This window comes from Erythrolamprus reginae, chromosome Z (assembly GCF_031021105.1).
Source record: "Erythrolamprus reginae isolate rEryReg1 chromosome Z, rEryReg1.hap1, whole genome shotgun sequence".
Classification (NCBI taxonomy): domain Eukaryota; kingdom Metazoa; phylum Chordata; class Lepidosauria; order Squamata; family Dipsadidae; genus Erythrolamprus; species Erythrolamprus reginae.
This window is the reverse complement of record NC_091963.1, coordinates 32,116,860-32,261,038: the sequence shown is the minus strand read 5'-3', so window position 1 is coordinate 32,261,038 and position 144,179 is coordinate 32,116,860. Positions and strand designations below refer to the sequence as shown.

Sequence of the window (144,179 nt, the reverse complement as noted above, 5' to 3'; positions counted from 1 at the left end):
GGAGGAACCAATTACAGCTGGGGTAATTTGCATCCTTAAACTACACACATTCATGCCAAGTTGCTCTGGATTATTCAATTTTCTGAATGAAATTTTTCTCTGGATTTAATTTATCGAATTTATTTGTAATTAGAAATTTGTCCAAATAAATTTGGAGTGTGATATATTGGTATAGTCCTATTGTAGGTACTCCATTTCTGTATTACAAAAAGGTGACAATGTTGTCTAAGGTTAAACCTATACTCTGCTGCCATCTTGTGTTAATTCTTCAACATTCTTCCTGTTGAGCTTTATGTGAAACTTCAGGTTTCCTGCTGTACTTCAGGTTTCCTGTGTTAACACTGCAAATTTCTACACAACTTGGAGAACCTGGTATAAATTCTTAACACGTGTCCTAGTTTGGTTTCAGTCTGTCTTGTAAAGCTCCCATGCTGATGATTTACATTTGATGAAGATTGGACTTAATCCCTGGATAGTTCAATGGATTTGCAGCTGGCTGAAGCGTAGACATCAGAGAGTTATTGTTAATGGCGAGTATTCTGAGCAGAGTCAGGTTACAAGCGGTGTGCCACAAGGGTCTGTTCTGGGTCCTATTCTTTTTAATATATTTGTGAGTGACATAGGGGAAGGTTTGGTAGGGAAGGTTTGCCTATTTGCCGATGACTCTAAAGTGTGCAATAGGGTTGATATTCCTGGAGGCGTCTGTAATATGGTAAATGATTTAGCTTTACTAGATAAATGGTCTAAGCAATGGAAACTGCAGTTTAATGTTTCCAAATGTAAAATAATGCACTTGGGGAAAAGGAATCCTCAATCTGAGTATTGTATTGGCAGTTCAGTGTTGGCAAATACTTCAAAAGAAAAGGATTTAGGGGTAGTGATTTCTGACAGTCTCAAAATGGGTGAACAGTGCAGTCAGGCGGTAGGGAAAGCAAGTAGGATGCTTGGCTGCATAGCTAGAGGTATAACAAGCAGGAAGAGGGAGATTATGATCCCACTATATAGAATGATGGTGAGACCACATTTGGAATACTGTGTTCAGTTCTGGAGACCTCACCTACAAAAAGATATAGACAAAATTGAACGGGTCCAAAGACGGGCTACAAGAATGGTGGAAGGTCTTAAGCATAAAACGTATCAGGAAAGACTTAATGAACTCAATCTGTATAGTCTGGAGGACAGAAGGAAAAGGGGGGACATGATCGAAACATTTAAATATATTAAAGGGTTAAATAAGGTCCAGGAGGGAAGTGTTTTTAATAGGAAAGTGAACACAAGAACAAGGGGACACAATCTGAAGTTAGTTGGGGGAAAGATCAAAAGCAACATGAGAAAATATTATTTTACTGAAAGAGTAGTAGATCCTTGGAACAAACTTCCAGCAGATGTGGTAGATAAATCCACAGTAACTGAATTTAAACATGCCTGGGATAAACATATATCCATCCTAAGATAAAATACAGAAAATAGTATAAGGGCAGACTAGATGGACCATGAGGTCTTTTTCTGCCGTCAGACTTCTATGTTTCTATGTTTCTATGTATTTTGGGAATATTGATTTGTGCTTTGGAGAATATCTAAGGTATAAACATACCATATATAAAAACACCAAAACATATATTTTCAATTCTCCCAAATACCTTGTAATAACTTATCTTTATAGAACTTTATAGGTAAAATTACAGCAAATATGTAGACAAAATTACAGCAAATATGTAGATAAAATTAAAGCAAATATATTTGGCGCAATATTGTGTTTTTATAAAACCATTTAATTCCCATTTTTATTTTTGATTATTAAAAGATCTTTTACTAATGTAATAAAAGTCAAGCATCACATTATATCATGCCAGAAGAACAGCTGGATTGTAATCCAGCCTTCTATTTGCAGGAGTCCGAGAATTTAATATGTTTTATGAGATGGCAGATAGTTTTGTCATATGAATGAAAAGAAAAACAGATGGTGTTAACAGAAATGTTTATATCTAGCGTTGAAACTGGTATTAATAGAATCTGGTATATAAGGATAAGGGCGATTCAAAGCTGAGGTGCCATAACAGGTGCTGTTCTTCAGCAATATTACTTCATTAAACACATAGTGGCCATATTTCAATCTCATCTTCCAGCTGAAATGTAAAATTTCAGTGGGTGTGACTTCTCCCAAGCCATTCATGACTTCACTGTTTATTCTTATCACCCCTTCCATAATGCTTCCCCACTGGAGTCCAAAGCTACCTGGCAGAAGCTGGTCATTAGTCTGTCATGGAAATGTGGCCACAACTTTTTATATACTGCTCAAAAAAATAAAGGGAACGCTTAAACAACACAATATAACTACAAGTCAATCAAACTTCTGTGAAATCAAACTGCCCACTTAGGAAACAACACTGATTGACAATCAATTTCACATGCTGTCAGCACATTCAACTTGTACAGAACAAAGTATTCAGCGAGAATATTTCATTCATTCAGATTGAGGATGTGTTCTTTGAGTGTTCCCTTTATTTTTCTGAGCAGTGTACATTTATTTTTATTTATTTATTTATTTATTATTATTATTATTATTTATTAGATTTGTATGCCGCCCCTCTCCGAAGACTCGGGGCAGCTCACAACAGTAATAAAAACAATATAGTAGTGGAACAAATCTAATATTAAAAAACATATAATATAAAAACATATAAAATTTATTTATTTATTTATTATTATTTATTATTATTATTTATTAGATTTGTATGCCGCCCCTCTCCGAAGACTCGGGGCGGCTCACAACAGTAATAAAAACAATATAGTAGTGGAACAAATCTAATATTAAAAAACATATAATATAAAAACATATAAAATTTATTTATTTATTTATTATTATTTATTATTATTATTTATTAAATTTGTATGCCGCCCCTCTCCGAAGACTCGGGGCGGCTCACAACAGTAATAAAAACAATATAGTAGGGGAACAAATCTAATATTAAAAAACATATAATATAAAAACATATAAAATTTATTTGCTTGCTTGCTTGCTTGCTTGCTTGCTTGCTTGCTTGCTTGCTTGCTTGCTTGCTTGCTTGCTTGCTTGCTTGCTTGCTTGCTTGCTTGCTTGCTTGCTTGCTTGCTTGCTTGCTTGCTTGCTTGCTTGCTTGCTTGCTTGCTTGCTTGTTTATTTATTATTAGATTTGTATGCCGCCCCTCTCCGAAGACTCGGATTTTTATCCTCTGAGAGTACTCAGAACTTTTCAATTCAGCTCTGAATGTCATTCAAGTGATATAGGGAGAAAATAAATAAAATAATCCACAGGGAATAATCATCAATTTTCCAATCTGAAAACATTTTGCAGTAAACCAGCCAATCAAACATTTGGTGATTCTCTATAAAGTCTCTTTCATATTTGTATACCATCTTTTTCTTTTCCTGATAGGCTGGCTATTGCTACTTATTACATTGGTAGGGTTCATTTATTCTATAGAGCCAGAAGTGTGTTGAGGTGCCTGGAATATGCACACTGAGTGGCTGACAGTTTTTATTTGAGTCAGGAAAGCTTTTTGCATATTTTAATTGTGTGTTTTAGGTCCCCAAATCCCATTTTTAAGTGTTCTTACTCAATTTGGCAGCAAATTGAGGGAGGGAGAGATTCAAGATATTAAAAAAATGATTTTAGGGTTTGCCTCTAGCCCTATCATAGCTCATTCTGTGCTAAGCATGGTTCATTAAATATGTCGCAGTTTCTGGTATATTCAAAAACCTAAATTGGCACCCATAGGTTATAAACTATGTTGCTCAAAAAATAAAGGGAACACTCAAATAACACACCCGAGATCTGAATGAATGAAATATTCTCATTGAATACTTTGTTCTGTACAAAGTTGACTGTGCACAACAGAATGTGAAAATGATGGTCAATCAGTGTTGCTTCCTAAGTGGACAGTTTGATTTCACAGAAGTTTAATTTACTTGGAGTTATATTGTGTTGTTTGTTTGTTTGTTAGATTTCTATGCCGCCCTTCTCGAGGCGACTCAGAACGGCGTACATTAAAATAACAATATATAAGAAATCTAAATAACTATAAAAATTATGAAAAATTACTACAAAACATTTTAAAAGACTCCATGTACACTCACACATATTCATCCAGTCCAATCATATCTAGTATCGTCCAGAGATAGTCTCATCACTCATGGCCCCCTGCCCGCCAACAGAGGTAGGTTTTTAAAGCTTTACGAAGGGGGGGGCAGTACATATCTCTGGAGGGAGTTCATTCTAGAGGGCTGGGACCACCACAGGGAAGGCTCTTCCCCTAGGCCTCACCAGTCTGGCCGATGAAACCTGAAGAAGGCCGACTCTATGGGAACTAACTGGCTGCTGGGATACATAAGGCAGAAGACAGTCCTGAAGATAATCAGGACCGTTTAAGTGTTTCCTTTATTTTTTTGAACAGCATATATTTGCTAAACTCATGAAGCATACTAAACCAAATTCCAATATTGTAACAAGTGCATACACAAACCCAGTCAAGGATATCAATTGGAGACTTCCCATCCCAACTTCAATGAATTTTCTGTCAACAATCAAAGGCAATTGAATATATACTGCAACTTAAATCTGAAAAGCTATATGTCATTCTCCAATATTTTGCAACAGGTTTATGATCTAAGGCAGTAAAACACAATGTGATTCACTGCTTGTGATAGCAGCTGGAGTCTCAGAGAAGCGAAATTTGACATCGTTTACATGTTTGTTAGGCTCAGTTGTCCTTAAAATGAAAGCATTCTGTATCTTCATGCCTCAAAAACACATTTTGTATACTATAAAAGCTGGAGTTATTATTCCAAAATCCTATTTACCTCTTTCTGAACCATATTTAAGTTGCATACAAAAGACACCTGCATTTGAGTTTTGGATTTATGCAGTTTATTTCCATGCAATGAACTATTGTATTTAATGCTGAGAAGGTAATTATCAACAAAGGCAACTCTTTTGCAAATAATATACTCTGCTTTCCATTGGATTCAATGGAAGCATGCTTGGTGAAGAAAACTGTGCGTGTATATAAAGAGGGCTCCGAGCAATTTACAGGAAACTAGCTACATCAAAGGACTGTATTCCTGCACAGATTAAATACAACATAATTTGCACCAATAGTTTGGCATTGGCTGTATACATGCTAATTCATTAGATGCAGTATATGTGCGAGAACCAGACCCATTAAAAGCTGGCACCAGGTTCTCAATTTATTTTCAAGTTAGCCAGCCCTATGGAATAAAAGAGATCTGAGCATTAGAGCACTATCAATTCATAAGATATAATCCTGACTGGCTGGAGATTGGTTTAAATGTTAATGAAACACTTTTGATGCAGAATTCCTGCCCAGATGGCTTGAGACCATTGCTGAAAACATGGCCCAGATGGGCATCACAGTGCAAAAGAAGAGATTTTACTGCAGCTTTAGCTTCTTGAACTAAAACATATCTGCATAAATTATACAAACAGATTTCATAGCCAATGGGGCCAATTAAGCAAGCAATTGGCATATAACTAATAGCATTTCTCATTAACACTATCAACTCCATGAGAACCTCAACATTTTTCAGCCTCTAAATATATTTGGAATGAAATGGAACAATCTTTAGTGGGAGAAAAAAGGGGCTTTCCTTTTGCAAAAATAATTTGGTTAAGAAAACTACTTTATAATAAATTCCAAATAGGACAATGAGAAAATCATGTTGCATCTTTGAATTTCATTGTTAAGTTAAGCGCATTTGAAAATCATTTGTCATTATAATTCCTTGCACAGTAAACCAGATTTTCAGATTGCATTTGGCAAATAACTAGTATGTTCAATTTAATTCAATTCAATTTATTGGATTTATATGCCGCCCCTCTCCGAAAACTCGGGACGGCTAACAACAGTCATGAACAATATACATGAACAATATACAGTAAAAATCCAATACTAAAAACTAACTTAAAACCCCTTAATGTATAAAACCAGCATACGTACAAACATACCATACATACAGTTGTATCAGCCTAGGGGGAGAAGAAGTCTTAATTCCCCCATGCCTGGCGGCAGAGGTGGGTTTTGAGTAGCTTACGAAAGGCAAGGAGGGTAGGGGCAGTTCTAATCTCTGGGGGGAGTTGGTTCCAGAGGGCCAGGGCCGCCACAGAGAAGGCTCTTTTCCTGGGTCCCGCCAAGTGGCATTGTTTCGTTGACGGGACCCGGAGAAGACCCACTCTGTGGGACCTAACTGTCCGCTGGGATTAGTGCGGCAGAAGGCGGTCCCGGAGATATTCTGGTCCAGTGCCATGAAGGGCTTTATAGGTCATAACCAACACTTTGAATTGTGACCGGAAACTGATCGGCAACCAATGCAGACTGCGGAGTGTTGGTGTGACATGGGCATATTTGGGAAAGCCCATGATTGCTCTCGCAGCTGCATTCTGCATGATCTGAAGTTTCCGAACACTTTTCAAAGGTAGCCCCATGTAGAGAGCGTTACAGTAGTCGAACCTCGAGGTGATGAGGGCATGAGTGACTGTGAGCAGTGACTCCCGGTCCAAATAGGGTCGCAACTGATGCACCAGGCGAACCTGGGCGAACGCCCCCCTCGCCACAGCTGAAAGATGTTTCTCTAATGTGAGCTGTGGATCGAGGAGGACGCCCAACTTGTGAACCCTCTCTGAGGGGGTCAATGTTTCTCCCCCCAGGGTAATGGACGGACAGATGGAATTGTCCTTGGGAGGCAAGACCCACAGCCACTCCGTCTTGTCTGGATTGAGTTTGAGTTTGTTGACACCCATCCAGGCCCCAACAGCCTCCAGGCACCGGCACATCACTTCCACTGCTTCTCTTATTGAGTCCTTCCCAAAGACCTGGTAGAGGCAAATGTTGATCTTTGATTATATTGTCGTAGAAAGTATGCTTTTCCAAATAAAGCTGCTTTTTATAATTGGTTGGTGATTTTATTAATGCCAAGGGCCTTCAAGGGATTCTCTAGTTGTTTTCGGATTGTACCCAATGGCCTATTACTATTGATACTACATTTGCTTTCTTTTTCCCCAATCATTCTATTTCTATTTATGGGTCTTTATATTTTGTTATCTTCTCCAGTTCTTTCTCGTCTATTCTGCTGTGTCTGGATACTGCCATATCCATGAGCCAGGTATTTTTCTTTCTTATCGACAATTGTTAAGTCTGCGGTGTTACGTTGCAGGTGCCTGTCTATTTGAATTTTAAAGTCTATTTGAATTCTAAAGAATTCAGAGCATTTTAGCTTCTTAGTTTTCTGTTACTATATTTATCTTATGGCAAGCCAATGGTATTTCTTCTGGGTCTCCCAATGCCCTATTGTTGGTACTCTGTCATCCTGTTGTTTATAGTCCGAGTTTGCAATCTTCTTGCAGTAGTGAACCAGGTGCTCCATTGTTTCTTCGGGGCTTTTTTCAGTATTATTATGCAGTCCAAGATTGATGCCAGAAGTTTGTACACAAGGATTCATTTCAAAATATAGTGACAGCACTTTTAAAGAATTAAAATTATGCAAATGAAGAGATTCAGCCAAAAAGATGAAAGCAAGAAGGGATATTAGGTACGTTCACCTGTCGAGTTATATATAAAAGTAATGATGGGGTAAAAAATAAATAAATAAATAAAAATACAACAAGTGATCTCTATGGGTTTCTTTAGTATTTATTTGTTTGTTTGTTTGTTTATTCAATTTGATTTCTATGCTGCCCAATCCCAAAGGACTCAGGGCGGCCTACAACATTATACATTACAAATAACAATAATAATAAAAAGAAGTCAAGAAAAAATTTCTAAAGTCTAATTTCCAAAACCTTAATTAAAACCCATAAAGACAATTCAGCAACACATGTTGATACAGATTCATACACAGGTCAAGCTAGTGGTTGATTTAGGGCCCTCATGCCTGCTGGCATAGCCAGGTCTTTGTGGCCTTATGAAAAGCCAGCAGGGTGGGGGCAGTACGTACATGGGGGGGGGAGTTGATTCCATAGAGCCAGGGCAGCAACAGAGAAGGCCCTCACCTGTGGTCCCGCCAACCTGCATTGTTTAGCTCAGTGATTTTCAACCTTTTTTGAGCCGTGGCACATTTTTTACATTTACGAAACCCTGGGGCACATTGAGCGGGGGAAGGGTGAGGGCTAAAAAAAGTTTGGACAAAAAAATTCTCTCTCTCTCTTCTTCCCTTTCACTCTATTTCTCTCTCCCTCCCTCCCTCTTTCTCTGCCTTCTTTCTCTCTCTATCCCTCTTTCTTTCTCTTCCTCTCTTTTTTCCTCTCTTTCTCTCTCCCTCCCTACCTCCCTCTATGTCTTTCTCTCTCTCTCCTTCCCTCCCTCTCTTTCTCTCTCTCTATTGCTTTCTTTCTCTCTCTCTTGCTTTCTTTCTCTTGTTCTCTTTCTCTCTTTCTTGCTTTCTCTCTCTCTCTTGTTTTCTTTCTCTCTCTTGCTCTTTCTCTCTCTTGCTTTCTTTGTCTCTCTCTTGCTTTCTTTCTCTTGTTCTCTTTCTCGCTTTCTTGCTTTCTCTCTCTCTCTTGTTTTCTTTCTCTCTCTTGCTCTTTCTCTCTCTTGCTTTCTTTCTCTCTTGCTTTCTTTCTCTTGTTCTCTTTCTCTCTTTCTTGCTTTCTCTCTCTTTCTTGTTTTCTTTCTCTCTCTTGCTCTTTCTCTCTCTTTCTTGTTTTCTTTCTCTCTCTTGCTCTTTCTCTCTCTTGCTTTCTTTCTCTCTTGCTTTCTTTCTCTTGTTCTCTTTCTCTCTTTCTTGCTTTCTCTCTCTCTCTTGTTTTCTTTCTCTCTCTTGCTCTTTCTCTCTCTTGCTTTCTTTGTCTCTCTGAGCTTCGCGGCACACCTGACCATGTCTCACGGCACACTAGTGTGCCACGGCACATTGGCTGAAAAACACTGGTTTAGCTGACGGGACCTGGAGGAAGCCAATTCTGTGTGCTATAATTGGTCTCTGGGAGGTATTTGGCAGGAGACAGTATCATGTATCATGAGATTTTATTGTATTGGGTAACATTCAGAGACTTTTTAAAATAAAAAGTCTAAATAAATGCAATCCCAGCACACTATAAACCCTGTTTCCGCCAAAATAAGACATCCCCTGATAACAATCCCAATTGGGGTGAATGCATTGCAATTAAGGCCAAATATTTATTTCAGGGTGCAAAAAAAAAAAAAAAGAGAGAGAGAGTCTTATTTTCTGGGAAACATGGTATTATTTCCAATCAATAAATATTGGATTGAACTTGTTTCTAATTCCTACATAGAAGGTGGATGGGGGATTCTGGTGGAGTTGAAATCCACACATCTTAAAAGTTGTTGACATTGGGAAACATTAGCTTAGCTGACTGTAACTTAGGATACATCTCAATAGATATTTACTTAATTACTTGTACCAAGTAGACTAAAGGTTAAACAATAGTTCTCTGATTACCTCAAATGAAAGATTTAAGTAAACAGAATATTCCTTTCTTATAACTTTCAGCAGCAAATTAAAGTTTTCATTCTTGTATTTTACACAAGAATTCTGTCCAGCTCTTTTGGAAGCATTATGGAATCACTGCTCTACATTGACATCTAGTGGTGAGAGACAATTGGGATTACAGTACTGTATACCGTTAAAATCTTACCAGTTTATTCTTACATGGAAAGGGAAAAAAGACTTTTCTTTCAAACAGATAGATGTGTGAAAATGTTTTCCAATCAATTAATAATCCATTTTCTATTTCCAATTTTTAAAATAAAAAGTTTTGGAAAATCCCATTGACTTTTATGGAGAGCAATTTAGTGTGTTTCTTCGATGTCATATTAGCCCAATGAACTTTAGAAAATCCCCTGATTATTCAGAAGAAACTGCAACAGGAAATCAATTGGATTTGTCCTGGCGAATAAGCACAGTACCATGGCAACTTTGATTGGATTACACGCTGAATTGGTGCTCTTATGTCAAAGAATAAACTACAAATAAAAATACAACCACCACAAGCAGTGGATACACGTGGTTTCTCACTTAAACATAAAGACAAGCATACTTTTTTTTTAGTAACTAAGTTAAAAAAAAATATTGTTCCATGGCTATTTTCCTCCAAGCCCCTTGAGTTCCTGTATTGGGAGAGCAATGAAGTACAGTTTGAAGGGCTTTTAAAGGCAATAATGAGGACATAATGCCTTATCGCTTTTATTTATAAATGGGGCAGAAACATTTTCCTCAAACTCTCATCTTTTAAACAGAGTTTGTAGACACTCCTTGCTGCTGCTGTGGAAAGCAATGTTGGGTTAGGCAACAATACAACCAGCTTCCTTCCTCCATTGGACTTGAATGAACATTTCATTTATCCACTAAGTCAGGGGTGGGCAATTAATTTTGCCATGAGGCCGCATGAGGACCCTTCCCTGGTGCAGAGCTGAAGGGATTGGATACTGTAGCCTAGAGCAGTGTTTTTCAACCAGTGTACCGTGAGACCATGGTCAGGTGTGCCGCGAAGAAGGAAGCTCAGGTTCCTGTCTCGCAACTTTTTGCAGAGAGAGAGTGTGTTTGTGTGTGTGTGAGAGAGAGAGAGAGAGAGAAAAAGAGAAAGAAAGTGAGAAAGAGAAAGAGGGAAAAAAAACAAGACAGAGAAAGAAAAGAGAGAAAGAGAGAGAAAGCAAGTATCAGAGAGAAAGAAAGCAAGAGAGGAGAGAGAGAAAGAAAGAAAGAGAGAAAGAAAGCAAGAGAGAGAGAAAGAGAAAAGGAGAGGAAGGGAGAGAGAGAGAGAAATGAGCAAAAAGGGGAGGAAAAAAGAGAAATGAGAAAATGATTGAGACAGAGAATGAGAGGAAAGAGAGAGAAACAAAAGAGAGAGAGAGAAGTGACTCTTGATTTAAAGCATATGATAAAAAGCACCCAAAGAATAAGAGAGAAAACCCCCCCAGCCCTCACCTGTTTTTGGAAATGGTTCAAAAGTGTGTATACAAACACACACACAAGGGTAGGGAGGAGACAGGTTTGGAAAAAGAGAGGAGAGTGTGCCCCAGGATTTTAAAATGTAAAAAATGTGCCGGGGCTCAAAAAAGGTTGAAAATCACTGGCCTAGAGGATCATTCTTTGCCTTACAAGGCAAAGGTTGCAGGTTCAAGTCCCAGTGGGTATGGCTAGCTGATGAGGCCAAAATAAGGCCAAAATAGATCTATTCTAGTCTCCCTTAATTTTCAAATTCAGCAAAAAAATATATATGTCACATGTTTTTTTTCTGAATTTGAAAATTTATATATATATATATATATATATATATATATATATATATATATATATATATATAAATTGATAATGCAAAGTCATAAAATCATACAGTACATATCATAAATCCCTTATTTATCCTATTAATTATCCATTAATTTTATCCATGTAATTCTATATAGTTCTAAAATTCTAATCCAATTTTACGAATTAATACACCCTAATATTAAACGCCTAAATATATCTTTTACCATCATTCCATAGTCAATCCATATTTTAATAATCAATCATCCCTCCTCAAATTTCTACCACTCTCTCATTTCTGGGTACCCCTCCCTCTCTCTCCTCCTTTTCTCTCTCATTTGTTTCTCATTTCTCCCTCTTCCTCCCTTTTCCCCTCATTCCTTCCCCCTCTCACTTCCCCTCTCTTTTTCCATCCCTGTCTCTTCCCCCCTTGTGTGTGTGTATGTACACTCTTGAACCATTTCCAAAAATAGGTAAGGGCTTGGTTTTTCTTTCTTATTCTTTGGGTGCTTTTTACCATATGCTTTAAATCAAGAGTCACTTCTCTCTCTCTTTTGTTTCTCTCTCTTTCCTCCCATTCTCTGCCTCAATCATTTTCTCATTTCTCTTTTTTTCTCCCCTTTTCGCTCTTACTTCTCTCTCACTCTCTCCCTTTGATTTCTGTTTTTCTCTTCCCTCTTCTTTTCCTTCTCTCCCCTTCTCTCTCTCATTTTTGTTCTTCCCCTCCCTCGTTCTTTCCATCATTTTCTCAGTCCCCCCCTCTCTTCCCCTCTCCTCTCTCTGCTTCCGTCTCTGTCTCTCTGGGGACCAGCCATCAGCCTACCCCACTTCTTCTGAGCTTATCCTCCGGTTTCACGCAGGACTTCCTGGTTTTAGAGCCAAGCAAGCCAACCGAGCAGAATGGACTCCTCTCCTGCTTCCCTCTTTCATTCTCTCTCCTCTCTCCCCATGGAGGACTCACCCTCCAACCCCGGACTCCCACTCAGTCCCCATTCTGAAAATGGGAGCCGGCAACTCAGAGAGGAGGAGGAAGCGTGTGTGTGTATGTATGTTGCGCCTGGCTTGGCTTTCAGCAGGCCTTCCGTTACCTCGGCCTCGGAGGTGCCTCAGTGAGCGGGCGCGGAGACTCATCGCCTCATCCGGGCGCAATCCCCACCTCCTCCCTCAGGGCTGCCTCAGGGTGAACTTCTGCGCCCCACCGAAGCGCCTCTTCCGCCTGCAAAGGAAAAACCTTTGCAGGTGGAAGATTTCCTCACACTTTCCTTGCCACTCCCCCACCAACTCCGACCCCAGGCTCCTCTGCGCAGCCTTGGAAAAGATTGTGTGGGGGATTGCGGGCGGGCTGGTCACAAAAAGATGCGGCCCAGGGGTTGCCCCTTGCCCAGGTCTGCACTAAGTTCTCAACTTTGTCTGGAATAGAGGCAAATCAAATAATAAAACTGGGAGTGATCTGAGGTTTTCAAATCCAGTCTACATAGGGCGAAAGTTCTTATACCAATTCCAGACAAATAGTTGTCCTATCTTTTCTTGAAAGCCTTCAATGATGGAGCACCCATAATTCTGTTAAGCTGTTCTATTCATTTTTCTCTGTGAGGAAATTTCTCCTAGTTATTAGATAGGATTTCTTTGATGAGCTTCCACCCATTTCTTCTTGTCCTCAAGTGCTTTGAAGAATAAGTCAACTATCTCTTCTCTATGACAGCCCCTCAAGTACCAGTAAACAGCTACCATGTTTCAAAACTTTCTCTTTATTAGGCTGTTGTGGTTGGCTCACATCCAGCTCCTTTGGTCACAGAGAATGAACCGGGTCCATCTGGGTATCATAGGCCAGTGGGATTTACCCTTACCTTTATTAGTCCTTCACAAGAGGAATCGGACAGTGAGAGTGAGGGAAAGTTAGGGCCTGGGGACCCTTAAGAGCCTGCAGACCCCCAGCTGTGGTAATGTTGGAGTCAGATGAGAAGGGGGATATTTCAGACCCCATATTAGATGCAAGAGTAAGAAGAATGCGAGGGAGACGAGTATTTCTGGCAACGTAGATCTAGGCATAGCTTGTCATTAGTTTAGTTAGTTATAGTTTATAGTTTATTACATTTGTATGCCGCCCCTCTCTGAAGACTCAGGGCAGTTCACAACATAACAGCAATACAATACATTAGAAATCTAATAATAATAAAAAAAATAAATCCATTTAAGAAGGCATTAATAACATAATAAAACCCCTAACTATGCAGTCATACACATTCAACCTAATCTATCATACAGTAAGGCCAAAAACATAATAAAAAAGGGGGAAAGATGGTAATTATCCCCATGCCTGGCGACAAAAGTGGGTCTTCAGCATTTTACGGAAGACGAGGAGGGTGGGGGCTATTCGAATCTCTGCAGGGAGTTTAAAAGGGGAGCAGCGTGGGAAGTTCATTGCAGAAGTTCAACATTTCTTTATGGGGGAAGAGAGAACTAGCAGCCAAAGTATTTTTCTCTTGTAAATTTTCTGCAACCCTAGCCTTGAAAGACATTTGTGAGTACCTGTCCACTCTGAGAATTAATGACTTGAATTTATTACTTTTGTTTGGATGTTTATTATCAGCTGTGCCAATAACACTAGACTTTTGGTAGGCGATCTGACATTCCTCTGATTTCATTGCTGTTTCCAGCACATTTCTTGTAAATAGACTACATAGTCATTTGGCTTCCGAGTCTTCATTGGGGCTTAATTACTACTAATTAACCAGGCCCAACAGAACATAGGCTAGACATACCTAAGTCCCTTAACCATTTATCATATGGTTTACCTCAAGATTTTTATCTTTCTTTCTTTTTTTGCTCTTTTCTGCACTTTCTAGGGTCTTGTATTACAAAGATTGTATACCATGCAGGAGAGGACTGGTCTAGTTCCATCAAGTTCCTCAATGTACAACAATTCATTTACAATGATACTGAAAAATTGACTCACGGTTGGTCCTTGCACTTATGAATGTCACAGCACCCCCAATATCACATGGTCAAAATTTGGGTGCTTGATAACCATCATGTATTTGCAACTGTTGCAGTGTACTTAACCTGTGAATCACTTAACAACTGTGGCAAAAAAAGGTTGTAAAATCAGGCATGACTCATTTAATGTTGTGGTTAGCTTTGGCCCAGCTCCTGCCCCAAGGACTGTGGATGTGGGGGAGACATCCACATGCTGCAGGCCTGTTTTGCCCCCGGTGGAATCTGCTGATGAAGGCTCCTCTGACCAAGAAGACATGAGTGACAGGGAGGAGGAATGTGTGGCAGACAGCTCAGAAGGAGATCAATTATCTAGCTCCTCCTTGGATTCAGAACAAGAGTTAATGATACAGCCACGCGTGTGGAGAGCGATGCATAGGCAACAACAACTGAGAGATTATTATCAAAGAAAATGAGGCCACCTGTGGTTGGGTGGGGCTGTTGTAATTAGTGAGGCTGCTATAAATAGCAGCCTGTGAGTTTGGCCATTGTGGAGGATTATCTGATCATTGTGTTTCGTGACTGCTTTACTGACTTTGAATTTTTGTGTGCTGATTTTTCCCTGCTTTGAAACTAAACCAGAGCAAAGTGTGTTTCACTTTGTGAAAGAAGAAGGACTGTGAATTGCCTCACCACTGCAAGCTAAGTATCACAGAACTGATAAGGGACTTGTACAAATTACCAATTTGGTTGGAGACGAGTGCTCTTTGATATACCAAAAGAGGGCTTGGTTTAAGTGAATTTTCATTATAAAGAACATTGTTTTGAATTTTCAAACGTGTGTGTCTGAAATTTGTACCTGTGAATTTTTGGGAGGATTCTACCAGAGAGCCCAACAGAACATTTAATAACTGACTTGCTTATTAATAGAGATTCTGGTCCCAATTGTGACCATAACAGGAAGAGTACTGTACTTTAATGTTTGTCATATCATTTGCTATCAGTGGCAAAACAATAAAATAATACTGTACTAGTTTTCCCCATCAAATATTAAAGTCCCTGTACTGGAAAAAATAGTATACACTGATTGTCCATCTTTATTCACAAACCATAGTATGTACTCATAAATCCAAACAAAGAAAAGTTAAATCACCTTTGCAGACTGTTGTAGTTTAATTTCAATGCAGGTCCTTTCTGCATATTTTAAAACTAGAAAATCAAATTTTAAAAAGCCTTCCTCATTTCTAAGGGCACCGATCCATCAGCACGGCTCTGATATTATCTTTCAATCTAACATATAGGTCAAAAACACTGCCTGCGCAGAAACAATCCATTTGCTATGTTTGCATAATGAAATGAATAATAAATTAAACACATGACCCAAATTTGTGTAATATGTTAAATCAAATAAAATTTAGCCAGGATAAAGGACAGATAAGCTTACTATGTTGGGTGAATGTAATTGTTTGGCTTTTATCTCATCTGATTGAATGTATCCTGGGAATCCAACGGTGATGTGAAATCGCAATATAGAAGTGCCAAAGTAATACATAAATTTGAAGTGACAATTAGATTCCCATTTGAAGGACACGGTATTGTAGCACACACAGCAGTACATCCCAAGATGTTTGTTAAGATTCCATTAAAAAGCTGCAAACATGAACGTTAGCAAACGTTTTGCAAAACCAAAGGCCCATCAAGTTCACATGTGAGAACATCCATGGCTAATTGAAAGAAGATGCAGCTAACATGAGCTTCTGCCATTTTCATTCCTATTCTTACACTTTGGAGGGGGAGAAGGGTGAACAAAAGGGCATAAAAACCCTCAACTTTGCTAGTCCCAACTATGGCAGTTAAAGAAGAACTAATTATGAATGTATGAAGTCCATTTATAAATGTATAAACCAGCATTGGTTTACTGGCCTCAGAAAATCCCAGCCCATAATGTAACAACATGGCATGCAAAACCCCATTTGGCTCGATGTAGCTGAATATGGTCTTATGAATGCCGCCCCGAGTCTGTGGAGAGGGGCGGCATACAAATCCAATAAATAATAATAATAATAATAATAATAATAATAATAATAATAATAAATAATGGTCAATTCCATTGAGCATTGACATGAGCCATTCCAGAATCCTCAGTGCTGGCAGATGGGAGTTAAGATAAAGATGGAAGCCCACAGAGCCTCACACGGATGCTGAGCAAGAGGCAGATGAGGCATAAGAGACCTTCTCGCTCGCCCTTGGACTGCACCCTGCATGCTCCCTCTCACTTTGCCTACCTTAATCTCTTGTTCCCAAGCAGCACAGAGAGATAAGAGTGTATCCAGGGGTAAAGCAGCCAAACAACCGCTTGGGCCCCAAGGCTTCCTAGGTTTTCAGCGATTGGCGAGAAAGTCTCCTCATTTCCCCGCCACCCACTTCCAATTTAAAAATGCATTGGGGCTCTGCCTGCGGTTTATGCTAGCCCTCACTGATTGCCACATGTTCGGTGGACCTTCTTTTCAGACATTCAGGAGCCAATGAGAAAAAATCAGACCCCCTCCCCTCTTGCTTTCCCCGCTAATCCTGATGTTCTACTCTAGACTAACTAGATAGGTTGTTGTTTTATCTTTGTTTCAGAAAGTTGCAGAATGGAAAGGCCTGTTTTTATCTGGGTTTGGGTTTTTTTCTTAGTGGAACTATTGTCTGCGTTTCTATTACCCACAAATATTTTGACTTAACCATACAGTATTAATCACAAGCACTAGTTTATTTTGAAATAAATCAGATAAACATTTTAAAGCTTTTTTCCTTGAAAATATTCAGAAGTAGCTTTGTCAAAAATGAGGTATTTGGTGATATTGTAGGCCAATCACGTGGCAGATCCATAATGTCAGACAGGTTTCTGCAGAAGGTAAGTGCATTGTAACCTTCTATTTGCATCTCAATTTATTTTTTCAGCCGCATTTCACATTACTCAATATTATTAAGTATATTGAGAACCAGTGATAATATATTTTTAAAAAACAAAAGCATCAGTAACCCTATCTTATAACATAGAAGTACATTGCATGAGAAGTGAATTATGAGCAAAGCTTCTATCCAGACATTTCCACATTTAATGGTTTAACCTATCTTTAAAAATGAAATTTAGTGTAACTACGTCACTTAGCACTTGACATAAATTATTTGTGCGCTGAGAATAGGTGCTAAGTCCAAGGGATGCTGAGGGCATTCTGGATATCAAATTATAAGAGTCATTAATTGCTGTCTATTCTTGAGTCAAAGTTCATGGAAACTATGCAGCGGAAAAAGCTCAGTACTAAATTTGATTAATGATTAAATATGTTAACTTCAGGACTCAGAGGGAAAATGCTGTTACTTATGGATAGTGCACTGATTTTAATAGTATATAGTATAGCAGAAAGGTGAACTTATATTGTTTCCAACAGTTACTACAGAAAGACATTAGTTTAGCAATACATGAAACAACAGGAAATGTGTATGACTTGTTAGATGTAAAGTCAAAAAACTGTATGGATATTGTCGTTTTCATATATCTTTCAAAAATCAGGGTATTAACTATGATAGAGTCATATTGTCATAATCTTTAGATCAATGTAATTGCTTAAAAATATAAACAAAATAACAAAGGGGCCTACAGCAATTATTTTACTGGAAACAGATTGAGTAATGTACTTTAGGATCTTAGTGTTGTGATTCCGTCCGAGGCCCCTCAGGGAACGGCTGATCTTCTGTCGGTTTCCTGCTCAGAGGGGGAGGATGAGGAACAGGAGGTGCAGGCAGACGAGGAGGAGGAATCCCAGGCTGAGGAAGAGGGGGAACAGCCAGAGGCTCCCGAGAGGGAGCTCTCCCCAGCAAGCAGCCTGGATTCCTTAGAGGAAAATGCACAAGCAATAATCGATCTGCGACAGAGAAGAGCAACACAAAGAAGGGACCAATTGGCTAGGTACTTTCAGCACTAAAGAGGCAACAGCTGGGTTTGGGTGTGGTGCTCTCTGGAAAGGCTAAAAGGCAGACCCACCCTTCCTGGCTTGTGGAGTATTATCTTTGGGAGTCTTGGGACCTGGCTGTGATCTTTGGCGTCTTGGAATTCTGGTTTGTGACTTTGAATACTGAAACCTTGGGGGGAAAAGGTGGGGGTCTTATGCTCTACAGTGGTGGGTGTGCCAGCAAGAAGTTTGCTGTATTGTCTGGACATCAGGACTCTGCTGTAAAGTCTCCTAGCCTGCCTGTTGGGAAGAACAGGTTTTTCTCTGTGTTTATTTTTCAAGCTATAAAGTACTTTTGCTTTTACCAGCGTGTCTGGCTGTTTTTTCCAGTTGGTGTTGAGGTCTGGGGGAACCCAGACAGAACACTTAGTAACAAAAATGATATCAGGAAAGTGGGAGTTTAATGTACCACTTCTCAAATTTCCTACAACTGTGGACACAATTAAACAAATGCCTCTTCTTTTTTACGAGCATGGAAGGAGTAAAATAACGACTATAGTTACATTCCTCCCCCCCCCCTTCTTCATTTTATTTTTGAATGGATTTTATTAAAAATATTTATTATCCAAATTCAAATATTTGGAAATCCAAATAAATCCAAATATTTATTATCCAAATTCTGTTAGGTTATAATAACACTTTTACCACAAAACTGCTCATAAAAAATATTGTGCATTAGGAATCTTTTGAGAACTAAGGGGCTGGAGGCGAATAAATTAAGTCATATTTTTAAAAACTCGTGTTTTTGTATTTATGGTTCTCTTTTCTGATTATTTTGTACAAGAACAATGTTTGACTTAGCTTAGTATATATGGATTCACAATCTATAATGGCATTTGAAATCTGCTTATGACAATTTTCTGCATGTCAATGCTCATGTCGTTGCTTACTTGCAACTTCATCAAACCAATCCAGAACTACTGAATTGGTTTCACAAATCATCTGACTGGCAATAAAGGTAGGAAGATGGGAAGCTGAGGTAGAAAATACGGTAAGTTCTGGCTGGTTGATAGCTGTGAACATGCAGAGGCTTCAATGAATCAGCTGATAGATCTACACAAACGTAACCATTTCATTCCTCAGTATTTTATGTTCCGTCCTCGGAGAGGGGCGGCATACAAATCCAATTAAATAAATAAATAAAAGTTCAATTTTGTCCATTGGCAGTGGTATAGAATCGCTACTTGCCGAAGTCTGGTTACTGTCCAAATAAAGCTGCTATGAGTAGGATTGTCTATGCCAGTGATTTTCAACCTTTTTTGAGCCACGGCACATTTTTTACATTTACAAAACCCTGGGGCACATTGAGGGGGGGGGGGCGGCTAAAAAAAGTTTGGACAATTTTTTTTCTCTCTTCCTCCCTTTCGCTTTATTTCTCTCTCCCTCCTTCTTTCTCTCCCTTCTTTTTTTCTCTCTCTCCATCCCTCTTTCTTTCTTCCTTCCTTTCTCTTTTTTGCTCTTTTTCTCCCTACCTCCCTACCTCCCTCTGTCTTTCTCTCTCCCACCTTCCCTCCCTCTCTTTCTCTCTCTTTCTCTCTATCTCTTGCTCTCTCCCTTGCTTTCTTTTTCTCTCTTTCTCTCTCTTTCTCTCTCTCTCTCATTTTCTTTTTCTCTCTCTTGCTTTCTCTCTGTCTTTCTTTCTCTCTCTCTTGTTTTCTTTTTGTCTTTCTTTCTTGCTTGCTTTTTCTCTCTCTTTCTTTCTCTCTCTTGCTTTCTTTCTCTCTCTCTCGTTTTCTTTCTCTCCCTGAGCTTCGCGGCACACCTGACCATGTCTCACGGCACACTAGTGTGCCGCGGCACACTGGTCTATGCTCTGCAGTTTTATCACATAGACAGAATTTAGTGTCCTGAGAACCATGCCTTTTATATTATCCAAAAGAAATATCCCTAAAATTCAAAAAATCTCAAAAGTAGTCAGTGGGAAAATGGTTTGTAGCACCCTCAAGATGCTCTGTGGAAAAAGTTTGGAAATTCTTGATTTGGTCCAATATACTGTATGTATATATTAAAAAGGTAAACATCTGCTTTGTGTCAAGTTCAGTCCATGATTTCATGAAGTTTCCAGCAGACGTGGTTGGTAAATCCACAGTAACTGAATTTAAACATGCCTGGGATAAACATATATCCATTGTAAGATGAAATACAGGAAATAGTATAAGGGCAGACTAGATGGACCATGAGGTCTTTTTCTGCCGTCAGTCTTCTATGTTTCTAATACAGTAGGAAGTAGTTTTACCATAGCTTTGTTCTTGGGATTTTATTAATTTTATTAATTCCTTTCCCAATATAACCCAAAGCCCTGAAATATTTTAGATTTCTCATTCAAGCTTTGTTGTTGTTGTTTTTGTTCACATTAGAAAGTTGATCAGATGCTCAATTCTCCTAAAACAAATAAGTAAATTGCAATTCCACAAAAGATGAAAACAAACATGGTTAACAGCACATTTCGAATAAGAGAACAGTTTTCTTCAAGATGTTTTACTAATTCTGGCTAGAAACTCACTTTCTTAAAAACAATCTACTAAGCCTCTTTGAGTTCCAAAAACACTTCCCCAGGCTATTGGAAAATTGAGCTCAAACCTTAAACCACACAGTGAACTATTTGTACACAGGAGCTTCTCTGTAGATTATTTGAATAGATTTATCGCCCTGAACTAAGCCTAGGCCATCTGTTACGTCCTCTAATTACAGATGCAGAAAGAGGTAATTCACAACAGCATCATAAAAAAGTAAAATATAAATGATTTAAGGGCAGGCTTGTGCCATGTTTCATGTACTAATCAGAGCTAAATGACTCACATCTATGACAGCTTGACTTCCTTGTTAAAAGATCCAGTTTCTTACAGACAACAAATTGACCTGGAATATTTCCCATACTCTGCTTTCATGTCATACATGGTCATTGTATTCTGAAGTCCTGAATATTTTCTAATGTTATTCCTAATCTTGCATCAATGCTTTTTTTTCTTTGGGCATGTTTTTTTTAAGCTATCCACAAAGGGAAAGGCAATATTAGTAGGTTAAGCCTTTCAATTTTTTTGAAGTAACATTGTTTGATTAAATAAAATTCCTGGTATTTAGTAATAGCTGTTGGGCATGACTTGATTCAGGTTCATCTGAAATTCATAATTCCATTGCTCTTCTTTCCCCTGAAATTCTTTATTTGAAACATTGACGAATCTAAAAAGCAGTTTTAGAGGACATACTTTTCATGCTATATTCAAATATGTTAGATCTTCCTATTATATACATTGTTTCTTTTGCATTTCTATGTGCATTATCAAAGAATTTATATTAAATACTAATCAGTCAGGACCAAATAAGGCAGTTTTTAAAGGAGATTCCAATACTTGGAGTTTAAGTATTCATAGAGTATCTCTGGCAAGTTTCCAATAGAATTTTCTCCTGACTTCATGGTTAATTGATGAAAAATGATAGAAATTGAAGATTGTCATAAGATGCCACATTTTAAGGGAAATCTAGGCATTGCCACATGCATGAAATCAGGATAGAATTCAAAGCATTGTGAGTTAATTTCATGCAACCTTTATTTAAGAATCTGATCAACTAGTAAATTCCACCAGATAACAGTTAATGGACCAAGGCGGGTGGGTGGATGGGTAGGATTTAGGTAAGTCTCAAATATTTTTAAGAGTGTGCAAACCAGATTGATGATGTTTAATTACCTCCAATATTAAAATGATAAATACTTTAGAAAGTGCACAGAGACTACAAAGAACAAGTCTTCACAATTTAATTTTGAACATGCTTTAGAATACAGGTAGTCCTCAATTTACGAGCACAATTGAGCCCAAAATTTATGTTCCTATGTCAGAATTTTATTAAATGAGTTTTTCCCCATTTTACAACTTTTCTTGTCCCACTTGTTAACGAATCACTGCAGTTGTTAAACTAGTAACATGGTTGTAAAGTGAATCTGGTTTCCTCATTGAGTCATTGACTACATGACTCTGGGACACTGAAACTGTCATAAATGTGAGTCAGTTGTCCAGAATTTGAATGTAAATCATGTATCTGTGGAGATGCTGCAATGGTCATCTGAAATAGTCAAAAGTCATTTTTTTTAGTGTTGTAATTTCATTCATTCATTAGCATCCTTCAATCTCTAAAGACTATAGCAGTGATGGCGAACCTTTTTTCCCTTGGGTGCCGAAAGAGCATGGGCCCGAGTACCAGCACCCATAATTCAATGCCTGGGGAGGGTGAAAATAATTTTCCCCGCCCCCCAGAGGCCCTCTGGCCCTCTGTTTCCCAAATTCTGGTGGGTCCATGAGGCTTGTGTTTCACTCTCCCGAGGCTCAATGGAACTGGGGAAGGGTAAAAATGCCCTCTCCCCTCCTCCCGCTGGCTCTCTGGAAGCCAAAAATACCCTCCAGAGCCTCTGCGCGAGCCAAAAATCAGCTGGCCGGCACACAAATGCACTTTGGAGCTGAGCTAGGGCAACAGTTTACGTGCCAGCAAATATAGCTCCACGTGCCACCTGTGTCATAGGTTTGCTATCCCTGAACTACAGTATCGTGCTCTGGAAAGAATTCTTAAAACAGCATCAAGTGTGGCTAAAAAGACCAATCCATGAGTGGAATCCCTTCCACACTGAGGGCAGATACATCCATTTTCCACCTGTGCCTCCCATGCTGGCTCCAGGGGACTTGGGGCTCTGATGCAGCTCAATGGCTTCCAACCTGGAGCTGCAGGCTTAGTGATGTTGGCAGTTGCCCCAGCTGATCTGCAAAGAGAGCAGGCAGGTGGCTGGGTGCGAAGCCATTTATCTGCTTTGGGTCCCCAAGCACCACAGAGCTGGCACGGTGGAAGGTAGCCTTTTCTGCAACATACTCCTCCCCTCTGGATCGTCTTTTTGGCATCCAGAGAGCCTCCAGAGGGATGTGGGAGGGCATTTTTACCCTCTCCCAGCTCCAGGGAAGCCTTTGAAGCCTGGGGAAGGAGAAACACGAGCCTACTTGGCCCACCAGAAGTTGGGAAACAGGCCATTTCTGACCTCCAGAAGGCCTCCGGGTGGTGGTGGAAGGTATTTTCACCCTCCCCAGGCATTGAATTATGGTTGTGGGCACTTGCTCACGCGTGATAGAGTGGACGCATGCTCTTTCGGCACCTGAGGGGAAAAAAGGTTCACCATCACTGGTCTATTACTTTGACTGAAGCTTTTCTAAAAAGGTACAAATTTGAAGTTACTTCCTTCTAACTTTCTTAAACTCACACGTATAGAGCACATACACTTTGACTCAGCTATCTGCTTAGTTTTGCCAATTCTATAGTATATTTCTTGTAACCAAACCTTATTGTATGTCGTTTGGCGTGACCCAGGGGAAGAGCCTTCTCTGTGGCGGCCCCGACCCTCTGGAACCAACTCGCCCCAGATATCAGAGTTGCCCCCACCCTCCTTGCCTTTCGTAAGCTTCTTAAAACCCACTTCTGTCATCAGGCATGGGGGAATTGAGATATTCCCTTCCCCCTAGGCTTATAAAATTTATGTATGGTATGTCTGTATGTATGATTGGTTCCTTAAATTGGGGTTTTTTAAATTACTTTTAATATTAGATTTGTTTATATTGTTTTTTTTACTGTTGTTAGCCACCCCGAGTCTGCAGAGAGGGGCAGCATACAAATCTAATAAATAAATAAATTTATAATACATTTATAAAACCTGTTCTATCAGTCATTGTTCTGATCAGATTCCCATTCTCAGGGACACTCACAAATGCACAGAGAGAAAGGCATCTCCCAATACCCTCTGCATTTTTATTTGGGCTCAATGTCCACCTCTTTTATTCCATCCAAACACAAATTATGCATTCCTGTACCAACACTGTAACCATACTTGCCAAAACAAAAGCATGAAAAAGCAGTGCCAGTAATTGACAAGCTAATTAGTATGAAAGTAAACTCAGAAAGTGCTCTATTATTTCTCTGTGCTTCTGCACTCATTTCTACTGGATGACTTGATGGAAGCAGACTGCCATAAACAGCATGAAGTGTATCAGGGTGATGTGATTGTCCCTGCTTGCAGGCATATCAAGTGGCATTGCAAAGTCAGCTGGAAGACTCATGGGAGTGCATTACTGACCACTACCACTTGAGCTGGGCAGGAATATTTGCTAGTTTAATTGTTGGTATTTTATGCTAGTTCTAAAAAAGTGAAAAATCAAAGTTTATTTCATTTTCTGAGTTCTTTGGGTTTGATTTTCGCAGAATGTTTTACAGGTGGAGTCCAGGGACTTCCTGAATCCCTTACGATGAGGCCCTACAGACCCTATGGTTCTACTTCCCAGTTCTACACAACTATAAAATGGGATGGGGCAATCCCATCTTTTGTTGTTGCTCCTACCTTCAAATCGACTATAATGATCCAGTTTCATGTCATTTTGAGTTGAAAAATATTTAAAAGCTATGCATCCAGAATAGGTTAAATGTAGAAGAAAAAAGATCCAAATTCACAGCAAAAAGCTCCTGCTCTTGAAAGAAGATATTATTTTGCATCATTATCCCACCAGCTATCCAAATAGTTCAATGCAATCTACAGCCATCCAAATGTTAACAGGTGTATGTGTGTGGGGGGCCTTTTAGAAATTGGAGAACCACTGCAGCATTTTGCAGTAACTCTCATCACTCAGTTTGCTTTGTAAATTATCCACAGTTTTAACTTTGCAGGTATAAAATTCTTTTTTATTTATTCAACATATCTTTTTAAAAAAATGTAAAATACAAAGTATAATCAACTTTGTATCTCTCTCAGAATCTCTCTCCAACTCCCAACTGGGAATAGATTTCCAACTCGGAAAATAAGCCAATATAGATTTTAATAAAGCAAACTAAAATGCTAACAAGCAGATAAATACATACATAGAGAAAGTTAAGAAAAAATAATCAAATCCGTCGATAATGATCTGCCTCTGGACTTTCTTCTTTCATGAGACAGCCTGGCTCATAGATGAGATCCACAATATATACTTGAGGGGGAAGCAGAAGTCCAGGTATCCCCAAAGGAGAATCATCAACCAATTTCACCTCATTCCATGCTCTATTATATTCACCACGATATAGGCTGGAATTAATAGCAATTCGGTCTGCCAGGACCTATGAAAAGAATAATAAGAATACATTTTATGTTCTGTCGGGCTCTCTGGTAGACTCCTCCCCAAAATTCACAGGTACAAATTTCAGACACACACGTTTGAAAATTCAAAACAATGTTCTTTATAATGAAAATTCATTTAACTAAGCCCTCTTTTGGTATAGCAAAGAGCAGTTGACAGTCTCCAAACAAACTGGTAATTTGTACAAGTCCTTTATCAGTTCTGTGATACTTAGCTTGCAGCTGTGAGGCAATTCACAGTCCTTCTTCTTTCACAAAGTGAAACACACTTTGCCCTGGTTTAGTTTCAAAGTGGGGAAAAATCAGCACACAAAAGGTCAAAGTCAGTAAAGCAGGCACGAAACACAACGATCAGATAATCCTCCACAATGGCCAAACCCACAGGCTGCTATTTATAGCAGCCTCACTAATTGCCACAGCCCCACCCAACCACAGGTGGACTCATTTTCTTTGATAATAATCTCTCAGTTGTTGTTGCCTATGCATCGCTCTCCGCATGCGTGGCTGTATCATTAACTCTTGTTCTGAATCCAAGGAGGAGCTAGATAATTGATCTTCTTCTGAGCTGTCTGCCACACGCTCCTCCTTCCTGTCACTCATGTCTTCTTGGTCAGAGGAGCCTTCATCAGCAGATTCCACCGGGGGCAAAACAGGCCTAGACTACCCTAGTTGGCATCAGAACAGGCCTAGACTACCCGAGTTGGCATCAGAAAAATCTCCCCCCCAATTGCCATCTTTTTTGAGTTCAAGTTCGCTGGTCATTTTTGCAGGCCTCAAAATGGTGAATGGAGCTGGGCTGAGCAAAAAGCCACAGGGCATTTGGATGTCTCCCCACATCCACAGTCCTTGGGGCAGGAGCAGGGCCAGAGCTAACCACAACAACTTTAGTTTTGTTTTCAGTCAATCCACACAGGGCACATTCCCCATCCTGGGTGAAGCCATCCTTCAGGACGGGATATCCTCTTCCAGTGAGAAACATAGAAACATAGAAGACTGACAGCAGAAAAAGACCTCATGGTCCATCTAGTCTGCCCTTATACTATTTCCTGTATTTTATCTTACAATGAATATATGTTTATCCCAGGCATGTTTAAATTCAATTGCACTGAATGAGTTCTTTTTCTATTTTTGCTGGATCTGCCCTCAGACTAAGACAGTTTTGGCTACCTTTCTCCCTTCCTGAATTTGGCCTTCTACACAGTGGACTTACAAGGCTTTGTGAGTGAATTTTTTTCTTTCTCTGAAAGGACTTTCAGGATTATAACCTGCTCTCAATGGCACTGATTAACAACAAGCGCTCAGCAGTGCAGCCTCGGCTCCTACTGCTACTCAATTTCGTGCTTTTTTCCAGGGAATTGACCATCAGGGTTTGCCCTGGTCTGCCCGGTGAGTCCAAAATTACTGTCATTGACCTTCTGATCTGCTAGTTAGAGATGAGCACTCCAGAGCATTGCACGGCACCTAAGGGAGATTGGGCAGCACTAAGGAGATAGTTGAGTGTTTTGCTGCTTGAAAAACTTTATACCGCCTCAACAACGCTTTGCCAAAAATAACATCAACTGGCCAAAATGAATGCTAAGCCCCCTCCCTACCGCTAGTCACCCTTCCAACTTTAGTTTGTTGGCAGTGGCCACCGTCTGCTAAGCCTCATAGGCCGAAGGGGTGGTGCCACCTTTCCGCTGGAGCTCATGCTCACATCCCCCCCCCTGTTCCCCTCTGCTCGGTGCTGTAAGCCCAGAGGGCAGACTGACTCTCAACACAGGTTCATCTGGTGCCTAGACTACCCTAGTTGGCATCAGAAAAATCTCCCCACAATTGCCATCTTTTTTGAGTTCAAGTTCGCTGGTCATTTTTGCAGGCCTCAAAATGGTGAATGGAGCTGGGCTGTGGAAAAAGCCACAGGGCAACAGCTTTATACAACAAACCACAGCGCTTCAGAGGAGGAAGAGGCTGGCTCCTCCTTTGTCCCAGTATTGAGGGTGCAGTAGAAAAATCCATATCTACTGATTAGAAATCAATACCAATATCATTTATTAGAAATGAATACTATAATTTGAATACTGTAATACCTACAATGAATCTGATGGAACAGTAGCATATACTGCATATTCATTAAAATTAAAAGTATGCAACTTAGAGTAGTACATTTGTTTAGTTATCCCAGTGGTATCAGATCTGGCCCATGGGTCCATCCTGGAAACAGTGAAGGACTGGCCTGTGGTACCTCTGACAGCAAAAACTGTTTCTATTTTTGCAGGCAGAAGGTTGCAGGAGGCCACCGTGGCCAAAAATGGAGCCTGGGTGGGCCATTCATTGCCTTCCTGAGTATTTTTGCTGGCAGAGGGCTTCAGGAACTTTGTGGCTGAAAACAGAGCTCAAGTGACGCCGAGCTGGCCATGCCCACTGATCATGTCCACCAACCCCAATTTCCCAAAGTGAAGTGATGCAGCCTCAATGAAATCAAGTTTGCACCTCTGAGCTACACTGTTAATTTGTTTTACCTTGAAAAGCAAAGCTCTGTGGAAGAAGGTCCCTTTGTTGATCTTCCCAATAGGTACCACGTTGCATTTAAGCTCATATTCAATTTCACTTATATGAAGCTCCCAGCTGAACTCATGTAGATTGTCTCTTTCAATGGGACCACCCAACCTATTTGCAACAAACCTGTTTTCAAATCAAACAAGTTAAATCTATTTTCCTGTCATACTAATTAGAAATAATTCTGCTTCTTGACAACTATTTGCATAGTGTTTATGGTGGATCCTTTCATGTTTGTGTGCAACTGGTGTCAATTATTTGATGGCAATATATTCTAGAGTAACATAAATATTGATCTGATGTAGCAATAAAAGTCAATGTTCTAAATGATGGGTATCCAACCTTTTGATTTGCCTGTGCTGCACTAAGTGAAAGATATGGTCCAAGTGCAGCCCAGTGGTTTGCACTGGACTGCATTTGGGCCATATGTAAAATATATAATAAATGCATATAATATCACGTAATAATATTAAAACTTTATGGTCTTATGAGGCCGCATTACTAGCTATCTAGAGTTGCACGCAGCTGGTGGGTCATTGGCTAGACATGCCTTTTCTAAAGGACTCCATCCTTTTGATGGTTTGGAACAATATTCTTTATTATTTGTCGAGATTGAAATAAAGTGAAAGGATTAGATTAATAATTAATGGAAAGTGTGTGACTTTTAATTGTTCACAGGTTACGTAGGAATGTTTTTGTGTTCTAATCTGTGACATACATTTTCAGGATTTAGGAGGAACTAAGCAAGTCTTGAGATGGTTTCATATAATATTATGTTTTTATTCCTCTTGAAGATGTCAGATTGCTAATGTAATTTCCTTTCTTATTTTAAATCTAACAATGATATATGGGTTGAACATGATTGAAATAATTATTTTCTGAAAGCCATTCATTAATTTTAATGATTAATTAGGATTAAAAATCCTAGCACTATTAATCTGCAGCTTCCAAGCATACTGTAGGTTCTAGATATTATGCCATCATCCCCACCTAGCATGATTAAGGATTGGTGGCATTAGGCATTAAATGCCACCAGTCAGTGCCCTAAGGATGGGAAGCATCTTTTAAGATTGTCAATATGTTCCAATGGCTCTCAGTTCAGTTTATCCTATTTTTCACCTTTCTCATTGTCTAAGAAGAAAAGCATGTAATTTAAACATGCATTTCTTTGATTCAGTTATGCCAATTTAGTCATATAGAATCAGTTTTAATGCTAGTCTGGATTCTTAAGACACAACAATGGTAATAGTATGCTTGACAAATAAAAGAACATTATATTCATTATAGTCTGTTGTTGATTTGGTGATAGATGAAAAGATTAATTGTCTGTTTGTTAGACCAGTGTTTTTCAACCAGTGTGCCGTGGCACACTAGTGTGCCGCAAGACATGGTCAGGTGTGCCGCGAAGCTCAGAGAGAAAGAAAGCAAGAGAGAGAAAGAGAGAGAGAGAGAGAACAAGAGAGAGAGAAAGAAAGCAAGAGAGAGAGAAAGAGAACAAGAGAAAGAAAGCAAGAGAGAGAGCAAGAGAGAGAAAGAAAGCAAGAGAGAGAGAAAGACATAGAGAGAGGTAGGGAGGGAGAGAGAAAGAGAGCAAAAAAGAGAGGAGGGAATGAAGAGAAAGAAAGAGGGATGAAGAGAGAGAAAGAAAGAGGAAGGAAGGGAGAGAAAGAGGGAGAGAGAAATAGAGCGAAAGGGAAGAAGATAATTTTTTTTGTCCAAACTTTTTTAGCCCCCCCCGCCCCCCGCTCAATGTGCCCCAGGGTTTCGTAAATGTAAAAAATGTGCCGCGGCTCAAAAAAGGTTGAAAATCACTGTGTTAGACCATGCAAACCAAGCAGTACAGATTATTTTTGGAGATATTCCTATGATTAATAAAATGTCAGCTTATTAGGTTGGTTAGCAAGTAGCACATTTTATTCAAATATTCCTTATTGAGCCATTTATGAGAAAAAAGCTGTTTAAATGCCCTTGTAGCACGAAATTTACTCAATCATCATTTGTATAGGTTGCTGCAGTAAAGTGAAAAGGGCAGCTTTTGGCTCCAAGTGGACATTAGAAACTGATCAGAGCTATCAAACTGGTATTCCAAGATAGGTTGTCAATGGACATCTTTCATAATTAGCAAGCCTAGTTTGGCATAGCAAGATTATTCCACAAGTTAATATGTGTTAGGAACAGAATGGAGCATAAGAAAGTAAAGCACAAACTGGAATCCAGAAGCTCCATTTGGTCTGTCAGCATTCCTTCTGCAGACTTCATAGGCTGTCTTTTCTTTTTTCTTTTTTTTTGGGGGGGGGATTGGAGATGTTTAAAGCACAGGGAACCAACCAAGCCTGCAGTTGGGTCGGGGAGGGATGCCGGCTTGCAGCACACTCACCACCACAAGGCCCATCCACAATAGGCTACACTGCGCTAGCTCCGCTCAACTGCGCTTCACCAGTGGGCGCTCCGTCCTCTGCCACTTCCTGATAATTTCTTGGGAGATGTGAGGCTGGCGGAGTTCTGTAGGTGTGTGATCTGATGCTGCCCAGCCACAGAAGGTCCTGGACTGAATGTGAGAGGGGCAGCAATGGGCCACCCTCCCTCCCAGAGTACTTTCTTCCTTCCCCCACTGCCAAGAAGATAGAAAGAGGGAGGGAGGGAGGAAGGAAAGAAAGAAGGAAAGAAGGAAAAGAAAGAATGAGTAAGGCAGACAGAGATAAGAAAGGGAAAAGGGGAAGGAGAAGATGAAAGAGAAATGAAAGAAGGGAAAGGAGTGAAAAGAAAGAAAGGAACAAGAAGGAAAGGAAAGGAGGAAACAAAAGGAAAGAAGGAGGAAAAGGAAAAGAGAGGAAAGAAAGAACAAAGGAAAGGGGAGGGAAGGAAAGAAAAAAGGGAGGAAAGAAAAAAGAGGAAAGGAAAAGAAAGTAAGGGAAGAAGAGGAAAGGAAAGGGGGGAGGGAGAGGAGGGACTACAACTACAGCTCTGGAATATGGGATTGACTTTGCCAACCATATAAGCAAACCACTGTCAAATAAACTTCAATTATTTTGTAATAATTATACAAACTTTAATCATGTTGTTACAATTAAAACAACCTTTAAAGAGTTTGTTATGATTAAATAAGCATTTATAATTTTGTTATATTAAATAGGTGAATTTCACACTAATAAAATGAAAGTTCTGTGATCATTATTTTAAAAATGTATTTATCTTTTTAAAAAATCATATTAGTGGCCTGCGGGACTTAAAATTATGAATTAGGGTCTGTGGGATTTAAAATTATGAATGTGGTGGTCCACAGGAATTAAAATTATAACCTTGGTGGTCCCTGAGGTCAAAATGTTTGGGGAACCCTGGTTTAAAGGATTAAAAGAATGCCTTACGCCTTGTTTAAACCACTCAAACTGCACATGGATCCCAAGATTGCAACTATAGCTACCTAATTGAAAGCCTGACCTTTATTTTTACCCATCTCCTGTGTGTGGAATGCATGTAAAAAAAAGAAGCATGGTCATGATTGAAAATTACTGTACCTAGTTCCTATGAATGCATTTGGCCCAATGAGCATTGCCTACTTAGTGCTTGAGTGCAATCTTCAACATTCTAATTATTATTATTATTATTATTATTATTATTATTATTATTATAATGTAATAATAATAATTAGAATCCAGCATAGTGATCTCGTTTGCTGTGTTATATTGACATTATTATTATTATTATTATTATTATTATTATTATTATTATTATGTCAATATAACACAGCAAACGAGATCACTATGCTGGATTTCGTATTTCATCACCAGTCGGGTGCTTCCCAAGCACCTAGGACTGCGTGATGTAGCGGCAAATTATGTTTGCCGATCCCAGTAAAGCGGCCTTTTGCAATTGACAGATGGAGATTTTGTCAATTCCGATGGTTTTCAAATGTCAGAATTGACTAATAATAATAATAAGAAGAAGAAGAAGAAGAATAATAAGAATAAGAATAAGAATAATTTGTTGTTGTTGTGAGCTGCTCCGAGTCTCCGGAAAGGGGCGACATACAAATCTAATAATAATAATAATAATAATAATAATAATAATAATTATTATTATTATTATTATTATTATTATTATTAATTAGATTTGTATGTTGCCCCTTTCCGGAGACTCGGAGCAGCTCACAACAACAAAACAGTACAAATCCAATGATTAAAACAATTTAAAAACCCTTAATATAAAAAGCAATCATAAATCTCATACAGACCGTGCATAAAACGGAAACGGTCCAGGGGAATCAATTTCCCCAAGCCTGACGACAGAGGTGGGTTTTAAGGAGTTTGCGAAAGGCAAGGAGGGTGTGGGCAATCCCAATCTCCAGGGAGAGTTGATTCCAGAGGGTCGGGGCTGCCACAGAGAAGGCTCTTCCCCTGGGTCCCACCAGACGACATTGTTTCGCCGACAGGACCCGGAGAAGGCCAACTCCGGTCGCTGGGATATGTGCGGCAGTAGGCGGTCTCGGAGATATTCTGATCCGATGCCATGAAGGGCTTTATAAGTCATAACCAACACTTTGAATTGTGACCGGAAATTGATCAGCAATCAATGCAGACTGCGGAGTGTTGGTGTAAAATGGGCATACCTGGGGAAGCCTATGATAGCTCTCGCAGCTGCATTCTGCACGATCTGAAGTTTCCGAACACTCTTCAAAGGTAGCCGATGTAAAGAGCATTACAATAGTCAAACCTCAAGGTGATGAGGGCATGAGTGACTGTGAGCAGTGACTCCCAGTCCAGATAGGGCCGCAACTGGTGCACCAGGTGAACCTGGGCAAATGCCCCCCTCGCCACAGCTGAAAGATTGTTCTCTAATGTTAGCTATGGATCGAGGAGGATGCCCAAGTTGTGGACCCTCTCTGAGGGGGTCAGTAATTCCCCCCCCAGGGTAATGGACGGACAGATGGAATTGTCCTTGGGAGGCAAAACCCACAGCCACTCTGTCTTATCAGGGTTGAGTTTGAGTCTGTTGACACCCATCCAGACCCTCACAGCCTCTAGGCACCGGCACATCACTTCCACTGCTTCATTGACTGGACATGGGGTGGAGAAGTACAGCTGGGTATCATTGGCGTACTGATGATACCTCACTCCATGCCCTTGGATAAACTCATCCAGCGGTTTCATGTAGATATTAAATAGCAGGGGGGAGAGGACCGACCCCTGAGATACCCCACAAGGGAGCAACCTAAAGGTTGACCTCTGACCCCCCACTACCACTGACTGTGACTGACCAGAGAGGTAGGAGGAGAACCACTGAAGGACAGTGCCTCCCATTCCCAACCCCTCCAGCCAGCGCAGAAGGATACCATGGTCAATAGTATTGAAAGCCACTGAGAGGTCAAGAAGCACCAGTACAGAGGATAAACCCCTGTCCCGGGCCCGCCAGAGATCATCCATCAACGCGACCAAAGCAGTTTCCGTGCTGTAGCCGGGCCTGAAACCCGACTGTTGAGGGCCTAGATAATCGGCTTCTTCCAAAGACCGCTGGAGCTAGAGCGCCACCACCTTCTCAACAACCTTCCCCATAAAGGGAAGTTTGAAGACTGAACGATAGTTATTGAGTACGGCTGGGTCCAGGGAAGGCTTCTTGAGGAGGGGGCGCACAAGTGCCTCCTTGCAGGAAGCCGGGAAGGACCCCCTCCCCAAAGAAGCGTTGACAATCTCCTGGACCCAGCTCCGTGTCACCTCCCTGCTGGCCAAAACCAGCCAAGAGGGACACAGATCCAGTAAGCAGGTGGTGGAACTCACAGCTCCAATGGCCTTATCCACTTCATCGGGTGTCACCAGATCACTTTTTCCCTGAAACTCTTTAAACCAGAGGTGTCAAACAGGGGGCTTAAATTTGGCACACAGGGCCAGCTTGGAAATAGCAAAGGATTGGCCCATGGTGCCTCTGGCAGCCAAAATGGGCCACACCCTTTTGGCAGCCAGAACCACGGTGTTTTGACCGGAAGAGTGCTGCATAAAGCATCTGTCCCATCTTCCCCCCTGGCTGGCCCGTGAAGGACTACAATGCTTATCTGGCCCTCGAAGAAATCCTGTTTGACACTCTTGCTTTAAATGGTTTTTATTTGCTTTACTCTTTTATATATGAGTAAGTCACTTTGAAAATCAATTTAAATAATGTTCTGTCTCAACATGGCCTCTATAACTTATTCAAACTTACCCTAAACTATCTCCCAACAAATTAACAGTCATATTAACAGTCATAATTGTGCAAAGTATGCAAAATAGAATACAATGGAAATTGTATTCTAACCAATATACAGTCTAAAGAAATTGTTTGAAAGATTCCCTTTATATTGCTAACACGCATTTGACATACTCACTGTGCAAGAGCTACCACTTGCTCTTTGCTGGTTGGTAGTGGCAGAATTGTTCTGGAAACCTCAGTAATATAATCAAACAAGATGGGGTCAAAAGGGGGGATCCATAAAACTTTTCCTGGGGTTTCAAGTATTTTAGGTACGGATAGTTCCAAGTCCTCCTCCTTTGGTTTTTCTTCTTCTTTTTTCCCTCTACCCTTCCTTTTGTAAAAAGGTAGCACTAATTAGAAATATCTTTGTTTCCAAAGCTCTCATTTTAATCAGCATAGAAAGCACAGAGGCTCATTCAGAAAAATACCATGATTTTCCCCCCCAAGATACATAACAGAATAAGTATTTCTGCCATATTAGAATTTTCTAGCTCTTTTCAACAATCTCTCTTTTAATTTCATGTTCAAATGAGTATTTGGGGGTTCTTTCTACATACTATTTTTAAATAAAGAAGCAACCTCAGAATTCCAAAGATTTTAGCTAATGGCCATAAAATATTTATATTTCCTACCATCAACAGTGCAGTTGTCACTAACATGGAGCAAGTCCTTTTCAGTTAATTCCAAGATTATGATCCAGGAGTTTCTTATACTCCACATTTGGCAAGCTTTCTATACATATTTTAGAATATGCACATTTTGTGACAAAATTCAGGTTGAAAAAATGACACTGATAACTTATAATATACAAGAAATCATCTCCATTGGTAATGGTTTGTTTGGTTCTGGCAATCCTTAACTGGTTATCTTTATAAAGTTTTTACGGTAATGATGGAACTGGAAGCTGCATAAATCCAGTCATTTAAGACAATAAAGCTCTAGTAAATAGAAATAATATTTTATTTAAAGATAAGAAAAGACAGGAAAAAGCAAGTAAGCACATGCACAAGAAGGCAGCAAACAAAAATATAAATGAGAGAATCAATAAAGCTTATTTAATGAATCAAAGAAAAGCAAGTTGCTCTAAAATAATGAGCACATGATCACTTTATATCTATGCCCATCCTGAATATGCAATATAGTTCTGAAGAAGGTGGAGCCCACGGTTATAATTTGCAACCTTGTTCTGAAATTATGATTAATTTCAAGAATGGGTCTTTTCAGCAGTAACCCTGTAGCTACAAAACATTCTTCTAAAAATGTCTGCCTAATTCTTACTCTGTAATTTTCTAATTAACTATGAATTTTTGAATTAATTTACACCGTTTAATTTTCTTCTTCTGTTAAATGATTGTGTTTTTAAACAGCATTATCTTTGTAATATTTTAGTCACTTCTGTGATTAAACTGAACTTTCAAATATAAATTATTTTATTATGTTTTATTTGTGCTTAGTGTCACTCTGAGATGTTTTACCTGCATGGCTACTAATAAACTGCTGGAAATATAAGACCACCAATCTACTATACATTAAATGAAGTAGATTGGTATCATAAAAATATGTTACAGTTACCCACTTAAAACAGTTTGAAACAATTAATAGCTGCACATATTTCTATGTGGTTTCAAATTATTAGGTTTAACTGAATTGAATCATCAGAGATTGTCATGCACACGTCTGACTAACATGGATGGGCTGTTTGCTATAATTAATACTGTTCTCTACGTTCATTTATCTATTTAAGTAGAAAGGGCTTCATATTGATATGAGCACAAAAAGGCAGAGTTGTGATGTTGTACAAAAGATAAGTGCCAGGCTACAAAGAGATTTTTGAATTATATATTATATCTGGTAGTGGAAAGCAATACTCTGCTAACTTTTCAGACCTTACAATTACCTTAGTGCAGAGGTCTTCAAACTTAGCAACTTTAAGTCTTGTGAACTTCAACTCCCAGCATGGAGTTGAGAATTGTGGCTGGATGAGTTGAAGTACACAAGGCTTAAAATTGCCAAGTTTGGGGACCACTCAGTGTATAATATATATCTTTGCAATGTTGCTACCATAGATTCAAAATTATCTATTGTTACATGAAGGTGATGTAATTGAAATAATATTCTACTGTATCCATATTTCGTTCTGGTCCTTTTCTCTCCTTTATTTGCTTCCTTGAGTTTGTTTTTAGAATTTAGGCCCTTGGGCCAAACTATTTACCCTCAAGCTTGAAACAAGAATATCAGTACCTTGATCCTTTCTCTCTAGAGCTTCCTTTACTGATTGAAGACCGTCCTGGAGACTCTGGTTTGTCTTCCAATGAACTATCAAAATTACAAAATAATTGCCAATAGCTCTTCATTTCTGTAAAGCATAGGAATTCTTAATGAACTGAGAGGAGAAGGGAAGCATTATTAAGAATCTTCGGGGGCCTTCCAAGCAAAACCAATAGGCAAAATATTTTCTGTGGAAGAATCCTTTCCTTGCACTCCAATGGAATACAGTACTAAAAAAACTATATTCCATATTAATTTAATTATTTTGCTTGCTCCCATGGTTTATAACTACTTGACTAAGCAATTGATTTTCAAACTTATTTAAGTAATTTCAATCATATCTACAATCAGTAGGCACCTCAAAAATATGTAGCTGCTTTTTAAGCACATTTCCATATATTTTTTTTATCAAGTAGCATCATTATTGTGGAAGGCCAATGGAGAACTCAACAGATGAAACTGAGCTATTTTAAATGCATCCAGTAATTGTGGTTTAAACAGATGAGTTATGGTTTTAGGTGAAAGCAGCCAACTGTGATTTATTAAATATAAACCATGGCTTAATGCAATATGTGAATTCCTACTGTTTTCTAGACTGGAATAATTTTTTTTGCATTTTCAAACATGGCTGATGGGGAAAACATACATCACAACCAAAGGATCCACGGTGCAACTATCCTTGAGAGAAGTCGATATAGCCCCACAACTTTCACAGAACACAAATTCTTCTCCCATTTTTGCAAGGGAGGGAGAACTTGGATCTTTCCTAATCAACTTATCCAGACAGGTGTATCACATGAACTGCTGTGTATGAGATACAGAAGGATGCAGAAAGGGCAGGGGCAGAAAGGTAATTCTATTTTATTTGGCGTATACAGTAATAAATAGCTACTATGTCCTACTCTGTCCTCTTTGTGCAGGGGTGGGCTACTGCTCAGACGGTGGGAACGCAGTGGGGTAGTAAAATGGAGCTGTGCCCCAGAGCACCCAATTTGCACTGAAAGATGTTGAAAGAAAATGCAGGGCGTCCTGCATAAGCCACGCCCACAGTGTGGTAGTAAAAACTTTGGTAGCCCTTCACTGTCTTTGTGTCTACAACAGCCATAGTTTCTTTTTTTCTTTTTTAACAAAAGCAGTAGCAAAGAATATATCCTAAATTACACCAATTGTATCAAATAAGTTAGTTGACTTTTGATCACATTAAAATAAGTGTGAAGTTATTTTTTTTGAGTCCTCTAAGGTAAGTATCCACAAAGATCCACTGAATCTGATGGGGCATTTTCTTAGGGGCGGGGAATCTGCATAGGACTGTAAATATAGCAATCTAGTTTGGATCCAATTAATCCAAACCATTTAATCTTTTGGGCAATTCTTAAAAAGCTGTCTATGCAATAACAATCTAGCCTTATAAAGGCAAAAAAAGAAAAAAAGCAGCCATTCACTAGAGATGCAGTAATAAAATATATGAATATGTAAATTATTGGGTGCCTATGTGTATAGATAGATATTCACATACTTAATTTAATAATGGTAAAAGCATATCATTCCATGTTTGAATTAGGAAATATATGTGACTTGATAATGTCATATATATTCTTTTAGCAGATTTATATTGTTATATATAAATCATGTTTTGTAAGTGTCTTAAATGATTACAGTACAAAAGACACAAGGGGTATCACGACTGTAGTTGAAATCAGAGTAGGGAGAATTGCAGGTATCAAGAATCCATTGGGGTTAATCATAGGTGGGTTCCTCCTGGTTCGTACTGGCTCTATAGAATCAGTAGCAAACTGTTGGTGATGTCATAGAGCTGCTTCTATCAGTGCTGGTCTGTGGACACTGCCATCTTTTATTTTTATTTTTTGGGGGAAAAAATTTTTTTTTGAATTTTTTGCTGATTTTTTTTCTTCTGTGCATGCCCTTGGCTTTAAAAAAAAAATTAAAAATTTTCACATGCAAAATGCACACCTGCCTGCACAGCCATGCAATACGCACGCAGCCACATGGCGCAGGAAGAAGTGAACCAGCAGCAAGGTAAGTTAGAACCCATCCCTGGTGTCAATGTGGTGTAATACTGACCCTGTGAAATCAAGCAGGTTTTGGACAACTGGTAGCATAAATTTTGAGTAGTTCAGAGAACTGGCGAATACCACCTCTGGCTGGCCTGAATGGGGTGGGGGATGTAGATTTTGCAGTATCAATCCCCTGCCATGTGCATCCAGCCACTCAATGCCCACCAAATCACACCCACAGAACCAGTGGTAAAAAAAATTAATTTCACCACTATTGTAGTTTGCTAATATATATATGAGCCGGGGTGGTGCAGCAGGTAGAGTGCTGTACTGCAGGCCACTGAAGCTGACTGTAGATCCGTAGGTCAGCGGTTCAAATCTCATCACCGGCTCAAGGTTGACTCAGCCTTCCATCCTTCTGAGGTGGGTAAAATGAGGACCCGGATTGTGGGGGCAATAGCCTAGCTCTGTTTAAAAGTGCTATTGCTAACATGTTGTAAGCTGCCCTGAGTCTAAGGAGAAGGGCACCATAAAAATTGAATAAATAATACACCAGGGTGATTCGACACAAAAATATGTAACCCTTCCCTGGTGCAGAGCTGAAGGGATTGGATACTGTAGCCTAGAGCAGCGTTTCCCAACCGGTGTGCCGCGGCACACTAGTGTGCCGCGAAGCTCCTAGGGAATCTCCAGCTGGGCGGGGTGCTGCCGGTGCCGGTGCCTCCGACCTGGAGCTCCCACTCGCAGCTGTCCCCCGGCTCCTGCCCGATGCCGCTGCTTCCGGCGCTCTCCTGCTGGGCCCCAAAGAAGGAAGGCAGGAAAAAGGAGAGCTTCATTCTTCGCGCCTCCTTTTTCCCAGCGGCATCGGGCAGGAGCCGGGGGACAGCTGCGAGTGGGAGCTCCAGGTCGGAGGCACCGGCAGCACCCTGCCCAGCTGGAGATTCCCTGGCAGCACCAGGTAGTAGCCGGCAATGCAGCACCCTTTTCCAGTGCCGCGCAAGGAGCTGGGTGTTGGAGTTTGGGGTGGGGAGCGATGAAAGTGCAGAGAAAGAAAGAAAGAGACAGCAAGAGGGGGGAAGGAGGGAGAGAGAAAGAGAGCAAAAGAGAGAGGAAGGAAGGGAGAAAGAAAGGGATGGAGAGAGAAAGAGGAAGGGAGAGAAAGAGGGAGGGAGAGAGAAATAGAGCGAAAGGGAGGAAGAGAGATTTTTTTGTCCAAACTTTTTTGTGCCCCCCCCCTCGCTCAATGTTCCCCAGGATTTTGAAAATGTGAATAATGTGCCGCAGCTCAAAAAAGGTTGGGAAAAACTGGCCTAGAGGATAATTCTCTGCCTTACAAGGCAAAGTTGCAGGTTCAAGTCCCAGTGGGTATGACTAGCTGATGAGGCCAAAATAAGGCCGAAATAGATCTATCCTAGTCTCCCTTAATTTTCAAATTCAGCAAAAAAACATGTAACACACACACACACATACACACACACACACACACACACACACATATATATATATATATATATACACACACACACACACATACATACATACACACACACACACACACATGGTGTTAATTGATAATTCCCATGTATGCTTTGGTTAGCACCAAGGTGGTTTCCTATCCTAGTACCATTTATGAATTAATTAATGCATTTTCTATTTTATATATGTAGATAACAACACTCTGGGTAATTTTTTGAGTCTAGAAAATTTACTAGTGTTATTAATGTTTTCAGTTATTTTCTGGACACAGAATACAATATAATGCAGATAGTCTTCAGCTTACAATCAATCCTTTAGTCACCGTTCAAAGTTACAGTGGCCCTGAAAAAAGGCACTCAAGACCACATTTCAAACTTATAATGATTGAAGGATCCTCAGGTCACATGACCAAAATATGGATGGTTGGCAAACAGCATGAATTTATGAATTTATGACAGTTGCAATGTTCTGGCATCATCTGATCATTTTGCAAACTTTTGACAAAAAATAAATGAGGAAGCCACTTTTAAAAAGGGTTATTAATTGAACAACTGCAACAATTCACTTAACAATTATGGCAAGAAAGGTTGTAAAATGTAAAACTCATTTAACTATCTTGCTTAGCAATGGAAATTTTGGATTTAATTGTGACTACCTAGACCAGTGATGGCGAAACTATGGCACGGGTGTCACAGGCGCCACACAGAACCATATCTGCTACCACACAAGCTGTTGCCCTAGCTCAGTTCCAATATGCATGTATTTGCCAGCCAGCTGATTTTTGGTTCACGCAGAGGGGGAGGACATTTTTACCCTCCCCTGGCTCTACGGAAGCCTTTGAAACCTGGTGAGGGCAAAACAGGAGCCTACAGGGCTCCTGTTGGGAAACAGGCCATTTCCGGCCTCCAGAGAGCCTCCGGGAGGTGGGGGATGCCGTTTTCACCCTCTCGAGGCATTGAACTATAGGTGTGGGCATTTGTGCATGCGCACACAGGCATGCTCTTTTGGCACCCAAGGGAAAAAACGTTCGCCATCACTGACCTAGACGAAGCTTTCACTAGAAATCACCATCTTGCCAGATAAAGCCAGAACAAATAGAAAATATTGCATAACTTGTTTATCAATCAAGCCCCAAAGGGAGTTTCATGCAGGAACTTAGTATCATAATGGAATTTGTCTTAATCAGCATGGCAAAATAGGTTATTTCTGATGCCACAATGATGGATAGGTATGAATGAGACTACATAAAGTTAAATTGGTGTCTAAATGATGCCATGAGGTTTTTAAATTTGAGAAGAATCTGTATTTCACAGAGGTTGAATAGCCTTTTCATTTTAGATCATCGTTCTTATTTGAAACTTTAAAAGTAAATGGTGTGATAAAGTAAATGGTGTGATTTTTCCCAAAAAGAAATCTAATTTATACATTTTTAAATCTACAATTCCTGAAAGAAAAAAGAGCAAGTACAAAAATTTAATACTTACTTATTTCTGCTACCTCTCCTATTACTGCTGGCAGACACCCCAGTTTTGGAGCTTGTGGTATCTTGTGCCTTTTCCTCTACTGAAATAGAGGTTGCTTGTTCACTGAAACAGAAAGGATGTCATCATATCAGACATTTATTCTGCATATTGCTTCATTTGAACATTTAATTCTTTTTCAGTCCTACTGAGTTTAGCCTAAGAAAATTCACTTGTTACTACAGGTATTAAATATAGCATCAGCAAACAACTGACTCTGTGGTTTCTTCCCCAAACCCCAAAAACTTTAACCTTAGGCTACTGTCGACCAGACCCCATTCCTAAGGGGTCTGTAAGGGGCATGCATTAGCACACCAGCGTGCCTACCGTCCCTGTCCGACTGCTCTCATTTATCTGTATTTACTTTGTTTATGTATAACCTGCTATCTTCTGCATGTTCTGACAAAATAAATAATAAATAAAATAAATAAATAAATAAGTAACAATGAGATTTTAGAGTGTAAAATTTATATGAGATTAAGAAATAATTTATGTCATTTTATGTACATAGACATAATTTCTTCCTACATATATATATATATATATATACATACAGTGATCCCTCGATTTGCGCGTTCTCGATTAGCGCGAAACGCTGCAACGCGGTTTTTCAAAAAATATTAATTAAAAAATAAGTCCGCGTTTTTTTTGCTATACCACGGTTTTTCCCACCCGATGACGTCATACGTCATCACCAAGAGTCACTTCTCTGTCTCTTTCTCTTTCTTTCCTGTCACTATGCTTCAATCATTTTCTCATTTCTCTTTTTTCTCCCCTTTTTTCTATCATTTCTCTCTCTCTTTCTTCCTCTCTCACACTCTCTTCCTCCCTTCTCTCTCCCCCCCTCCACTTGCCCACGAGAAGAAAAAAAGCAACCTCTGCCGGGCAGCTCCCCTCGTGCCCCCGCTTTGTGCCTGCCTCTTTTGGGGATTTTTTTTTCTTTTCTTTTTTGCGCTGGCGGCGGGAGCTGTTGGGGAGGGCTCTGCCGGGAAGGCCTCTCAGCTGCAGAGCCGAATGGGGGCGGAGGCAACAGCGGAGCTTGGCGCTGGGGCCATGCGAGGCTGTTCATCCAGGGGGGCATGGACTGGCAAGTCGCCCTCCTTTCTCTCTCTTTCTCAAGATCGCTTGCCGCTTGCCTATTGCAGCGAAGGAGGCGAAGCAAGGCTCCAAGCTGCAAAGCGGCAAGCGGCAAGCGATCTTGGGGATTCCCCTTTGCCTGGGCGGCGGGAAGACCAAGGGAAGGTTCCTTCAGCCGCCCAACACCTGATCCGCTCCGCAGCGCGGCAGCAGCGAGGAGCCGAAGATGGGGTTTCCCCTTTGCCTTTACCCCATCTTCGGCTCCTCGCTGCTTCCGCGCTGCGGAGCAGATCAGCTGTTGGGCGGCTGAAGGAACTTTCCCTTGGTCTTCCCCGCCGCCCACACGCAAACTCCACCATCTGCGCATGTGCGGCCATGAAAAAAATGGCGCACATGCGCAGATGGTGGTTTTTACTTCCGCATCCAGTATAACGCGGAAATCGGTTAGCGCGGGAGGTCTTGGAACGTAACCCCCGCGCTAACCGAGAGATCACTGTATATATATATATATATATTCGTAGATTTTCACGGGTATATGTATGTAGATTGTTCTGAGTTCGGGTTTTGCCCCGTGTAATATTTTGAGTGTCTATGCGACGTTTCGGTGAAATCACATTCACCATCATCAGGCTGAAGTTTCAAGCTTCGTGCTGTTGTAAATATGGAACGTAAACGTAAATGTAAATCTATAACGAACAAAGATATAAACAGATAGAGGGAGCGCCCATGGGATCACCCCTCTCACCTGTCATCGCCAACCTGTATATGGAATATTTTGAAAATAATGCATTAGAGCAATCCAAACACAAATCTAAACTTTGGCTGAGATATGTTGATGATACTTTTGTAATTTGGCCACATGGAAGGGAAAAACTAGACAATTTCCTCACACATCTCAATAACCTACACCCCAAAATACAATTTACTATGGAAACAGAAATCAATGATCAACTTCCCTTTCTAGATGTACTGGTCTATAAAAAACCCAATGGCACCCTAGGACACACTATCTACCAAAAGAAAACCCATACCAACCGTTATCTAAATGCACATTCCCATCCACCCACCCCCGCACAGATCACCTCAGTGGCCAAAACTCTCATCACCAGAACCAAACGCCTAGCTGACCATGAGCACTTAAAAACTGAATTGAACAAACTCAAAGATGTATTAATTTCTAATGGATTCGAAAGGAAAACAATCACAAACCTAATAAAAAAAGAGACACCCCCCAAAAATCAAGATCAAGAACAGGACAATGGTACCACCCTCCTCCCTTACATCAAGGGCACCACAGACAAAATTAGTAAAATTCTGCACAAACATAACATCAAAACTTCATTTTTCACTAACCAAAAAATATCAAATATCCTAAGGAACCCAAAAGCTAAAATCCAATTAGAACACCAAGGAATCTATGAAATCCCTTGCAAAACATGTGCAGCCACATACATTGGACAAACCAATCGAAGAGTAAGTGCACGCATTGCAGAACATAAGAATGCAGTTAAAAAAGAAGAAAAGACTTCCTCCCTTGTCCAGCACATTAAAAAAACAGGGCACGAAATTGACTTTGAAAAAACTAAATTACTTTCCAAAACAGAAAATTTATATAGAAGAATTACTTTAGAAGCTATAGAGATTGAGAAACACCCCCTCTGCATGAATAAAAGGAATGATACGTCCCGCCTACCAGAGATTTGGAAACCAGCCTTAAACAAAAAAACACTTCATAATAATCACCATGTCAATCCTTCAAGTAATTATGATTCCACCAACCAATCAGATCACTAAAACATAGTCACCCAATCTATTTGCTACATTCAAACCAAATCTCCACCCCTAACACTATATACAAGGAAGAAATGGCAGTTACAAACATTCCATATTTACAACCGGCGACGTTTCGACGAGGTCTCACTCGTCATCTTCAGGCTGGTGTTTCTGTCCTTGTTCTAAGGCGAACACTGCGAGACCTGAGCTGCCTTCCTTCTATAAATACTGGTGGCTGGGTGTGGTTTGATGGCTCAGCAATTGCCTGCTGTGTAGAAACTTCCTGGTGAGTCTACACAGCAGGCAATTTCTACACAGCAGGCAATTGCTGAGCCATCAAACCACACCCAGCCACCAGTATTTATAGAAGGAAGGCAGCTCAGGTCTCGCAATGTTTGCCTTAGAACAAGGACAGAAACCTGAAGATGACGAGTGAGACCTCGTTGAAACGTCGCCAGAAATTTCCAAATCCTACACGGGAAGAAACCTGAATATACCAAGACCGTCATATATATATTTCTTCCTATCCATATTTATGTGGTGTGAGCTTAGTTTCCTCCTACTTGCATGTATACTTAAATCCTATTTTTGTATGGATATTACCTTCTGTTGATGTGGATGCTTCAACCTAATTTATGAAATTTGAGAAAATGAATATTTCTTAAGGCAATTACACAAATGATGCTCATTACATACTGGTGTTGACTGAAACTAATAAGCTGTGTAAAGAGCTGGAAATATAAATACTGAGGATTTAATGCTTGTACATCCTTTCCCCGTTACAAAAGAAGATTGCTTTAAATAGCACTTAGATTTATATACCACTTCACAGTGCGATTTACAGAGTCCGCATATCACCACCAACAAACTGGGTCCTCATTTTACCAACCTCGGAAGAATGGAGTCAAACTTGAACTGATGAGAATTGAACTGCTGACAGCCAGCAGTCAGTAGAATTAGCCTGCAATATTGCATTCAAACCACTGCACCCCCCTGGTGAGATTAATATTAACCGTATTTTTAAAAGCTGAATCTTTATGTTCATGAAAAGAAATATAACTTGGTGTTAATGGAACTCTGTTCTTTAATGGCCTAGTGGAATAGCTTTGAGCAGGGTTTTACTCGCTGATCAGCTATAACAGGGGTATCAGGCTCATGGCCTGCAGGCTGGATTCATTACACACTGGCCACGCCCACCTCATTTTAGTGAAGGGGGGTGAGTTGTGATATATCACGTGACAACAACTTGTCATTATGGATTTGACATCCCTGAGCTATAACGTTTCTTGTGTGAACTATCATTAGCTCTCTACCTACACCTGAAAGAGATGTTGTCAGATTAATAAGACTTACTATAAACAATGTCTTTAGAATAAAGGAAAAATACAGATATGTAAATCTCTTAGTGGAAAGAGAAGGTTATTTGGGGCAAGAGTCCTAGGAGAGAGGCGGCATATAAATCCAATAAATAAATAAATAAAACATTCAATAAATATTTCATGAACAATGAAAGACCTTTACTTGAAACCTTGGACAATAGGATTAGCTGGCTTCGAGTGAAGTCAGTTATTAAAGTCTCTATAATAATTTATTAGTACACTTACATTTCTGATAGTTTAGAATTTATTAAAATTATAGCACGATGATCATTAAGCTTCTGAGTGCAGAGTTCCTCCAATGACAATAGTTTTTCACCAGGTTTCACCTATAAGAAAATTTCAATAAGATATATGATATAAATTGTCTGCCATCTCTAGAAAGTTTACAAAGGTTATTGGGAACTCTTGCTAATACTTATTAGTAGTATTAAGATTAATTTAATGTTAAGCACATAGGAATAATGTTCATGAATAAAATGCCTGAAACAAAATTAAGCTTCGCTTTATCATATGAAGATTTACAGTTACATACAAACTAAGATTTTTGATTTAAAGTAAACTCTAGTTTATTAAAAGGAGCATGCAAACAAATAAAATAAGTTTATTGCTGGCTTATTTGGCATCTGACAAGTTGTTGTTTTAAAGACATTTATATCACAAATTTCTACTGAAGCCAGTTTTTAAAGTTTCTTTTAAATGACAAATTTTATTATTGTACATCATAATAAAACTAATATTACAGTATTAAACTGTTTTTGAACTTTTTAACTTGAACTATTTACATGAATATCATTAAACTATTAAAAAAAACTGTGGTTAAAATGTTTATTATTTTATTGTTGTTCCTGTTTTTGAATGATCTTTTATACTATTAGACATGTTACAAAATTAGTATAAAGTATATACTTGAATCTATTGTATGGATTCAAACTCATGTTCATCTTTCAGCAAAAAAATAAAAGTACCATATTATTTTTTCAAATTGTGGAATATGATGAAATATTGCTTATTCCAAAGAAATAGTAATAAAATTATTTCTGAAGTGTTTCAACTGAGAAAAGTGTAACAAAGTAAAGTATTAAAAAGCTTCTTTCTAACAATAATTACAGTAAGACGAGCAGATAAACCTCAGTCCTATTTATACTTGTGATAATAAATGACAGTTTAGTATTTATCCTCACATGACCCAAATGGTAGGAAGTAAAATGCAATGCACTTTCATAAATATGAAGTATCTTCTCGCTATGTTATGCTATCGGGTGAAATGTGAAAATTTTCCTACTGGTTCTATGGGCATGGCTTATTTTGTGAGTGTGGTTTGGGGGTCAGATGGGTATGGCTTCATGTGGGTGTAGTCATGTGACTGGGTGGGCTTAACCAGATTGTCATGTGACTGGATGGGTTTGGCCAATTTAGCAGTCCATTTTGCCAGGGAATGGGTTGGATTGGATGAGCTCTGAGGTCCCTTCCAGCCTTTGCTGTGCTGTTTCAAAGCATCCTCTGAAATGGTGCCTAATGCCAGCCAGATTTGTGGTCCTCCCCCCCCCTCTCCTGTGGGAAGCATCTCCCCCCAATAAAATATTACTCATAAGTAAAGCACTCACAAGAAAACAAGGGAAAATCAAACTGCTAACAAAGAACCTGCTTGAAGCTCATTTCACATTCGTGCCCAATAGAGATAATGAGATAATGACCATATAGAAAGTGGAAGCCTGACATTTGGCTCCATTAACCCAAACAGGCAAACACATCCTTAGAAAACACATTAAAGATGGGATATTTTGAAATTTCACACTATATTACATTGAATCAGACTGTAATGTAGCTGGTGGTTTCATAAAACCTCTAAATGATGTAAATCATTGTAATTTAATGAAACATATGAATGTACGGCCAATGGAATATTAGAAGGGGTGTCAAAGATTATACTATCCTAGATAATATTCCATTTAAGATAAAAGGGTTGTGAGTAAAGCTTCTTCAACCAGTTCCTGTTGAATTATCTTCATTCTTCATCGGCTTCAGTTCTTGAGTTCCTATGTCATACATTCCTGTGCCTAGCCAGTAGCTTTCGAATGCAACTCTGACAATTTCCCTATGGCCTGATCCTACGCAGCTTCTGCTCAGGCAATCTCACACTTCTCACAAGAGCCTACAAAACTTTTGCCAGACCCATCCTAGACTACTGCTCATCTGTCTGGAACCCATACCACATCTCAGACATCAACACCCTTGAAAATGTCCAAAGATATTTCACCAGAAGAGCCCTTCACTCCTCCACTCGAAACAGAATATCCTACGAAAATAGACTAACAATCCTGGGCCTAGAAAGCGTAGAACTACGGCGCCTAAAACACGATTTGAGTATTGCCCACAAGATCATATGCTGCAACGTCCTACCGGTCAATGATTACTTCAGCTTCAACCGCAACAACACAAAAGCACACAACAGATTCAAACTTAATACGAACCGCTCCAAACTTGACTGTAAAAAATATGATTTCAACAATCGAGTTATCGAAACGTGGAACTCATTACCGGACTCAATTGTATCAACCCCTAACCCCCAACATTTCTCCCTTAGACTCTCCACGATTGATCTCTCCAGGTTCCTAAGAGGCCAGTAAGGGGTGTACCTAAGTGCACTGGTGTGCCTTTCATCCCCTGTCCAATTGTCTTTCCTTTCTCTCACTTATCATATATATTTTCTTTCTTTCATATATCCTCTCCTCTAAGTTCACTTTACCCTTACACTACATGTCTATTTTTCGTCCTATGTATTTGTGTATTGGACAAATGAATAAATAAATAAATAATAAATAATGGCAAGATTTGGCAGCCTAGAAAACACAGTACAGTGGAACCCCGACATAAGAGCTGCTCTACTTAAGAGCAACTCGAGATAAGAGCTGGGAGGGGAGAGATATTTTTGTTCTACTTACAAGCCCAAATTCGAGATACAAGCGCCAAGGAGCTGTCTCCTGAAGCCAAACGCTAACTTCCGCGTTCGGCTTCAGGAGACAGCTGCGAAGCGGCGCACGTGTTTTAAAAGGTTGCAGCCGGCCTGGGGGGCTCGGGGGGGTGCTTGCAGCTTTCTTTCTTGCTCTTTTTCTTTCTCTCTTTTACCTTCCCTTCTATTTCTTCTTTTCTTTCTCCTTCCCACCTTCTTCCCTCCCTTCCTCCCTTCACTCATTCCTCTCTTACTCTCCCCTTTCATAAGTTTCCTTGCTTCCTTCCTCTGTTCCTGTCCCTTCCCCCTTTCTTTCTTTCTTTCTTTCTTGCTCTTTTTCTTTCTCTCTTTTACCTTCCCTTCCTCTATTTCTTCTTTTCTTTCTCCTTCCCACCTTCTTCCCTCCCTCCCTTCACTCATTCCTCTCTTACTCTCCCCTTTCATAAGTTTCCTTGCTTCCTTCCTCTGTTCCTGTCCCTTCCCCCTTTCTTTCTTTCTTTCTTTCTTTCTTTCTTTCTTGCTTTTTCTTTCTCTCTTTTACCTTCCCTTCCTCTATTTCTTCTTTTCTTTCTCCTTCCCACCTTCTTCCCTCCCTCCCTTCACTCATTCCTCTCTTACTCTCCCCTTTCATAAGTTTCCTTGCTTCCTTCCTCTGTTCCTGTCCCTTCCCCCTTTCTTTCTTTCTTTCTTTCTTTCTTTCTTTCTTTCTTTCTTTCTTGCTCTTTTTCTTTCTCTCTTTTACCTTCCATTCCTCTATTTCTTCTTTTCTTTCTCCTTCCCACCTTCTTCCCTCCCTCCCTCCCTTCACTCATTCCTCTCTTACTCTCCCCTTTCATAAGTTTCCTTGCTTCCTTCCTCTGTTCCTGTCCCTTCCCCCTTTCTTTCTTTCTTTCTTTCTTTCTTTCTTTCTTTCTTGCTTGCTTGCTTGCTTGCTTGCTTTCTTGCTCTTTTTCTTTCTCTCTTTTACCTTCCCTTCCTCTATTTCTTCTTTTCTTTCTCCTTCCCACCTTCTTCCCTCCCTCCCTCCCTCCACTCATTCCTCTCTTACTCTCCCCTTTCATAAGTTTCCTTGCTTCCTTCCTCTGTTCCTGTCCCTTCCCTCTTTCCTTCCTTCCTTCCCACCCTCCGTCCATTCATTCACCCATTCCTCTCTTGATCGCTTAAAGCCGGTCCCTGGTGCAAAAAGGGTTGGGGACCTCTGTCCTACAGGATTGGGTGGCAGAGAAGTTGAACATATGTAAATTTAAAAGTTTAAGAAAGTTTACAAGTTAAGTGAAAGAAACTTCATTATTCATTTATATGTACATGTACATTTCTTCATTAAAAACATGTCTTTCTGCATAATTTAGACTAACTTTGTGAGTTTTTTGAGGGCTGGAACCAATTAAAATTATTTACATTAATTCCTATGGGGAAAAGTCGTTCGAGATAAGAGCTGCTCGACTTAAGAGCCCAGGTCCGGAACGAATTAAACTCGTATCTCGAGGTACCACTGTATAGAACTGGAATCAGCAGCCCCACACTCAAGACCAGACACAGGACGAAAGTCATTTAACTACAAACCCTTTTAGAAACACAAAGCCTGCATTGCACAAACCCCAAAACATCAAAAACATAGAATAATCCTTCCTTTTATCCAGTTTGTTGTTCATGTATCCCAGAATGTCATTTTACTTCTGCAATTAAAAATCTCCCTCCAAGCAGCTTCGCAAGGCTTTTCAATTTAAAGCAGGAGTCTCCAAAGTTTTCAAGACTTGGGGACTTCAACTCCCAGAATTCCCCAGCCAGCCATATGGCTAAGTTTGGAGACTCCTGATTTAAAACAACAGCATTTGTTTTTCTTCTTTGCCAAGCGATCTCCTAGCTGAAAAGTGAAACCCGATTTTTTGCTTCTAACACCCTTCTCTTTCTTTCTTTCTTTCTTTCCTCCCTTCTCCCTCCCTCCTTCCCCCCTTTACTCCCTTTTTCTTTCTTTCAAGTGAACTGGCAGGGAAAAAGGGCTTTTAAAAGTTTTTTTTAAAAAACAAACAAACCAGGAAGTGATGATGTTGGGGAGGGTGGGCAGAGTCTTGTATTGCCATCTCTACCAAACCAGCTGCCTCAACCACTACCTACTCGCCCGAACCACGCTAAACGTGAGGATTTTACCCCTGTCTCCTATGTACGGGTGATGTTAACTAATGATCTACTTAACATACATTTACCTGCCCAAAGTCATAGAATCCATCCAAAATTATGTTACTTGATGTTAAAAACCCCAGTTGACTGTACTTTTGTGGAAGATTGTGATCAAGTATCTTTTCCAATGCTGCTTCACTGAAGTTATTTTTGCGACCAATAGAGAGGTTAATTTCATTAAGAATATCTAAAGCACTTTAGCAAAGAAACAAAACAAGAGAATCACTAAAAACATTGTTCCAATTCATTACAATATTTTTGTTTATTATACTGTAGTCATTTATAAACAATTTACTGTATACAGTACTGAAATATATCTGATTTCAGATCTGTATTGTAGTTCTCCGGAGACCATGCTCACAAAATAAAACAGACAGGAAAAGCGATGAGTAAATTTACACGATAATAAAAGTAGTCAAAAGGTAGCAAATTCACAAAACCAGCAGTCTTGTATAAAATATGAAAATTTTGCTCATATCCCAAAAATTCTCATTAGACTTGCATGAACTCTCAGGATATCTGGAAATATTTTATTGGGGATACCAACTGGAAGTAAAGCAAGCCCCATGGTAATGTTTATGATCTTTATGTAAGCCTAATACATGACTAAATCCCCTTTTGTCTTTACCTAATTCTCTCCAACAAAATTTACTTGCATTTAAGCAATTTAACCTTCATCTCCATCTTACATCCATTAAACTGATACTATCCTGATGTGTTGGTTCACAATTTATATCATTTTACTGAACACTGCCAAGAATAATCATATGTAAAGAGGATTAGTTATTTATTATAATTTATATGGCAATGTACAAAAGAGTGTGTATTAATGTGTTCCTATTATCCTATAATAAAACAGATGAAATGTAAAATTACAAATACAAAAATTCAAAGGCCAACATGACTGGAGTAAAGATGCACAAAGGCAGCATAAAAATAGTTATAATAAATAAGAACAAATTAAAAAAAATATTTTATATTATGAAAAACACCCTCAGGCACAAAACCATCATCAGTTTTCTTTCAGAAAAGGGATTGTGGGTAAAATGAAAGTGTGATTGTTATGGATGGTTGATGAAATGGAATATCTGATGCAACATGTTGTGCCTGGTTACTCCCTAATTATGGTTACACTATAATACAACATGAAGACAAGATATAAGACTTGGATATAAGTCAGCATTAAAACAAGGATCTGATCCCACCACAATCAGCGCTATTACTTTGGCATCTCAACTCACCCCACCCTGGTCATTTCAGCTGCTGTTAATTCATCACTTGCACAAACCATAACAGCCCAACAAGCATTTCTTCGGACTTCATCATTCTTAGAATGCAGAAGTTTAACAAGAGGTTCAAGTCCACCAGAATTTCGTAACTGAAAAACAACATTTGTTTGTTAGTTAAATTTATTTGCTGTCGTTCCTGCTGTTGGGCTACTCTAGGTATAGCCCCACAGCAATAACCAAACAATAAAATTGGAAAAAAATAATAAAAATGTAAATATAACAATAAAAAAAAAAAAAAAACCCAAACCATTTGCGAACCAGATGGGAAAGTAAGTGAATATAACAAGCTTCATCCCAGAGAACAGGATGTTCCAGTGGTTTGATGCTACAGCAGAGAAAGTCTTCAGCTGAATACTTTTAAGAGTTTTTTTAAGAGTTCCTTGACTGACAAGATACTCAACAGGCCACCTCTGCCAGGATGATAGGATAGGCTTGTTTTGTCTGGCAAGGGCTGCACCCAACCTAAGGAGCAAAACTGCTGCCAATAATACTTATTCGATTAGGACTGAATAACTAAGGCTATACTCAATGATGGGCTACCAAAAGTTTTACTACCACACTGTGGGCGTGGCTTATGCATTTTGTTTTAACATCTTTTAGTGCAAATTGGGTGCTGTGAGGTGGAGCTCCAAATTTTGCTACCGGAACTGCGTTCCTGACCGTTCCCGTAGGAACCCATCACTGGCTATACTTATAGTGAAATAGCACTAGAGATTTTCTTTCTAGCCAAGGTAAGGTAAATCCTGCAAAGAGAACTAGAAAGACTTGGCTTTTTCTACAAGATGTAGGATAGGTTTGAAGTACTACTAATGAGACAATGTTATAAAATTATTTGGTTTCAACCATAATTGAGATTGGCCATTTTATTTCATAAAGCAAAGCAGTCACCAAGTGAAACTGTGACTGAGTTTATGATCTTGATTTAGGTTTCCTTTGTTTTACCCACAAATCATAATGTTACTTTTTTAATCACCATGATATCTATAGTTACTGTCCAATGTAGTCCATAACATATCTGTAGATCAACAAAATGGCTGGAATGCTGGTAACTGTCAAAGCTGCTAATTACTGGACTTCCTGCTATTGCCCTCCATTATTGATTCCTATTTAATTACTATTTGTGAACAAGCAATGGAAGAACTAATGGGTATAGCTGTTAACTTTCAAAAGAGTAGCACAGAAACATTTTTCCTTGAGGGAGAAGCATGTGAATGGGTAAAAAACCAGAAAGAAAAAGATAATTGCTATCCTATGGTAGGATGTCTAGCAGAAATATGTTGCAGTAAGAAAGTGCCTTTTTTAACATCTAAAATCTGGTCTATCCACTAATTGTTATTGCAGCATTTTCAAATTATTTAGACATAATTTGTACTAACAAATTTGCAGGCTTATTTATAAATGGATGGATCTGTGTATCAACTGGAACACAGCAACTGCATTAGATACTGACCAACTTAAAAGTTAAAGTTAAATTTTTAAAATTGTATTTGGAGAGCTAACAAAATTGCCCTGCTGCCAATCCCTGAGGCCAAATATATGCAAATAGCCTTAAACTGATGAGTAGTATTGAATTTCAGAATAAGGTTTCTCATATTGCAGTGGCACCTCTACCTAAGAACGCCTCTACTTGAGAACTTTTCTAGATAAGAACCGGGTGTTCAAGATTTTTTTGCCTCTACTTAAGAACCATTTTCTACTTAAGAACCTAAGCCTGGAAAAATTTCCCAGGAAATTTGAGAGCAGCACAAAGGCCCGGCCAGTTTCCTGCCATTCCCCCTTTAATCCTGGCCATCTCGGGCTTTTCTGGGCTGCCAGAGGAGCCTTTCGGTGGTGCTTAAGGAGGCTTTGGCAGTCCAGAGCGAACAAAGCATTTTCCTTTCTCTGGGCGCTTGGAGAGGGAATAAACCATTTCGCTGTGGTGACTCACTCACGCTACCTCCCATACACCCAGCGCTTCGGCAAAAAGGGGTGCTTTGGCCTGGCTGAATCAACGCAGCTTTAGCTAAACTGAGGAGTCACCACAATGAAGGAAAGGCACCGGTTACAAAGCGCGCAAGCAAGAGAAGAGGGGAGCCCTTCAGCATGGGAAGGAAGAGGAAGCACCTAGCAGCAGCCGCCACCACCTTTTGGTCAGAGGAGCGGGAGATTTCCCCTCTTACCCGCCTGGATTTCTCTCTCTGGCGCAAAGTATGAGAGGCAGCCTCACGCCAGGTGTATGGGAGGCGCATGCTCCTCCTCACTGCCTCAGAGTCCCTCTTTTTTTTTAAAGCCTTAAAGTTTTGGATTTTTTTGATTCACCTCACCTCACCTTCTTCTTTTGGCAGTGACTGTCCTCCTCTTCTTCCTCCTCCTCCTCCTCCCACCCAAATTCCAAGCTTTTATTTCTTGCCTAATGGGTTTGCACACATTATTTGCTTTTACATTGATTTCTATGGGAAAAATTGCTTCTACTTACAAACTTTTCTACTTAAGAACCTGGTCACAGAACAAATTAAGTTCTTAAGTAGAGGTACCACTGTATTTGATAAGACTGTGCAAAGTATTCAAAGAGGGGGCTTCTACAAAGGAGGTCGTGTGGGGAAAAACATCCCTGTCTGTCTGTAGCTGCTTTGTATTGCTGACAATCCCAGTTAGGAATACTGTGTGTACATCCACACACATGAATAGACAACTGGAGAACAGCTTTGAAGCAACCCTCAGACATCCAAGTGAAGCAGCCAACCAAAAAAAATTGTTGTACAACAAGCTTTACAAAGTGCATCTTCAAAATTCTTTCCACAGTCCTATGATTTTATCACAACTGTAAATGGAAAGTCTGATGTCTAGGCATTTTTTTACATGGAAAACATGAATTTTACAACAAAATAATTATGTGGTTTGTACTGATTACACCCATAATTTTTTTCACCATGCAGCATAACAAGGATAAAGTTTCTCCTTAGGATTTATATATATTATTTAGTTAAATTAAAGCTGATCTTACTTATATACTTTTTTCTGATTCACAGTTCAATTTCTAACCTGCTTGCCCTTTGAAATTTTTCAAATCTAGCTGAAAAGCCAGAAGGATACTAGCATGAAAATAAGCATTGCAAATTGTTTATTGAAACTGACAATTTTTACAGAACCAAGTATTAGAGATCCAATATTAGAGAACCAAAACTTTGACCTTTACCTAGAAATATAGCAAAATATGCTGATCCGAGAAAGCTGTGTGATATGAAAATGCCAGGGTTGTTTTTCCTAATCTAGAGGACAGACAAGTGCCTTACCTCTGTTCTGGCCTCAGCATCACAGCCCATAGCAGCCACAGCAAGAGCTGCTCTGCTCTGCACAATGCTGTTAGTGGAATTCAGTGGTTCTACAATGGCCGTCATAAAACCATGGCTTTGAATGCTGAGACGTAAAGGCTCCTGCATGGCTAAGTTTGTGAGAACAGAGGCAGCACTAGCCACGGCGCCATCTCTTTTACAGCTCAGAACACTAATTAGCGGTTCGATGGCATCACTTTCAGCAACAGCACTAGGAAGTAGAAAAAGGAAATAACCACAAAAATATATTACTCTTCCCCACTTGACTTATGGTAATTAAGTCGTGCACACTGAAACTACATCAATGAAGTGTCAATAAAACTAAGACATTTTCAATGAAAATGTAAGAAAAAACAATGAAACTTCCAAATTCCGTTAGTTAAGTTTTGTTTCTTAGATTATAGAGAGACCAAGAACAAAAAATACCTAAATAATGTTTTTATCACAAAATCAGTCTTTAGGCTTCAGCAAGTGCCTCCCTTGGTTTCATCTATTCAAGCAATAGAAACTTAAAATAAGCAGGAAGTAGCAAATGTTCCTCATTCCAATCCAGTCAATTTTTTAAAAGTGTTGCCTCTATTTTAAATGGGGAATATTTTTCAGATTGAATGTTGATGGTTGTAACTAACTTATCATAGAAATTAACTGATAGTCGCAGGGTTTCAGGAACCATAAGTTGATAAACTAATCTTAAACAATGTTTTATATATTTTAATACTGTCTCTACAATGGCTGTCAATTAATCATAATGGTTTTTAAGTATAAGTCGTATATACATCTGGGTGGAGATTTCAGAAAGTAAACGCTGCATAAAATCAGCATGTGTAAGTACAGACCTTCCTATTAAGTTACCAATATCTGTGTCCCATGCAATGAAATTTCCTAATTTAAAGACTTAAGGCCCCATTTAATTCCCGGGAAATGTAGTTTACAATTAGGATTTAAGACATTTTTTTCCATGTGACCCTTTTGTAACATGGTATTTACTATATTCTGGTGAGCTCAGCAGGAGCTTTCTTCTCGCACAAAGAAACGTTTCTGATATTTCTACTAACAGGTATTAATTAATAAATTCTATAGGCTGTCACTAGAGGTCACTGTTATGTCATATTAAGAATCTAAGTACAGTATTAGTGTATTGAAGGATAAATGAGAAAATGTTCCAATGAAACTTAAGCAAATAATAAAGAAAAATAATATTATATTAACGACATATTATTCCATGTACATTTTTAAGTGTTATTCTTGAAAGTTTGTAGTAATATTTATTATTAGTGTATTTCAACAATAAAGATATCCATAATGTGTATATTTATTTGAATCCTGGCTTTATTTTTTACAAATAATTCAAGGTGATGAACATATCCAATATATCTTCTTACATGCATAGTTTATATTTCGAGATTACCAACACATATTTGTAGCAGAGAGAAGATCTGAAATTATTATTTGGAGATGGCATTTGGAAATAATACTAACGACACTTCTGAAATCTTCCAGTTATATTTCTGATTTTTCCAATGAGCAGAAATACCTGGTCTTTGAATGCAGTGTGAGTTGGAGAGCATTTCAATGTTTTTTTTGTTTTGTTTTGTTTCAAGGAAATTAAATTGAAGCAGAGGGGAAGGGAGGCAGAGAAGAAGAAGAAAGAGAAGAAGTGGGGGAAAGAGAAGGTGAAGAAGAAGAAAAAGAAGAAGAGGAGGAGGAGGAGGAGGACTGATTTTATCCAATATAAATACCACATAAACTTCATTCCTTAGGAGGAATAACAATTTATCAGACCATTTTTGTTCTTCTGATAATATGATATCCTTAAACAACTGTCTTTGCAAATAACTACAGATTTCTAAGAAATTATAGCAAATATGAAGTTTCCACCTCTTGCATAGATTGTTCCTCTAATCTTCTTTGTATAACAGCTGTTTACACTGACACAAAGCTTCAGCCGAGGTAAGATTGATAAGTCAGCTGCATCTTAATTTAGCAACTTATGATTGATGTGTATTCTATACATCAATACATTGATGTGTATTCTGTACAAGAATGGTGGAAGGTCTTAAGCATAAAACGTATCAGGAAAGACTTAATGAACTCAATCTGTATAGTCTGGAGGACAGAAGGAAAAGGGGGGACATGATCGAAACATTTAAATATGTTAAAGGGTTAAATAAGGTTCAGGAGGGAAGTGTTTTTAATAGGAAAGTGAACACAAGAACAAGGGGACACAATCTGAAGTTAGTTGGGGGAAAGATCAAAAGCAACATGAGAAAATATTATTTTACTGAAAGAGTAGTAGATCCTTGGAACAAACTTCCAGCAGACGTGGTTGGTAAATCCACAGTAACTGAATTTAAACATGCCTGGGTTAAACCTATATCCATTGTAAGATAAAATACAGGAAATAGTATAAGGGCAGACTAGATGGACCATGAGGTCTTTTTCTGCCGTCAGTCTTCTATGTTTCTATGTTTCTATAGCTGAAGAAATGAATAGATCAATTATTTATTTATTTTATTTATTAATTAGACTTCTATGCTGCCCTTCTCAGCTGACTCTCAAATAACATATTTTCAGGAGGAAATTGTACAACGGCCAATAGATGGCAGTAACGTTATGAATTTAGATACCAAGCCATGAAGAGAATATTGCCCACTTAATCACTGATCAGAACCTAGTTTGAACACCACACATGATTTTGATTATTTCCTAATTCGATTGATAGGAAATGGCCTCTCGCTGTCTCTCTCTTGGCTAGCATTTAGAAAAGCAGCTAAGGCAATGCATTGAAAATAACATTTGCTTGGCTACTGTTGTATTCAGTATCTTTATTTTTATTGTTATTGTTAATTTTACATTTGGTTTTAAGTTGGTTTATTTGTTTTACTTTTCAGCTGCTCTGACAGACTGATGTTTTTATTGCTCTTGCTTTATTTTATTGGCTGCTTTGTGGATTACTCAGAATGTTTGGATGGAATTGATAATAAATGCTTTATCAAATACAATAAACAAGACATTGAATTAACTTTAATTCCTCCCATTCCCCCCATCTCTATCAGAGTTGTTGAACAGGTCACAGGAATTGCCAAAGAAACTGAAATGCATGGTGCCTAATAGTTGTTACCTCCCTTTATATATCTAATACACAAACATATACATATACACCCATATATACATATACCTGGGTAAAGGTTTAGATCAATTTATAATTTATAATATTTAATACATGTAAACATATTATTAGGTCCTATCATTTAAGATTTATAAGTAAGATTAATAAGGAAATTACATTTTATTTAGCTGGGTAATTTGTTGGTATTAAGCAAGATTGTGCCTGGTTAATGCTTGCGGGGGCAATTTCAGGTCTTTATTCTGAGTCTTTATTCTATTCTGGGAAGCCAAAGAAGAAATCAGAAAACAGCAGTGGCAAACCACTTCCATTCTGTTGTCACAAAAATTGTATGAATAGGCCTGTTATAAAACTAAGTGCAACTCAGAAATCTTAATTTTTAAAGTAAAAAATTGTTTGATTGCTTGATTTGGACTGCTTTTATCACTCTTTGTTCATTCTTATAACTGAGCAACATACTTCCAAAGAAAAAATGAATCATTTTACATTTAATGCAATAAATGGTCATAAAATAGTTCTAGCTTCAGGAGTTTGGGTAAAATTACTGCCAGCGTGTTAGCTGACAAATTTTAAACGCTAATCACATTAAAACCTGCTTTTGCCTCTGTGGTAGAGCATGTATTAAAAATTGGCATCTACAAATTATGCTAGTTATGGAAAGAAAAATGGCTTTACCACAATTCCATATTTTTTAGATCATTGTATTGTAGAATGTAGATTTAAAATGATAAAATATTCCTGATATCAAGATTTTAGTAATTAGTGATTTTCAGAAAAGAAATGACAAACTGATCCTGGTTCCGTAAACAGCAGAGCTGGTGAATGAGGTGGAATAAATGCCCATCAAGTAGACTAAATATTTGATCATTCCTTTCCAGACAAGGAGATGATTCGAGATCATCAAAAAGTGTTCCAGACAGCTACGCCTCACAAAAAGATGGCAATCTCCAACTGGTTGGAAAAAATAACCATCTTGCTCAAAATACATCAATGTCTTTGAAAGAACAATAACTTAGTATATTTCTTTTTCTAATCATTTTTTGAAATTGTTTTGCCACTGTTCTACAGCTGTACAAGTCAATTGGATTGAAAGTTTTATAGCTCAAGTTGAATTTTCTTCAATCCCCACTGTAATAAAGTTTAACTACAAGCTTAAAAACATATTTTTTTTAAAGATAGATTAAAACTTTGATTTTAAAAAAGTTACAAACAACTAAGGGTCCAGATAAAATTGAAATAAGATTTTGGAGATAATTATACAAAATCCTTCCCATTTAAATTTTTTTGGGGGGAAATAAGATTTTAAAATTTATACATTAAAGGGAACTAAATATTACAACTAAAGGAGAATCCTCAAATTTGATTCTGTTAGATAATGAAACAAAATATTTTAATATATTAAAGGACATTTCATAATATATTGAAGGACACACTGGACACAGAAATTAATTTTAAAGGTCCTCTACTAATACATAGACTGTGTTTAAAAGGTATCAGGAAGAATGTTTTATCTGATAGGTTTGAAACTAATTTGAAAATGGATTTAAAAATGACAAGTCACCTTTTAAAACAGCCGGGGGGCTTCCCAGCAGCCTCCGAATGCCGAACACGGAAGTTCGGGTTTGGTGTTCGGCTTCGGGAGGCTGCTGGGAAGCCGCCCGGCTGTTTTAAAAGGTGACAGCCGGGCTGGGGGGCTTCCCAGCAGCCTCCCGAACCCTGAACCTGGAAGTTCGGCAAACGTTCAGGGTTCGTGAGGCTGCTGGGAAGCCCCCCAGCCCGGCTGTCACCTTTTAAAACAGCCTAGCGGCTTCTCGGCGGCCTCCCGAACGCCGAACCCGGAAGTTCGGGTTTGGCGTTCGGCGTTTGGGAGGTCACTGAGAAGCCCCCAGGCTGTTTTAAAAGGTGACAGCCGGGTGGCAGCATTTTTTTGCAGGTTTTTTTTTTTGGTTGCACGGATTAATTGACTTTACATTGTTTCCTATGGGACACAATGTTTCGTCTTACGAACCTCCCCCTGGAACCAATTAGGTTCGTAAGACGAGGTATGACTGTATATCTTAATTTAAATTTGATCTGTTGAAAGTGCAAAAAAGAGTAAGGCATCTTCTTTTCTCATGTTCCTAAGCAAAAAAGTATTGGATAAAGATACACAATTGATTAAAAGAAATAATAGGATTAAAATAGAATTTGCCCTAGAACTCCTTTTATTAGGAATATTCAAAAGACAATATAAGTATTTGATTTTGCATATGTGCAATGCTAGAGGAACTCCTTACACCCATTGTAAGCTTGATAATCATGAAAGTATTTGATTGCCAAATTAACCATAGAACTTAAAGGACAAAAAGATTCAGATTACTACAAAACATGGGGAAAGGCCCGGGATAGGGGATATTCCTCTATCTTGGTGCTTCTTGATCTCTCAGCGGTTTTCAATACCATCGACCGTAGTATCCTTCTGCGCTCTGGTGGAGGGGTATGAATGTTGTCTGATGGTGGGCACAAATCACTGAGCACTTGTTGTATGTTGTGTGTGTGTTTTATATTTTAAAATCAATTTTAAAGTTATTTTTTAAAAGTATCCTTCTGCGCTGCCTGGAGGTGCTGGGAGTGGGAGGCACCATTTACGATGATTCTCCTCTTACCTCTCTGGTCGGTCATAGTTGGTGTTGATAGGGGGACAGAGATCAGCTCCTAGGCCCTTCTTTGTGGGGTGCCTCAGGATTCAATCCTCTCCCCCACTACTGTTTAACATCTACATGAAACCACTGGGTGAGATCATCCAACGGCACGGGGTGAGTTTCCAGCAGTACAGTGGAACCCCGACATAAGAGCTGCTCTACTTAAGAGCAACTCGAGATAAGAGCTGGGAGGGGAGAGATATTTTTGTTCTACTTACAAGCCCAAATTCGAGATACAAGCGCCAAGGAGCTGTCTCCTGAAGCCAAACGCTAACTTCCGCGTTCGGCTTCAGGAGACAGCTGCGAAGCGGCGCGCGTGTTTTAAAAGGTTGCAGCCGGCCTGGGGGGCTCGGGGGGGTGCTTGCAGCTTTCTTTCTTGCTCTTTTTCTTTCTCTCTTTTAACTTCCCTTCTGTTTCTTCTTTTCTTTCTCCTTCCCACCTTCTTCCCTCCCTCCCTCCCTTCACTCATTCCTCTCTTACTCTCCCCTTTCATAAGTTTCCTTGCTTCCTTCCTCTGTTCCTGTCCCTTCCCCCTTTCTTTCTTTCTTGCTCTTTTTCTTTCTCTCTTTTACCTTCCCTTCCTCTATTTCTTCTTTTCTTTCTCCTTCCCACCTTCTTCCCTCCCTCCCTTCACTCATTCCTCTCTTACTCTCCCCTTTCATAAGTTTCCTTGCTTCCTTCCTCTGTTCCTGTCCCTTCCCCCTTTCTTTCTTTCTTTCTTTCTTTCTTGCTCTTTTTCTTTCTCTCTTTTACCTTCCCTTCCTCTATTTCTTCTTTTCTTTCTCCTTCCCACCTTCTTCCCTCCCTCCCTTCACTCATTCCTCTCTTACTCTCCCCTTTCATAAGTTTCCTTGCTTCCTTCCTCTGTTCCTGTCCCTTCCCCCTTTCTTTCTTTCTTTCTTTCTTTCTTTCTTTCTTTCTTTCTTTCTTTCTTGCTCTTTTTCTTTCTCTCTTTTACCTTCCATTCCTCTATTTCTTCTTTTCTTTCTCCTTCCCACCTTCTTCCCTCCCTCCCTCCCTTCACTCATTCCTCTCTTACTCTCCCCTTTCATAAGTTTCCTTGCTTCCTTCCTCTGTTCCTGTCCCTTCCCCCTTTCTTTCTTTCTTTCTTTCTTTCTTGCTTTCTTGCTCTTTTTCTTTCTCTCTTTTACCTTCCCTTCCTCTATTTCTTCTTTTCATTCTCCTTCCCACCTTCTTCCCTCCCTCCCTCCCTTCACTCATTCCTCTCTTACTCTCCCCTTTCATAAGTTTCCTTGCTTCCTTCCTCTGTTCCTGTCCCTTCCCTCTTTCCTTCCTTCCTTCCCACCCTCCGTCCATTCATTCACCCATTCCTCTCTTGATCGCTTAAAGCCGGTCCCTGGTGCAAAAAGGGTTGGGGACCTCTGTCCTACAGGATTGGGTGGCAGAGAAGTTGAACATATGTAAATTTAAAAGTTTAAGAAAGTTTACAAGTTAAGTGAAAGAAACTTCATTATTCATTTATATGTACATGTACATTTCTTCATTAAAAAAATGTCTTTCTGCATAATTTAGACTAACTTTGTGAGTTTTTTGAGGGCTGGAACCAATTAAAATTATTTACATTAATTCCTATGGGGAAAAGTCGTTCGAGATAAGAGCTGCTCGACTTAAGAGCCCAGGTCCGGAACGAATTAAACTCGTATCTCGAGGTACCACTGTATACTGATGACACTCAGCTGTACATTTCCACTCCGTATCAATTCAGTGAAGCAGTGGAAGTGATGTGGCTTGTGTCCCACATTTTTTGCCCATGCTGTGAGAGTTTTTGCCCAGGCTGTGAGAGTCTGGATAGGTGTCAACAGGCCCGGCAAGACGGAGTGGCTGTGGGTCTTGCCTCCCAAGGACTGTTCCATCTGTCCATCCATTACCTTGGTGGGGAAACCTAGACCTTCTCAGAGAGGGACCGCAATCTGGGAGTAGTCTTAGACCTGCAGCTGAGACTAGAGCAACATCTCTCAGCTGTGGCTAGGGGGGCTTTTGCACAGGTTCACCTAGTGCACCAGTTGGATAGGGAGTCTCTTCTCACAGTCCTCCTGCCCTCATCACCTCGAGGCTCGATTATTGCAATGCATTCTACATGTGTTTATTTGTTCAGGGTGCTGACATCAGGGTTGTTTTATAGATGAAGATATGAAAACATTATTTGCTGCTATGAAAAGAACTTACTAAATTATTTATACTTATATAGAGGGAAAGTTACTTTTCTATTTCTTTTCTTTTACTCTATTTTTTCCCTTTATTTTATTTTTTCCTTTTTTCTTCTATTCACCTTCTACCGTATTTTTCGCTCCATAAGACGCAGTTTTTTTCCTCCCAAAGTAGGCTGAAAAATCAGCCACGTCTTATGGAGCGAAGATGCAGGCAGGGAGGGGGGGAGGCGCTGGAGCAGAGGGGGGGGCAGCGATATACTCATCTGGAGACCGCCGCCTCTGTCGCTGCCTCTCCTCTTCCCAACCCCGAAGAGAGCCGCGCCTTTCGGCCTCCGGAAGTGCTGGGCCGGGGGACGCCTCCACCCCGCAGGTTTAGGAGGCGGAGCGGCACCGGAGGAGCGTTGGCGGCTCCGAGCCTTTGGGAAGGCTACGGGAATCGCTTCAGGAGGCGGGGAGGTCTCGAAGACCCAAAACCCAGCCAGTCGCTCGCAGCCGGCCGCCGCCTGTGCAAAGTTTGGCCGCGAACTCGGCTGGCTAGCTGCTGCCTGGCCCCCTCCATCCCGGAGGAGGGTCTCCCTTCACACCACCAGCGGCGCTCCCCCCGCCAGCCAGCCAGCCAAGCCCCGCGCCCGCCGGAGCCGGCTCCTCGCTCTCCCCCCGCCGCCCGCCGCGTTTGCAGGAGGTGGGGAGGGTCGGGCGGCCCGCCAAGGCCAGGAGGGACGCCGCTGCCCCCCCTTCCCTCTCTCCGCCCGCCGCTGCACCTCCTGCTGAGCCCCCGCGGCGCCTGTCAGAGGAAGCTGCCCTGTCCCGGCCAGGATCCAGGGGCGAGGTCGTCGGGGTTTGAGGGGCCCTAAACCGCCCACAGCAGAAAAACAGAAAAAATAAGGGAGAGAGAAAGAGAAAGAAAGAGAGAGAAAGGAAGAGGAGAGATAGAAAGGGGGAGAGAGAAAGAGGGAGAGATAGAGAAGGAGAGAGAGAAAGAGAGAGATACAAAGAGAGTGAGTGAGAGGAGAGATAAGAGAGAGAAAGAAAGAGGGACAGAGAGAAAGAAAGAGAGGGACAGAGAGAAAGAAAGAGAGGGACAGAGAGAAAGAAAGAGAGGGACAGAGAGAAAGAAAGAGAGGGACAGAGAGAAAGAAAGAGGGACAGAGAGAAAGAAAGAGAGGGACAGAGAGAGAGAAAGAGAGGGACAGAGAGAAAGAAAGAGGGACAGAGAGAAAGAAAGAGGGACAGAGAGAAAGAAAGAGAAGAACAGAGAGAAAGAAAGAGAGGGTCAGAGAAAGGGAGAGGAGAGATAGAAAGGGGGAGAGAGAAAGAGGGAGAGATAGAGAAGGAGAGAGAGAGAGAGAGAGATACAAAGAGAGTGAGTGAGAGAAGGAGAGATAAGAGAGAGAAAGAAAGAGGGACAGAGAGAAAGAAAGAGGGACAGAGAGAAAGAAAGAGAGGGACAGAGAGAAAGAAAGAGGGACAGAGAGAAAGAAAGAGGGACAGAGAGAAAGAAAGAGAGGGACAGAGAGAAAGAAAGAGAGGGACAGAGAGAAAGAGAGGGACAGAGAGAAAGAAAGAGGGACAGAGAGAAAGAGAGGGACAGAGAGAAAGAAAGATAGGGACAGAGAGAAAGAAAGAGAGGGACAGAGAAAGGGAGAGAGAGAAAGAGAAAGAAAGGGAGAGAGAAAGAGGGAGAGATAGAAAGAAAGAGAGAGGGGGGCTTGTTTGTATATTTTCCCAATTCCCCTAGGGCAGTGTTATTGTAATAAATATTTTAGCCTACTTTTTGGCTCAAAATATTTTTTTTCTATTTTCCTCTTCTAAAAACTAGGTGCGTCTTATCAGCAGGTGCGTCTTATAGAGCGAAAAATACGGTATTTCTTTTTATAATTTTATTCCTTTAGTTTCTATTGGTTTTTACTGTTGTAATTCTAATCTTTAGTAAAATTCCTATATAAAAATTGTTTTCGTAATTAGCAATCACGAGCCAAACACCAAATTTATTGCTTTTTTCAAATGATATTACAAAAGAAAATTCTCTGGACTCTAGAGAATAGCTTTCATAGGTGAATCCTCAAAAGGTTGTATCAATCAAGTTTGCAATAATTTCTAATTGTAAAGAAGAGAAGAGCAATTCTAGAAAAACTGGGCCCTAGAGGCATAAAGGTGGTTGAAAAGCTGGCCACAACTGAATTAAAATAAAGGATTATCAGAGAATATCTGTTTCATTTTTCGATAGAATGGAGGTGTAAACAGTCTATACGAAATGAATAATATTTCAACTAGTGATGTTAAATTAATGTCAGTAGCTATTAGAATTGAGTGAATAATTTGTGGCATAAAATGTACTGAATATATTAAGGCCATATGAGCCAGTAACCTTTTCCATTTTTTTTACCATTTGCAAAAGTCTAAGAAGCCTTTTGCAAATTTGACTATGTTATATCCTTGAAAAGCTTGATTACTTGCTCATTTGACTGTGTTTATTTAAGTTACAGTTGGTTTCCTTACAGAGTGAAAACAGCTTTTCCAAATTTAATATGGAAGGTAATATTGTAAATTGAAGAGAAAAATATCTGCATATGTGAATCCACATGTTGACTTGTTTTCATTATGTTTCCTGCTTGAGCCTACAAATATATGCCAATTACAGAAAAATAAGGCAATCTATCTAAAAGAAATACCAGACATAAATCCTGATTGTTCAATCTATAGTTATTTGGATTTTTCTACAACGTTGTTCAATTGCCAGTCAAAAATTCTGATTACTTTTAATCAACCAAATCTTAAAATTTCCCTTATTGTTTATATAGAATAGTGAAATAGGCCACAGTGAAATTAGAGAAGCTTCAAATTTTTGAAAAAACTAAGCTAGTTTCTTAAGTATATTTTACAAAGATAAATTTACAGAAATATATTCAGCATATACAACACTGATAGATGCCTAACAAAATTCAGTCTATTTAATAAATATCTGCACTACAGTCAAATTTCCTTCATGACAGAAGATATTAATATTCTTTTTTTCCCCTTGGGCAAATATTATTGAATTTGTTTTCAGCAAGGTGGATCCATTTATATTTAGCAAATATTCTAACCACATGCTCTATAATGTCCTTTGATTAATTTAAACTCTATTGGATTAGACTGCTGACATTAAAAATTTGATTAGTGTTAAAACAGTATCTATAAGTATTCATGGCTTATATATAGGGAGATTCCAAAGTAAACCATCTTTAGCAAAATGTAAACATTTCTAGGGAACCCCTTTTTATTTTTGGGTTAAGCTTTTCAAACTTTCCAAATATGCAAATATGCAAATTTTCATGACAAAAACACACCAAGACACTAACTAAAATCATAATACCCATTAATTATAGTCCTATTTTATTAATACACTAATAAAAAAACAATGGCTCAAAGAAAGCATTTGATGTGAAATAAAAGCAACAAAGCACTATGTCAAATTTCTTACCAATTATAATAAATCAGAAAAAATGGAAACATATTTCCTGATTAAAATGTCTAACAGTGATCTATTCTTCTTGCGCTTACCTTACATTGGCAGGATGGGCGGTTGTTAGATTAACCAGAGCTGTAGCAGCAGCTTCCTTTACCTCTTCATTTTCGCTGCTTAGCAACTGAACGAGCTGGGGAATTCCTAAGAGAGGAGAAATGTATATAGGCGGTTTTAAATTAACTATGGAAACATTGTAAATTGGCAAATATTTTCTTCTGGATCATAATTCCATTGTCACCATAACTATTTACCTAGAGCTCCAGTGGTTTGTTTGCTAGCTAAATTCTCACACATAGCAGAGATGGCTTGAGAAGCAGCTATTTTGGTTCCTTCATTATCCGTTCCCAAAAGAGTGATGAGACATTTTTCAACTTCCTGTTCATTCAGGATTTTTCTGTTTTCAGCTGTTTATAAAGAAGAACAATAAGTCATCATAGATATTAACATTCAGTTAAATAAGATGGTACATGAGTAGAAAGAAAGCAAAATATCCATTTCTATGCAGGTATTGTTGCCAGCAAATATTAATATTACTATACTAATGTAGACTGTTGAGTTTAAACAGATTCAAGCATGGTGAAGTTTGCAGAAATAAATATTTATTAGGAAAAAATATATATATTTCTGATCATGAGCTTTAAGTAAGTGGGTTTGTAATATTAAAGAGCATGTCCACTTTAAAAATAATATGCATCTGTAGCCCTATTCTCAGATCTATTCTCACTGGGTTACAATGCTTCCACTCAATTAGTGCTAATAGGAGCCATGTGTATGGAAATTAAAAGGTCATTCTTCCAGTAGAGATACTGTGTATTTGACAGTTGCAGTGGTAATCAAATTAATGCACAGACTAGATACAATGGAACAGTGGTTTAAAAAGTGTTTTACTCCTCTTTCTTGGATCCTTTACACTCCAGGCAAGTCCAGACTAACAGAAAGAAATAAAAAGGTTGTTAATGTCCCCAATTCCATCATCTGATGCTAAGCATTTATGTGGATACAGTATACTTTCACATTATTATAATGGTGTATTCTTCTTGATGTATTCAATTCAGTACTCATTTAGGATCAGAATGAGTGGGTTTGCCACCCACAATTATTTTAAAAGTGATAAGTTGCAAAGATTGCCTGCTCCCTATCCTACAAACGTCATATACTATTAGAATGTGGATAAAATTTGTGCTACCGTTAATGTTATGTATTCTTGCTAATACCTAAAAATACATTATTACTTTTAACTTAGTTTTTGAAGAATGGGAAACATAACCTAAAAATATTGCAGAATGCAAGTTATTATGAGAAATGCAGATTTTTCTATATTAATACTGCTTCATTCATTAAGCATACAAATATCTTGAAGCATTATCTACTTTTCTTCGGAGAATTGACTGAAAATTAAAGTTTAGCTTTAACGTTTGAAATAAAAATGTAAATATCATATATTGTAAATATTAATTCCAATTCATTGCTAAATCAAAATAAAAACCATAATAATTAAATAACTGTTTATTGCATTTAATATATTTAAGCTATAGGAAGAATAGTTTTTGTGTAAAATAATTATCCAATTGATTCTGATAGTGTTATTCCATTTTCAAGATATAGTAAGAACAAGAAGCGCTTAAAATCATCATGACTGAAATTTTATATTAGTGAGAAAGACACAAAACAGGCCATTATTGGTGGTAAGTATACTTTGGGGTCTTTTAAATTATTGATGCATTGTTTTAATTTATAGTTCAACCGAATTCTCAGGACCTCTCAATGGTTTTGTTCACATTTGTTCCTTTATTACTTAACCTTTAATGGCATATCTCAAATTTTTTGTGTCCCTCCCCAGGGCAGTCTTTAATGGATGCTTGTGGGGACATACTAATTTGACAGTTTGGCAATATGAATCAATAGATTAATTCTGGAATGGTAAAAATGGCATTCTTAAAAGAAATCTTATCTTTAGTTTAAAATATTTATTTATACATTATAATAAGAAATCTATATATTTTTCATTAGATGCCAATCTATGTCACGTCCTAAGATAATTTTACTTCTATGCAGTTTAATAGTGAATTTTGTGGGTATTTGTTTGATGTAAGTCTACTGAACAAAAGAAAGCAGAAATAAGATTTCACAGCAGCCAGATTCAACAGCCAGCATGCTAGAGAGGGCATTAATTGGGATTAAAGATTGGCTTGACCCAAAATGGACTTTGCCCCTAGCTTGATGTTTGCCAAACTTGTGTATAATCCCTAGAAGTGGTCTCTAGAGGATTCTCCATTCTTCAATCATTTCATTTTGATATAGCAAGTTATACTGCATGTTTCTTGGTATCTGGAACAAAAGTACATATTATATTCTTCTTTTTCTTGTATAGAACATTTATGATAAAAGGATATTGGAAATATTTATTGTTTTGATTCTGAAACTTGAACAAAGGGAAATAAGATGAACTTTTTACAAGCTTAATAAAATAAACTAATAAAATTAAAGTAAAATTAAAACCACAGAAAAACTAAGTTTTATTTTAGTAACATTAAGATGATAGCACAATATTGTTTCCATGGAACAAGACTGAAATTCTCCCAAAGATTCACTTGAATATAGAATGAACTATTTATCAAATTAATAAAACTTGGCTGGATACCACTTAGTAAAAGTAATATTAATACTAACAATTACTATAGTATAATAATAACAATATAGGATGACAATTACTCTTCAGTGCATAATAAAAAGATACTTGTATAATAGTTTTGTTCAATATATAGCCAAAAGCACTCTGTATTAATTCAAATTCATTCTCAAAGTAATTAATTTATCCGCATATTAAGAATTACTGCCTGGAGGCTGCTATTGTTTTATACATTATTAGTGATTACATTCTGGCCTGATAAGTTAAACCCTGATTCTTCAAAACATTGTCTGCGGTTGTTAATGTGGAGTTATGATAAAAGCAGAGATAGTAACTTTGATCATAGAACTGTAACCATCATTTGGACTTTCTTGGTTCTCCCATGATGCCTACTGAGCTTTAGGTTTCGATTGATTTTCTTTTTAGATACTTTTAACTAAATACTATAATATGAAAGTACCTGAAACATTAACTTTAAAGATGTAAACAGCATCCTACACAGGAGAATGGGGAGCAATCTTATTATTTTTGCCTTCTGCTAAATCAGTGTATTAATTTTAGAAAGCTTAGAACTACGACACCTTAAACATGATCTAAGTATTGCCCACAAGATCATACTCTGTAATGTGCTGCCTGTCAATGACTACTTCAGCTTCAACCACAACAACCCAAGAGCACGCAACAGATACAAACGTAATATTAACCACTCCAAACTGGACTGTAAAAAATATGACTTTAGCAATCGAGTTATCAAAGTATGGAACTCACTACCGGACTCCATAGTGGCAACCCCTGACCCTCAATATTTTTCCCTTAGACTATCCACGATTGACCTCTCTAGATTTCTTTCCTTTCTTTGATATATATTCTACATGGTTAATCTGATTAACCTTCATTATGTATTGGACAAAATAAATAAATAAATAAATAAATAAATAAATAAATAAGTCAAAATGAGGGATGTAAAAATATTTATTGACATCTCACATCCTGGACACAAACTGCTTCAACTCTTACCCTCAAAATGCTATAGAGCACTATAGTGTTCCCTCGATTTTCGCGGGGGATGCGTTCCGAAACCGCCCGCGAACGTCAAATTTCCGTGAAATAGAGATGCGGAAGTAAATACACTATTTTTGGCTATGAACAGTATCACAAGCCTTCCCTTCACACTTTAAACCCCTAAATTACAATTCCCCATTCCCTTAGCAACAATTTAGATTATTACTCACCATGTTTATTTATTAAAGTTTATTAAAAAAAATATTTATTAAAGGCGGACGAAAGTTTGGCGATGACATATGATGTCATCGGGTGGGAAAAACCATGGTATAGGGGGGGGAAACCCGCAAAGTATTTTTAAATTAATATTTTTGAAAAACCGTGGTATAGACTTTTCGCGAAGTTTGAACCCGCGAAAATCGAGGGAACACTGTACACACAAGAACAACTAAGCACAAGAACAGTTTTTCCTGAACACCATCATTTTACTAAACAATTACTTCCCTCAACAATGTCAAACTATTTATTAACATAGAAACATAGAAGTCTGACGGCAGAAAAAGACCCCATGGTCCATCTAGTCTGCCCTCCATTAAGTCTGCACTACTACTACTGCTGCTGCTGCTGCTGCTGCTGCTACTACTGCACTACTTCTCATCATTCTTATCACCCATCTCCCCCACAAATGACTGTACGACTGTAACATTGTGGCTTGTATCTTTACAATTTATATTGACTGGTTACTAATATGATTTGATTGTTTATTTGTAGCTGGTCTATCATTAAGTATTGTACCTTATGATTCTTGACAAATTAATCTTTTCTTTTATGTACACTGAGAGCATATGCATCAAGTCTAATTCCTTGTGTGTCCATTCAGACTTGGCCTATTCTATTCTATTCTATTCTTTTTATTCTATTCTATTCTGGAGCGTCTTATAGTCTGAAAAATACAGTATATATTTTGTATGTATATTTTGTATATACACACACATACACAAACACATATATTTGTAAAGGGGGAGGTTAATTTATTGCTTCTTCTTTTCTTTCAGAACTAAGCCAGGATGTCATGCCATGTTCAATTAACTACTTTATTGAATTCATTTATTATATAGTAAATTCTGAGAATATTTTCAAAAAATAATTTTATGTAATTAGCTTTTTTATCCCCCACTTTTGTGGTTAAAAACTGAACTAAAATATATATCAAGTTGAAGATCTATGTAGATATATTTCCCAGAAATAAACTAGTAAAATAAAATAATAATAAACATATATTGTTCCATTAATATCAGTTTTAATTAGACTGTGATTAGTTCCTAAAAATAAATCTACAATTCAACTTGGCTATCCAACAGAGGAGGCAGCTTAGAAAAAGAAATAAAATTCACAGTGCAAGAAGGTTTCTGCATTAGAAATTATGTATAACAAATATACATAAATTAAAATAATAATGTGAAAGGTGCTAGAAGTAACTAATAACCAAGAGATAGTTGAAATAAGAACTGTCTAGGTCTGTCACAGCTTATGTCATCAGAATCCCTTGAGAGACTAAGAATCTTATTACAGACAATAAGAAGTGCATTACTCTCTATATTATTTCATTTTGCTATATGGTACTGCTGTGCTTCAACTGCAGCTTGACAAATCACAATATAGATGCCACTCTGAGACATATTTAAACAGCATTGTCATGCTGAGTGCAAGCGACTTCCACCTTGCCTGCTTGCTTCAGAATTCCATGGTGGATTCAGAAGCAGAGAATTGGTCATATAAACAAAGAATTACAAAATGGATCATTACTAAAGGAAAAAGAAAGAGGGTAATTGTCTTGGAACATTAATCTAAGATATTTTGAGACAAGTCAGATCTTAAAAAGAAAATATATTTTAATTTATTCAGATTAGATAATGATGATAAGAATCAGTTGTGAAGCAAAAATACTTCCTATGAGAAAATTCAGGAACAAATTCTATGCCTTAATTCAATAACAAATGTCTTATTTCTAAGAAGATTTTTTATCCACATGTCCTCATGACAAACATATGAATGTGCAAAATGTAAAATGTAACAAAAAAATAAGTGGATGTTACAGCATTTTATACGAACTGTGTGCCTGTATGTTTGTGCACAGGGAGATAGAAAATTTGTTTAAAATTTCAGTGACTTGATTGAAGATACAGTGTTCCATCGATTTTCGCGGGTTCGAACTTCGCGGAAAGTCTATACCATGGTTTTTCAAAAATATTAATTAAAAAATACTTTGCGGGGGTTTTTCCCTATACCACGGTTTTTCCCACCCAATGACGTCCTATCTCATCGCCAAACTTTCGTCTGCCTTTAATAAATATTTTTTTTAATAAACATGGTGAGTAATAATCTAAATGGTGGCTAAGGGAATGGAAAATTGCAATTTAGGGGTTTAAAGTGTTAAGGGAAGGCTTGTGATACTGTTCATAGCCAAAAATAGTGTATTTACTTCCGCATCTCTACTTTGCGGAAATTCAACTTTCGCGGGCGGTCTCGGAACGCATCCCCCGCGAAAAGCAAGTGATCACTGTATATTCAAGATGGGCCATATCTTCTAAATTTGTTTATTCTGAAGTAAGCCCATTATGAGAAAATGATGTAAAAAAAAGCAGAGAGGGGAATGTGTTTGTATTAGTTGGAGTATGTATGTATGTATGTATGCATGCATGCATGCATGCATTTATTTATTTATTTATTTATTTATTTATTATCTATGTTTCTTATATACTGTATATCTGTCTATTTACATGTATTCTATCTAAATGAAGAGCATATGTAACATTTGACATAGTGACTCTATGGTTTATTCATAATATTCAAATATAAAAGCAACTTAATTAACTTGCTTCCAAGAAACAGAGACACTGGATCTTTAATAGAAGAGAGCGCCCACCTTACTATTATTAGCAAGACAGTTCTCTAAGACAACTGGTTTGAAGCCTTGTGAACTTTGACTTCAAGGAGAGATATTGAAATAATCTTCCTTAGCAGGTACCAGAACATTTTACTCAGCACAGGGGTATTGTATTATTGTATTATAATTGTATTATATTATTTCTCCCCGATCTATAGAATGGTAATCTCAGGCAGCAAAACTATCTTGTGCTAACCTAGGATGACAAAATATGCTTGCAGCCTCATCAAAATGAAGATCACTGCATTGTAGAGCTAATAAGGTATAGGATATGACATCACAGACTCCTTATTTTAGGATAATCATAAAAAGGAACTAGGCATTCATATACTCTAAGGGCTTTTCTCAAGACACAAGAATTTCTGTAATGACCTACGATCAGCGGCTGCTTTAGCAATTGCTTTTGCGGCATTTTTCTGAAACTCGGGTAGAGTGGAAACTTCAGTAAAGGCCAGTAGCTTTCTGAGACCCCCTGTCTGCTGGATCAGTTGCATAGTATCCACATCCTCAAGGCAATTTCCCACAACTCCAAGAGCTTCTACATGTAGGTCATTAAATTCCTATAAGTTAAAACATGCAGATATTAACATTGTAAGAGTGTTTAAAACTATTTTATTGTTTTTCTGACCACGTATTTTGGTATTCCATATTCCCATAATGCAGTTGTCATTATTTACGTATATAAAAACACTCATGTCATAAACTAATATGCTGTGATATGATGCCTTAATTGCAGAAAAATATTTGACAAGTTGTCCCATAATTGGAAAAGTGTTCAGAAGACACAGCTGGTGCAGAGTGGGGTGGCACAGGCAGTTCGTAAGGCCCTTGAGTAATCCATGCTACCCCACTGCTTCATAAGCTGCGTTGACTGCCGGTCTGCATCCAGGTACAATGGATAATCACCTTTAAAGCCTTGCATGACATAAGTCTTCGTATTGGAGGTGGCTGACTAATAAAAATTCAACCTCCTTCCCCCGTATGTCCAGTTCATTCTTTGCCATCGTGTTTCCATCACTTTATGGCACAATATGGAGCTGAACATGCTTAAAATTGTAGAGATGAAATGGATTTTAGGAGAAGGCCTTCTATCACTCATTATATTTCACAGCACTGTCGTAGCAGTAGAGTCCTTCAGGATTTTGGGTCCTATAATCTCCCAGGACTTGAAATGGACACCTAACATTAGAACAAGAAATACTAACCATAACTCTTTGTGTCTTGTTCAATATACACTTGAGGACCTTACAGCAGCATGACAGAACACAATTAATAAACCAAAATAGCTGGAGATCAAAATAAAATGCACTCTAATAAAAGAAAAATAACTAACACCTCTACAGGGAAAGCACATGCAACCGCAAGGTTCCTCCACACCCAGGTTCTAAAATACACAAGAAGGGGATCCCCTTACTCAATTGTGTCTACCTGGAACACCAATGTACAAACATTTCCTGCAGCAAAACCCTGCAGAGGAAACTCAAGACACCTGGTCAATGACTCAACACACTCAATACACTCCCCAGAACAATTTCTCCGATGCCCCAAACACACCAAGATCAACAAAGAAGAAATCCTTCAACATTACTGCTTTCTTCACTTAGATTGACCTCGAACTGGCTAAACAAACCACACACCACCTACTCACTTTACTTTATGTCCACAGAAACCATCATGAAATTCCTGGATCTATGCCTCAACACATATTTCCATAGCTCTGACCAAACCAAAATTTCAGATACACTACATAGATGATACCTTCTTCATCATCAAATGCTCCCAAATTGAAGAAACAAACCACCTACTCAATAACATATTCCCTGGAATCAAATTCACACAAAAAAAAGAAAGACGGCAGATTCTCATCTCTCAACATCAACATAAGGGGACTACACAACAGAGAACTGGAAATCCATTGTCTTCTGCAAACCCATGTACATGGACCAGATACTCAGGTTTGCAAGCAACTACCCTACTGCACACAAAGGAAGCTGTGTCCAGACCCTCTTCAGAAGGGCCAGGACACATTGCACCACCACAGCCACAACACTACACACTGTACCGCCACAACAGTACACACTGCACCACCACAACACTATGAAAAGCATAAGAGAAACATGTCTTTCTTCATAACTGCTATCCAAAAACTTCCTATTCCAATACACAGCAACCAAATCACAGCACACCATACAGCCAAGCATCATGCAAAAATTAACCCTACAATACACAAAGAGTGTTAGAAATGACAGCCAGAATCCTCCAATCCCTAGGAATAACAATAGCCCACAGACCCACAGCCACACTCCGCCAGGAATTATCCAGAACCAAAGACAAGATACAGAATGATGAAGGAAACAATATAATCTATAAAATCAACTGTAATCATTGCAGTTCTATGTGGGACAAACATTGGCTGGCAGTCAAACACTACAATCCTAAATCCTTAATCTCTACCCACAATGACATCAAACAATTGGATTGGAGCAAAAATCACCGGCCATGCTATTACCTGCCACACTCTTTGACATACGACCAGCCTACAAACACTAAAAATCAACTGCACAGCCAACCACAGACAGCACCAACCCTCAACCAACCTAAGCAACCTTCTCCACCAACAGTTCATTTCCCAATGACCCTGATCTGATGTAACTTCCCTATCACAAAAAGCATCACAAGATTCTCTGATGAATCACACCTGATCCATTACAAGACTCTCATTGACATATCCATATCTAAAGCCCTTATAAGCAGAACAATACCAACACTGACATTCCCTAAACTCCACTGAAGATGTTACTTAGCCTAGTAACAAAATGTCCAGAAACCAACACACAAGCTTGGAGAATGAACTTTCACCTGCAATTAATGTTATCTGAGTATAATGTTTAATTTGTGCGAATCTTGTATTTTATATTTCAAATGTCATATAATATGCCTTATTTTAATTATGATGCTTCTGACATGAATAAACATCTGCACATAAGATTGGGCCAAATCATGGTTTTCTAATGAATCTCATATAGTCACAAATAAATTATATGGTTTTGTGTAATATATAAATCAATCAAATACTTTCTAAATAAAATATTAAGCTCACATCATATCCCAAATGAATGGATCTAATTATGTTTGCAAATACTGTTAATTCTAGCCTGAAGAAACCAAGAAAATATTATTCCATATAATTAGAAAGCACTCACTTTATCTGAAGAAAATCTACTTACATCTATTCCATTCAATTTATAATTAATTTAGCTTAGAGGTGGGTTCCTCCCGGTTTGGACTGGTTCGCCCATGAGTGTGTGGGAGGAAGCGAACCGACAGCAAGGTAAGTTAGAACCCACCGCTGGTTTAGTTGACAATATTATATTGATTAAAGAAAATATGTTATTGAACTCAAAATCTTCCTTAATTAAGCAATATTTCAACAAACTGCCCTTTTAACAAAATTATTGCCATTAAGGATATATTTCTTCATGCATAGGATAATTATTTTTCTAACTTTCATATTAAGTACTGCATTTTTTCACATGCAATTTCTCTAGTTTAAATGGATTGACTAAAATTCATAACTTTGATGTCTTCAAGGATACCTTAGTTTCCAGTATCTTGAAAAGATGATCTAATCCTTGATTTTCTCTTAGGATCACTCTTGTTTCTCTATCAATAGTAATGATACCTAAAGTTTTGAGTGATAACAACTGAATAACTGGGTAGTCAGACTTCAGAAGTTCCAACAAAGGAGGAATTACATTTAATTCACGTATTGCAGCACGACTTTGAAAATCCTATATTTAAATATCAAATAAAAATAATGTGATTGGGGAAAAGAACAATATGAAGCACAATATAATTATGACTGTGACAAAATGAATACGTTAGTTCAAATACTGTTTAAATATATTTCTTCAACAAATCTAGCATTGAGTTCCATGTGTCACAAATTATATATTATATAGAACAAAACTCAGAAATGTTTAGCTTATAAATACTGCAATTCATCCATGATAATCTTATGTATTGACACAAGAGGAATAACAGAAATGCAGTTTGACCATTTCATATTTGAATGTATTTTCATATCTCTACTTTATTGTTTTTTTTAAATAGCTAAATGTTTTTAAACTGCCTTGCTAAACATTTTAACTTTTTCTGATTGTGCAACATTAAAATAGTAAAAGTTACTAGTTAGTAACTTACTACTATAAGTTTTCAAGCCATTTTTTCTTGCATTTTTCTATACAATTTCACTTATCAGTTTAAACAAGCACCAGGTGCAGTTGTCCTGATATTCCTTACAAAAAGGATAGATAGCCAAAGAATGGAAACAAGCAAAATGTGATTCAGAATAAAGACATGCTCTGGTGCCCTAGAAAAGATTGAACTGTGAATTGAATTCATTACAGAGTTGATTCACTTATAACTTAGTCCACAACCCTGTTCAATTGGAGCACTTGGATTCAAGCCAATTTGGTACCATTTAAATCAGGAGAGCTAAAGTAACTTAAGTCCTACTGTTTCAGCTTCACTGGATTGTAGATTGGGCTATTAGACTTTGAAAAGACTCTTCTACCAATTTACTATTCTTTTGCTAACCAGCATATGGTGACATTAACACTGATTGTGAAAGTAACCAATTACAATAACCTCCCCCCTTCTGAAAAGAAGCTGTCAAAATCATTTACTAAGAGTTCAAAAGGTGCAAAATCATTATGTGTTAGGCAAGAATAATGCAAAATAATACTTCTTATTCCAAATCATCATAAATTGACATTTTTATAGTCTTTCATAGAACTTAAACATTCTTCCAGACAATGAAGAGACAATAGGTTTTATGCATTCTTCTACTGAAAATTATTTCCTTTATAGGCATTTAAATGGAACATGTTCCGACCTATACTAAACACATTTAATTAACAAATTTAATCAGAATCAATGAGACTTGCCATTTAGTAATTCACCCTAATTCATTCAAGAGACATTTAACATCCAGCTCTTGCCAATTGAAAGCAGTAAAACTTTTGTGAGCAAATTCAGATCTGTGAGCATAAGGATAGCATTAATCATATTTTACCAAGGATGGTAAACAATACCACGAATGTTTCTCAATGTTTCTTATAAGCCCTGTTATTTTCCTCCGGACCTACTTACGATCAGCATTTTTATGGATTAAAATAATGACATCAGATGGATTAAGTGGGGAATTCATCAAATGAACTGTGTCAGTATGAAGAGATAGGAGGAGGAGGAGGAGGAGGGGGCATTTGAAAATAAAAATGGCTAGAAAAGTTGGTAAATAAAAGGTGGATTAAACAAATAATCTTATAATATCAGATTCATTTATAGAAGCATTATTTTCTAATGAAAAATGGAAGAAAATCATCACCTGCACTAGATTATAGATGCATTCCACACTATTCTTCTTAACATCAGGATCAGGACTTCCTAGCAGTCGTATAAGTGGCTCTAGTCCACCTTGCTCAAATATTTGTACTTTACTGTTATATTCAACTGACATATGTACGAGACAAAGACTAGCAAACTCATGGATGACAACATCTTCTACAAAATATTTAAAAATGACAATGATCAAACATTATCCAGTAACAAATATGCACATTTTATAAGCAAAGTGTTAATATATGCAATTAAAACTAGATTGTAATTAATTACTTTCAAGGTTTTAAAAATAAATGAAATCATATACTGTATTTATTTTAAATTATCCAAAAGATTACAATCCTGCAAAATTCATATTGCTTAATGGAACGGAAAGTTTTTATTTTCATTTTTGTATTTTTATGCTCAATGACAACTGTTTTTATAAACTCTTATACCATCTATGTTATGTTGATTTTACATTTAAGGTAAACTGCTGATAGACTTTCAATTGCAGGAACAGAAGTTGAGAAACAAACAAAAAAAAATAACTTGAAAAGTAAAGCCATGATCATAAGTATGTGGAAATGGCCTTGGGAGACAGGAGGAAAGACAACTGTCACACAAAAATGTATCTCAATTCATAGAAGGAAAACAGACATTGGGAATTATCTCAAAAGAGACAATTCCTATTTTTTTTTGGAAATTAAAAGTAAAGAAGGGGAGAAGTACTTTAAGATTTGCAATGTTTTGTTATTGCAAACTTACAATAAAAGTAATGTTAGTACTCATTAAACAACTCATTGGTTATTGTTTCAGAGATATTTATATAACAGAGAAACAAAATAGCCAAGGACAAAAAAAACCAATGGGAGTGGATGCAGCTTCTGACTTCTGCCTGTGGTGGGACTGAGCCACCCTGCCTCTAGGGCAGGAGTGATCTATTTGACCTCCAGATGCTGGAGGCATCAGAGGGTTAAAACAGAACTGAACTATTGAAAATCTGGGTGGTGGTACAGCACAACAATGTGGTAATACATAGTTTTGCTGAATTCCAAACCCACAGGGGTCATTGATCCTAGTTTTGGATGTATTCTGTAAGTTAGCTCATCTTGATTCAAAAATCATTGCTATATGATGCAGTGTTTTGCCCAGTTAAAGGTTACAGGCACAAGAATTTTAGTTGTATACAGACGGGGGACGACGACAAGCGGTGGGATAGCGAAAATGGAGGTCCACCCCAGAGCATCCAATTTGCACTGAAAGAAGTTGGAAGAAAATGCAGGGCATCCTACCACGCCCTAGTGTGGTAGTAAAAATTTTGGTAGCCCTTCATTGGTTGTACATATAATAGGTGGTTGATCCTTCTTATCTGGACTATCTTGAAGGACTTACACCAGTGATGGCGAACCTTTTTTGATTTGTGTGCCAAAAGGGTATGTGTGTGTGGGCTAGCATGCATGCACGTGCCCACACCCAATGCATGCACACACATCCCCATGTTGCCCCGTGCATGTGCACAATCCCCCCTCGTCCCCACGCATGAGCACAGGCCTCAGTGAAGCTTGATACCTTATAAAAACAGTTTGCTCACTGTACTGTTTTTTGCACTCCCAGGCTTCAGAAATCTTCCCTGAACCCTCTGAAGTTCAAAGAATAACACAACAGCAAACCAGAAGTGCATTTTCCTCAACTTCCGATTTGTCTAGTGGGCATTTTTTTTGTCTCTGGGGCTTCAGGGAAGCATCCAGCAAAGTCTCATGTGCCCTCCAATACGACTCCATGTGCCACCTGTGTCACGGGTGCCATAGGTTCACCATCACGGACTTAGACCATGTGATTAAAGGCCTATATTTTTTAATGTGTATATAATGGCATAAGAGGGGCATCAATCATGCATTGGAAACTGCTAGTTAGAATTTTTTCACCTTTCCAGCAAATAAGAGAAGCAGGAATTTACCAAAGAGATGCTGCAAGTTACCTTCTGGTGCCAGACGAGCTATGAATGCACTTGTGACATCAAGCTGCCGTAGTGATTTCTTCACATCATCTATAATGAAGGACATAAGGCAATATATTCTGTTAATTGAAGGAATATAGTATGCTGCCATGACTAATAATGCAAACATAATACTATTGTTTCATCCTGTAAAGAAAATGCAATATTAAAAAACTGGTCTGGAAGAAGAATAGCCTGTTTCATTTACAGTTGACAGGACAAAATATATTTCATGAAATCAGTAAAATTAAAAAGTAAACAAATTCCAAAATAGAATTATCCATCTTTTGCTTGCCAAGCATTAGACACATACTAATATTTAATTAATGAAGGACAATGACTAATTTTGGTAAAATTATTGATGCCCCTTTAAACAGCAATTTGAATGGTTTATATCTTTATTTAAAAATAATCAATGTAGTTTTTGTTTAGCAGATACCATTCTATTTATAATAGCACTCTTAATCTTACATTGCTTTAGCTTCACTAATAATTTCACAAGTTATAAAATACTTCTCAAAAATTCAATATATTGTATTGAAAATCCAGTTTTCATCAAATCATATTATAATATTTTTGTAAGTTCTCACTATGTATACACTTCCTGCTGTTCTCTTGACTATGCTATATATTTTTACTGGACATAAATATAATACCCTCATGTAAAATCCAGTGCTGTTAAACTTCAGCTTGGAGTAAAGGTCTATTCCTGATTAGCAAATATCTTTGTCCGATTGCAGCTTAATACCCTTATGTCCTGGAAGCTTGATTATTTTGACAGTTGGTCAAATATTGCTGCTAGCTTTTTACAACATTAATAAATACAAGGAAATAACCAACTTATTAGTTCCATTTTAATTAAATTAAAGCTTACACTAAATTCTGCTCTCGCTTATTTTCTCAACTTGGCTATGCCAACTTCTTGGAATAAAGTTCTTAACAGGGCTCTTAAAGGCCAGGGTTGCTTTTTATTTCATTCATTTATTTATTTTGTCAAACAATTATAGGGTGATAATTTGTACAAATAAAACATTAGATAAGTAATGATAAAAAGTAACAAAAGAAGACAATGGGACAGGGACGGTAGGCACAGTGGTGCGCTTATGCACGTGCTTATGCTTGTGCTGAAGAAGTTGCACACTCTTTGATATAAATTCCTCAGGTCTTGTACATTTTTGTTCTCAATATATACCTTCTTTATTTTTTTTCTCTTTTCAGAACAAAGACTATTCCATTATTATGATAGAACAGTTCAAGTTTGTTTGTTTGTTAAACTCTGTTAATTATTTTTAGCGTTGCTTAGCAGAAACATTAGACATACAACAGTGTCATAGTTTACATCAGTTTAATATGTGTTAACAATTCCACAATGCATAATACTGCCCATGTTTCTAAAGAGAAATCTTACTATGAGATGCCATAATTCCGACTACCATGGTAGCATTTCTGCGAACAATGGGATCTTCATGCGTAACTAATTTAAATAAAGGTTCTAATGCTCCAAGTTCAAGAAGTGTCAGCTTGTTTTCTTCACCTAAAAAGCAATTGTTAAATACATTTAATTTCAAATTTCCCTAATAATTATTATAACAACACAGTAAGCTTTTGATTTAATATACCAATGGCGGGAAAGTGTCCATAAACAAACAAAAAATCTTACGTTTAATGAATATATTTTACACAAGTTTTTTGGTCTTTCTGTAAGTGTAAAAGACATATGGGATTTTATACATGGATAGAATGGTAGTATAGAAAGATTTTGTCAATTGCAACTCAGTTTGTCCAAGAAACTCCTAAAAATGAAGAGTTACTATAACAATAGTAGTAACTATAGAAGAAAAAATAACTATCAAACTACGAAGTATCCTGAAACAGGAAAATGTTATGTATATCTGTTAAGGACACATTTTTTTCTCTGCAATGATCCAACAGTAACGTAGCTAAGGCACGTAAATGATAATAATATGCATGAATAATAGTAATTAATTATAAGCCGAAGAATTAATGGACCACCTAGTTAGTTGCTGCAAGATTATTACATAGATTCAACCGTTGAACTCCCTGAACGGTGATTCTCAGGATATTGTGTAGTCCACAGTCAGTAAGTTGATCTCTGTCCGTCAATCAATCAGGACTGAGGCCATATTATAAAAGCTAAAGTTCTGTCAGTCTTCCCTCTTTTTTTTGAAGTTCGAAGCTTGGGCTCAGTGGGGTCAACATGTATGCAAGACTGACAGCAACAACATATAATCGAGACATGTAGAATAGGACACCAGAATAGACATGCAATTTGCTATAGACGAGAAAGGAAGGTCAGAAAAAAGCATGATAGCCAGAACCTTGAGAGGAGATTGAACCAGGGAGGGCCTGATTGTGGACTACACAATATCCTGAGAATCACTGTTCAGGAAAGGAAGGTCAATGGTTGATTCTCCAGTAATTGGTGTAGTCCACAGTCAGTGGGACCTGCCAAAGCCTATGTCTCGCGGGAAGGAAATCTAGGTGGCTGGCATAGATGTAGGGATGACCTGCTGGAGAACCCTTCTACTGAAAGTTGCATCAGACGAGGCAAAGGTGTCTATTCTATAGTGCTTGATGAAAGTAGTAGGTGCAGACCAGATGGCTGCTCTACACACATCTTCTAGAGAAGCCTATTTAGACCAGGCGGCCGAGACAGCTGCGCTCCTGGTAGAGTGGGCCGTAATACCCCTAGGGCGAGGAACTGCAGTCAGATCGTAGGCCTTGGCTATGACCTCCCTTATCCATCTGCCTATGGTATTGGAATTGACTTTTCTCCCATAGAGTCCGGGAGGTACGAGATGAGAAGGGCCTCGGATTTTCTCCAGTCTGCCGTGCCTTCAAATAGATGCACAAAGCGCACCTAACATCTAAGGTGTGCCACTTCCGTTTCAGTGGATGTACCAGCCTGGAGCAAAAGGAGGGAAGGGCAAGTTCCTGGGATCTGTGGAACAATGAATTTATTTTAGGGAGAAAGGAAGGGTCAAGGCGTAGGACGACCTAGTCAGGCAGAAATAGACAAAGATCCTTGCGCATAGACAGGGCAGTCAATTCAGAAATTCTTCTGGCCGAGGTGATGGCCACAAGGAAGGCCACTTTCTGGGTAAGGTGACGAGTGGAAGAATCTCGGAGTGGCTCGTATGGAGGTTTCATCAAGGAGTCCAGCACCTTGGTCAGATTCCATGTTGGGAAATGGTGAGTGACCGGAGGGCTATGTATAGAGGCACTTGTCAACAGCCTTTTAATCATCGGATGTTGGGACAAGGGAGAGAAATCCATGCAGGCCAAGACTAATGATAAAGCTGATACCTGGCATTTGAGGATGTTGGGAGCCAACCCCATTGGCACAACCATCACTCAGGAACCCCAGCATCTGGCCTACCGTTAGGTCCATTGAAGAGCAGTGTGCTCCCTTGTACAATGCCCCTTTAAGACGATCTTAGCTGCACCATCAATAGAAAGAACTGAGGTGAAAGGGGCAAATGTTTAAAGGTGCGCCACTCTACCACCTTGGAGCCAATCAGCTGTATAGCGCTAGTGAAAGTGAAGGAGCCAGGTGAACGCAACGAAAGGAGGAAACTGACGGAATTAGCATTTTGGCATTCAGCGAGCCGGCCTTCGCAATTAACAGCCTTCGGGAAGGTCAGATTACCCCCCCACGCCTGGCTGCTCTGAGTCCTGAAAATAAGGGGAAAGGCGGCGGATCAATTAAGCGGCTGATTGTCTAGCCCAGGCAAGCCTGGAAGGACAAGGCTTCTAGCGCCAGAGAAATGGCCTTCCTGATGCAAGCGGCTGAAAGGGAGGGAGGAGGATACGAGAGAGGATTTTTTTTTTAAAGGAAGGTTTGTCTGAAAGGTGCAGGAAGGAGAGAGAATTAGAGAAAAAACAGTCAGTGAGTTGACCACACGTCCTGTCCTGCTGAGGACTGAGGAAAGAAGCAGGAAGACTGACAGAACTTGAGCTTTTATAATATGGGCTCAGTCCTGATTGGTTGACGGACGGAGGTCAACCCACTGACTGTGGATTATACCAATGACTGGAGAATGATTATAAACAAATAACATGACAAAGTAGCAACAATTGCACACTGAAATATCTGCAAGAAATACCATTTACCAGCAAGCTAAAACAACTGGGACCATATAGAAAATGCAGAAACTAAAGTGCTCTGAGATTTTCAAATTCAAAGAGACAAGCATCTGCCATGTAATACTCTTGAAGGCAAGCAGGCTTACCCGCTGCCAAATTTGCCGCCAGAGTAGAACACCGGTTCCAGCAAGTTTCGCTGGCAAGGGGAGGGGTGATCTCGCATGAATAGGCGAGATCACCCTTCCAAACACCTCACAGCAATCTGCGCAAGCCCACAGGCAAAGAGTGGACGGTGCAGCTCCAAGGATAAAAGGCTGCCCCGTCTGAACTTCAGCCTCCTTTTTTGGGGATCTTTGGCTGAAACAGGAAGCTTGCTGGTTACCTCGGAGGTCACAGGAGAAGCCAAGTGAGTAGATTTTGCAAGCCAAAAGTCGGCAACAGCAGCGGCCACCTCATCTTTGTTGTTGTTTGTAGAGTAAGATAAGGACCTCTTAAGCTTAAAGTTTTTAAAGTCAGGAATTTTGTGATTATTTTAGATTGTTTGACAGGGGGTTTGTAGAAGTTAAGACCTTTTTGGTGGATTTAATTTGGGGGCTGAAGTTAAGGACTTTTTAAGGATTAAAGTTAAGAAAGTCAAGAAATTTTGGGAGCCTCTAACAAAGGGTTTATTGCCGTGAGCCAAACCTTTGCTTAATCCAGCAGTATTATGGCTCCCAGAAAGGGGCAAGCAGGCCCAAAGGGCAAAGGCCCAGCCTCATGTAAGCGCAACAGGGAGGAAGCAGGAGAAGCTGGCGCAGAAGCCCAGGGGAGCAGAAGCATACCTAGTAAACAAGTGGGGCCTGCAGTTTGAGCCAAGAGAAGCAGTAGTTCCTTCTTTTGGGACTAGGCTCGCTGCTGAAGAGAACGTGGGTTAGTCTGGAGGTTCAGGGCTGGTGAACATGGAGAATGGTTTATCCACACAAATTTTATCTGCTATTTTAGCAAGGCTGGATGCATTAGAGGCAGGCCTGAGCACTTCCAGAACTAGGTAACCAACTCCTTCGGACTCAGAACAACCATCTGCTCCAGCAGCGAGGGTCAGTCAACCGGGAGCCTCCAATGCACTGGGGACACCCGCACCATTGGCAGAAGCAGCACTGGGAACTAGTGCTTTGCCTGTGGGGCAGCCCAGCGCGGGACCAGCAACAAGTGCAGGTGAGTGCCCCAGGGGCATGCAGAGGAGGGAAGGGCCCGCGGTGGGAGCGGCAGGCCCAACTCAAGTGATATTTGGGGACCAAGGCCAGTCAGGCACGGCCACGTCCCAGCCTAGACTGGTGGGACAAAATTTAGGAGTAGGAATGGTGTGTTCACAAGTTTGGGGTGTGCAACCAAATGCAGTGCCCAGCCAGGCAGCAGTTAACCAGGCTGACAAGCGTAGGGATGGTGCCCATGGACCGGTCCCAGTATTGTTAGTGGGGTCATGCATAGGGCAAGTACCAGGAGCACAGGGGCAGTCAATATATATTGACTATTATTAATATCATCTCTTATCATAAACATTTTTTGTGTTCTTTATACATCTTTACTTATATGTTTATTCACCGTTTTCTAGTATTTATTTTTCCTTATATTTATATATATGACTATATATACCCTCCTTTCCCTCTGGTTTTTTTTCTCTATCCATTGATAAAATATGTTCCAAACTTCATAAAATTCTGAATTTTCTTTTTCATTTAATTCATGTGTCAACTTATCCGTACACACATAATTCCACACACTCTAATATTTTTGTAATAATAAATTTGTCATTTGGTACCTTGTCCTGTTTTCAGTATTGTGCCAACATTATCTTTGTTGCTGTTAGTATATGTAAAATGATATATCAATATTTCCTTTCAATTTTCCAATTGAATATGGCTAGTAAAACAGTTTCCGGTTTTCCAGTTCCTATAACTATAAGTTTATATTACATAACTCTATATAATGTCTTGCATAATGCAGGCACTTATTAAACAGAAATATGAATGATTTATATAAGTATTTAGTACTCATTAATAAACAGATGGAACATGATAAAAGAAGAACAAACCTTTTAATGCAAATTTATACAGAGCTTCACATCCTTTATGTAGCACTTCCTCTTCAGGGGAACTGAGCATCAGTACCACTGTTGCAGCTTTTTTGCTTTCAACTGACAAAGGATCAAACTAGATCAAACATTAAGGATATTAATATAAGTCAGTATTATAAAGTTCAGTGCCATAGGTATTTACTGATAAATATAAGGCAACCATTGAACATATCTTTTGAAATTACAATATATAATAATATATTTACATATGCTTATAAAAATACCTAGCAGGAAGGATTCAATTGTTGTAACTTTAATGGAAATTTAATGGCTTATAAAAAGGTTCCATTTTCCTTTTTCTTACTCCCACATAAGTGAATTTTGGAAATAGAAGTCTGAAATGCATGCTTGCAGTGGGCTATTGAAATGTAATTGGCTTTGACTACAGATAGCCTACCTCTAAAATATGGACAAATAGTAGATGAACAATAATTATACTGAAAAAAGCAATTCAAATTCCACTAATTTAGCATTTAGCTTACAAATTTTCTGAAAACTGTCTCTTTCTCATACTCATAGGAAATGCACTGAGCACATATAATACAGTTTTGGAAATTGTAATGATATACATCAATCAGTAATTCTGAAAAAGAGATGGCAATGAAACGGACTCTGTGACATTAATTCTAACATTTTGAGATCAATGAGTTATAAAGGAAGCAACATTGGTTGCTGCTATAGCTATATGCAACAAATCTAGCAATAAAGCACTTACAGTTTTGATCTAACATAAAAAATTCAATTATGAAATACGATGTACATAGACAATTTTTACTGCAATACATCATAATATATTTTACTCAAGTAATTCCCTGCATCCTACATAAAAGGGTCAGAAAATCCAAAGATAACAGCATTGTACATGATTCAGTGAAGAGCCCTGCTCAGTATACTAAAAACAGGTTACTAGGGATGCAAAAAGTCTGAAGAAGAAAGGAAAAGAAATAGTACAGGAAAAATGCAATTGTATTACAAAACCCTGCAGTGCACTTTCATGTGGAATCCATGGACCACACTGATCAGATCAACTTAAAAAGACCATTCCTATCAAGTGGGGAAAAGGATATCAAGCATGACAACTGAGATGACAGAAATTCTCAGAAGTTTTCATTTGAAAACTCCTATTTGTACCAGTAATAATAGCCTCAAAGATAACTTAAGAAATAATGGAATCAGATGGATAGGCTGAACAGGCTATACAACTTTCTTTTCTTTTTTTTTTAATGATATAAAGTTCAGATATGCTATATAAGTGAATCATAGTGTCATGGAGCTGCAGAGCTATTTAGGCCACCAGGTCCATCCCACTGTTCAGAGCAGAAATCCAAATTAAGCAACCTCTACAAATGGCTTTCGAGCTATTGCTTAACTATATCTAGGAAAGGAAAGCTCACACTCCCCTTTGGTAGTTGACTCCTTTGTTCAATCGCTCTTACTGATAGGAAGTACTGCCTTTGTGCATTTATGACCATTATTCTGTACAATGGGACAACAGAAAATAGGATTTGACCTAATTTTGCGTTACATACCTTCAGTTGTCTTATCTGAGGGCAAAACCTCCATAATTTTCTTGCTAGAATTAGCTTCAGTCCCTCAATTATCGTCAGTGCCTTTTTCCAGATCTGTTTCAATTTGTATCCAATGTGCCCAGAATTGGACACAAAACTCAAGGTTTGGATCTGACGGCTACAGAATATAGTAGACCTATTATATGATCCAGAGACTAGATACATTGTGATTTAGCCTATAATTGCATTTGTCCTGATTCCAACTAATGTACACCTTGAGTTTGTCTCACAGCCAATGGATTTTTATTTGGGTCTTGAGGCACTTTGCAATAGTCGAATCACTTTTTACTAGATATGTATAGGATTGAAGATAAAAGAAAAATATAGAAGCCAGCAATAACTAATTATATTTGGGATAAAGTGATTATGAAAATACAGCAAAACGGGATTTTAGAGCAAATAGAATACAGTTTATAGAAAATAGATAATTAAACTATATTATAGATCTAATATGGTAGTAAAATATTGATTTCTAAAATAGTTGAAAGTATTTATAATTGTGAAATTCCTTTATCCTTGTAAACGGTCTTCGTAATGTTGAGTCCTGTCTCAATATTATGAAGATCAACTGTCCAAGTTTCCAATGCTTTATGTCAATCTGATTATTTGTATACAGGAAAATATCTGCAATATCCAAACCTTATCTTCTCACTCTATGAAGCTGACAAACATCAACCAACCCACAATGAAGCAGAATGGTAGATGATGGTTCATGAATCATTTTTGCCAACCATAAGCAGTGTAGTGGCCTAGTGATGAAGATGCTCGCCTCTGACTTGGAAGGTTGAGAGTTCAATCCTAAATAGTGGCAGATGTTTGAATCATCTATGGTCCAAATAAAAAATACCTGATGCTAACTGCACCTGGCAATCAGGAAGGTTTTCTGGCCAATAAATTCTCAGCTCCACTCAGTCAACTGAGTCTACCCCAAATTAAGGGACTACAGTGTTCCCTCAATTTTCGCGGGTTCGAATTTCGCGAATAGCCTATACCACGGTTTTTGAAAAAATATTAATTAAAAAATACTTTGTGGGGTTTTTTCTATACCACGGTTTTTCCTGCCCGATGACATCATACGTCATCGCCAAACTAATAATTTTTGCAAATAATTTTTTTTTTTAAATTGTTAATAAATAATTATGTTTATAAATATCAGAATCACTGTGTCTTATTCAAAGGTGAGTAACAGTAATAATGGTGAGTAAAGGGTTGTTAAGGAAATGGGAAAGGGTAATTTAAGGTTTTAAAGTGTTAAGGGAAGGCTTGTGATACTGTTCATAGCCAAAAATGGTGTATTTACTTCCGCATCTCTACTTCGCGGAAATTCGACTTTCGCGGGTGGTCTCGGAATGCATCCCCCGCGAAAATCGAGAGAACACTGTATAGGGTCATAAAAAGGGGGGGGGATCTCATGAATGACCTTTGTCAGAATCTAAATGGAAGTATTTTTTCAGTCTAGGGACCAGTCACACTGTTATACATTTGTTAAATTCCTTCCTCAACAGCTGGTTCCACTCTGAGGTAACTGGGGAGGAGGAATTGACCCAGTGATGTTCCTCTGTGAGGTGCCACAACAGCAATGTAAAAAACAAAGGAAATCTAAAAATAGAAGACAACATCATCTGAAATAATTGAGTAGGGAAATATTAAAAACTTGGCATATTTGGAGTAAAACTCTGTCTCTAGATTTTGTTTTTCTTTTGTAACCACACTTTTCATTCTTTTTTTTTTCTTCTTGGATGCCAACTAATAGTTCAATTTGTCCACATTGAGATTTGAAACATGGCCATGAAATACAGAGCTGAGTGGAACTGAACAGCTAGCCAAACAGTTCAGACAAAAGGGATCAACTACCAGTTACTATTCTTCAAGGAGAAAAACCAGGAAAGTTCTTTTATTGCAAGACACAATGGAAGGTAAACTTTGCTAAATGAAGAAATCCCTAGTAAATCTCTACAGATGAAGTGACAATATTTAAATCTTGCTCATTCTTTCAATGAATATTAGAAGCAAGGTCTATCAAGAACCAGTATTAATAAAGGATAATATTTGTAGCTTGGGTTTAAAATATGGGGTCCATGGGTGCTCTCTAAGCCTGCTTGTTTTCTTGCAGATATAATGAACATTTGCAAGAAAACAAATAGGTTCAGAGAACACCAATGACCCCTCAAAGAAAGAGTATCTTCCACTTTTAATCCTAGCAATTTAGCAAACCTATCAATATACACATAACAAATACACAAGAAACAAATCTGGAATATTTTGACATCTATAATATTTCTAGAACAGTTCAAATTTATAATGAAAAAAAAACAGATTAAAAAAACATGCCTCCCGTAAATCAGCAGCTGAGCAATGTATGGTAAAGATAACAGAAAATGAAATACCAGTATTTTGTGTAGTTTTCTTTTAAAAGACAAAATAATATGGAAGACTGGCCTTCCACAACTTGATGATCTGTCTTATAGACAGGTCATCAAATTGTGGAAGGCCAGTCTTCCATATTATTTTAAGACAGAATACAATTATTCTTCATGAAATCAATGTGATTTCCCCCCTGCTCTTTAAACATAAAGACCATGTAGAAGGAATATGATTATGTTTATGTGATATTTTTAGAAACCAAGGGGAAGTAAGTAGGCGTAAAAGACTAAAGAAGAGCAAAATTGGAGATTGTAATTGTGAAACATTTTTATGAGTACTGCTTTATAAACTTACCACATCCTTTGGAGGAGGCTCAACTTCCTTTTTTATCTTTTTACCCATTCTAAAAACAAACAGAACAGCGGGGATAGTCAGTGAATAGTCAGTGAGTACATTTTATATTTTTAATCAAATTCATATCCTACATAAAAATGTTGCTATGAAGAAGTGTTCATTCAAGTTAGGAAATAGCATTGGGTATTTTATACACATTCTTAAAAACCCAGAATGTAGCATTTTGAACTCCACTCACTAAACACTAGAATATCCATGTTGCTTGAGTTGAACTCAGTTCCGGGTGAATAATATTATGGAAATGTTTGCAATTGCTCTCTTCCAGGTTGTTTTTTTAAACAAACTTTCCAATCTAATCTACCGCCCAGCAATTTTCTAGGGATCTCAATTTCAAATAATAATCAAGTCTGATCCTATTTAGCTTTCAAGAGAAGCCAGAGCTACTTCTTCCTCTGACCATTACAAAATACAATTTAAAAATACAAATTTAATAAATAAAATAAATAAAAAATAAAAATAGGTGGTGTGTGTGTGTGTGTGTGTGTGTGTGCACATATTTATTATATTTTTCTAATGTTGCTTTCATTTTTAGACTTATTTCAGTAAATATCCATGCTTAATTACAGGCCTACTTCAATTCACAGAAACCTGCACTTTTAGCCTCAATGTAGACGTGAATATTAATATTTGGAAATCACAGCCCTAGGCAAAGCTGAAAAGGCAAACATCCTGATAATTATGATGCACAGACTTCTGTGAATGTGGCCTGAGTCTGTTTCCTATAAAGCTATCACTTAGATGTTTGGCATGCTACTTCAGGTTGTCTATACTGGTCATTGACCAAAATAAAGATAGACTGGGTGACTTTTCATGGTATGTTTTGACATAGCATTGATTAAAATCAAGAGCCGGGGTGGCGCAGTGGTAAGACTATAGCACTGCAGGTTACTTTTGTTTTAATGATTTTGTCCAGAGTCACTGCAATGATTGAAGTGGGCACCATATAAATTTAATAAATAAATAGAGAATACACATCTCTTGAGTTCCATAAGACAAGACTGTTTGAAAGACAGGGCTAGAGGATGCAAGTCCTATCAGTTTTTATGAGATATGTAGGAAATACTGTACATGGTCCTGCAAATATATTTTTTTAAATGTTTATCAAAAAGTGCTTTGAAGATAATAACTATAATGTTGAATCTATCTGGAACTCATGAAGTAGCAGTGTTACCTTTGCATACCAAATATAAACATAATTACTAATGCAGCTGCTTTCTGAAGTCTTCGAAGGCAATTCTGTGTAACAATAGCAATAGTATTTAAATTTGTATACTGCTTTATAGTGCTTTACAACCCTCTCTAAGTGGCTTTACAGAGTCAGGATATTGCCCCAAACAATATTCCCAATAGGGAATTCCACGGGCGGAGCTTTGACGTTACGAAGACGTCCTTCCTGGAGGTTACATTTTGGCTGGCCAGGAAGGACGTTGTAATGACATCAAAGCTCCACCCATGGAATTCCCTATTGGGATTCCCCACCTCCATTTGAGCCTCCTGACCAGCCCGACAGCTCCGCGGCTCTTTTGAAAAGCTGACAGCTGGGCAGCGGGGCTTCTCAGCGTCCTCCTGAACCCGAACGCCGACCCCAAGCTTTTGCCGAACTTCCGGGTTCGGTGTTTGGGAGAATGCCGAGAAGTCCCCCGGCTGTTTCAAAAGGCGACAGCCAGGCGGCGGGGCTTCTCGGCGGCCACCCGAACCCAAACTTTTGCCGAACTTCCGGGTTCGGGTGGCAGGTTTGTAAGACAGAAAAAGTTCGGAAGAAGAGGCAAAAAATTTCTGAACCCCAGGTTTGTATCTCGGATTGTTCGTATGGTGAAGGGTTTGTATCACGAGGTACCACTGGATATCCAGAGTTATATGTATAACCTTCCAATCCAGCAATGGGTGAAACTGGTGTACAAGATTTGTGTGAAAACAGTTCAGGCCATGGTTTCACTTATTCTTCAAACAATTGTTGTCACCTATCAAGAAAACCACATTGTTCACTTTAAGGTGAAGAAAATTTAGGGTCTGTTTAGGGAAGTGAGTGAATTCCATACAGAACAATAGATGTAAAATCTCCAGATCCACATGGCTTCAAAATTCATAGCCACTCAATCAGTGTTGATACTGTTTAGCTAAGATGAATATCTTAATTCATGCCAATGGATGACCCAGTAGCCTCATTAAACAGATATTAAATAGTAGGAGGAAAATAAGAAATATACAGTACCATGTCAATTTCTTTCCTGCGGTGGATTATTCACAATCATGATCAATATCATCTCTCTGCCTAGGTCTACCAGAGGTGGGATTCAGCAGGTTCTGACCAGTTCAGGAGAACTGGTAGCAGAAAATTTTAATAGTTCAGAGAACTGATAAATACCACCTCTGATTGGCTCCAACCCCATCTATTCTGTGCCTCCCAAGTTCCAGCTAATTGGGAGGAAATGAGGATTTTGCAGTAACCTTTCCCTGAAGTGATGAGGGAATGAAGATTTTACAGTATCCGTCCCCTGCCACATCCACCAAGCCATGCCACGTCCACAGAACTGATAGTAAAAATTGCTTGAATCCCATCACGGAATGATTCAATTAATTAGTTTCCCACAAGCTGTCTAAAATTAACTGACCACTTTATCCACAACCTTCTCCAAAACAAGGGAAGGTTAGAATTGGGTTGGAAATTGTCCAAATCTTTGGAGCCAGGAATTGGCTTCTTGAAAAGAGTTCAAACTATAGCCTCTTTAAGCAAAAATGAAATCATTCCTCACTCAAGGATGACTACACCATCACCTGAATCCCATTATACATCACCTCTTTATCAACTACCAAAAGTATGGATTTTATAGATAGGTACTGTACTTCCATTCATAGCTCCCATGATCCTCTCCACTTTCTAAGACCAATGTATTCAGACGCTTTCCAGAGTTTCATGGGAAGGCCACAGCTTAGCTAATTCAACAGGAATTGCACACCTACAGTCCCAGCTCTGAGTGAATGCAAGAGGTTTTATTCAATAGATGCTTCAAAGATCTTCACAATAATCCTTCAAATGCTCTTTAGGAACTGGCTTATCTTAGAGGAACTGGCTTATCTTAAATCAGGAGCCGACAATTAATTTTCCCAAGGGACGACATGAGAAACGGGGACTGTTGTGGAGGGCTGCCACTGCCTTTAGTGTCGCCCTCCCTGCCCAATGGGCGCAGACCTGACAAGAACAGTTAAAAAAGGGTCCAGTGGACTGTAAATTGCAATATGTCCACAAAATAACAATGGAAAAAATACTTCAAAGTTGGGTAGCTTTTTTGTTTGTTTGTTTTTTATTGCTCTTACCATGATGTAATTATTAATAAAGGCCTTTACTTATAGTTGATTATATTTGACTTTCATCATTCAACATCATTCCAGCTATTTCTTTTGCTGCCCCCCAGTGCCTTACACCCAAATAAAAAACAATAAATATTCTTGTCATCTCCAGTCCAAAAGAACCAACCATTTTCCTTTAAAACTATTAAACATACCCTGTTTCCCCGATAGTAAGACACCCCCGATTGTAAGACGTATCGGGGGTTTCAGGGGGGTCGGCTAATATAAGCCGTACCCCGAAAATAAGACATATGTCTTACTTTCGGGGAAACACGGGGGTATTGCCGGGGGGGGCAGCCCGATGACGTCGCTTCCAAGCTCCCCGCGTGCCCCTCGCCTTCGCCTCGCCGCGGCGCCACCGCCTCTTCCCCGGCTTGGCAAAGCGAAGGACGGCGCTGGTCCAAAGCGAGCCGAGCAGGCGGCGGCTTGCAGCAAAGGCGCTCGTCCCAGCAACCGAGTCCTGCCGAGGCTCGGCTGCAAGCGGCCAGCGAGGCCGACCGGCTCCGAGGCGAGCGGCCGGAGCTGCGCCCTCCTTCGCCCGCCTCCTTTCCGGCAGGCAGGTGGGGCTGCCCAACTGCGCAGAGCGGCTCCTCCCCTCCAGACACACGCTTCCCCGACATGCGTCTGTGGCTCCACGCGTGCACGCCACTTGGAGCCCTGAGATTGAACTTGGAAAAGGGCTCACGAGGCTCCTGTCCCGCGGCTGCCCTTCTGGACTCTGGGAAGATGCCTTCGGGAACGCAACCCTTTCAATTTTTTTCCAATGTAAGACATACCCCGAAAGTAAGACGTAGTGGGGCTTTTGGGGGTAAAAAGAAAGTAAGACACTGTCTTACTTTCGGGGAAACACGGTACATCCTGCGGGTCCAATTTTATCTGATACTATAGACATAAATAAAGCACTGACATTAGTGGGAGCAAGCAGCTGAAAGTTCACATCTAGTGGTGCAACATGAAGAAAGCAAGATGGCCACTGTTCAAACTGATGAACTCTGCAGTAGTTAGCATCTAACTTATATGCCGCAAGCCTCCCCGAGTCTTTGGAGAGGGACGGCATACAAATCTAATTAATAACTTGGCCATTGATGTTGATCACGTTCTCACTGCTGTTTTCTCATGGCACCCATTTGCTCCAGCATGCTGTCATATTGAAACTTATCATTCCTCACCAAAGCCATAGGAAAAAATTGCTGCCAACCAGAAAGTAGTGTTTGCCCCCAGTGCCATTGCTCTGCAACTCAATACCAAGCAGCTGATGGCCAGGCAAGCACCTACCAACTTAAAAAGTTGCCCAGTGTTGTTTTTCCTGCCACTGTACTTCAAAACTTAATTCCAACTACCATTCTGAACTGAGCTTTGTCATCTTCTTCAAGTGCGATATACATCTAGGAATTTCCCACAGGACAATTATAAACCAATCACTCCAAAAGCCCCAATCATCCACTGCTGCTGCTGAAAGGAATGTCTAAAAGGCCCTGGGAACACAGGGAGGAAACAGGAGTTTTGCAAGAGGGATGACTCCCTCTAGATGCTGAAAGCATGAGAATGTGACTTTCATTTAATTATTGGGGGCAATGTGCTGACTCTGCAAAGCACTTAGAAACATAGAAACATAGAAGACTGACGGCAGAAAAAGACCTCATGGTCCATCTAGTCTGCCCTTATACTATTTCCTGTATTTTATCTTAGGATGGATATATGTTTATCCCAGGCATGTTTAAATTCAGTTACTGTGGATTTATCTACCACGTCTGCTGGAAGTTTGTTCCAAGGATCTACTACTCTTTCAGTAAAATAATATTTTCTCATGTTGCTTTTGATCTTACCCCCAACTAACTTCAGATTGTGTCCCCTTGTCCTTGTGTTCACTTTCCTATTAAAAACACTTCCCTCCTGGACCTTATTTAACCCTTTAATATATTTAAATGTTTCGATCATGTCCCCCCTTTTCCTTCTGTCCTCCAGACTATACAGATTGAGTTCATTAAGTCTTTCCTGATACGTTTTATGCTTAAGACCTTCCACCATTCTTGCAGCCCGTCTTTGGACCCGTTCAATTTTGTCAATATCTTTTTGTAGGTGAGGTCTCCAGAACTGAACACAGTATTCCAAATGTGGTCTCACCAGCATTCTATATAGCGGGATCATAATCTCCCTCTTCCTGCTTGTTATACCTCTAGCTATGCAGCCAAGCATCCTACTTGCTTTCCCTACTGCCTGACTGCCTGACTGACTCCCTCTAGATGCTGAAAGCATGAGAATGTGACTTTCATTTAATTATTGGGGGCAATGTGCTGACTCTGCAAAGCACTTAGAGAAGCAGTGAAGCAGTACAGAAGTCTAAGTGCTAACTAGCAAGCTAACTTAACTAACTGTTAAGGTTAGGTGGATGACCAACTGAAATACAGAAGTACTACTTTCCTCGTCTTTCATCAATTTCTGAAAACACACATCATAGATGGGGGGGTGTTATTCTAAAACTCTGGGAACTGCAGTTAGCTAACTTAAAAGTGAAAGCAATACCAGATGTGTAACTTAACTTACTCAAGGAATCAGAGGTCAGTTCTGAGGGCAGTTACCTCCTCTGGAGAACAGACAGTAAAATAAGGATGTAACATGAGCTACTGAACAGTTATATATTGCTCTGATCACTTAGGAAGCCAACATCTCATTTCCTCAGGATTGATGCTAGTTCTTCCATTAAAACATTTGATTGCTTTCAATCCTGTTCAGGAATATGAAAAATAATTTGACAAAATAATAATAACCAGCTATCTGGTTTTATCTTATTACTCAGTTAAATTTGAATTGTAGAAGCTGCTCAGTTGTATAATGTTATTAAACTTATTCTTATTAATTATATTTTAATCTATTATTAGGAATTTGAACAGTTCGGTTTCCTTACAAAGTCGTCACTGGAAAATCTATATCCTGATTTAAGGTTCGTATGTTTTTACATATTAATATTTATTTTTTATTTATTTATTTATTATTTAGATTTGTATGCCGCCCCTCTCCGCAGACTCGGAGATTAGATTATATAGAATTAAGAATTAATCAAAAAATCCTTCTCTATTAGATATACAACAACCAATAAATACGATTCTTTCAAAGACTAAAATAAGTCTGCTTTTTTCTCATTCCAGAGAAAACTTACTCTTAAGTAGCCATCTCACTTGTCCCTTCCTGTTAACTTATCTGAGGAAAGGGGGGTGAATCACCCCAGCTCCTATTGCAAAAACACAACCAGAATATTGCTAGCCATACACTTTATACTTGAATAACTGAAACATAATCACAGCTATTAAGTGTTCTCATTAGGTCTCAAAAATTACTGAATAGGAAAAAAATCCTTGGACGTAATTAATACTAATCCTCAATATCCATTACAACATTCCATCCATAGTTTCAAGTCCTTGATTCCCTTAAACATAGTTAGGTGTGCAGTTAACGTGATATACCTGAGCATATGCAGTTTCTACCAATATACTGAGGTTAGCATTGAAAATTACATTAAAAGGTTTCAATTCATTATTAAGTACTCTGTTTGGCAGCATCTAAAAAAACAGTTTAAAAAAGACGAATGGGTGTTCACAACTGTACAACTATTTGAACAACATTAATACAATATAAAAGAGACCAGGTTTCAGCACAGACAAGTGATGAATTATAAGTGGTCCAACAAAAGGCCAAGGATTAAATTCAGGAACTTGATTCAAAGAACAAATTGGCCTAGCAACACCAAAATTTTGGATCATGCTATTATATCAATGGAGTAACATGAATTTCAGAGTAGATTATGTTTTCTTATGGTTCCATTCGTTTAAGAGATAAGGAAGACCTTCTATAGCAGCTACATAGGTTTCAATTGATATACACAAAAAGACAATTTCTTCATGAAACTACAGTTTTTAATATTAAGCAATTTATTTAATATTTGGAATAATCAATAAATATATACCTCTTTTGCTTGCTATACTGAATACAATATCTATTTTAAGGCTCAAGAGAAAACTAAATAATTTGTTCAATGGAGAAATATTCTATTTAGATTGCCTGATTTTATTAATAAATTATTAATTAATCAATCAATCAATTAATTAACTAATTATTTTATTTATTAACTAACAGAAGGAAATTGTCATTTGCTACATACTTCTCCTTCATATTCAGTTGATTTCAATATTGGCCAATATATAATATGCAATGAGAAAATTAAGGAAATTGAGAAATTTGGAAAAAAATTGACTGAATCGAAACATCTTTTAAGTTAGGAAATTCAACATTTACTGGATACAATTTGTAATGTATTAATGAACTTGAACAAGCCAAAGATTGTATAAATAAATGGATGCCAAATTTGAATACAATTATAGAGATAGAATAGCAGGTACCTCAATGGAAAACAAATCCATTGTTTACCTCATTACACTCAGTGGGAACTAGCATGTCATATTTTGCTGCTGGTACACTATTCTAATTATGATTGCTAAAACTCTTTTGCCCCTTGAAATTCTGGAAATGCAATAAGCCCTTTAAATCTTTTCTCTATAAATCATGGCAGTGTTGCAAAACTCATTACCACTGGATATTAATTCATTGCAATATAGAATGTATTTTGAAAATTGTAAACCAAACTTAGCTTGAGACATTTTTCTCTTCAAAATACATTAAACTGACATTATTTATTTATTTGCCATTTACTTAATTTGTCAAATTTATATTAAATTCTGTAAGATTTTTATAAACTTTTTATTTGAACAGATCTAAATTCCCCTCTGGAGGAATAGAGAATCATGCTATGGGACTCTGCTTCACTGCCTAGAACTATGATGGCGAACCTATATGATATGTGAAACCATATCTGCCAGCATGCAAGCTGTTACCCTAACTCAGCTCCAGCACACATGTGTGTACTGGCAGCTGATTTTTGGCTTGCACAGAGGCTCTGGGATGGCATTTTCGGCCTCCAGAGAGCCTCTAGGGCAGCAGTCCCCAACTACAGGCCGCAGGCCGCATGCGGCCCACTGAGGCCATTTATCCAGCCCATGGGTGAGTGACAGCACATCAGATTTTACACCTCGTTCCAGTGCCGCTAACAGTCCATTGTTGGGGGGCGGGGACCACGGCAGTCAGGAGAAAAAAACCCCAGCCCTCACCTCTTTTAGGAAATGGTTCAAGAGTTCACACACACACACACACACAAGTGGGGAGGAGACAGGGATGGAAAAAGAGAGGAGAAGTGATAGGGGGAAGGAATGAGAGAAAAAAGGAGGAAGAGGGAGAAATGAGAAACAAATGAGAGAGAAAAGGGGGAGAGACAGGAGAGGTACCCAGAAATGAGAACAGTGGTAGAAATTTGAGGAGGGATGATTGATTATTAAATATGGATTGACTATGGAATATTGGTAAAAGATATATTTAGGTGTTGTTTAATATTAGTATGTATTAATTCGTAAAATTGGATTAGAATTTTAGAACTATATAGAATTACATAGGTAAAATTAATGGAAGATACATATGATAAACAAGGGGTTTATGATATGTACTGTATGGTTTTATGAGTTTACATTATGAATTTAAAATATACAGTACTTGGAAATGTAGCCAGGGGTGGTGGCAGAGAAGCTGACTGCAAGCGGGAGCCCTGATGGCGGCAGCTGGACGTGCTGCTGGACGCCGTACATGCTGGCGCTGCGGGGCTGGCACTGGCTCGCTGGCTGGGCCGGAGGTGCCAGCCCCACGCCCATGCCCAGCGCAGCGCCAGCATATACGGCGTCCAGCAGCACTTCCAGCTGCCGCCATCAGGGCTCCCGCTCGCAGTCAGCTGCTCTGCCACCACCCCTGGCTACTGCCCAATGCCGCTGTTGTCAGCGTGGTGAATAAAGAGAGCGAGATAGCAAGAGAGAGAGAGAAAGGGAGAGAGAGAAAGAAAGCGAGATAGCAAGAGAGAGAAAAAGAGAGATAGCAAGAGAGGCAGAGAGACAGAGAGAGAGACAGAGAGAGAGAGAAAGAGAGAGATAGCAAGAGAGACAGAGAGAGAGAGAGAAAGAGAGACCTTGCAAGAGAGACAGAGAAAGAGAAAGAAAGAGAGAGAGCAAGAGAGAGAGAGAAAAAGCAAGAGAGAGAGCAAGAGAGGGGGAAGGAGGGAGAGAGAAAGACATAGAGGGAGGGAAGGAGGGAGAGCGAAAGAGAGCAAAAAAGAGAGAAAGGAAGGAAGGAAGAAAGAGGTATGGAGAGAGAGAAAAAGGGAAGGAAGGAAGAGAGAGAAAGAGGGAGGGAGAAATAGAGCGAAAGGGAGGAAGAGAGACTTTTTTTTTGTCCAAACTTTTTTTAGCCCCCCCCCCCCCCCCTCAATGTTCCCCAGGATTTTGAAAATATCAATACTAATGTGCCGCGGCTCAAAAAAGGTTGGGAAACACTGCTTTAGACACTATACATAGCACAAAAAGTGGACTGAAGAATAAATGGTGAACAAATTAATAAAATGTTTTATAATCACATGTACCTTCAGTGACAAGGACCCTCATTTTGTGAAAGGACCACATACTTTTAGGTTTATGAAGGTACCTGCTAACCAACAAAGAATGGACCAACCAATTTTTATATTAATTACCAAAGTGACAGATATGAGAAACAGTGAAATATATTGAAGAGAATACTTTTTGGGTCTTTATATGGGGATGAGTTGGCAACACTAACTGATTAGGCATTGGCAATGACTTAATGACAATTATTACACAAAAATTCAATTAATTATTCCAGCTATCCTTCCTTCTCTTCTCTATTTTCTCTCCTTGATCTTACTTTAAGAAATACCATTTGATATTGATCTCTAAGAGAAATACCAAAAAACCCTCTCCTTCTGCTCAGTCTTAGCATGTCAAGGGTTGCACTGCAAAAGTAGTGTGGTCTGAGAAAAAATTAGCGTTGCTATATTTTTGCATTTGATCTCTCCTTAGATATTTAATAATTTTCACTTTTGTTGTGATCTGGAGACTACATCTAAAACTTCTGACAAGTGTATGCAGACTTGGGACTTCACATTACATGTTGTATAAAATGCTAAAATATTAGTGACATTTCATAGACTTGTTTGTTTGTTTGTTTGTTTGTTTGCTTGCTTGCTTGTTTGTTTGTTTGTTTATCTATCTATCTATCTATCTATTTATTTATTTATTGGATTTGTATGCCGCCCCTCTCCGGAGACTCGGAGCGGCTAACAGCAACAATAAAACAGTGTACAATAGTAATTTGGTATTAGAAATGATTAAAAATCCATTAATATAAAAACCAAACATATATACATACATATCATGCATAGAATTGTAAAGACCTAGGGGGAAAGAGGATCTCAATTCCCCCATGCCTGGCGGCAGAGGTGGGTTTTAAGTTGTTTACGAAAGGCAAGGAGGGTGGGGGCAGTTCTAATCTCTGGGGGGAGTTGGTTCCAGACGGCCGGGGTCGCCACAGAGAAGGCTCTTCCCCTGGGTCCCGCCTATCATGTTTCCCCAATAATAATATTTTTTTAATCCCAAAATAAGTGCTTGGACTTATTATTGTTTTCTTAGCTGATTTCTTCTTGTCTTAGCTGATTTCCAACTCTGTCTCCCTAACCCAGAGGAAATGGTGGGGACTGGTTGGGCATGTTTTTACATTTTTCCAGGGAGGCTTATTTTCGGGGTGGGAGGGGGTGGCTTATTTTCAGAGGAGAGCTTATTTTGGGGGAAGAATTTATTTTGGGAGGGCTTATTTTGGGGAGGGACGTCTTATTTCCGAGGAAACACGGTATGCTCATGGATACTCCCACAACACATATATTTATATACAGTATCTAATACACAAGAACATATTCAGAAAAAAACTATCAGATCAAAGTTCTTCCTAAGAAACAGAATACAGTGGTACCTCGTCATACGAACTTAATTGGTTCCAGGAGGAGGTTCGTAAGCTGAAAAGTTCGTAAGATGAAACAATGTTTCCCATAGGAATCAATGTAAAAGCAAATAATGCGTGCAAATCCTTCAGGAAAATCCCAAATTTTAGAAGGGAGGCGAACAGAGGGCAGGGAGGAGCAGCTAAAGGGGGCGGGTGGAAGAAGCAAGGCTAGGCTAAAGGGTGAGTGGGAAGCACGTTGTTCTCTGCAAAAATTTTCCTCCCCCAAGCTGCCCCTCCCTCCTCCCTTTTCTTTCTTAAAAAGACACCCTTTCAGTTCCTTTGCAAGCACGTTGTTCTCTGCAAAAAAATTTCCTCCCCCAAGCTGCCCCTCCCTCCTCCCTTTTCTTTCTTAAAAAGACACCCTTTCAGTTCCTTTGCAAGCACGTTGTTCTCTTCAAAATGTTTCCTACTCCAAGCAGCCCCTCCCTTTTCTTTCTTCAAAAAAGGGGGAAAAAAGAAACCCCTTCATCCCAGCAGCAGCTGCTTGGGTTCCTAAGGTGAAAATAGTTCGGAAGAAGAGGCAAAAAAAATCTTAAACACAGAGGTTTGTATCTTGAAAAGTTCGTTAAAAGAGGCGTTCATAAGATGAGGTACCACTGTACTTTGATAAGAAAGCAAAACAATTGATATCCTTATTTTAGACCGTGGTTTAATTCTTCCTCAGTATTTCTGATGACAAGGTTCATCAGAAATCTCTTCGTGATCTGATGTTTCAAAAACATGAATATTGCTGACTCAGCCCATAAAGAGTTTAGCATAAAAGAGCTATACATATGCTTTATTTGATAGTTTTGTTATTTTCATTCCAGTTCTGTATTTATTAGTCACATAAATTAACCAGCATTGAAAAACAGCATTTGACAAATGTGGCATCTCTGCATTAGTAGTGCAGATTCTTGTATTTTAGTCTGCACTGCTAATATGTGCATCCAATTCTAACCCCTGTCCTTGGGGATCCCTTTCAAAGTCTCAAGGGATAATGTTGACAGCATGAAACTCTAGCTACGCTGACCTCAGCTGATTTATTATGAACTGGGAAAATGTACACTTCAGAAAGGCATTACTTTCTTAATCCCTTGAAATCCTCCTACATAAGTCAGTATCCTCCTGCTTCTTTCACTACACAGTATTGGCTAAATTGCTGTTCTTTAAACTCAAACTCATTATGCGGTTAAACGTTCTTGGAGAGACAAAAGCTTTAGCTATTGCTTGCTGTCTGTTATTTTGGCAGGGAGAGGTAAACATACAGTATATATATTTAAGCAATCTTTGACGCCAACCAAAACTTAAAGCAGTTTCAGTTTCATTTCAGTTATAATACAGTGATACCTTGTCTTACAAACTTAATTGGTTCTGGGACAAGGTTCTTAAGGTGAAAAGTTTGTAAGACGAAACAATGTTTCCCATAGGAATCAATGGAAAAGCGATTAATGCATGCAAGCCCAAAATTCACCCCTTTTGCCAGCCGAAGCACATGTTTTTGCACTGCTGGGATTTCCCTGAGGCTCCCCTCCATGGGAATTCCCACCTCCGGACTTCTGTGTTTTTGCGATGCTGCAATTTCACTGAGGCTCCCCTCGTTGGGAAACCCCACCTCCAGACTTCTGTTGCCAGCAAAGTGCCCATTTTTGCGCTGCTGGGATTCCCCTGCAGCATCACAAAAACACGGAAGTCCGGAGGTGGGGTTTCCCATGGAGGGGAGCCTCGGGGGAATCCCAGCAGTGCAAAAACGGGTGCTTCGGTGGCAACGGAAGTCCGGAGGCGGGGCATCCCAGCTCTGGTGGTGGCTTTGTAAGGTGAAAATAGTTTGTAAGAAGAGGCAAAAAAATCTTAAACACCAGGTTTGTATCTCGAAAAGTTTGTATGACGAGGTGTTTGTAAGACGAGGTATCACTGTATAAATAAAACTCACCCACATTCATGTAGCCATTTATTGGATAAGATCACATATTGCAGTAAGCCCATTTGTAAAATAAAATATCATGGCATGTTTGTACACAATTATAAATTGTAAAACATAATTTACAAAACAGGAATGCTTGTGTTCATACAGTGCCATTTGTTATGGTCTCATTTGCATGATATATGAGTGTAAGAAATCTTCATTTGTCATTTTAAATGTGAAATTATATAAGATGAAAGAGATAAGTATTTAATTACAGAAAAAGTATAATATTAATACAAATAGCAAAGGCAGGACTATTAGCAAATGCCATAATATGGAGTGTCAAAATCAAGGCCTGCGGGCTGCATGCGACCCATGATATACTTAGATCTGGTCCACAGGGCAGCCCTGAGAAGAGCAAAGAATTGGCCCGCAATGCTTCTGCCAGCATGCAGCTCTCCCAGGCTCCATTTTTGGCCATGACAGCCTCCTGCAGCCTTCTGCCAGCAAAAATGGATTTGGGGGCATATGTAGCCCCCTCGAGCTCTGTTTTTACTGGCAGAGGGCTAGCAAAACAAACTAAAAGCCAAACAAAAGGAGAAATGTTTCCCCCATTTGCATTTGAACACCCAAGAAGGGAAAGGAGAAAGGAAAAAAAGCAAGAAAAGGGAGGGATGGAGGATGGATGGAAGGAAGGAAGGAAGGAAGGAAGGAAATAAAGAAAGATATAATGGATCCCCTAGCCTGCCCAGGCCACTAGTTGTCCCCAACACGAGTGACATGGAGTTGGCCACACCCACCTGGCCTCATAAGGTCAAACACAATCTTGATATGGCCCTCAATGAAATTGCGCTGACATTCCTGCTACAGTAGATACAGTATTACAGTATAGTAACAGTGGATTTTAGGGGAGACTTTTATCCTCCCCTTGCTATATTCAACAGTAGAAGAATTCTTCAGTAAAAGAATTCTTCACATTTTTGGATTCTATAATCACCCAAGAACTGAAATGGACTGTTAATATCAGAATCATAATTAAAATAGCACAACGAAGAATATTCTTCCTGCATCAACTCAGGAAGTTCAAACTGTGCCAGGAGCTGTTGATACTATTTTATAGAGGAAATATTTGTCATTTGTACTTCCATAAATATCTGGTTTGGTACAGCAACAGGACACATATAGATTGCTACGGATAGTCAAGACTAATGAAAGAATCATTACTACTAGTCCTCCTTCCATAGCAGAAATATTTATTGTGAGGGCCAGAACACAGGCTGGTACTTGTACATGTTCACACTGGATTTGGCATTTTTGTCTACCTATCAAATCCTTTCCAAATACCTGGCAGCTCTCGATGTTTGATGATATTACACGTATCATTGCAGGATATAAGCTGTTTTGAGTTAAGCCATATTTTGTAGTTGATCTATGATGAATTTATCAATACCAATTATGTTCAAGTAGTGCTCTAGTTGGTCTGGAATTGCACCCAAGGCCTCTATGATTATTGCTACTACTTTTTGATTATTTTATCATAGTTGTTCTATTTCTATTTGCAGATCTTTGTATTTTATTTTCTTCTCCATTTCTTTCTTATCTATTCTGCTGTCTGCAGATACTGCCATGTCCACTACCCATTCTGGTAGTGGACATGGCATTCTCCTTACCAGTAATGGGTTGCAGCTGATACGGCTGGGATTGGGCTTCAGTAGCAGAAATGGAGATATACACGCATCTCCACACCCTCATCGCATGCACACACGTCCCCACACGAGATTTGGCTTCTGCGCATGCACAGCAAGAGAAATCTCATGTGAGGACACTCTCACACATGAGATTTCACTGATTTTTGGCGGTTTTTGCTTCTGCGCATGCAAAATTACCAAAAATAGGGAAAATCTCATGTGCAAAAATGTCCTCGCGTGAGATTTCGCTTGCTGCACATGCACTGAAGCCAAATCTCATGCCGATAGGCATGCATGCACCCCCTGGACGCCCGCACACCTGCAACAATTTTGCAGAGCATACATAGTGGCTAGTAAGTGCAACACACACACCCGCCTCCTTTCTGACAGTTGTTAAGAAAAAATTGCCCCTTTTTCTTCTTCAACCATCTGATATATTTGCAATACCCCAACCACCCACCTATTTTCCTTGGTAGGTAGAGTCTGCCTAGGTCAGGGGTAAGCAAAGTGGGCTCTTCTATGACATGTGGACTTCAACTTACAAAATTCCTGAGCTAGCATGATTGGCTCAGGAATTCTGGGAGTTGAAGTCCACAAGTCATAGAAGAACCAACTTTGCCTACCCCTGGTCTAGGTCATTGCGAGGATGCAGGGCATGATTCATTTGTCATAATTTTTTTCTGCTCTTCTTACACACAGATTTTAGTTCTGTTTGGGTCCAGTCCACTATTCCAGTTTTGTGTCTTGAATTTTATGGGTGTTTATTATTTTATTGTTTTGCACACTGAGGACTTCTATCTGGAGACAAATTCCTTGTGTATTTACATAAACTATTTTGTTCTGTTCTGTTCTGTTCTTCATTTTCTATTTTTATTTTATTTGAAAAAAGTTAAAAGATAAAAATATATTTTTTTAAACCAACAAAGAAAAACACACCAAAAAAATCCAAGATATTGGGAAAAAGTGCATTAAAAATCAAGACGTATATACATATTATTTCCTCCAGCTGGATACTGAATAATACATTACTATAATATTATTTGAGGACAGCATGAGGACAGCATAAAAAAGGCAGGGCTGGGAGAAATATCAACAACTTCAGGTATGCAGATAATACTACTCTGATGACAGAAGGTGACAAATTAAAGAGCCTCTTCACGCGGGTGAAGGAGGCGAGTGCAAAGGTTGGCTTGAAAGTCATCATTAATGGGGAAGAAATGGAGGTAATGGCATGTTATTTTCCCGGGCTCCTAGATCACTGCAGATGGGGACTACAGCCAAGAAATTAAAAGACAGTTGCTTCTGGGGAGAAAAGCTATGGCAAATCTAAACAGCATACTAAAAAGCAGAAATATCACCCTGCCAACAAAAGTACCGTATTTTCCGGCGTATAAGACGACTTTTTAACCCCTGAAAATCTTTTCCAAAGTGGGGGGTTGTCTTATACGCCGGATACTGCGCCCATTCCACAGCCGCGGGCGGGAGGAGGCTGGGAGCGGGATTGAGGGGGGGGAGCGGACCTGCACTCACTTTCGGCTCCGGGGACTGCGGGTGGCTATGGCGCCGAAAGGAAAAAGAAGTTGCTGAGCGTCCCTTCGTCGTAAACCCGACAGGAGGCGATGCCGCAAGATGCTGTCTCCTCGAGTGCTCCCTTGCCTCCCGAACTCCCGCCTGTGAAGAGAAACCAAAGGGGGAAATAAAAAAACAAGGCGTCGGGCGAGCGCCAACCGATTCCGGAGCTTCCTCGCCGGCTTCATCGACGCGCTGCTGTTGCTGCTGTCGCTGCCGCCTGAGGCGGCGGCACTCGAATCTGGCGTGGTGGAAAATCTGGAGGCAGGCAAAGATTTTCCACCACGCCAGATTCGAGTGCCGCCGCCTCAGGCGGCAGCGACAGCAGCGCGTCGATGAAGCCGGCGAGGGAGCTCCGGAATCGGTTGGCGCTCGCCCAACGCCTTGTTTTTTTATTTCCCCCTTTGGTTTCTCTTCACAGGCGGGAGTTTGGGAGGCAAGGGAGCGCTCGAGGAGACAGCGTCTTGCGGCATCGCCTCCCGTCAGGTTTACGACGAAGGGACGCTCAGCAACTTCTTTTTCCTTTCAGCGCCATAGCCATCCACAGTCCCCGGAGCCGAAAGTGAGCGCGGGTCCGCTCCGCCCGCCCGGTTTGCAAGCGGCGGAGATCCCGGGCTGCTTGGCCGAGCAGGGCTTCCATTCAGGACGGGGGCAGGAGGGAGGGAGGGAAGGGAAACGCAGCCCTTTGCCTCAGCCCGCCGGCTCCACCAACACCCCGTTGTTCGCTCACTCATTCCTCACCCCCTTCCTTTCCCTCGCCGCCGCAGCACAGAAGGGGAGCGAAGGCATGTGCGTCCGAAGAGGGCTGCTTGGCCGAGTGGGGCTTCCATTCAGGACAGGGGCAGGAGGGAGGGAGGGAGGGAAGGGAAACGCAGCCCTTTGCCTCAGCCCGCCGGCTCCACCAACACCCCGTTTCTCGCTCGCTCGCTCGTTCCTCCCCCCCTTCCTTTCTCTCGCCGCCGCAGCACAGAAGGGGAGCGAAGGCATGTGCGTCAGAAGAGGGATAGTCTTATACGGCGAGTATATCTCAAATTCTATATTTTAACTAGAAAAGTTAGGGGGTCGTCTTATACACCCAGTCGTCTTATACGCCGGAAAATACGGTATATATAATCAAGGCCATGGTTTTTCCAGTTGCAATGTATGCCTGTGAACATTGGACCATAAGGAAAGCTGAGTGCCAAAGAATTAAAACTTTTGAACTATGGTTCTGGAGAAGATAGATAGATAGATAGATAGATAGATAGATAAGATAGATAGATAGATAGATAGATAGATAGATAGATAGATAGATAGATAGATAGATAGATAGATAGATAGATAGATAGATAGATAGATAGATAGATAGATAGGATTTATATGCCGCCCCTGTCGGCAGACTCGGGGTGGCTAACAACAGTAATAAAACAGCATATAATAATAATCCAATACTAAAAAGTTAAAAACCCATTATTATAAAAACCAAACATACATACAGATATACCATGCATAAAATTGTACAGGCCTAGGGGAAAGAGTATCTCAATTCCCCCATGACTGGCGGCAGAGGTGGGTTTTAAGCAGCTTACGAAAGGCAAGGAGGGTGGGGGCAATTCTAATCTCTTGGAGGAGTTGGTTCCAGATGGCCGGGGCCGCCACAGAGAAGGCTCTTCCCCTGGGTCCCGCCAAGTGACATTGTTTAGTTGACGGGACCCGGAGAAGACCCACTCTGTGGGACCTAACTAGTCGCTGGGATTCGTGCAGCAGAAGGCGGTCCCTGAGATAATCTGGTCCGGTGCCATTAAGGGCTTTATAGGTCATAACCAACACTTTGAATTGTGACTGGAAACTGATCGGCAACCAATGCAGACTGCGGAGCGTTGGTGTAACATGGGCATATTTGGGAAAGCCCATGATTGCTCTCGCAGCTGCATTCTGCACGATCTGAAGTTTCCGAACACTTTTCAAAGGTAGCCCCATGTAGTGAGCTTTACAGTAGTCGAGCCTCGAGGTGATGAGGACATGAGTGACTGTGAGCAGTGACTCCCGGTCCAAATAGGGCTGCAACTGGTGCACCAGGCGAACCTGGGCAAACACCCCCCTCGCCACAGCTGAAAGATGTTTCTCTAATGAGAGCTGTGGATCGTGGAGGACGCCCAAGTTGCGGACCCTCTCTGAGGGGGTCAATGATTCTCCCCCCAGGGTAATGGACGGACAGATGGGATTGTCCTTGGGAGGCAAGACCCACAGCCAATCCGTCTTGTCTGGGTTGAGTTTGAGTTTGTTGACACCCATCCAGGCCCCAATAGCCTCCAGGCACCGGCACATCACTTCCACTGCTTCATCGATTGGACATGGGGTGGAGATGTATAACTGGGTATCATCAGCATATTGATGATACCTCACCCCATGCCCTTGGATGATCTCACCCAGCGGTTTCATGGATTCCTGCGAATCCCTTAAATTTCAAGGTGATCAAACTGGTCAGGTCTAGAGGAGATAAACTTTGACTGCTCTTTAGAAGATCAGATCCTGAAGATGAAACTCAAATGCTTTGGCCAATTAATAAGAAGGGAAACTCACTGGAGAAGAGCCTAATGCTGGGAACAATTGAGGGCAAACGAAGAAGGGGATAACAGAGAATGGTGGCTGGATAGAGTCACTGAAGCAGTCAGTGTGTGCTTAAGTGGACTCTGTTGGATGGTAGAGGACAGGAAGGCCTGGAGGAACATTGTCCATAGGGTTGCAATGGTTCAGATATGACTTCGCAACACCAACAACATTATTCTCAATGCTTGTAAAGCAGGCCCCCAAAATGTTATGCTACTAAATCTAGTTGCAAATTATTGGCCTGTCGTCTATGTTCTATTTTAAAGATAAAATAGTTAACAGGAAACCCAATAAAAATAAAAAGTAAGGTTAGTTTCAAAGCCTTCTGTTAGCAAACCGTTATTGTTATCAACTTGTAGAAAATTTACCACAGCATCTTATCTACCAAATCATCATGAGACTTAAGAGTTAAGAATCATCCTGAATCAAATATGAATTTTTGTTTCTTTATACCATCTCTTATCAATTGTTGCCTGGTAAAATATAATAAATTCAGGCTCCACAATCTTTTGAGGAGTCTATCTTTTCAACAAAATCCAAATAAAAATGATTTCCAATTAAGTATGATAAATCCATTTCCCAATCTCCTTCACTCCTTCTAGGAAAAACCAATTTATCACTTCTTCATTCAATTAAACTTCTGCTTTTGTAAAAAAATGCAGTTTGAACTTCAGAGAGCCACATGCGATTGACTCAGTTAGTTCTGTCTGTGCAGTCCATAGCATTTTCCAAAGGCTCTGTAACTTTCAAATCACATCCCTTTTGTGAATCAAATTTATCCAGAGCTACATGCATCTGAATATTTTACACAGCCATTATTATTTCATCAAACTTTTTAAAAAAGCTTTCAACTAAAATTTGCATCTTATTAAATGGTCTTCCTTTTGCTTGTTTGTAATGTTATACATTGTTGCTCTGTATAATTTAGCCAGGAAACAAAGAACACTGAAGCAAAGTGTGTGTAGGGGGGGGGGGGGGGAGATAGGGAAGAATAATTTTTGAATATTTCAATCCAAAATTAAAACAAAGATTAAAAAAATAAGTTCTAAATATTTTGCAAATCAATAAGACGCAAAAGTTCTTTGGCCAAAGCCCAATATTAATGTAAATCAAACGAAAGCACTTTCACCACCCAAGAACATGTTTCTTTATGGAAAACTGAAAGTTATTCAAAACAACAACATAAATCAAAGGAAGAAAGGGGAAAAAACAGCTAAAGTCCAGCAGGGAGTTACAATAAATCAGCATTCAATCAACCAGTCAACTTTTAAAGATAAAAAACAGAGCAAAACAAAGGATTCAAAAAGTGAAGTGAAAACCCAGAAAAGCTTATGAAAATGAATTTCCAAGAGGAAGATGGATGGCAAGTAACTTTCTAACCACTCCCATAGGGAACTGGAATCTTCAAGACTCTCCTTCCCAGATAGATCCATGACCATACAAAAGCTGTCTTGGTCATTCCTAAGTGCTCCCATTCAAATCCAGGGAGCAGCGCTGCAAGAAAAACAGCTTTGGCAGCAAAATCAGCAAGAGAGAAAAAAACTCCTTACTGTTCAGCTGCATCTTGGAAAAAAGCCATATTCTATTCAAAAATATTATACTTGTTCATTGATCTATTGAGAAAATGATCCAAAGTTGCATGCTTCTGTGTGACGCAAGTAAGTCTAGGATTGTCAGTTCATTTAAGCAAGAAATTAGAATCAGGGATTTTAGTCAATGGGACAACAATCAGTTTTGAGTGTACTTTCTGTAAAGATCAGAATTCTAGATATCTAGTCTCAAATATCAATCTTCACAGCACAGGAATGTGGAAGTGTATCACGGCTTATACAAAGGAGATTTCTGAGGACCTTGATGGTTGGAAAAGGTGACAAAACTAGTTTTAAAGAATTTAGACTCTACCAATGCATTGTTAGACTGATGGGGTACAAATGGAGACAATTTAACACTACTGTTTTCCTTTGCTAGAGTGGTCAACCAACCAAGAAAATATCAAAGCAAAGAATAATATTGCAGGAAGTCTTGAAGAGACTGAGGATAATGTCTAAGGCAGTGTTTCCCAATCTTGGCAACTTGAAGATATTTGGACTTTAACTCCCAGAATTCCCCAGCCAGCGAAAGGTTGGGAAACACTGGTCTAAGGAACTAAAGATCTCTCTTGCACTGATAAGTGACAGTTTTGTGAAATCACCATCAAAAGAAGACTGAACAACAATAGCGAACATTGTAGGCTGAAAAGAGAAAGCTGCTATACTGTACTCCAAAAGAACACTGCTGACCATCTATAGTTTGAAAGAAAAATCATACATAAGCCAAAAAGATCTTGCAAAAATATTCTATGCACAGATGAGACCAAACCAAAACTTTGTGAAAACGGTTTGCTTAAAGACACATTGCATTCCATCATAAGAATTTTATCCCATTTGTGATACATAATGGTGGCTAATCATTGTTTGAACATGCTGCTTCTAAATCAGGATACCAATATTACCAATATTGATGAAAGTGTGGATTCTTAATTTTATAAGCAAATTTTACAGAAAAACACTAGGCCATCTCTCCATGAACTGAATCTTAAGAGAAAGTAGGCATGACATAAATCATATGACCAAAGAACAGTTAAGCAGAAAAAAGTTAGATTACATTTTGGGTCATTTTGACCATTTTCAAAATATTAAAAATTCAAAAAACTTGTCAAAAAACTTGAAAGTAACTTTAATATTTCCCTTTTTCTATTATAATCTTTGAGTTACGTAGCTTCCTATGTAATATAATGATTATTCACATTAATTGATAAAAACATAAACACTCTAAAAACGTTAAATAAAATTTAGTTATCCAAACTTCAGTATTTAATTGTGTTGTTAAAAAATTGAGCTCAATGAATAAAATAAAATAATGTAATGTAATGCAAATATATTTTAGGACATTCTTCCCCACTCCATATAGTGTTTCAATATACTTTCAATATTTTGTTTTTCAGTGTTTTAGGGCAGCTGTCTTTCTTTTGCATAGCTTGATAGGAAAAAGATACAGTAAAATATTTATAAAATGTTTATTTTCCAAACAATACTGGGAAACAAAATATAATGGGAGGATTTATTTTACTTACAATTTGTTTACTTGCACTTTGTTTACAAATGTTTGTTTGTTAATGTTATAAATTATATTTATTGTAATTGTCTCTATTTTATTCTTGTAAGCTGCTATGAGTCCGCGAGGAGAAGGGAGGCTTATAAATCTAATAAACTAAACCTATGTGCTTACTTTACTAGTTTTATAATGAAATACAAAATACTCTCTAGAATGTATTTAACAGATTATAAGTGGAAGAAATCCTAACTAAATCTTATGCAGACACCGCGCACATCTTTAGCATTACCTAAGGGCTTGCCTCAGATGACTTTTCAACCCAGAAAGTTTCAGTCACACTGGAAGATTTTTATCCGAACGACTAGGACTATCCACACGTTCCCACGTCTTCCCAATATTGGTTCCGCGCTCTTGAGAACGCTCTGCTCGTCGCTAGGTTACATTAACTTTAAGGCGCATGCGTAACCGCAGTTTCTAGAGTGTTGAACTACAGAATAGAGTTTCGCCAGGGGGCACGATTTTGCCGTCATAGATCATAGACTTCTATTGATTAGACTCATATATATAGTTAGAGTTTCCAAGTTCATACCATTCTTCTTTGTGAGGAGTGTTATAAAGCGTCATACAAAGCACATTAAACGAGCAATTCATAGTTGAAAGACAGATGGCTAGATAAAATTCCCCCGCCGTTTTACAATCTCTTTTGTGTATTGACTATATTGTGTATCAACTATATTGCTTGTATATAAGCTGGTTACATTTTATAACTAAAATAAAATAAATAAATAAATAAAGTCAGGCTTGGAAAGGTCTTGAACAAATTGTATTGCGTTTCAATGGATCAAGGCCAAAAGTTCTTAATATGAGAGACATTGCTTCGGAATCTAGTTTCATCAAGTAAATAGAATAGAATTCTTTATTGGCCGAGTGTGATTGGACACAGAAGGAATTTCTCTCTGGTGCATATGCAGCAGATATGAACGCTCTATTTCACAGATCTTCGTCTGAGCTGGAAAAATAGGTAGATCTGACATGCATGGATAAGGAAAGATCAAGGCTCATCCGCTGCCAAAAGAACTACGAAGACGAGTCCCTCAAATCGTCAACCGCACTCGAGTTCCAGGCGGTGCTCACTAAGCTTTTATATAGGTCTATGCTTTCGTTGTGTAATTGCTAGCGCATGCGTAGTTTGTCCCGCGGGTTGAAATGGTTGAAGTTGCTCAGGCTGATATTCCTTTTCTGGAGAATCCGGTGTGTCGTCTCCTCCTATCCCCCCCCCCCGCCTCCCCTCCGTGCACGCCTGTGTCACAGCTTGGTTGCTGTCAATTAGAAACACGCTCCAGTGTTATTTCGCAATGCATTCTCAATTTACTGGAAGAATTATTTCTTCCTTCCTATTCTGAAACACTACTCACGCAGCTTGAGGAGGGCAGAGGAGAGGGGAGAAGAATATTGTAAGGGGGAAAAAAGAAAACAGTGAAACGATGTATCTTTTCCTTTGCATTCCCAATACAGTACAGTATTAGCAAGCTGATGTCCTGTTTATTATTACTGTAAAGAAAGCCAGAAGAATGGAACGTAAAGTAAGGAACAGTTAATCACCGGAAAATTATCATAACATGTAATTTTACAAACTCAGAAGGCACTATGTAAATAACCCAAGAAATGAGATTTGAGTGCTACTTTTTCCTTATCAAAATACAGGAGCGAAAAGGATAAAAGAAAGGAAAAGGAACAAGAAGGAAGAGGAGGAGGGAGGGAGGAAGAAAAAAATGAAGAAAGAGAGAGGAAGGGAGAAGAGAGAAGGAAGGAAGGAAATTTCTCTGACATCCATAGATGTATTGGACTACAGTATTATGCCCTATCTGAAGAGCGCAGGATTTGGGATGCTGTCCCAAAGAGACAAAATATGTAAAAATCCTAAAAGTGACAATGCAGCCCTGCATACAGAAAAGCCTTCAGTGAAGAATTTTTCTGTAACAATGCAACTTGACTGCCATGCCAAAACAATTGGAAAACTTATGCATGGAGAGAAAAGGCATACACAGACACAATCTCTCTCCTGTCTTTCTCCAATTTTCATGTGTTCCGCAGAAGGTCTGAAGGGAAACTATATTTTTGCTCATTTGAATAAGTACAGCTGTCAACATAATCCAGGATTACGTATAGAGCCATATTGCCGTTTTATCCAAAACAAGTAGTGTACAGTTTTCTTTCAAATTCCTTCTAGAAGGCTGGAGAGAAAGCTGGATTTGGATTTCAAATGTTTACTTGTACCATTCCACTATATAATGTTTCTAACTTTTATTCACCAACTCAAAGCAGCATTCAAAGCACTCTGTCCTCTTATTGTTCAACAAGGTAGATATGGCTAGTGAAAAGTACAAAGTTATCCACTGACTCTCTGTGAATGAAGATGGACTCAAAATGTAGCATCTTTGCTGCTGGTAAAAAATTTCAGCCATACTAAAATAGTTGAACCATACTGTACAGACTCTCACATGGAATTCCAAATAAAATCAACCTATACAGCTTTATATTATCCATTTGAGATTAATTTTGTGTTTCAATGCAATATTTATTTATTGTTTATTAGTTTTAATTTATATGCTGTCTAACTTCCCAAAGACTCTGGGTGGTTCACAGCAAAGAGAACAACATCTAAAAAAGAACAATGTAATATGTGCAGACTCTGACAGAAGAGGGATTTGAAAGAAAAATAACCTCTGACTTCCTGATTTGAAGTTTTTAGAAAGACAAAATCTGAGAGATTTTTATTTGCAACATCAATAAATCCCAGTAGAAAGGGAAAGTGAGCAACATATAAAAGTCACCCTAGCTTTTTCTCCAACTGATTTTGCAAAATATCTAAGAAAAAAACCCCTGATCGTGCTTGTAAAACTTCCAGAATAAGAAATCAGGCAAGCTATTTGTATCAAGTGTAATATAATACAGGTAGCATTTGATTTATGATTTGTCACTTAGCAACTGTTTGAAGTTACAAGCTACCTAAAAAAGGGAACTTACAACTTGAATCAAATAGGAACCTGGCAAGCTATTTGTACTCAAATGTGAGTAATCTTGTAGAGGCATCCTTGATATACTGTATGACTGGTGGCTTAGCAACTGTTTGAAATTACAATCCATCTGAAAAAGGGAACTTACAACTTGGATCCAAGATTCCAACAGTCCCCAGTTACATGCCCATACTTCGGACATTTAGCAACATGGACACATTTACAATTGTTTGCAGTATGACCACATTATAATAATTTAGCTGAAAACCAGTATTTATTTCTGGTTTTCAGTAAAACCACACCATGGAGAACAATGGGGTCACTTACAACTATTGTGTTCCCTTAACTATTGTGGTATTTGCACATCAAACCACTTAATGACCATTGCAAAACCTGTCATAATTGGGTCAATCACGTGACCCATTTTTCAACTATTACAAAATACATCCATAATGGGCAGTCTTCATTACAATCACAGCTTGAGGACTATCTAGAAATGGATATAACCGAAAATTCTTTTTTATCCTATTTAGATCAAAAGGTACAAAAATCAGCTAGGGAAATCTGGAGAGAGGTTTATGAATAAGTTAATGCCTTTTCCTTGTTTTATTTATAGAACATATAACTGATTATAGGGATCACTAGGGTGCGGACTTGTTAATGGAAACTGTTTTTTCTATTATAGTATGGTACAGTGTTCCCTCGATTTTCGAGGGTTCGAACTTCGCAAAAAGTCTATACCACGTTTTTTCAAAAATATTAATTAAAAAATACTTCGTGGGTTTTTTCCCTATACCACGTTTTTTCTCACCCAATGACGTCATATGTCATCGCCAAACTGTCATCTGCCCTTAATAAATATTTTTAAAAATTAACTTTAATAAATAAACATGGTGAGTAATAATCTAAATGGTTGCTAAGGGAATGGGAAATTGCAATTCAGGGGTTTAAAATGTTAAGGGAAGGTTTATGATACTGTTCATAGCCAAAAATAGTGTATTTACTTCCGCATCTCTACTTTGCGGAAATTCAACTTTCGCGGGCGGTCTCGAAACACATCCCCCACGAAAATCGATGGTACACTGTACTCTGTTTCTGATGTGAATGGTTTACTCAACAAAGCAGAAAATTGCAGGGTAACTGGACATTTTAAAAAGAGTGACATCCATGTTTAATATAGTGGTGAAAGTGATGCTCTTGGAAGAGAGCTGATACAACAGGTTATGGACAAATCAACATGGACAAAATCTGTCCATGTTGCTAGTCAATAATGATTTGATGATACATGACTAATTAATTAATGAAGTTGTTATAAATGGGCTGCCTAATTCCAAACAGGTGGGCCATTATTCTAAAACAACGGGAGTTCAGCAAATATTGATTGGCGAATAAAATACATCTTCTCATTATTGCTTGACATGGTGCCAATTTAACAGACTACAAAGGGATAAGTAGGGCAATTTAAACTACCTATATGATATTGTGGACACCTTTGTGTGGAAAATATCATATAACTGGTAATAGTTTACGGTCTAAAAAAATAGTCGGTTGCCAGACAAAGTCCAAATGTCTATGAACATAGAGTTTTGAAAACCTAGTTGCAAAATGTAAAATAATAAAATGAACTTGGCAGAGAGGATATGATGGTTGATTGTTCTCATTCTGGTGGTCTGAATATTATGTATTTGGGGAAGCTTGCTGTCATAATGTAATTGTAGGCCTGTTTTTTCATCTCTATTTTATTTTCTAATATATATTACTACCAGGGCATTATTTAGTCTTTTTTACCTGTTTAAATTCTTGTGTGAAAATCTCCCTCATTACCTTTTTGTTTCACAAAAGGAAAATGTTTCACGAAATAAACAATTGAAAATAAAAAATTAAAAAATACTGAATAAATGAATAAAGAATTTCATTTCAGAGTAGTTGCTTAGAATATAAATACAGTGGAACCCCGACATAAGAGCTGCTCTACTTAAGAGCAACTCGAGATAAGAGCTGGGAGGGGAGAGATATTTTTGTTCTACTTACAAGCCCAAATTCGAGATACAAGCGCCAAGGAGCTGTCTCCTGAAGCCAAACGCTAACTTCCGCGTTCGGCTTCAGGAGACAGCCGCGAAGCGGCGCGCGTGTTTTAAAAGGTTGCAGCCGGCCTGGGGGGCTCGGGGGGGGTGCTTGCAGCTTTCTTTCTTGCTCTTTTTCTTTCTCTCTTTTACCTTCCCTTCCTCTATTTCTTCTTTTCTTTCTCCTTCCCACCTTCTTCCCTCCCTCCCTCCCTTCACTCATTCCTCTCTTACTCTCCCCTTTCATAAGTTTCCTTGCTTCCTTCCTCTGTTCCTGTCCCTTCCCTCTTTCCTTCCTTCCTTCCCACCCTCCGTCCATTCATTCACCCATTCCTCTCTTGATCGCTTAAAGCCGGTCCCTGGTGCAAAAAGGGTTGGGGACCTCTGTCCTACAGGATTGGGTGGCAGAGAAGTTGAACATATGTAAATTTAAAAGTTTAAGAAAGTTTACAAGTTAAGTGAAAGAAACTTCATTATTCATTTATATGTACATGTACATTTCTTCATTAAAAACATGTCTTTCTGCATAATTTAGACTAACTTTGTGAGTTTTTTGAGGGCTGGAACCAATTAAAATTATTTACATTAATTCCTATGGGGAAAAGTCGTTCGAGATAAGAGCTGCTCGACTTAAGAGCCCAGGTCCGGAACGAATTAAACTCGTATCTCGAGGTACCACTGTATATCTAAATATATTAGATGTATCTAATATATTTAGATATATTTAGAATATAAATATATCAAAATGCTGTTGATAAATTTGTGCCTTTGGCATTTGCTCGTCACAGAGAAAATGTGTCATATATGATTCACAGAGAGCAGAAACCTTCGGCATATTCATTTTCCACTATTTATTCCATGTCGTTTCAACTAAAAAAATAATTTGTTCTGGGTTTTTTCCTGCTTTAAGCTATTTCAAAGGCACTTGCCAGTTGGCAACATATTAATCAAAACAATCCCCCCCTCCAATTAGAAGACAGCCAAAAAACAGAGCATAATATTTAAAGCACATAATTAAAAGAAATGTGTCATTTGAAATTAGAGTTATCACTACTTCCTTAGAATCAAAAAATTATGGAAACAGAGTTGGTACTCAAAATAAACATCTAGTCCCACCCACTGCATGTCTCATTGAAGAGGTTCATAGAGGAATAAATGGCTTTTCATTTTGGAGTATAACGAATGCAGAGGAAAGTAGCATGCAAAACATATAAATGCAAAGCATCAAAATAGATCAGCTGCAAATTATATAGAGAAAAATGAGAAACTTTTGTAAGCTGTGCCCAAGGCCAATTTCGAAGCCCCTTGCAAGACTTTGAGATATTCGGTAAGAGCTATCTACCCCTTCTTTGCAGCCTGGGGGAAAAAATAAGGTTTTACGAAGACTTCCCAGGCTCTGGCTATCAGACATCAAAAACAACTATTGTATCAGACTATCCCATCGTCTTTATATGGATGATCTGAAGTTCTATGAAAAAACACTCTCTAAAATTAAAATAGAATTGTTGATCAACTCTATCTGTACATGCAATTAAGACATTGCAATGGAGTTTTGACTGGACAATGCTCATCATCAAACAGGGAAAAATTGTGAAAACTAAAGAAATCAAAATGCTCCACATTAAGAGTATGAGTGAAAATGATCACTCAAAATTCCTGTGCGTCCTTCAAGTTGACAACATCAAGTACTTTGAAATCAAGGTTAGAAGTTAATACCATCAAGGAAATACCATCAAGGCAATTGATACCTGGGCAATTCCAGTTAATAGATACAGAACTAGAATAGGGGACTGGATTCAAGCAGAACTAAAAGCCGTGAAAAATAATGACCATGAATCATGCCATTCATCCCCTCAGTGACATTGACAGACTAACAAGGAAAATAGTATGTGAATGGAATGTTGCAAATACAACATATGGTTGAAGAAGAAAAGGGCATTGGAAAAATATCTGAAAGACAATGGAAAAAATGTGCTAAAGCTAGTATACTAAGAAGGTTTACTGATTACTGAGGAGTCCAAACTGGTCTACAACAGGAATGTCAAACATAAGGCCCAAGGACCAGATCTGGCCTACAGGGTACTTAGATCTGGCCCGTGGGGGAGCGCTGGAAGTAGTGAAGGACTGGTGCACAATGCCTCTGCCAGTGAATATGCAGTCTGCCCAAGCTCTGTTTTTGCTGTCAGAGGATTACAGGAGGCAGTCGCAGCCAAAACCAGAGCTTTGGAGACTGTTTTCTCTGGAAGAATGCTTGGGCCACAGGCACCCCCAAAATGAGGGATATTGTTGGCCATACCCACCCTGGCCATGCCCACTCAGGCCTCCCGAGGTCAAACACAATCCTGATGCAGCCTGTAATGACATCGGGTTTGATATCCCTTGCTTATAAGAAAGAGCGAATAAAAAACAGAATGCAGGCATGGGAAGACAAAGCATTACATGGCCAGTACATTACAAAAGTAGCAGAGAAAATACATAATAACAAGACTTGGCAATGGCTAAGAGCAGGAAAGTTGAAGAAAGATAATGGGGCTCATTCCAATGGCACAAGTATTAAGAAGAAATTATTCAAAGCCAGAATTGTGCTGCATCTGTAAAGAAGCTAAAGAAACATTGGACTACCTGATTAGCTGCTTTGAGAACTGAAATGAATCCAGACGCTGGTAAACTTAGAACGGTACTTTAATTCAGCTCAGAGAAAGAGAAGTGACAGCTCAGCAAGGCAAGTGACTTTAGCGAGTACCGATCTGCTTTGCCTGGGAGAAACCGCTTCTTTTATACATTTGCGGTTCCCGCCAAAGCAAGGAGCAGCCGCGTCTGAGCCAATCAGGAGCGACTTCCTGGCTCCGGCTCAGACAGCGCTTTAAACAGGAAGAAACTATTTACAGTTGAAACAAGGTAGCCATTACGGACACAACACCCCTCCCTCCTTAGTTTGGATGCATCCATTAGGAAAGCCATGTGACAAAATCGTCCAATCTGCTTGGTCTTCGCAAGGATCGCTCGGACCTGCGCAGTTCAGTTATGTCCTCAGTCTCGATGGTGGAAGTTGGCTCGCTGCTGCTCTCCCGGTGCGGCTGTAGCCTTGCTTGTGCGTCGGCCTGCTGGTTGCTGATTTCGGAGGAGGACGATGGCTCGGCGTCGCTGGAGGCCTCCCCTCATCCCGATAAGTCCAATTGCGTGTTAATTAGTTCGGGTAGCGTGTTGTCGTCTGTAGAGTTGGGAGAGGCCGTGTTAGCGGTTTGCTGTAGAGCATTTTCCGCACGTTTACGTATGTGGTCAATGTGCCGCTTCCACATTCGACCATCCTCCATTTTTACAACATATGTCTTTGGAGCAGTTTGCTTAACAATAATTCCTTTTTTCCAGTTCACACCCCCATCAAAATTCTTAACAAATACATTTTGTCCCAAATACATTTCTCTTTCAGGTTTTACAAACATTTGGTTATTTTCACAGAACCTGGGGTGTAATCTATCTAGTGGTGACCTTAATTTCCTACCCATTAGCAACTCAGCAGGGCTTATGTGCGTGTGCGAGTTTGGGGTGATGTGTTGGGTTAACAGAAATTGGTCCAGATTTTGTTGTACATCCCCAGGGCCTGACCTACGTAAGGCTTCCTTAGCCACCCGAACGTAACGTTCTGCCAATCCATTAGCCCAGGGTGAGTAAACTGAGATGAGTGCATGTCTGACTCCTAGGTTGTCTAAAAACAATTCAAACTGTCTGGCTGTTAGTTGTGGCCCATTGTCAGATACTAGGATATCTGGGCAACCATGGGTAGCAAACAGTCTGCTCAATACCTTGATGGTGGCACACGTGGTTATGTTGCTCATTGCAATGATTTCTACCCATTTAGAAAATGCATCGACTACTATTAAGAAGTATTGTGACCCCACTGGCCCTGCAAAATCGATATGAATTCTGGACCATGGTCCTGCAGGTTGTTCCCACTCTGCTGGGGTTGTCTTGGGGGGGTTAGGCCGTGACTCTTGGCACGGGTCACATTTGGCTACCCAGTTCTCAATGTCTGCATCTAAACCTGGCCACCATAAATGTCCCCTGGCTAGGCCTTTCATCCTGACAATCCCAGGATGGCCCACATGTAACATTTTGAGTACCTTTACCCTTAGGGTTTTAGGGATGATCACTCTATCCCCCCACAACAAACAACCCTTTACATATGACAATTCTAAATGTTTAGTCTTAAAATCACACAATTCAGGTTTCAACGAGTCATTTTGCCAACCTTTAAGTACACAATTTACTACTTGTTTTAGGAGGGGGTCTTGCTGTGTGTGTGTAGCCACCTCCTTTGCCGTGACTAGCGGTTTGTCATCTAGTTCTATCATTAATACATCTGCAGATGGGGCAGGGTCTACTACTAATTCTGCCATAGGGCACCTACTGAGACCATCTGCGTGGTTGATGGTTTTACCCCCTTTATGGATGAGTTCGTATTGGTATCCTGAGAGGAAAAGGGCCCACCTTATTAGTCTTGGGGACATAAATGGGGGAGTAGGCTTGTCGGGGGCTAGAAGTCCCAGTAAGGGCTTGTGGTCTGTAACCAATTCAAAACTCCTCCCAAAAAGGTAGTTATGAAATTTCTTCACCCCTGCCACTAAAGCTAGAGCCTCCTTATCTAGCTGGCTATAGTTCCTTTCGGTATCTGTCATTGTTTTGGAGAAGAAAGCAATTGGAGCCTCTGTATTATTTGGCAAGATGTGAGCCAACACCCCTCCCACGCCGTACGGGGAGGCGTCACACGTAAGCCTGATGGGTAATGAGGTGCTATACTGGACTACCACACTCTTAGAAGTCAACAGCTGTTTTATTTGAATAAAGGCTTCGTGTTCAGTTTTCCCCCATGTCCAAAGGGCTTCTTTCTGGAGCAAACGGTGTAGAGGCTCTGCTACTGTTGCCTTCTGTTTTAAGAAAACGGAATAGAAGTTAAGAAGGCCTAGGAAAGCTTGTAATTCTGTCTTATTTTGTGGCTCTGGGGCTTCTCTGATGGCTCTCAGTTTCTCGGTTGTGGGGTGGATACCTTCTCCATCAATTTTATACCCTAGGAATTCAACACTGTTTGTCCCCCACACACATTTGTCTGGTTTAATTCTTAGTCCTTTGTCCTGCAACCTCTTAAGCACTTCCCTTATTCTTTTGTTTAGCTGTTCCTGGTTTTCCCCTGCAATTAAGATATCATCAAAATAGGGAATGGCCCCTTTTATGCCTGCTAATAGGCGTTCCATTATACTTTGAAAGATGCCTGGGGCTATGCTCACTCCAAACTGCAGTCTGGTACATTTAAAGGCACCCCTGTGGGTTACAATTGTTTGCGCTTTTGCTGTTTGTTCATCGACTGTTAGCTGCTGGTAAGCCTGGGCGAGGTCAATCTTTGCAAACCTTTTCCCTTCCCCCAGGGAGTGCAGGAGTTGCTGTACAACTGGAATGGGGTAAGGGTGATGTTGGAGAGCCTTATTTAAAGTAGATTTGTAGTCAGCGCAGACTCTTAATGAGCCATCTGGCTTTAAAGGCGTGACTATGGGTGTCTCCCAGGGACCCTGCTCCACTGGAACCAAAATGCCCTGGCTTATGAGCTTGTCTAGCTGCAGATCCAGTTTGGGAAGGAGCGGAAGGGGTACCCTGCAGGGTTTGAGTCGAATAGGCGGAATCTTTGGGTCAATAGAGAACGAGATGGGGGGCCCTTTGTAAGTCCCTAGAGTGGGGCTAAACACTTCGGGGAACTCTTGTAGGAAGTCAGGCATGCTATTCGAGCTAATAGTACAAGCTCCAGAAATTTCAATTCCTAAAGGTTCCATCCATGCTAAACCCAGGAGAGAATGCTTAGCCCCTGTAACCACAATCATAGGGAGGGTACATTTAACATCCTTAAACACAATAGGTACATTCAATTTGCCCAACACAGAGATTACCCCCCCTTGAAAATCTCTAATCACCAATGAGGTTTGCAATAAGTCATCTTTAGATAGATTAGGCATGTATAATTTGAGCTTCTCCCATGGCATGATGGTGTATTTAGACCCCGTGTCCAGTTCCATGGAGCATGGTTTGTTGTTAAGCAGTAATGAAATTACAATTTTGCCCCCATTTCTCGTTGCCGTGTTATTCACGGAAAATCTAGTGTTACCTTTTGAGTAGTCGGGGTTAGCGGCTGAGTAGTTCTTTCGGTTTGAAAAGCGGGGAGGTCGGTTTTCTCGCGGTTGGGGCGCCTGGTGTTGGCCTCGTTGATTTCGCGGTGTGGAGAAGGTTTCTTCTGGCGCCGATGCTCTGCAGGCTTCGGCGATGTGGCCTCGTCGGTTGCAGCGGCGGCAAAAGGCATCCCGGAAGGGGCATCGTTGGCGCTGGTGGTTTCCCCGGCAGCCGGCGCAAGGGGCTGTGTGGTGAGGAGCTCTGTGCTGTCTCGGCTGGTCTTGCAGCAGGAGGAAGTTGTCCTCGTTCTGTGCTGACGGGTTGAGGTCGTCTGATCCCTCGACGCGGTGAAAAGCGGAGTCGATCTTGGCGATGACTTCTCGCCGTTCGTTTTCCTTCAGCTCTTTGGCCGCGGCGTCGGCGACCTCTGCGGTTTGAGCTAATTTGATCACGGTTTGTAGCGTTGGCTCGTCTTCGGTGAGGAGTTTGTTCCTCACTGAGGCGTTTTTCATGCCGAAAACTAGGGCATCAGTTAGGCGAGCTTCCGGGTTGTCAAACTTGCATTTGGCAAGCACCGTTCGAAGCCGCGTTGCGAACTGGTTGATCGATTCCGTCTCTGTCTGGGCCATCCTCGAGAATTGGTGCCGGAAGACCATAGCTGGCTTCGTGGGCTTGAAATGGCCCGCAAGCTTGGTTTGTAGGGCGTCCCAAGCGACGGTTCTTGCTGGCTGTGGGTCGGTGAGCGTCTGGGCGAGGTTTCGGATCTCTGGGCCGCAGTAGTTTAGGAAAATGGCCCTTCTTCGGTCGGCGTCGGCGTCCTCTATGCCCGCAGCTTCGAGGAAGATCTCGAAGCTGGTCATGTAGTCGTCCCATGACGTCTTTTCGGGATCAAAGAATTCGGGAGCCCGGCCGATTTGTATGTTGCTCATGGTGCAAGCGTGGTTTCTTTCTTCCGTCGTCGCCAGTGAAATGAATCCAGACGCTGGTAAACTTAGAACGGTACTTTAATTCAGCTCAGAGAAAGAGAAGTGACAGCTCAGCAAGGCAAGTGACTTTAGCGAGTACCGATCTGCTTTGCCTGGGAGAAACCGCTTCTTTTATACATTTGCGGTTCCCGCCAAAGCAAGGAGCAGCCGCGTCTGAGCCAATCAGGAGCGACTTCCTGGCTCCGGCTCAGACAGCGCTTTAAACAGGAAGAAACTATTTACAGTTGAAACAAGGTAGCCATTACGGACACAACAAGAACATTCTAACAACTGACTGTAACCAATGGATGACAAAGCAACAACAATGGTGCAATACCATTTTATTACAATCAAGAACTGGTGGGACCTTAAAATAGAGAAAGTTATAGAAAATAAAGAAACTCAATTGCTCTGGAATTTTAGAATTCAAGCAGACAGATACCCGCCATATAACATTCAGACTTTAAAATCATTTATAAAAAAAACAAAAAAACCCACCTCTCTGGATAGTGAAAGTGGTAGTAACATAGAAACGTAGAAGATTGACGGCAGAAAAAGACCTCATGGTCCATCTAGTCTGCCCTTATACCATTTCCTGTATTTTATCTTAGGATGGATCTATGTTTATCCAAGGCATGTTTAAATCCAGTTATTGTGGATTTACCAACCACATCTGCTGGAACTTTATTTCAAGCATCTACTACTCTTTCAGTAAAATAATATTTTCTCAGGTTGCTTCTGATCTTTCCCCCAACTAACTTCAGATTGTGTGGCAGTATCTGGAGAAGAAATGGAGAAGAAGCCCTAAGTCTTTGCAGGTTGTTTCCATTGCTCTAACATGCTCCAAATGTTTCTTACCAGCCCTAACCAGGTGCTAAAATGTTCCCAGCTCTTACCAGCTTCCAAGATTTTTCATTGTTATTCTCTGCGAAGAATGTTTTCCAAGCCCAAAGTCATTGCTCTACTTGTTCAGAATTTTTCTTTTCGGCCCTAACCAGATTCTAACAATGTTCCCAGCTCTTACTGGCTTGCAAGCTCTTTCATTGTTATTCTCTCCAAATAAGGTTTTTTTAAAGCCTTAATCAGGGGATAAAATAATGTGCTGAAACTGACCAGACTAAGGATGCCAGTCAGATGAATATTTGTTAAAGAGATTCTTTTCCCTATTTTCCTCCCCCCCAAACTAAGGTGCTTCTTATACTCTGGTGTGTTTTATACTTTGAAAAATATGGTACTAATCTATTATATTGGCTTCTGTAACCTAGAGATCTTAAGCTTCAAGTTATCAAGGCATAGGGTTTATAGCTGTACAATTCCTCTGCAAAATTCCCCAAAACTATTTAATGAATGTCATGCTGTTAGATATAAGCTCTATACCTTTTTATATGTGCCCGTAATGTCACAAAACACCCAGAACTTGTATCACAATTCCCCTGCAGGTTGGCTGTAACAGAGTCTTCCAGATTGTTGTTGAGCATTTAATATGTAATTAGAAGTGAATGTTCTTCTCTATTTATCAATAATACTGATTCCACATAGCTATTCTGCTGTTACACTGCTATTATTATGTGGCACAATATGTTCACACTAGGAACACTGGCCCAATTAATAATTTATGGTTGACTGGTTATGTCTGACATGTTGAACAACAGTTTTTCCACAAAGTTTAGAATTCAGTAATTACAGATCTACTTGGAAAAATAAATATATTCTTCATATTCAGTACACTCATACAGTTTGGCACCAAACTGGGATATTTAGTGTCCTAAATTTTCTTGAAATCTCATGCAATTTTATCTGAGAATACACAAATCTTAGGTCAATATTAAAATCTTAGCAGTACTTAGTCAGTTTTGTAAAATTTCATTCACATTTAAAACATTGGTAATGTTTAAAGCCAATTTTAGGATTTTCTCTGATGTAACACTATTGTTAAAACAAAAGAGAAAGTCATTTTTGACTATTTTATTTATTTATTTATTTATTTGTCACACAAATATAGTATTGTATTGTAGTATGTTTAACATTATATAAGGATAAAGTAGAGATAGAAAAGATAAAAACACATTAGGACAGGAACGGTAGGCACAAAGGTAAAATCCACTGGCTATTATTAACTGTTGAAATTATCAAATTTTCCTCATACATATTCTCGCTTAGAAGTCAGGAAAGACACAATTATGACCTTCTTTCTCTTTTCTGTAGAGCAGAAATTGTTTTCTATTATGCCCCCCCCCCAGGAAGAAGTAAACTTTTCGTGTGTGTCTCCCAACTCTCCACCTAGACAATTGTTTGCAATACTCAGCACATTTTCGCTGAAAAACTCAAGCAGCTTGTCACCCAACATCACCACCGGAAGTCCCCTTAAAAAAACCTTTTATAGCTTCTACAGTGTTGGCGATTTCTTGTTTCTTCCTGGGGAGGGGGGAGATACAGGATGGGATGATGATGTAACTTGATCAAACAAGTCCTGAATTTAACACATGAGTTCCAACCGGCTATATTACTTCTCCTGTGAAGCATCCAATTTAGAACATAGAGAACCTAGAACAATAGAGTTGGAACGGACCACAGAAATGTTCTAGTCCAGCTCCCTATATTATTTCAGAGAAATATTTGTTCCATCTCTTTTTGCAAACTTCTTGTGTTGGAGCACTCACAACTTCTTGGAGGCAGTGGAAGTGATGTGCTGGTGCCTGGAGGCTATTAGGGTCTGGATGGGTGTCAACAGACTAAAACTCAACCCTGATAAGACGGAGTGGCTGTGGGTTTTGCCTCCCAAAGACATTTATATCTCTCCATCCATTACCCTGGGGGGGAATCACTGACTCCCTCAGAGAGGGTCCGCAACTTGGGCATCCTTCTCGATCCACAGCTCACATTAGAGAAACATCTTTCAGCTGTGGCAAGGGGGGCGTTTGCCCAGGTTCGCCTGGTGCACCAGTTGCGGCCCTATTTGGACCGGGAATCACTCATGCCCTCATCACCTCAAGATTCGACTGCTGTAACGCTCTCTACATGGGGTTACCTCTGAAAAGTGTTCGGAAACTTCAGATCATGCAGAATGCAGCTGCGAGAGCAATCATGGACTTCCCTAGGTATGCCCATGTTACACCAACACTCCGTAGTCTGCATTGGTTGCCGATCAGTTTCCGGTCACAATTCAAAGTGTTGGTTATGACCTATAAAGCCTTTCATGACATTGGACCAGAATATCTCCGGGACTGCCTTCTGCCGCACAAATCCCAGCGACCAGTTAGGTCCCACAGAGTTGGCTTTCTCCAGGTCCTGTCGACTAAACAATGTCGTATGGCGGGACCCAGGGGAAGAGCCTTCTCTGTGGCAGCCCTGACTCTCTGGAACCAACTCCCCCCAGAGATCAGAATTGCCCCCACCCTCCTCGCCTTTCGTAAGCTCCTTAAAACCCACCTCTGTCGTCAGGCATGGGGGACGGAGATAACTTCCCCAGGCCTATATTGTTTATGTATGATATGTTGTGTGCATGTTTTTTAAATTATGGATTTTTAGTTTTAATTATTAGATTTGTATTGTATATTTTTTTTCTATTACTGCTGTGAACTGCCCCGAGTCTATGGAGAGGGGCGGCATACAAATTTAATAAATAATAATAATAATATTCCATTGGTTGATTAGTCTCACAGTTAGGAAATTACCGAGCCCCTGTTTTTGGCAGAGTGCTACAAAATGCTGCCACAGCTGAAAACAGAACTTGGGAGCCCTTGATACAAGTAACATCAAGATGGCTACATCCACCTTGGCCATACCCACCCGAGCCCTCCAAAGTTAAATACAACCCTGATGTGGCCCGCACGCATTGAAATTGAGATTGAGACCCAGTGATGGGCTCCTAGGGGAATGGTCAGGAACGCAGTTCTGGTAGCAAAATTTGGGAGCTCCACCCCAGAGCACCCAATTTGCACTGAAAGATGTTGAAACAAAATGCATAAGCCACGCCCACAGTGTGGTAGTAAAAATTTTGGTAGCCCATCACTGTTGACACCCCTGCTTTAGAGTATTTATTCCAAATTCAATATTATCTTTTTCAAAAATAAGCATTTTTTTTTTGTTACATGGAACCTGGTGGGAAAAAGGTCAACCACTACTGTAAGAAATTAGATTTCCTACAGTTATAGTGATATCTGCAGTTTTGATTTTAAAAAAATCAAGATAATCTATTGTTTATATGCACTATGCACTACATATAAACAATAATCAGAACTTCTATTGCATCATGGCAACCCGATCTTTACTTTTTTGACCAAGCCCTGTACACACTTCTGGGTAGTTGAGAACCAAATGGAAACTTAGCAATGTCTTCTAATATTTACTTATGAATGTACAAACAAAACACCTTAACTGCAAACAGACTTTGAGGCAGACAACAACATTTTCTTATTCACTGTTTTTCTTTTTTAGAATTAAATTTGCCTTTTCAACAGTTCTCTATAGCAGCAATTTTGAAACCAGTATGCGTATAAAATATTTCTATAGCATTTTTAATCCGTTTGTTTTGTTAAGATAATTAAACATTTCTTCTGCCACATATAAATAATCAGTCATATTTGTAGGGCTAGTCCAGTTACGTGCAAAAATAAGATAGGTAAAATTATAAATGCCAGAAAGTTCCTAGAAAAAGATCATATTTTCTCCAGGCATAACTTTACGCAAAACCTCAACACAAAGCAGTTGGTATGAAGCAGGACAATGCTCCCTACAATGCTGTCCACAGCAAAACCTGCCATTTGTTCATAGTATGATTCCCCTTTCCAACAACCAAAATACATAAGTATTTTACAGACACAGAATGATCCTTGATAGGAGAAACAGCTCTAAAACAGCCTGTTCTGATTTCTAAAGGGTGAGACTCAAAATCATTTATTAAAATAATAAATATTAGTTTTATCCATGCCACATGTTGTATTGGGTCATTTGATTATAACAAAGAATCTATTTACTTAACCTATCTATGTACCTATTGTTTAATTTACTTAGTAGGTTCTAGGAATAGTGTGTTCAAATATTCCACATCAGAACTGCTTTTAATAGTTGCTCACATCAATATGTCATATAGTAATTGTTCCCAAAAGGCTATGCTGAAGCTGCCCGTGTCACACTCATCGGAATCTGTTCAGACAACCTGTAGCATTAAATGTACAGTGGTACCTCTACCTACAAATGCCTCTACTTACGAACTTTTCTAGATAAGACCCTGGTGTTCAAGATGTTTTTGCCTCTTCTCAAGAACCATTTTCCACTTACAAACCTGAGCCTCCGAAACTGTAACTGGAAAAGACAGAGAGAAGCCTCCTTGGGCCTCTCTAGGACTCTCCTGGGAGGAAACAGGGACGGAAAAGGCGGGGAGAAACCTCTGTAGAAATCTCCTGGGAGGAAACAGGGCCTCCACCCTCCCTGGGGTTTCCCCAATCGTACGCATTATTTGCTTTTACATTGGAAAATTACATATGGGAAAAATTGCTTCTTCTTTTCTACTTAAGAACCTGGTCACGGAACGAATTAAGTTCGTAAGTAGAGGTACCAGTGTATTCCTCAATTTACAACCATAGCTGGCACCAGAATTTCCCTTGCTAAGCAAGGCAGCTGTTAAGTGCACTCCACCTGATTTTACAACCATTTTTGCTGCAGTTGCTAAGCGAAGCATGTGATTGTTAAATAAATCTGATTTTCTTCATTGATTTTATGAGAAGTCACAAATGGCAACCACATGACTCTGAGATGATGTCAGTTGCCAAATGTTTGAATTTTGTCATATGACCATGATGATCTGTAACAGTTGTAAGTACAGTGATACCTCGTCTTACAAACGCCTCGTCATACAAACTTTTTGAGTTACAAACCCGGGGTTTAAGATTTTTTTGCCTCTTCTTACAAACTATTTTCACCTTACAAACCCACCGCCGCCACTGGGATGCTCTGCCTCCAGACTTCCGTTGTCAGCAAAGCACCCATTTTTGCGCTGCTGGTATTCCCCTGAGGCTCTCCTCAATGGGAAACCCCACCTCTGGACTTACGTGTTTTTGTGATGCTGCTTCGCTAGTAACAGAAGTCCGGAGGTGGGGTTTCCCAGCGAGGGGAACATCAGTGAAATTGCAGCATCACAAAAACACAGAGGTCCAGAGGTGCGGTAACGAGGCAAAGGGGGTGAATTTTGGGCTTGCACGCATTAATCGCTTTTCCATTGATTCCTATGGGAAACATTGTTTCATCTTACAAACTTTTCACCTTAAGAACCTCGTCCCAGAACCAATTAAGTTTGTAAGACAAGGCATCACTGTATCGTAAGACACTTTTAAAATCCCTTTTTTCAGTGCTGTTTTAAAATTGAAGAGTTGCTAAAACATAGGGTTCTAAATCATGGGCTTCCTGAAGTATGCAGAAATTGGATAGAAGCTTGGGGTTGTTGTCTATTCAGATAAAACATAAAGGGACACCTCTGGAATGAAGCTGAATAACAACTTGAGAAAAACAGTATTAAACCTGCATCTGTTGTCAGCAGCGAGACTATTGTCAACATCTCAAGTGTAATTCAAAAACCTGCACTGTGATTCACCTGGGAATAAAGCTCGAGCCCAATTTTCCAGTCATTGGATTAATTCTCGATCTATATTAAGTACATACAGTACTTTTCCTCATCTGAGAGAACAATTATTATAACTTATTTTCAGTTCATAAGCTATATTACAGGGATAATGTATTATTTTTTACTTATTTTATTTATTTATTTTATTAATCAGATTTATATGCTGTCCCTCTCCAGGGCTTTTAAGCTTTATTGCCATCTCTTTTCAAAATGGGCACTTATATATTTATTTAAATGTAAGATTTAGAGGTTGCTCAACTCAAAATTTGATTCTGGGTGGCTATACAGCCAATGAAACATCTATGAATCAGAGCATGACATCTGAAATGGAGAAGGCCTAAATTCAGGATTCTGCCTGGCTTCTTATTTGTTCTCTTCCCAATCATATGAGTTACTACAGCAGATATAGTACCAGAGACAAGAGAAGCCAACCCTGCCACAATTTGCAAATAGCCAAGTCCCAATGATGCAGGAAGATTAAACTAAGTGCAGGCAACCATCTCTTTTATTTCATAACAAGTAAGTTCAGATATGCCTGTTCTTCCCAAATCAAATTAGTAAAGCTATGTTCTCCTTGGAGAGAGAGCTTGGAGAGATGTTAGTGTAATAGATCGGGACAGGGGTGGGTAGCAAGCAGGACAGGGTGGAAGGCAGTTCCATTGGCGGAAATGAAGATACGTGCACAGCTCCAGCTGATTGGCGGCTGTCACTTCCTGGATTGCTGGTCTCGGTTCGGCTCTCCTTTTTTCCACCTCCTGCTGCTGCTGCATCTGCGCTCCTTGCTTTTTTCCTCTTTCCTCCTTCCTGGCCTCTGACGGGCTTCCCTCTCTCCTGCCTGTCTCCCCTCAAGCCACATGCGGCCACCTCCCACCTGAGGTGCAAGCAGAAGGCGTGGGTGGAAGCGGCCCTGGCAGCATTTATGCTTCTGGTCGCACCCGTTCGCCTAACTACCCAGCCTGAGGTGGGGGGGCAACCCAGGAAGGAGACTATGGGAAATGCGAAGCAAATTTATTTATTCATTTATTATTTAGATTTGTATGCCGCCCCTCTCCGCAGACTCGGGGCGGCTCACAACAAAGTGAAACAATTTACAACAAATCTAAATAACAGTTTAAAAATATTTTTAAAAACCCATTTTCTAAACAAACATACATACAGACATACCATTCATGAATTGTATATGCCCGGGGGAGATGTCTCAGTTCCCCCATGCCTGACGACAAAGGTGGGTCTTAAGGAGCTTACGAAAGGCAAGGAGAGTAAATTGTCACCCCAGTGAGTGACACTGGTGAGATTGTAAGTCGAGGACTTAACAGTTCACTTGAAAGATGATGATTGTTCAAGCCACCCCCACCTGGTCATATGGCCAGCAATCCCCTCCTACTCAGTCACATGACCATTAAGCCACACCCGCAAAATAAGCCACACCCACAGTGTGGCAGTAAATATTTTGGCTGTCCATTACTGGATGGGGAGGAACTGTAAGAAATCCAAAACAACAGTACTAATGGGCAGAGCAATACCTGAGGGATCCTAAAGGGCCATCTCTCCCTAGATGTCTATCTATCTGGTCTGACAGGATGATCATAGTCTGTCCCACTGGCTAAGAAATAGCAGTCTTTCTACCATAATGCCAGCCTTGTGGAACATTATCCTTTAGCCTAGATTTAGGCTCTCTGAATGTGAAATGACCCATCTCCTGGTTTTATTAGACTATCCATTGGACTGGCCTTCCTCAGCCAGTCCCCAACTCTCTGTCCAAGAAAGAAGGCAACAGCAAATCACTTCTGAAAAACCTTGCCAAAAAACCCTGCAGGGTCTTGTCTAGACAGTCCCTGAGAATTGGTTATTATTGAATGGAAGAAGAAAAAGAAAAGGGGTGTGCATAAGTGCACCAGTGTGCCTTCCGTCCCCTGTCCAATTGTCTCTCCTTATCTCATTTATCTTTTCTTCCTTTAAAATATGTTCACCTATACTTTTATATCTTTTCTTCTATTCTTTTCTTTACTTACATATTTACTTACATACAGATTATTACATATCTTTGTCTTCAATGTGTATTATGTACTGGACAAAATAAATAAATAAAATAAAATAGAATGACCATGGAGCTCACAAAAAGCTTTAGACAGCATATTTTTTGTATTTATGATTGTAATTAATTTTATTTTAATTAATAAGACAGGGAGAGGGGAATAGCTGAGGAAGGTCAGTCCAAATGGACGGTCCAATGAATACTCACTGCCTAGAACCACTTACTGATCAAAAACAAAATAAAATAAATAAAGGCCGAGAGAGATATCAGCGGTGTCAGGACAGAGGAATGGGTGTGTGCCTGTGTTTTCCAAAATATATCCCTGATCAAACTCACTTCTGGTTACCATTTCTAAGGTAACAAAGAGATATGTATTGAAGTTACCCTTAAATGGTGTCAACGCATCAGAAAAAATACTCTCTTTTTTTTACTGTTACAGCTTATATCTGTTTCATTCACAAACTGAGGATCAGATAAGGCAATATCCCAAGGACAGGAGGGAAATGAGGCTGCCAGGGCTGATTATGCCATGAATAAAGGGGAATGTTTGTGGCTCAGGACTGAAATGAGGAGTCTAATGGTCTCTGAACCTGACCGTTTTCCCACAGACATTTTATTACCCAACCAAGTAATAGCATCAGTACCCAGTAATGAAACATATACAGGAAAATAGCCAAGCTCAGACAGTACCAAGAGCTCATTTATACCATGATTAAGGACAGGAGGGAAACAGTGTCTAAGGCAGTGATGGCAAACCTATGGCACACCACACGTGCCACAGGTGGCACGTAGAGCCATATCTGCCGGCACACGAGCTGTTGCCATAGCTCAGCTGCAGCTGATTTTCAGCTTGAACAGAGTCTCTGGGCAGGCGTTTACAGCCCAGGGGTGGGGGGGAGTGTCGCGGTTTGTTAAAATTAAAGTCTGTTAGGACCTTAACCCCGGAGGTCGATGGATTAAAAACAGAAATAAACAAATAAAAGATTGTCTCGAGGGACAGCATAACATATACATCTTACATCATGGAGATTCATGGAGGAGAAGAGAAGAAGAAGGAGGAAGTGAAGAGAGATTGGCAGGATATTGCGACATAAGAGGAGGATCCAACAAGGCACAAATTAGTTAACTGTTACATTACTGAATGTCTCTGAGGGGCTGTCAATATACAGCGTGATAGGGAGAAACCCCCAGAACCTGAGGAGGGTGAAAAACGGGCCTACCAGGCCCACCAGAAATCGGGAAATGGGCCCTTTCGGCCCTTCAGAGGGCCTGGGGGGGACAGAGGAGGCCATTTTTGCCCTCCCCAGGTATTAAATTATGGGCAGAATAATTACAGAATGTGAAAAAAATCATTTCTAGATTTTAAGGCTGCAGTAAAAAATAAGGAAATTTTGCAGTAGTGAGGAATCTTTTTTTTAAAAAAAGATGTACTTTGCCTGAAGAAAGCAGAAGCTACAGGTGACATTATGACTTCACAGCAAGAGTCAGGTTTTTGAATGAGAGATAAGAAGCAAGATGATTGTTAACAGGCTCAGACTCAACCCTGACTAGACGGAGTGGCTGTGGGTTCTGCCTCCCAAGGACACTTCCATCTGTACATCCATTACCCTGGGGGAGAACTTTTGACCCTCTCAGAGAGGGTCCGCAACTTAGACATTGTTCTGTCTGGGTCACTCCAGAAGCCAATACCAACCCAAAAAGAGAAGCCAGACACACTGGTAAAAGGCAAAGGCAGTTTTATAAAATGCAAGAAAAACACAGGTAACAGAAACTGTCCTTACAAACAGGAAAATGCTGTATCTTCAGATATATTCACAAAGGCCAAAAGTCCATGCAGCAATACAGAATTCTTGCTGCCAAACCAAGGCTGGAGATAGCAGGCGTACACCTCCCACGGATCTTCCAAAGCTGCTGGGCCACAAGCCAGGAACGGAGACGCCGAGAAACAAGACAGGATAACGCCACACCAAGCTGATAATTCTCCACATGGCTGCAAGGGCTTGCCTGCCTTTTAAACCCTGCTGATGAGGACCACACCCAACCCCAGCTGTTTCTCATTCAATGGTGAAAATATCTCTTTAACTGCTCTTTTCGTTGCTCTGCACGTCGCTGTCTCATATCAATGACAGCTTGGGCGTCATCCCCTACTGACTCCAAGTTACTGGCTGGGGAGAGCCCCCCCCCCCCCCGGGGCTCTCAGGCTGCTCTCCCTCCTCCTCCTCCTGACTTTCCTCTCCCCCGTCTGCCTGTTCCTCCCCCTCCTGGTCACTGTCCTCCTCCTCCGGGCATGGATCCAGCAGAGACACAGCCTCAGGCTGAATCACAACAGGCATCCTCCTCAATCCACAGCTGACTTTGGACCATCATATTTCTCTGTGGCGAGAGGGGCGTTTGCCCAGGTTCACCTGGTGCACCAATTGCGGCCCTATTTGGACAGGGAGTCTCTACTCAAAGTTGCTCATGCCTTATCACCTTGAGATTCGACTACTGCAATGCTTTCTACATGGGGCTACCTTTGAAGAGTGTTCGGAAACTTCAAATTGTGCAAAATGCAATGTATGAGTGGTCATGGGCCTTCCCAGACATGGCCATGTTTCTCTAACACTTTGTGGATTTCATTGGTTGCCAATTGGTTTCTGGACACAATTGAAAGTGTTGGCAATTACCTAAAAAGCCCTCCATGGCATTGGTCCAGATTACTTGCGGGACCGCCTTCTGCAATATGAATCTCAGCAACCAGTAAGGTCCCACAGAATTGGCCTTCTCCAGGTCCTGTCAACCAGACAATGTCGTTTGGCGGGGCCTAGGGGAAGAGCCTTCTCTGTGGGGGCCCTGGCCCTCTGGAATCAGCTCTCCCAGCCTCCTCACCCTCTGTAAGGGTTTTAAGACTCATCTATGTCGCCAGGCTTGGGGCAATTAGATCTTAGGCCCCATGGCCAATGAATGCTATTTATGGCTGAGGTCTGAATGTGTACGATTAATTTTTAAAATATTAGGGATTTTAGGTTAGTCATTTAGTAAATTAATTGGATTTGCCATTATATTTTATTGATTTTTATTATACATTGTAAGCTATGCCGAGTCTTTGGAGAGGGTTGGCATAGAAATCCAATTAATAATAAATAAATAAACAAACAAGCAAACAAACAAATGAGTGCCTTAAGCCTTGCAGAGTGAGAATTCTCACCCCAATGAGGGGAAAGTTCTAAGTTCCTTAAACTAAATGAAAAGACAACATTTAACTGAATTGATGGTGATAGTGACGGGATTCTGATGGGAGTAGTAGATGGATAATGAGATATTGCTTGTAGCCGCTCCGACTCTTTGGAGAGGGGCAGCATAGAAATCTAATTATTAATAATAATAATAATAATAATAATAATAATAATAATAATAATAATAATCTATACTGCCTTGATTATATGATCAGATTTTTCTACCCCTGACTGCTCAAAGGAACAGCTTGGAATATACCGTTATTTTATATACTGGCGATCTGTTTCAGATTGTTCAGGAGGAAAATCTGTATATATAAAATAATAATCAGATATGGTTTTAAAATATTAGGCAATCTTTTTTATTCATGTGGGTCTTTCTGTTGAGGAAATATGCAAAGAATTGCTTTGCTAGAGGTATGTCTATTTTGAATTGTTTACTAGAAATGAACTGGTGGATATTTTTTTAAATTAAAAGAATACTTTTCAGCACAGTATCTCCCAATTCATCATTTCTGCATTATTAACTATTCAGAATTCTGTGAGAATGACAATAATCACATGGAAATGGTGAATCAGATATTCTCTTTTCAGAGCCTGTGTAGAAGTACAAGCTTGTTTTTCTGTTTCTAAGAAACAGTATGAGAAGCAAATCTAACCTACATAATGTTTGTCCTCAGGAAAATTCAATATGGCCAACATAATCTTTTTAATTAATTCCCTTAGAATGTTTTTCTCAAAAGCAGTAGAATCTCTCATTCAATTTTTCTAACATAATTTTCTATATCCATTTTCTAATATATTCATTGTAATGAATATTATTTCCCATATTTTCTTTTAAAATTTCAGTTTATCCATTTTCATTAATATAATTAAAACATTTAAATGAATCTCTTTTAATAGATGCCTACTTTTAATTTTCTCTTTAATGCAATTTAATAGAAGCTCTCCAATTATATTTTTCTGGCAACCTAGCGCAGTAAATTGTTCTGAAAGATAGCAGGTAGCCTAGACTAAGAAGATTCCATGGTTGATCATGGATTTAAATTCCAGTGTTTAATGGTAACAAAATACCATTATTTTTCGGAGTATAAGACACACCGGAATATAAAATGCACCTTAATTTGGGGGGAGGAAAACAGGAAAAAAACAATTCTGCCTCTGCCTATCACCGTCAGGATTAGTTGGGTCCTAATTTCCACTCAAATTTTGATAACGTGCAGCACAGGTCTTTTTATCTGTTATAACAATAAAAATGCATTTTGCTTTCTAAGATTACAGAAATGTGAATAGTCATATATGGTTGTATAATCTTCTGTGTTTTTAATAACATTAATAAAATATATTAGTAGCAGGTATTCCTTGTTTTTACAGAATCCACTTCTGTTGTTGCATAATCTCAAATTCCTGCTATGGAAGTGGTCATTTAGTTGTATAAAATGACTAAATTTCCCAAGAAAAACTTCCTCCGGTAATACTGGGGAAACTTAGAAGAATAATGAGATTTCTTTAAAGCACATATTCTTCAAATCTTTAATCAAACTTTGTGTTTTATGCATCTGTAGAAATTGGGATGGAATTTAAGTGAAGTCATGGGATGGGGTATGATTTTCATGGGGACAGAAGAAAGACTTGGGACCACTCCCAAAATGCCTCGATTTTACCTATAGCCAGTGTTCCCTCTAATTTTTTTGGGGGGGTGGGCGGAAAAGTATAGTGTCTGAGCGGCAGTCCCTTCGGGACTGGGCGGCACTCTTTCCCTCTCACTCTTTCCCTCTCGGCTTCTGGGCAGGTTTGAAAAACTCTGAGTTGATGATGATTTTTAAGTGAGCCATTGCTCACTGCTCAGCTTAGAGGGAACTATGCCTACAGCCCTAGGCATTGAAAGCCAGGGTTTCTCATAGCAAGGCCCAATAGAGAGGCAGCACATCAGTCCTCCTGGACTGCCATTTTGTACACATGCCACTGGGCTTTCCAGGAAGTCCCCCTGCCTTTGCGGCCTCGTTCAGAGCCTGAATCCTGAAGCAGCCGACAGAACTGTGTTGGGAAACTTTCAAAAGAAAGCATTTTCATATGGCAAATCCCTTTCTCCAATTGCAAAAAGAGTGCCTGAAACGCGAGGATTGTAGGGGAAAGTGTTTCCAGCTGAAGAATATCCCCTCCCCCAAAACCGAGGGGAATCCTTCAAACTGGAACGCTTTCCTCTCTAATCCTCACATTTCAAGCACCCTTTTTGCAATTGGCGAGAGGTAATCTGGTGCCTGGAAATGCTTTGCTGCTCTGCAGGTTCCAACAGGTGAGAGAAGTACTATAACTTCGCTATCTCCTCCTTAGATCTTCCTTTCTGATTGGCGGTTGAATCACTCTCTTGAAACACCGTCAATCAGCTGTCTATTGCCACCAATTGTAGCTATTATTGCTGTCGCGCCAACTCCTTCCCCCCTCCCCTGGGTATGTCTGATGCAGCATTCAGTGTATAAGACGCACCCAGTTTTTGACCCTCTTTTTGGGAGTAAAAAGGTGCGTCTTATACTCTGAAAAATATGGTATGCAATGCTTTTGTGTTGGTCATGACCTTTAAAGCCCTACATGGCATTGGACCAGAGTACCTCCGGAACCGCCTGATACCGCACGAATCCCAGCGGCCGATAAGGTCCCACAGAGTTGGCCTTCTCCGGGTCCCGTCGACTAAACAATGTTGTCTGGCGGGCCCCAGGGGAAGAGCCTTCTCTGTGGTGGCCCCGGCCCTCTGGAATCAACTCCCCCTGGAGATTAGAACTGCTCCCACCCTCCTTGTCTTCCGTAAACTACTTAAGACCCACCTATACCGCCAGGCATGGGGGATTTGAGACACCTTTACTCCAGGCTTATTATAATTTATTTTTGGTATGTATGTGCTGTTTGGTTTTTAATTATGATAGGGTTTTTAGGGGTTTTTTTAATATTAGATTTGTGCCAGTATAATATTGCTTTTATCGTTGTTGTGAGCTGCCCTGAGTCTTCGGAAAGGGGCGGCATACAAATCTAATAAATTATTATTATTATTATTATTATTATTATTATTATTATTATTATTATTATTATTTCATTTTTGGCTCTCTCTCTCTCTCTTGCATGCCTATGTTCAGATAACAATAAAGTTCAGGTATGAGTGAAAAGAAAGTGTCTGTTCATGTGCGTGTTTGTTCTAAGTCCTGCTGAGTTGAGATGTTTCTCCCTAGTCAACTAACTGATAAACAGTAGGTGTTGTTTCCTTACACGAGAATCAGTATTTGATCTTTCCATGTTGGAATAAACAAAGCTGCTATTTTCTACAAACCTATTCTGTACACTGGGGACTACCTTGTGATCTTTCAAGTTAATTAAGATGCAGTTGAATAAGATTGAAGATCACTAAGATGTGAACATCTGTTTTACCATCAGGTGAGTTTTGAAACATCCTGAACACCAATACATTCATGGTCAAAAATCCAGTTCTCATGTGAGCTATTGGTTCATGAACATATAGAATAGGTTCACACGTGGTATTCTATATTTAAACTTGCTTTGCTGAGTAACCATTACATCTGAGACAACATAAATGGGCCAGTTCCTTCATGGCATCGGACCAGAATATCTCTGAGACCGCCTTCTGCTGCACGAATCCCAGCGACCGATTAGGTCCCACAGAGTGGGCCTTCTCCGGGTCCCGTCAACTAAACAATGTCGGTTGGCGGGCCCCAGGGGAAGAGCCTTCTCTGTGGTGGGCCCAACTCTCTTGAACCAACTCCCCCCAGAGATTAGAACTGCCCCCACCCTCCTTGCCTTTCATAAACTCCTCAAAACCCACCTTTGCCGTCAGGCATGGGGGAACTGAGATATCTCCCCCAGGCCTATACAATTTATGTATGGTATGTTTGTACGTATGTCTGCATTAATAATGGGGTTTTTAAAATATTTTAAATTGTAAATTATTAGATTTGTCATGAACTGTTTTATTCTGTTGTGAGCCGCCCCGAGTCTACGGAGAGGGGCGGCATACAAATCTAATAAATAAAATAAATAAATAAATAAATAAATAAAAATAAAGTTCCAAGCCATGATTCAATCCCACTGGAACAAGGCCCTCTGGTTTTGCCACCAGCAACGCTTCTTTCCAGCCTTTGCCCAAAGTCCTGCACCAGGAAGTTGAAACAGACCTCAAGTCAGAATTTTTGCCCCCTTGAAACCCACACTAAAGGGGGAGACTCTCTGCAGCAACACAAGCGTTTATCACACGTATCTGGCCCAGGGGTTGTAGTTTAAGGGTCTTTTTTGATTTGCATTGTGATATCATATGCACATCATCGTGGAGCAGATTGGTGTAATATTCTGTTATTATCTTGATAGAAATACTCAAGAGTTATACGCTTATTCATTTCATTCCAACTTTATTATTTTTATAAATAAACTCAAGGTGTGAACATACATAATCCTTTCTCCTATTTTTCCTAAATCAGAAAAGTGTGTTTACTGCAGTTGTGGCTTATGTTAAGATCTTCTTAGCAGCATGGATGGGATGGGATGGAATAGAATAGAACAGAATAGAATAGAATAACAGAGTTGGAAGCGATGTTGAAGGTCTTCTAGCCCAATCCCCTGCTTAGGCAGGAAATCCTACACCACTTCGGACAACCATTATCCAGTCTCTTCTTTAAAACTTCCAGTGTTGGAACATTCACAACTTCTGGATGCAAGTTGTTCCACTGATTAATTATTCTGTCAGGAAATTTCTCCTTAGTTCTATTTTGCTTCCCTCTTTGATTAATTTCCACCCATTGCTTCTTGTCCTGCCTTCAAATGCTTTGGAGAATAGCATGACTTCCTCGTCTTTGTGTCTGCTCCTGAGATACTGGCATATTGCTATCATGTCACCCCTAGTTCTTCTTTTCATTAACTAGACATGCGCAATTCCAGCAACCATTCTTTATATTAAAATTTTTATAGTTATCACCTTTCTTAAGGAACATTTTGGGTTCTTCCTTTTCCCCCATTTGTTCTGTCTGGGTCACTCCAGAAGCCAATACCAACCCCAAAAGAGAAGCCAGACACACTGGTAAAAGGCAAAAGCAGTTTTATAAAATTCAAGAAAAACACAGGTAACAGAAAATGTCCTTACAAACAGGAAAATGCTGTATCTTCAGATATATCCATGAAGGCAAAAGTCCATGCAGCACTACAGAATTCTTGCTGCCAAGCCGAGGTTGTAGCTAGCAGACCTACACCTCCCACGGGTCTTCAAAAGCTGCTGGGCCACAAGCCAAGAACAGAGACGCCGAGAAACAAGACAGGATAACGCAACTCCAAACTGATAACACTCCACATGGCTTCAAGGGCATGCCTGCCTTTTGAACCCTGCTAAGGAGGACCACACCCAAACCCAGCTGTTCCTAATTCAGTGCTGATAATACTTCTTTAATTGCTCCTTTCTTTGATCTGACCGTCTCTGTTGCATGTCAATGACGGCTTGAGCCTCATCACCTAATGACTCCAAACTACTGGCTGGGGAGAGCCCCCCCCCCCGGGGGCTCTCATGCTGTTCTCCTTCATCCCATTCCTGATTTTCCTCTCCCCCATCCGACTGTTCAGCCCCCTCCTCTTCGCTGTCATCCTCCTCCGGGCATGGAGCCAGCAGAGACACAGCCGGTCCCTGAGCAGCCTCAGGCTGAACCACAACACCATTCGTAATGTTTAGACTAAGTTTTGGATTAGAAGATTTCCAAGGTCCCTTCCAACTTATTCTGTTAAGATTGGAATAATCTTACTTCTTTTAAAAATAATAATATTTCGGTTCCTATATTAGTTGTTTCATTTGGTAATTGAAACCACATAAACATTATTTTTTGCATAATGGTATGAAAAGATGTATTTGATGTCAGAGGTCTTTTCCATTTTTCTTGCCATATATAAAATACTCACAGTTTGAAGACCTCTGATCTAGATAGTTTATTTTAAAACAACTAGTGGCAACAAATCTTGCAAAATTCACGGCTGCAAACTTTGAAGAAAAAACTTGATATAACAGATAAGAGAGTACAGTTTCCATTAAATCTTCCATGTTACACCAACACTCCGCAGTCTGCATTGGTTGCCGATCAATTTCCGGTCACAATTCAAAATGTTGGTTATGACCTATAAAGCCCTTCATGGCATTGGACCAGAATATATCCGGGACCGCCTTCTGCCGCACGAATCCCAGCGACCGATTAGGTCCCACAGAGTTGGCCTTCTCAGGGTCCCGACGACTAAACAATGTCGTCTGGCAGGTCCCAGGGGAAGAGCCTTCTCTGTGGTGGCCCCGACTCTCTGGAACCAGCTCCCCCCCGGAGATTAGAACTGCCCCCATCCTCCTTGCCTTCCGTAAACTCCTTAAAACTCATCTCTGCCATCAGGCATGGGGGAATTGAGGCATTCCCCCCTCCCCCGGGCCTATACAATTTATGTATGGTATGTCTGTGTGTATGTCTGGTTTAATAATGGGGTTTTTTAATTTTTTAAAATTTATTAGATTTGTTGTGAATTGTTTTATTGTATGTTGTGAGCCGCCCCGAGTCTACGGAGAGGGGCGGCATACAAATCAAATCAAATCAAATCAAATCAAATCAATCAATCAATCAATAAATAAATAAATCTGAATGTCTATTAAATCGAGGTTCCAATT

The 144,179-nt window shown here is 39.5% G+C and overlaps 1 protein-coding gene across 11 annotated transcripts; it reads right to left on the bottom strand.

Annotated features, from left to right (window-relative positions):
* Positions 1-24,869: 24,869 nt before the first annotated feature.
* Positions 24,870-113,870, bottom strand: ARMC3 (armadillo repeat containing 3). Of its 11 annotated transcripts, none has more exons than XR_011556828.1 (19): positions 113,726-113,855; positions 91,267-91,315; positions 86,939-87,056; positions 82,169-82,294; positions 80,743-80,811; positions 78,769-78,944; positions 76,976-77,170; positions 73,756-73,939; positions 67,053-67,205; positions 66,837-66,942; positions 55,276-55,525; positions 51,956-52,092; positions 50,741-50,909; positions 45,812-45,912; positions 41,322-41,423; positions 36,320-36,434; positions 34,212-34,409; positions 27,823-27,970; positions 24,870-25,302 (listed from the first exon to the last, which is right to left on the bottom strand). XR_011556828.1 is itself a non-coding variant. In XM_070727328.1 (19 exons), the coding sequence occupies exons 2-19, from the start codon at positions 91,312-91,314 to the stop codon at positions 25,093-25,095; spliced, it is 2,580 nt and encodes an 859-aa protein (XP_070583429.1). In that variant the 5' UTR covers position 91,315; positions 113,726-113,870; the 3' UTR covers positions 24,870-25,092. The 11 variants fall into 11 exon arrangements, 10 of the variants coding, with proteins under 10 accessions (XP_070583429.1, XP_070583427.1, XP_070583430.1 ...); XM_070727328.1 differs by having other exon boundaries at positions 27,823-27,985; positions 36,320-36,394; positions 113,726-113,870; XM_070727326.1 differs by having other exon boundaries at positions 27,823-27,985; positions 36,320-36,394; positions 80,722-80,811; positions 113,726-113,849.
* Positions 113,871-144,179: the final 30,309 nt, after the last annotated feature.

Excerpts from the sequence above, each read along its gene's own strand:
- ARMC3 (XM_070727326.1), bottom strand. The coding sequence starts at position 91,314 with ATGGGTAAAAAGATAAAAAAGGAAGTTGAGCCTCCTCCAAAGGATGTG. Across the intron at positions 34,410-36,319 it reads TCTAGAGAGAAAGGATCAAG|GAAGGGTAGAGGGAAAAAAG; the intron begins GTACTGATATTC and ends TTTTTACAAAAG. Across the intron at positions 27,986-34,211 it reads CAAGTGGTAGCTCTTGCACA|GTTTGTTGCAAATAGGTTGG; the intron begins GTGAGTATGTCA and ends ATTTGAAAACAG.